General features: G+C 43.4%; 3 protein-coding genes across 4 annotated transcripts; 2 read left to right on the top strand and 1 right to left on the bottom strand.

Annotated features, from left to right (window-relative positions):
- Window positions 1-24,886: 24,886 nt before the first annotated feature.
- On the top strand, window positions 24,887-74,806 carry NPAS2 (neuronal PAS domain protein 2; the record flags this gene model as incomplete). The annotated part of the gene is made up of 20 exons (XM_084305918.1): window positions 24,887-24,933; window positions 29,645-29,793; window positions 33,083-33,174; window positions 36,328-36,417; window positions 42,512-42,632; window positions 43,633-43,746; window positions 52,308-52,426; window positions 53,677-53,759; window positions 54,465-54,571; window positions 55,799-55,946; window positions 56,542-56,623; window positions 57,315-57,456; window positions 58,167-58,273; window positions 58,449-58,541; window positions 63,811-63,957; window positions 69,918-70,112; window positions 70,971-71,143; window positions 71,900-71,992; window positions 73,240-73,426; window positions 74,630-74,806. Exons 1-20 carry the CDS (start codon window positions 24,902-24,904, stop codon window positions 74,804-74,806), a joined length of 2,451 nt encoding a protein of 816 aa, XP_084162044.1. The 5' UTR covers window positions 24,887-24,901.
- Window positions 74,807-77,989: 3,183 nt separating this feature from the next.
- On the top strand, window positions 77,990-82,539 carry RPL31 (ribosomal protein L31). The gene is made up of 5 exons (XM_084305922.1): window positions 77,990-78,056; window positions 78,454-78,570; window positions 79,988-80,113; window positions 81,838-81,950; window positions 82,472-82,539. Exons 2-5 carry the CDS (start codon window positions 78,464-78,466, stop codon window positions 82,501-82,503), a joined length of 378 nt encoding a protein of 125 aa, XP_084162048.1. The 5' UTR covers window positions 77,990-78,056; window positions 78,454-78,463; the 3' UTR covers window positions 82,504-82,539.
- Window positions 82,540-83,011: 472 nt separating this feature from the next.
- On the bottom strand, window positions 83,012-129,315 carry TBC1D8 (TBC1 domain family member 8; the record flags this gene model as incomplete). 2 transcript variants are annotated; one of them, XM_084305916.1, is made up of 20 exons in its annotated part: window positions 83,012-83,956; window positions 84,287-84,387; window positions 84,552-84,641; window positions 85,262-85,327; window positions 86,353-86,593; window positions 87,960-88,028; window positions 88,573-88,671; window positions 88,990-89,119; window positions 89,628-89,913; window positions 95,140-95,257; window positions 96,122-96,336; window positions 97,230-97,380; window positions 97,804-97,986; window positions 98,282-98,476; window positions 99,680-99,887; window positions 107,192-107,432; window positions 110,860-111,088; window positions 113,127-113,245; window positions 117,222-117,377; window positions 129,189-129,315. In XM_084305916.1, 20 exons carry the CDS (start codon window positions 129,313-129,315, stop codon window positions 83,498-83,500), a joined length of 3,483 nt encoding a protein of 1,160 aa, XP_084162042.1. In that variant the 3' UTR covers window positions 83,012-83,497. The 2 variants fall into 2 exon arrangements, with proteins under 2 accessions (XP_084162042.1, XP_084162043.1); XM_084305917.1 differs by lacking the exons at window positions 113,127-113,245; window positions 117,222-117,377; window positions 129,189-129,315 and having other exon boundaries at window positions 107,192-107,406; window positions 110,860-110,945.
- Window positions 129,316-144,179: the final 14,864 nt, after the last annotated feature.

Here is a 144,179-nt window from a genome sequence, read left to right as displayed (position 1 = left end):
TATCCAGTCTGTTGCCAGGAAGCTAGTTTATGTGGCAAACAGGGCTCAAGCAAGACATAAAGGTGGCTATTCAGACCCTCAGACTTTGGCTGTAACACCTACTTTATCTTTAGGGAGGCTGGGGAATGGCCATGTAGGACTGAGAGTGAATCTCCATAGGAGCTTCTTGTCACAGAACAATAGTGCTGTGTAGCCCCAACAGTCAGACAGCACCAGGCAACCATCTCGCCATGAAGGATTTTAAAAAGAATTCTCCAATGGGACAATAACTGAGTGGCATTTATTTGATATTTTTGCAGACGAGGAAGAGAAATGAGCTGTATAAAAATCTCTTTCACATTCTAAGCATGGCCATAACCAGACAACAGTATATCATTCTGGATCAGAAGGACGTGCAAGACATAGTAGTAAATTTAGCTCTTCAGTCTCTGTCTTTACTAATCCTGAGCACAGGCCTATCCATAGCTATGTGGCCTTCACCCTCACCATGAACGTCTTACAGCATCTGTCAGTGAACATAACCCACTGAACCCAAATGCTAAAGGCAAGGGGGGCCCAAGTCAACAGAGCATACCATAGAGAAGTTATCAGCCATTTTCTCCACCTGGACCACATCCTTCTGCTCAGCCTTGGGGTAGAGAAAATTAAATCTAGGATTAACATTCAGGCTCTCAGCAATCAGAGAGGCAAGAGAGTTCTGTTTATTGCTACAAGAGATCACTGGTATGTTCTGTAATGCTGGGTGAGGAGAGCAATGATTCCTTACTGACTGAAGCCCATCTCTCGGTGCTGTAGGTGCAGAGCCAGCTGTAGGGGAAAGGAGGAGATACCAGGCAACTTTTACCCAGTATTTGCGGTAAGAGTTACAATTAAATGTTAGATGTGGAAAGGCCAAGTGAGGACAAATATTCCTGGGTTGCACAAGGCCAGCAGGCTGCTATGAAGGAGGACTGGCAGGACCAAAGGCTTTAAGCTGAGTTTTCGCTCCAGGGAAGCTGCTACAGGACAGATCAAGAAGGCTAGGGGTGCATGTGGAGTGGGGCTGAGTGGTAAGAATTACAGAGATAGACAGTTCAGTTTTCTGCTGGATCCCACAACATCTCGGGGGGCACTGACAGTTGAGGTTAACTAGTTTCCATTGGATATTTTATGGGCTAGAAGTTTTCAGGTGATACTTAAAGATAGGCTTAGGATGAGGGTTAGGGTTAAAAACAGCTGGACCTGAGGTGCTTGATCTGAAGCTACCTTCGTATGAATCCTCATTATCTTCCACACGCACACAGCCAGTGCTTGATAGGCCTCACCAGAACACGTATACTTGGCAAGACAGGGAATCCATACTTTTTTCAGGTCACTTTGTCCTGATTTTGTATTGAAGCTTTTCATATCAACAGCAGTTTCGTTTCAGTAAGCTAATAATAGCCCTTAAAAACCCTGTGTATCAGCAAAAAGACTCTCCACAGCTGCAAATTGAATTGAAGAGTTTATGCTGCACCAGGGTGAGTAAGGAGGAAGCCTGTGTGTTGGCCCAGGCTAAGGCATAGTCCTGGCTTTGCATAAGGAGGCCAACAGCAAATTTTCACCATTGTCTGTAATTGGGATTGCAGTAAGTCCTGTGAGATCCAGTAATAAATTCAGCTCTCTGGATCCGAGCTCCATGACATTAAACCTGAGACTAACATAAACCAAAGGGTATTATTCCCTTCTAGCCCTCAAGCTGGTCATGCTTTACTGCACTTCTACTCTCTGAGCTTCCTTAGTCCTGCTCTTCCTGGCAGTACCATTTGCTTTTTATCTCCAGCAGTCCCCTGCCTTAACCTCAGCTCTGGCTGTGTCATCAGCAGACTGGAGCTAAATCTGTAGATTTAGTGAATGTCAACCTAGACCAAATCACAGCCCTGCAGGCCTGGAGGAGCTGTAAATATAAGCCAAGAATGCACCCCTGAATTATAAAAATCCTGTATTATTTTCTAGTTCTTTTTACGCAGCATCAACTGTATGTATCAACCATGAAACATTTGTGGATATAGATTTTTTTCTCAATGTCCCATTGTAAAATGGACACTTCACAGCACAAACAAACTTCATGATATTGTTGGTATTTTGGCACTGAGTCTGAGAAGGTGAGAATACAGTGAGTTTAGTCAAGGTCATTATAGTGGTTCCATTAAGATGATGCACATTTTCCTGGGCGAATAATTGTAGTACTACTTATCTCTAAGCTATGTTTTCACAACAGAGCTGAATCAATGTATCTGATTCCAGTTCACTGGCATTCATTTTACTTACCAGTGGAAACTGATATTACCAGTCTTTGATAAGCACTTAAATTAATTCCTTCCAGACATTTCATTTAATGCCTTTCATCCTGATGGAGTTAAATTAGCAGCACTAACTACTTAAGAGCACAGAAAAAAAGAAAGTAACACATTTTAGGATTAGATATTTGAGACAGCCTTACCCATTAGCATATTAAATCCATACAATACAGGTGTTAGAAAGGACTTCGGTTACCCCTTAATTAGAAGCAAACCTTTGGTATGAGTAGAGCCTACACATTTCAAGACACAGGCTCCCCAGATGGGTGGGAGAAAGTTATGTTACCATTATTTATTTTAAATAGCACCATAATACTATTTTTTGTTGTTGTTTTTTTGGACAAAAGGGTGCATTCTCAACGTAAGTGAAAGTGTAGCAGTATTGTATTCCTCACCTCAGTTTGTTAAGAGCAGTATTCACAGCCTCTTTGCCACTCTCCCTTGGCAGGACCATTTCCCCATGTGAGGCTGGGATGTGGCACCACAGACATGGTGCTGGAAGGTCTCCAGTCACGCCAGGGAGGTCAGGTGTGAAGCATCAACACTACGTGGCTTTACCAGGGCTCTCTTACCAGAAATTATGGGTCTGGTTGGCACCTCAGCATCTCCTGCCAGTACAGGAGAGAAAGCCCAAGAAAGATTTCTGATTAAAAGGTGTGAGCAACCACTCAAGGTCTCTCCATCCTTTGCTGGTCTCCAGAACCAGGAATCTGTGTGAGCAGATAACAGGGGATAACAATCCTTGTTATATTTAAGCATCTCACTGGTAGTTACTTTTTTACAGAAAAAAAAAAGACAGAAAATCTGAATTATTCCAGTAAAGAAAAGTTGAGTTCTGGTTTTCCATAAAGCCAATGTCCCAAAGAATTTTTTAAAAGATTCAAAAAGTGTCTCTGTTTTCTTTAAAAATCAAAATACACAATTTTTCAGGAAAAAAAAAAAAAAAAAAAAAAAACTATCACATGATTGGCAGTACTTTCCTTAATCCATGATTTATAAATAACACTTCATGCTAATCTTTTTTTTAAATATGCAAGGCCTAGAGTTGTGAAGATTGGGGTACAGGTAATGAAATTTTCAACAAAAAGATTTATCTCTGCTCTCCATTCTGTCTTCCTTTTTTTTTTTTTTTTCTTTTTTCAATGCAAAGTAGGAAAAACAAAATTGGAAATCATGAGAAAAGCTTGAATGTATTTGAGAGATATCTTTTGTCAGAATGAGCAAAAAAAAAAGTGCAGCGTTTGAAATAATTGCTGAAACTTTACCCTTCAAAGTACTTTCCACATAATAAAGTATTTCCAGTTAGGTTACTATGAAGTCACTATGCTGTGTTAGCTATATCCTGCATACAAATGTTTAGTTTGCAAACATTTCTTCTAGAAAGATGAGTTTGTGCTTGTATGGCTTTGTGCATTTTGACCTTAAATCTGCTTACGTAGTATCTCTGAAATCTTTGGAACCCTCTTGCTAATGGGCTGGTAATGGTGGTAGTCTCTATTTCTGTCTTACTAGTTATTTACTTATTCATTTTACTACTTTAGAGATATGTCAACTAGCCAGAAATGTCAAGAAGTACTTTGTGTGCATTACAGCTCTGTCTTTAATACCAGCCCTTTTTGATGCTGTTCAAAAGCCAGGATTTTTTTATTTTTTTTTTCAGAGATATATCTTGAGAATTTTATATGTGCAAACAAAACTAGGCATAATACTTTTCTTATTCATAAAGAGGTAAATAAAATTTAGTTTTAATATGAAAACCATAGATATTTCAGTTTTCCCTTAAAGGGAAAAAATGCCCAGGAAAATCTGATATGTTTTCTTTGTGCAGGTGTTTCCAGAAAATTTAAATCTCTGGTTAGGTTACACTTCTGTAGCAGAAGTCAGAGAGTGCATGGGGCTGGACATGCTGTGGTGGGAGTGTGCATTTGGTCTGGGGAACTTTGTATCCAGCTGTACAAGATCACATCCCTTAAAATATATATATATTTGTATGTGTTCCCCTAAGCATGCATCTATGCTGTCCTGCAGAAACAAAATGCACATATTTGAGCTCTTTGTCATGTTCCCACTTTTCTTTCATGTCTGTTGAGAGTCATCCTCTCTAATTTTCTAAAACATGACAAATGCACACCAGCATGCATGGTGCATGGAAAGGCTCGAGGCAATTTAGGGGTAAAGGAAAAAGAACCACTTCCATGGCATCTTTGTCCTGCAGGAACCCCATATTAAAAATGAGGATAAAACACCAGGAGAAAGTGGTATGATGTCACAGAACTTACTCTTCTAGTCCTTTCTGAGCTTTTTGCCTTTCTGCTCTTTCTGGTGAGGAAGAACTCATCACTCAGATTTGTTTCTTTCCAAAAAGGGTCAGAATCGTGCCTGTGTTTGCAGCTAAGGAGCATCCAGCATGCCTTAGTGAGAGGATCTTAGAGCAATTCGGATGCTGATTGATCTCTGGTGCATACAGCAGCTATTCCAAACAGGCTTTGATTTACACCGGAGACGACAGCCAGCAGCATCCCAGGTCCAATTGCTTCTGCCCTGGCTTTGCTCTCTGCCCATGCCCTCAGCAGCCAACACACACAAGAGCCACAGGCTGCTCTGCTTCCCTACGCACTCTGCTGCAGCAGTCTTATGCCTTTCCTCTGTAAGGTCCCCAAGGAGTCAGTCTCTGCCTCCCCATCCCTAAACAACAAGCCTCAGAAAGCAGGACGGGCAGAGGGGGCTCCCCCACTGCTTGTGCTATCCTCTTGTTTTGTTTAAAACTTAGCATTCCTCTGAAATGGGGCAAAATGCCTAATTATTTCTCAGCTCTCCTGAGGCTGCATGTTTCAGTGATGGCATTTGCCACCCACCTGGCAGGAGATAAGACAGGGGCAAGGGAGGCAGTGCTTGAATTAGATATTGCATCAACTGAGGTGCTAAAGTTGCTTGTGCATGCTTAAGTAATGACAATGCTGAGGATAGTGGAGAAGAGTCCCCCAGGAACAGAACATGAACATTAATTATAGGGGGGAAAATATATTATTAACATCAGACCGCACACTACAGGAGATCCCAGTGTGACTATTAAGGGAAATTAATTACCACCTCTCTTTACCTTTCAGATCAACTCTTCTTTATAATGAGAATAATTCCTTCATTGTTACCACTAGCATTATCAGCTGTGTGAGAATAGTTTTTCCTGGTACTCCATTCACTGGCATTGTGTATCTGTGTAGTTTGAAAACAAATACTTGCAGCAGATGCATTGCATCCCCTCAGAGGGGAAATCCCAAAGGCTCAGGCTCTGCAAAACAGAGCCACATGCTGAAATCCTGCTTCATCTGCACTGGTAAGTGTGAAATAACATCAAAGTCATGCTGTGTGGTAAAACCAGGAGCAGGCTTCAGGAGGTAGCATGTCAGCACAGTGCCAGAAACCTCTTTCCCCTACCTGCTCCTCTCTTTCCATCAGCCACATGTGGCTGTCATTTTGGGTTTGTGAATTCTGGGACTGAGGATCCCTAGAAATAAACATCCTTTCAAAAACAGTTAGACTTTGGTTCCTTGGAGACCAAGTTAAAACAATGAATCTGAAGATCCTCAGTCTAAATTATTTATGATGTAGCCTGCTGCCCCAAAATAGAGCAGTTAAAAGCAAGGATATACTCTTTTAAACTAATCGTGCTTCGCAACCCTTTTTACAGATCCCAGTGTATTTTCCAAATACATCTTGCGTAATCTCATATGAGAAATTTTTGCTGGTAAAGTCAGAATTGAGGTCAAAACTGGCCTAAAAGAAAGCTCATTACAACTTCAACATCCATAATCCACCCTGAGGAGAGAGATGAATGCAGTGAGCAGGCTACGCATGCATTGTTTCCATTGTACTCTTGATTAACTTATAATTCACAAGTGAGGGAGTGTGAAGGAAATTACTGAGTGATGGAAGGTCACCAATTCCAAGAGGAAATAAATGATATATAGGCATCCCATTCATCAATGTATTTGTGTAACAGCATTTTGGAATCTGTCTCTCTGGGGCAAAGCCCATTTAAAATCTTTTAATATTTTGCAAAGACCGGGATGGAAAGCTTGTGTAATCTTAGGGACAAAAGAACCATACACAAAATCCACATCATCCCAGAGCAGCCAGTGCCTTTTTCTTTGAAGAGGGCACTAATTCCCTAAATTCTTCATGGTTTTCCTTGGACAGGGGACAGTAATGATCATGATTCTTACAACCCCATGTGAAGATCTGCCATCATCCTCTTATTTCTAGTACAATAACAATCCTATGCCTTGCTGTAAGGTTCACTTTGCATTCCAAGGAGTGGAATCCTGAAAAAAAAAAAAAAAAAAAACTGATTACAGCTATGGCTCTGATTAGTGTCAGGTTCCCAAATTCTGGTATCAAGAAATATTTGAATGTGTATGATCTCCTCTTCATATACATTATCACACCCTCATATTTTATGGGAATATATTTATTAATGAACAAAATGATGCAAAGAGATTGCATCAATTGCTCCCTTTATTTGTAGAAAAGCAGGTACCCTTCAAATATGCAACCAGTTCCTGAACCATTATTTCATTTTATAACATTGAAATGGAAGCAGTGTAGCAGTAGCTGATCTAAATGTGGAAGTAGTAGAAAGAAATCAACATAGTCCATTTGTAAAGGCTATAGAGGGTTTGGCTAAAATTAGAATTAAAAACAAATAGTGGTTTGTAAAACAGGCATCTGCGCCAGACAGAGAAAAGACCTGTGCATATATTCCTATATTTGTTTCTGCTGTTAAAGCAATACGATAGCAATAGGACAGCTGGAAGTGAATGAAATGCTCTCACACTTTATTTTCTTCCACAGTTTATTGCAGAAATAATAAACACACTGTGCTGCACAGAGTCAAATTGACGCATGTGATCGTCTGCATTATTGGTGGCTAATACGGTTGCTCTGGAGCAGGTCAGTGCGCATTCTCACTTTCAGTTACTTTGGACAAATGCAAACTAAGTGTACCATGAAAAATTTCATCACATAACATGGCGCCCAAAAGATAATGTATGTCACTACTGTGATATTTTTATTATGCCTCGGAGAAAACCCATTTTAATGCACGGTTGCAAAAAAAATCACAGGTCTTAGAGCAAAAAAGATACGGAGTAACTGATGTGGGCTAGCATTTTCTTTCACATACATCAGCAGAGCTGCAAAAATGTATGAGACAGGACATCAGCTGCTTCTTTCTACATGCAATTATTTTTTTCTTCTTTTTTTTTTTTTTTTCAGTAGGATACAGGCAAATTTGGGTTGAATTAAATGCTATTGCTAGATTTTGTAATAATGCCTGTTGGGACGGTAGTGAATTGCTAGACAGAGAAACAGGGAAAGCTATGGCATGCATACAGGCTCTTGAGACATGGAGGAATCAAAACATGATATTTAAATAAATTCTTAAACTCTGCAGAGAGTTTCTTTGTTCAGCCCACAAGTACAAGCCACGGTATGGCAGAAAATCTCCAGTCAAATTATCACATCTACAACACGCAGGACGGCTGGAGCTGTGTGAGTGGGCAGGCTCCTCATCCAAAACACGGCTCCTCATCAGCAGGAAACCTGTTCGTGGAAGGACAGCAGCTGGTGTGCTGTCTTGTTCCAGCTCTGTTTTAGTGTCTCAGTGTATAGCGCTGGTTTGTAACTCCAGGACAGGTTTGCAGGGTTTTGACCCCACTGGTTTCAAGGGACTTACTGCTGCTCCTCACCGATGGGAGCAAGAGCAGAGAGTGGCCTCGTGTCTGCATCCCAGCTGTGCACTGGAGGGGGCCACATCTGGATGGGGCCATGCCACGGAAGGAGGAGGAGGAAGAGGAAGAAGAAGAGAAAGGGAAGAAGGAGAAGGAGAAGGAGAAAGAGGAGGAGGAGGAAGAGGGGGAAGAAGAGGAGGAGGAGGCGGTGGCTCCCCGGTGAAGAGAGCGGAGGAGAGGGCAGGCTGAATAGCTTCATGCGCACTGGAGTGGGACAAAATCCAGGCTGAGGCAGAGATAATTGATTTGATAGTCTAAGAATAAGGAAGCAGCAGATGTCTTTGAATGCATGATAAGAGCAACAGGTCAGAGACTTGGCTCCTGGTGATTAGGTTTTGAGAGAGCGGGAGAAGAAGCCTGTCTTCCGAAACTTGGCACAAAGCTTGAGTCTTTTTTTGAACATCTCTCTGGGATGACAACCTATGATCCCCCCTTTTTTTTTTTTTTTCTTCCTCCTATGGTTTCCACATTACAGTGACTGCTTTGGTCTGCAGTTAAGTTCCTCAGGAGCAGACTAGAGAGGGCAAAGCACCTGCGTCTATGAAAAGTATAATATAGGGGAAGGGGTCAGAGAGCCTCTGTTTCCCAGGGAGTCTTCTAAATGTGCCTTACCATTGACTCAAAGATAGATTCCTGTCCGTGGCATAATCAGTGTAATTCCTAGCAGCACCTGCATTTTCTTTCAGGGTTTCCGATACAAGCTTTGCCCAGCCATTTTTACTTATCCTATATGACTGAAAACCATCCTAGCAGCCAGGGAACTGGAATAAAACAAAAAATAACTGAAAGCTAGCCATGAATTTAGGAGCTGTGTTAGCCATTCAGAGATTCATTCTCTCTCTCTCTTTTTTTTTTTTTTTTTTTTTTTTTCTGGGTAATGGGCAAGTTAGAACCTTTCAATATTTCAAGAAGAGAGCAGCAGAAAATATCCCTGGGGACAGGCTGCATAAGCTCTGATCCTGTATCCGAAGTCCAGTACCAATACTTTTTCTAATGAAAAAAGTAATTCATTCAGCTAAAAGAGAGCGAGTTTGACTTTGAAAATTAAAATCAATGCTTTAATTCAATACACATACAATTACCAGCTGTCAAATAACATGTAATGCACTTTTACTAGGGAAAAAGAAAAAAAAAAAAAAAAAAGAAAAAAAATCACACCACCGCCACAAAAGACCAGAAAGGAGGCTTTGACAAATGTTAGTATTCTCATAATGAACATTTTCGGTGGTTTTGAAAGCAACATTGCAAAGTTAAGCACCGCAGATGATAGGGCATTATGCAGAGGGCATAAAAGGACCGATGGTGTTTTTCAGAACACATATCACTGCTTCCTGTAATGCTCTGTTGTCACAAATATATGGTGATTAGCTATTTATCAGAGTGAAAGCACATCGTAAAACATTCCACATATCATTGAGTTTCTAATAATCTGTGTCACTGTAAAGATTAATACATTAAGTCAGTCCACATAACTTCACGAAATACCTTCCTTTGCCAAGATTTGTGTTGGTTTTGGCAAACAGCGGATGAAACACTGATGAAATGGGAACATCTACATTTGTTGACTGGTCTGTGAAATAATAGACTTGCTTTTTTGCTCTGGGGCAACACATTTTTTTGGGGATGGCAATAAAAATATCCCTGGTAACATTGTCAGCATCTGAGTACCTCACCTGCCTGCTTTACTACAGTAAAGCAGTCCTCAATCTACGTTTTGGGATGTGACTTGTCTGCAATGGACCCTTGCAGATCTTTTTGCTATGTTAAGACACACTGAAGACCAGTACTGTGTATCAAGGCCAATATTTTCAATTTTGGGTGCTGAGAGTTCAGCACTGAAATCCATATTTGGTCACATAACTATACTTTCAGGCACCCAGATGTCCTTCAATTCTTGTGATTTATTTCTACCTGCATTTCCACCAATGCTTCCCCAGAGCCCCATGGAGTCTAAGAAGAGAGTAGGAGTTGTATTTTAGCAGAAAGATAACTAACTAGTGTCATTACTGATTCTGGGAAGGAAGGAAGGAAGGAAGGAAGGAAGGAAGGAAGGAAGGAAGGAAGGAAGGAAGGAAGGAAGGAAGGAAGGAAGGAAGGAAGGAAGGAAGGAAGGAAGGAAGGAAGGAAGGAAGGAAAAGAAAGAAAGAAAGAAAGAAAGAAAGAAAGAAAGAAAGAAAGAAAGAAAGAAAGAAAGAAAGAAAGAAAGAAAGAAAGAAAGAAAGAAAGAAAGAAAGAAAGTCAAGCCAACCTTAACATTGCTAAAGGGCAATTGTTTCAAATCACAGAAGACCTCTGAAAATCCATCTGCATATCCAAGCATCTAAACATATTCCCATCACTAGCTTAAAAACCCTATGTTTGAAAATGTTGTCCTGAACCCACTCAGAAACACATGATTCAAAATGAGATTAGTGATGAATCCAAGGGAAATATAACCTTCTCAGGTTGGAGTGTGACTGATGACATGCAGCCCCAGTTCATGGGGGAAAGTGGGAGTTCATTTAGATTGATTCATTAATGTTTTTCACAGAGTCAGTAAAATACTTGATAATTAATGGAAAGAAATATGAGTTCAGCTAAAATCCTCCATAAATTAAAAGTATTTAATTTAATAGTAATTTAGAGGATTTTGCAAAGTGCCAGAGCCAGATAACTGCATTTGCAGAGGAAGCAAGATTGAGAGAACTGCCTGCTGGACTGATGCACATAATATATCTTTACAGCGACGCGGGTCAGAATTCAGCAGCAATATTACTATCCTTCCCATCAATATTTCCATGAAGAGAGAGAAAAAAATATATCAGGCAAAACATTATCTCGCATTTCATTCCTCGCTCTTTAGCTGACTAAAAATTTACTGCATGCCTCACAGTGTAGTTTAAGACTCGGCATTATTTCTCAGGCTAATGTCAGTTTTAAAACAGCCTGGAATTAGACAGTGGATAAACCGAAGCTGCTCATTCCAGTAAAAAGTTTCCAAGTTATGAAGAGATGGGAACAAATCAAAGGGATCCCAGTCTTTTATTGGCTTTTCTCTTGGGGTTCCCTTCACCAACACCAGCTCAGACCCAGGCAGCCAAACTCCAGCTCCCCATGGCAATGTGTACATCCAGCTTGGAGTGGTGTAGCAGCACTCACGGGCTCCCAGATACCCATCTCCAACACCTGCAATGTGTTATTTATAGCAGTGCTGGTGCACATCCTCAGACCCACCTAATGGGCCCAGGGCAGGGAAGGGGAGTGGGGACAGCGCTGCCTGTGAAGGGGAGAAGGTGCTGGCCAGGGGTGCTGGGTCTCAAATGTGCATCTCAGCCCTTTCAGCTGCCAGGGGTTGGACCAGACAACAGGTTGGTTAGGCATTAATGGAGCAACATGTAAAAAGGTGTGCTCATTAACATTTCTGCGCCATCTTCCCAGGAACCAAGGGAATAGGAAATAAGGGAATAGGGGGTGTTTCACTCAGCAGAGGTAGGTTTCCTCTTTTCTTGCCCTGTGTCCTTGAGAGTGTGGACATTAAAAGTAAAAGATGAGGATTTTCAAAGGAGAGAGCTACAGGGTTGGGACTGAGATTTGGATGAGGATCTCCCCCTTTCTCTCGTACCCATTTGAAAAAACCCTGCTCTGCTCTGGGGGATTTGAGAGACTCCCTGCTGCCAATTTTAGGAGTACTGGAACATGTTCAATCATGGACAGAGAGGATAAAGTGTACTTAATTCTCTGCACTTTAGGTGGTTTACATTGGCACAGTCTGAAAGGTTTGGAGTTCTGAAGTTTACACATTCACAAAGTCTTGGTGCTCAGATTTAACATCATGTACTTTTTCTTTAACTTGAAGTAGGAAATAATAGGAACCAGCAGAAAAGTTTTTTCAGGAGCTTGCCTTTTGAATTATCCAAAAGCAGGCAGACGAAGGGGGAAAAAAACACCCAAGGGGAACCAAATGTTGTTCTGTTTAAAAGAAAAAATCCCCATACTCAAATACCCCTATAATGGTGTGGCAGTAAAATGTATGATAATAAAGTGAAGTGCTGTGGCATTGGAGTTTATGACATTTTTGTCACAGTTTCTATAAATTGTCTTTTCTGCAGACACTAAAGTTGCTGTAGTTTCTATAGACACCCTTGAGACTGCTTGAAAGCCACCAGGCAAGCAGCTGCAATAGCAACTCTCTGACCAAACTTCCTAATCCATCCCATGACAAAAGCTTCTCCTGCCTTCAGGATACCTTTTTTTTTTTTTTTTTTTGTGGATTTTAGGAGCTTTCCCTTTTCTCCCCATCTCAAGCCACAGCCCTGCGATTGCCTCTCCTGGGTGTTTCACATGAGGCTGTGAGCCAGAGGGCCTGACCCAGCACCAGCCACAGCACAGGACCCAGCCAGGGCTCCCTGCCAGATGCTTCCTTCTCTTTTCCTCTTTTTTTTGGTGGTACTGGGTAAATATGTAAGCTAGCAGACCTACACTGAGCCACATTCCTGCCTCACTGCTTGTTCAAAGCCAGATCAGGTAGGCTGACAAGAGCTGAAGTCACAGCAGAATAGGTACACTGTAAAGTACCTTCCTTTCTGTAGAGTAGATAATTTTGATTTTTTTTTTTTGATTACCTGCAAAACTCATGGTATATCAAAGGTTCAAGTCCTACTTTTTCCATCTGCGGTGCTCCAGTAATGGCCATGGCACTGTGTTTGAAACAAAATGTGATACAGCATGAGTAGAGATCTAGAATTGTGTCATTTCCCCCCCTCCCTCATGTTTTTTTACCCCTGGTAATTAAGAATGATGTGTAGCAGTGTGCAACAACTCAGGCTTTTTGGGACACGCTCTTAGTGTGTCTGTATGAATATTTGACACAGATGACAAATAAAGTAGTACATCATCCTATCATTCTGACAGCAGATTTTCTTGCAAGTGGAAAGGGTAAATGTACATTCAGAATAGGAAGAAGAAAAAAAAATAAAGCACCCATTGTAGCCAAAACATGCTTTCCTACCATTTGGCACAGAAAAGATAGATTATTTTGCAATTCTAACTTTCACAGTACATGAGCATGAGGTGAATCAGCATATTGCTATTTCACTATGCTTTTCAGAGTGCCTTTATTCTTTCTTTTCAAAGTTAATATCTGGCAGAGGCATAATTTGATGCTTTGTTATGGGGCTTTTAATGACTTCTGTGTTCCTGAAACACAGTAGTTGAGTGAATATGCTAAAATTTAAATGAACTTTACACTCTCTGGACTATGTCCTGCATTTAGCCTGTGTTCAAGAGGACATTAGGCTTGAGACATTTTGAAACCTCGATTCCATTTTAGTCAATAGTGAGAGTTTAATATACAATATGAAGTAGGGAGATGCTTGAGTATGAATAAAAATATAAACAAAAGCAGTTATAGTTTGCTCTCATTCCCTCATTTCATCAATTTAAAGCTGTTTTTATGCTAAGCAGCACCGGGACACTGGAATGCAAAATCAAATCTTCCAAGATATTTCCATGTATAGGATCCACAGGAGGATGTCGCAGTTTCTGAAGCTAGATCCTTTTTGACTGATACTAAATAACCTGATTCAGGACCAGCTATGTATTTAAATTAAGTATTTCGGGCTCTGCATGTATATTCAACTTGACCCATACACAACTTGAGTTGTGTATTCGAGTCTTGAGTGTTGTTCAGGACCCCCCTTTCCCAAATCGCACCCCTCAGAAGAGCTGCCTGGAAGGGGGGCTATGCCCTGAGCACCCCGGGAGAGCAGCACTGGCTGCCTTGCGAGCTCCCCATGCAGCACTGCAATGCCACGTCACGCAAGGCAGAGCTGTTCCACCACAAAAATAGAACATCTATCAATTACGGTTGAGGAGACAAAACCTCCCAACGAAATTCAGACAAAATCCCCTGCCAGTGGTGAAGCCGGTAGCAGGAAAAGAGACGCAAGGTGCAGTAAGGTTTGATGAATTAGAAAATTTCCCATGCAGGAAGGCAATGTTGCCCAATAAAGCTGGACTTCCACTGATTATGCAGACATTTTTTCTGGTTCTGCACAGGCTTCAGTCCTTTCTCTTCATTGTGTTGTTTGTGTTTGGTTAGAGGGGCTTTTTGTGATTGTTGTTGTTTGTCATGCTGACCCATAAGAGTTATCACTACCCCCCTCCCCCAAAATTAAAAAAGAACAGGAAATGTGATATGCTCAGTACAGAGAAGATTTGAATTTTTCATCTCTTAACATTTTGTTTTTCAAATCACTGTATTCCCAGTAGCACAGCAAAAATCATTTGCTTTAATGCAATTGCTAATAACGATGATATCAACACAAACCTCTGTTTGTTCATATGTTGAGCTCATTGAATAAAGAAGCTTATCATTTATCTGTGTAGAAGCTTTTAATTAGTTTTCTGAATTTACTCCAGAGATTAATGGGCAGATAATATTTAATACATGCTTTATTGTTTTAATTTCTTTATTGAGATATCCGAATTTGCATGCTGTTCCACCTTTGATCTTTTACTCTGTGTCAGTAACTGTAAAATACTTGGCTGCAATCAGACATGAAAAAAGTCCGCTAGTCCACTGCAACTGGGTGGTAGTGGGTGGTTTATAATGTAGGACACAGCAAATTCTCCTCTATCAGGGATTATAAACTGCACTCAGAAAAGGCCATTTATACTGGTGTCACTTGCTGGCACCTTGCAAGATTTCCAGCAGCTGGGTGGGTAGGTGCCTCTTCCAGCTCACGCACTGGATGAATGGTTTGTGGTCTTAGGCATTCCTATTTTATTGAGATTTCTTTTGACCCTTCCCCTCCAGCTGCCACCTTTTCCCCCGGCTCTGAGCATCAATTAAGACCCACAGCTTAATGAAAGAAGAGGAAATAGGTGTATCGGACTTCAGTATTAAATCATACCCCTGCAGTGCATCTGCCTCGCTGATGCTGGCCAATGCCAGATGTTTTCATGGAAGAGGTGAAGCATTTCAGAGCATGCTGGTTGAAGAACTTGACCCAGGGCAGGCACAGGCAGGGCTCCACTGGCTCCTAGCAGCAGCACCACAGAAAGTGATGGGCAGTGGGATGGATGTGGGTGCCGGCAAGGTGCAGGTGGGCTCCCCATGGTTTCTGAACTCCTCTGATTTTTCATTCAGAGGGTGATGAGACACTGGAACAGGTTGCCCAGAGAAGCTGTGGATGCTCCATCTGTGGAGGTTCACCTGCCCTCTCATTGCCAGGAAGAGAAACTGGGCCCAAGCTGCTGAGTTCATCTTTGCTGCTCTCCTTTATTCCTTGTGTCCTGGGAGAAGGCGTGTGTTCAAAGTGCAGATAAAAGGGAATGGAAGCCCTAAATAAACAGTGCATCATTTTTATTAAAAAGTGCCCTGTGTAAATATAGAGTTCAACATTATGGTTTTGTTGGCCCAGTAGGAGAAGGATTAAAAATGCTTATTAATGGGATTTAAAAGCAGGAGTTCGGTTATATTAGCTACAAAAATATAATTATCATAATTAAGATTGCAAAGCACTAATGAAGCTCTTTAATAATTATCCCTTTTCCTCAGAGATTCATTTTGTAAAACCTGATTTGAATTTTGCATCACGCTAGAGAAACTTTATTGGTGTAAAAACGGGAACCGCTGGTAGCAGGAGCAGGCTGAGAGCAGCGGCGCTTGGCACGTCAGTGGAGACATGCTGGCACTGGGGTTGGAGCTTAGCTCAGCCCATGGTAGGAGAAGCTTAAGGTCACAAAGGCAGGTGACAGTGCAGAACATGGATGCAACCTTGGTCTGATGCCGTGTCTTAACTCTCAGCTGGCTTACGGACTTGGGCATGAAACTATGGGATTGCAATCGGGGTGTATCCAGCTACAGGGTCCATGCAACCAGACAGAGCATGTGTCTCTGGCCTCTTTGTATCTCTATGCTTAGCGGTGCCCAGCCAGACTGAGCCTGGTCTTGTCAGAGATGACCTTAAAACTCGTTAGATTACATGGATCATCTGCAAGGGAGACAGCAGGCGGTACAGGGCAATAGCCTGTATGGTCACAGGCTTACAAGGTCCCTCCTGAGAGAAGAGAGAGACAGCAAGTTTTCAAAATTAAATTACAACAAATCGTCCATTTAAAAATATCTCCCCAAAACAGCTTTTCATGATTCATCTCCCCAGATGATTAAATATTTAGTTCTGCTGACAGGAATATGATAGTTACTACAGAGCAGAAAATTTAGTGCAGTGTGTGAGTTATAAGCAGATATGTTATCAAGCTGTTAACACAAAAGTGATGGGATTATTGGTGTTGATATCTGTATTTATTTCTTTATATTGTGTAGGGATTTTTTTTCTCCTGTGCAGCAACAGATTTAGGCCACAGCTTTGCATTGGCACAGGGCAGGGAAGCTGTTGCTTCCTGCATGCTCTCTGCAGTGGTGGTTTTGCCACATGCCTCCCACCTCCAGCCTCTGCAGCTGAGTCCCCGTGGGTGTCACCAGGCTGGGATGTCCATGAAGGTGAGGCCAAGGAGAACACTCACTGCCTGCCTTGAGTCCTAGTCTCCACCTCATGGAGATGGCTCCACTGGTTCTTGATGGTTTGGAAAGCAACCAAGGTGCTACCAAGGCAAGGCCACCAACAGAAGATAATATTTCACCACAAGTCCTGCTCAATTGAGAGGGAGCTGCCACATGAGGGTAAACATCTAAGCCTAGAAAGCAATTGGATTTCAAGTTTAATTTCTGGTGTATTTTCCCCTTTCCTTCTGAAATCTCCACAGAAACCTGTGGTTCAACATCTTGTGTGCAGAGGGGACACCATCGTAGCCAGTGTAAATTTTGACAATGATGTCACAGGTTCAGAATTCCCTTCTAGAGTAAATTTATCCGCTGTTAGTTAGTTTTCACCTAGACCCAGAGCCTTTAGCAGAAGAGTAATTTGGTTCTTTGAGAGCCATCCCTAAATAGTTAACAAACAAACAAAAAAACGGGGGGGATAAGACCATCCTATTTCAGCTCCTGGATATTTTGCTTTACACTGTACTGCAACTGTAGCCTGTTTAATTGGATGGAAAAGATTAAAAAGATCTTGTCAAGGCTATTGCTGCTGGGAAAAAAAATATTTTTTTTTTTTTTTTTAAAGAAAAGACTGCAACTTTGACAACAGTCCCATCGAAAAAGGCTGATTTTCTGCTTGTGTTAGTTTTTCTCAGGTAGTTTGTGCCAAACAAAACAACAGTCTTTGAGATTTTGACGAATAAATCTTTGGAGTGTTATCCCCATATATTCTGCCAGTTTGACTGCTTTGGCTGAGCATTTGACCATCAGAAGATCATAGGTCAAATGTTATATTATTCTACTTAAATATTTGCAGAAGCAAATAAACTTTAACAGATTTTTACAACTGAGAATATTTTATAACCGAGTCCATTTTCAAGGGAAGGTCTCAGGGATTTATTTCTTTATTTTTCTAGTTTTATTTATTGCAAAATAATATGTGCAGATCTACCTCTACATTTAGGCCTGGATTTTGCAAAGATACACATCCATGAGAGACTTCTTATAGCAGTGTAGAGTTAAGTACATGCTGAAGTCTTTGTGCATTTGGGACTTGTGATACTGTGAGGATTAAAGTTTTATAAATACCTAAAACAGATTAAGAACATGAGAAGTAGAGAGAGAGAAAAATAATTTTTTTTTCAGTCAAGGGCTGTTCTCATGAGGCCTTTTTCTTCATTTTTTTTTTCTTTTGTAATTCTATTATAAAGTGAATATTCTTTTAAATCGATGTCTAAAAATGACATGACAGACACATGGCATACAGACATGCAATGTTAAGATGTGTATCTCACATTTTTTTTCTCCTAGATGCCAGGTTTATGAAGCAGGAGAGATGTCAGTGTAGGGGAGACAGTGCACAAGCTATTTGTAGCACAGAAGAGCAAAAACATATTAAAATAGATTTCTGAAACATATGTTTTATAGGAACTTATTCAGGGGGACTGATGTTCCAGATGGTAGCCAGCTCAGTAGATCCAGAATTGCAAGACAGTTCAGGTTGAAAGGGACCTCAGGTAGTGTCCAGTCCAACCTCCTGCTCAAAGCAGACAGCCCTGAGGTCAGGACAGATTGCACAGGGCTGTCCCATCGGGTCTTGACAACCTCCAAGGACTGGAACAGCACAGCCTCTCTGGGCAGCCTGCTCCACTGCCGGGTTGTCCTCATGAGGAGAAGTTTCTCTTCTCTTCTTTCAATTTATGCTCATTATTTCTTGCTCTCCCACCCTGTACCACCATGAAGAGCCTGGCTGTAGCTCCTCATTGACTCCTTGTAGGAACTAGGGGCCTGTTAGATGCCCCAAAGCCATCTCTTCTCCAGACTGAATCAGCCCAACTCCCCCATCCTCTCCTCATGGGGCAAGTGCTTCAGGGCCTACCATCCTGTGTCCCCCGACAGCATCCCTGCCTTTGAGCATGAGGCCAACATAAATGACATCGACTGCTCTCTCTTCATCTTCAGATCCTGTCAGTTATAGCAGGCAATCAAGTTGCTCAGGCTTGTTTTACTCTTGGTAAATCCATTAGTGTGTGTTTGTTTGTTTGAAGGATGGGCATATTTGCTTTTCTCCAGTCATCAGGGACCTCTCCCAGTCTCCACAGCTTCTCAAAGATGAGAGAAATCAGCCCAGTAAGGACACCACCAGCTCTCCCAGCACCAGTGGAGGGTGACCACCAGGCCCCCTGACTTGTATGGGTCAAATTTCCTCAAGCTCCCTCAAGGTCCCTCATCACTTCTGGTCCTTCTGCTCTTCCATGGCCCTGCCTCCAACACAGAGGCCTGGCTGACCTTGCTGGTGCAGGCAAGGACAAAGAAGGGATAGGTACCTCAGACATACCTGTTTGCTTTCACTAATCCACCCACCAATCCAGTTCTGTAGCCGTCTTTCCTTGTTCAGCCTTTTACTACTGGTGTAGCAAAACAAGCTCTTCTTGTTGCCATCGATGTTCCCTGCAAGCGTTAAGGTGAGTTTTGGCTCCTGACACCATCCCTACACACCCAATAAAGTCAACATAGAAAGACAATACCTCCACTCGATGATTTACCATCCTTTGCCACTTTGCCTGAGCACAATCTTTGACAAATATTTGACTGTGCACCCCGGTTTTCTAAAAAATGTCCCATTTTTTCCTACACTTATGGTAGAAACACACTGCCTGACTTTGCACAGTTCTGTAAGAAAAGGGAAATATGCATATGCCAAACTAATAATAATTTAGCCTTTAACTTCCCCGTGCCTTGGTTTCCTTGTTGAAACACACCCATCAAATCCAATGCACCGTCCATGTTTTGCAAAGCCTCCGTTTCTATAAATGTGTTGTCCTTCTGTAAGGGTGCATTCCTCCTCCCCAGGCAAACAGGCTGTCCCTCCTGAGGACTGTGTGCCCTGTGATGAGCCCAGGTCCCACTCTGCAGGAGAGTGGGGCTGCGAGCAGACCATTACGATCACGTCCTCCGCTCATCGCACGCAGCAATGTTACCAAACTGACCTACTTTTCCCATCCGCCCACGGAAGGCTAATCCTGTTTAGCATTGCTGGAAGGGGACAGGCACGCGGAGAAATGCTCGGAGTTACACAGATGGCAGTCTTTGCTGATTAATGTTAGTTTAATTTTGTTTGCCTTTCTGTTTGCAGCCGTGTGAGGGGAGAGCGGAGCAGGGTTGAACCCGGGGATTCACTTAGCCTGCTCAGTGAAGTCTGAGTGGCTTTTGCCATTCGGTAACGATCATAACAAGGAAGATAACGAGCATGCATGTACTGATCTCTGTCAGAGACGTCAGGCTCTGCACAAACTTTACGCCTTGCTCACAAGCTAGAGATAAAGGGTGCTTTGCGCTCACCCCAGCTGCCCTCCTTGCATCCTTTGCTGCTGGCATTGGCAGTGTTACTCCTGGCTCAAACAGATGTGAGTCATGCCATGGCCATAGGGATTCACGTGCTGCACACCCCAAAATCTAACCACCACCAGGGTAGTGGGGGGAAGCTCGCAGAAATAGGTGCAACGCTTCTGACATTCAGAAAGGAATACCTTTTCCCTCTAAATGGGAAAAATATAATAGATAAAAACAGAGTACATTATGAGCTTTTACTTTTCATTATAATCTTGTAACACTCAGCTGCATTACCTGTGAGCAGTCTCCTGCCAACCCCGGCTCAGAAGAGCACAGCATTAATTTCTGTCAAATTACATCATTTTCATTGTCTACGTTTGGACTATTTTTTTAATGTCTGTTTTGCTTTAAGCCAGGCACCAGCTAAAGCTACAGTGAAAATGTGTATGAAAAATGGAGAAGCCCATGAGTTTCATGAAGTCCTATCTTTTCTTAAAAAGTTTTCTTCTTTTTTTCTTTCTGTCCTGTACCTTTTTGGGAAACTTATAAACAACCTCTTCTCTAGTGTAAACAAAATGTAGTAAACCACTGAAGGCATGAAGACTGAGCTGCACACTGTCAGACAAAAGCAATCATAACTCTAAAGGTAGACACAATGCTACTGGATTTCTCCTTCGCTCATAAAAACAGCGATTCCCGTAACAATTGCAGCATAACATGACCTCTTGTAACTGCAGACTGCCTTTCTCCCTCTCAAAAGGCACAGTTCCTTCTCAAATAGCAACGTTTATCACAAGGAGAGAGGGTTTTTTATTATTATTTTCTTAAGTTTTCTTAAGGCTACTCTGTTTACATTTTCATAAATTTGTTTGGATTGGCAGGGGTGGGATTGTGCTGTACTTAGCTATGGGCCCTAGCACGTTCTTGTAACAGTTCAGAGGTTTACATCTGAAAAATAAATTTGGAGGGGTGCAGATAAGTTCGATGTGCCTGTGAATGTCTCGATTTATTCTGATTTGATACAAATCCTTTCTGTGTGTGTACCCACCATAACCCTCATGGTGGGATGTCTGAGGGCTTCATCCATGTCAAAGAAATGTAGAACAAGACATTTAAAATGTTTAGATTGTCTCTTCTTGCCTGTCTCTCTTTCCTTCCCATGTGCTAGGGGCTCTTTGCCCCCCCAGCACAGGTTGGAAGGGAAATACTCTACTTTTCAGTCCACTTTAGTGCTGTGTAGCCCCCATGGGACAACACTACCATGTGTCCACAGTCAGACCTTGAAGCCATCATCCCGGGCAGGGGACCTGGCAGTGGTGCCAGCACAGCAGTGTGGCTGTGCATGCCTGTAATTGCTCACCAGGCTTCCCCAGGCACATCCCAGGGCCTGTAAAGGAGATTTACGTCTCTGTCTTCGTCATCATCAACAGAGAGATTGCCTTCAGCTGAGTTAAACAAAGGTGATTGAAAATTCTTGTTAAATGTCAGGCTGATTTGCAGGAGCTGAGATTAGCTGGCCACGTGGCAACTTATTGGGAAATCAACAGCTGCTTACTTGCATTTGAGTGTCAGTCATTTTACGGTGTATTCTCTTGAGCAGTAGCACAGTAAGGAGGGAAAGCAACCTCCCCAACACAGGAGAGTGATGGTTTAACTCAATAAAAGCCATGTTTCCAGTGCAGCATGAGGTGATTGGGGCCAGAAGAATTTTACAGTGCAAGTTCTGCGTCCACTGGGAATAGGCTGTATCAAAACAAACACATGTAGCCTTTCTTCTGGGGAGTCCCCAAAGTGAGCTGGCACCATGCTTGAATTAATCCTTCCCCAAGCAACTCTTCATAGTATGAATGGGGGGGGAGGAAGATGTTTGTGTTGTGATTCCCCATCTGATAACTAAGCCAGGGGTACATGGTTTAGGAGTTTTAGCCATTCTTTTGTTTCCAGAATGCTGCATTTCTCCACTAGCTGAAGAAGCATTCATCTTGAAAAATAGAGAAAACCTATCCCAAAAAGGAAAACATAAGAAATAAAGTATTTCTATACAAGTTTCTATACAGAAGGGGCCCAGCCATCAGCCCATCCAGATGTCCCAGATGTGATGATGGCCTTTATTGCTTGCCTTGTTTCTTATGCTGTACTTTCCCACTTCTTAAAATTAAGCACTTTTGAAGGTAGGAACTTGTCTGAGGAGCACTTCAGGCAACAGCTGAAAAGCTTGCCGTTGGTTTGGTTTGCTCTGCTTGTGGGTGTGTGTCTTTCTGTGTGTCTGTTTGTTCGAGTGCTGTCATGGTAGGAGCATGTGAGCTTTCTCCTCCTTGTTCCAGGTGTTTCCCATCTTCAGGAGTGATAGCTCCTTGATAATGATGGTACTGATAAAGCCCCAAACATAAATGCCACTGTTAAACACTCTGTTGGCAGGAGTTAGATCGTGTAGTGCCATTACCCGTAGGTTTTCCAATTCTCTGTTCGCATGAAAGGACTGTTTTATGAAATCCTGGTGCTACTTGTTTTTTATGTCATGCCTTTGCAGGGGAAGCATGGCAGCGAGCCCTGGAATTCGCTGCCTCCTCCGTCACTGCAGGGAGCCTGCACTGCCTCCTCAGCCAGGCACTGACAGGGATGAAAGAGGAGATTCCCAGTTTGCCACTTGGGACCCTGCTGGCTCCAGGACCGGGAGGATAATGTGAAGCAAGCAGGCTGCCCAAAGCGCATTCCTGAGCCCTATGGCATGGGTTCCTCCTCCTGGTGTTAGCCAGCATCTTATCAGGCTCAGGAGAGGTGTGACAGCACTGGTTAGCAGCAGTTGTACATTCTGCCGGATCCATTTTATTGAGAGCAGTTTTAATTTCATATGGTACATATGTACTGGCAAACACTGCTAGCGATGCTTACAATGCTCTGGAGATTTTGCCGTGTGAGCAAACAGAAGCGAAATGACAATTAGATATTGTCTAACACTAGCAACAGCACAGCAGGTCCAGAACTTCATGTCAGTCAGAGAGAAACCTTGTTTACTGGAAGCCGGCCACGCATTGCTGTATAGATCTAGCCAAATCCCTGGCAGAACAGACCAGCTAGACCTGTTGCTCCCTGGTAAGGATAGAGGCTTCCCCGCAGTGCAATTCCTTGACAGTTTGTGGAGTGCAGCTGCAGGAAACCTCTTCCCATAGGTCTGTCGTGCCTGGTGGAAACAGATGAGGCTGAGCAGCATCTCTCCCGAGTGCCCCATCTGCCCCCAACCCTACTCAGAGCCACCCAGAGCTCTGGTCCCCGTATTCCTGCTTTCTGCTGGGAATCTGTTGCAAATAGAAGAGCCTCAGAGGAAGATCTTCAGTGATTCACAGAAAGCGGCGTCCTCTGCTGACGCCGCCCCACCTCACATGTCGTATCCTACATTCAACAGGAGTGCATGTTATGGGGAGTTTTGAGCTCTAGCAAAGAAAGATAACAAAATCCTAAATGCCAAGCCTTGCCATAATAGTGATGCTTTCATTACTCTCAAATAACATAGCAGGACATTTCAGTTCCAATAAGTGAGCAAACAGCAATAAAAAACACTGAATTTTGTCATTACACTTTTTCCTGAATTATTTGAAAACTCACTTGTTGGGCTATCAGCCCAGTTCTTGGGCTGGGGGAATAATTACCTATAGTATTTGTAAAATGAGAGTGGATTTTTATTACAAATTTAACTGTGTCTATACACATTCCTAGTCTAAAATATAGATTGCAATATGGCTGACTTGCCTGTTTTCAAATCAAAGAAGTATCTGAAAAAATGTATATATGGTATTATTTTTTATTTTGTTCTGTATAACAGAATTCAGCAATTTAAATTTGCCAGTCCTTCAGCCTTCTTATTTTCTATTTATGCTCCTCCATCAACACGTTGAATCCTGTGAAGCACTAGCTTTACCCTCCAATCACTGACCTGTAGCTTTAATTTTTCATTCCTCTTATATTTGATAAAAAATTACAGGGTAGTTGCATGTTCTTAGCTAACTGTTGAGTAATAAGCAGGTGGAATATGACTGTAAAAGAGCCACTGACAGAAGGAGGGAATTTATCCACTGTTCTTAGCATTGATAACTTTTCACTCCTGTTTTTTAATAAAATGTTCCTTAAACAGGCAAATTCCTGTGTGACTCATATGTGGAAAATACCATGGACTTAAATAATGCACAGCAATTAACTTCCCTCCTCCCCCCTTCAATTTTCTTCATGTCCTACATTTTGAGGAAACATTAAATGAAAAGCTGGTTGTTGAAAACGAGCATTATCATGGCATGTTGTTATACCATCACTTTGGAGATGACACTTTGACCATACCCGGGGCTCACAGCAGCGTTGTGGTGCCCATTCGGAAAATATTTGTGTGGGATGTGGCAGGACTGCAGCTCCTGTGCTGTGGCAGAGGTGTGAGATGTGGTGAGGGGCTGGAGGAAGCATGCAACCTCCTCCTCCTCCTCCTCAGGGCACCAGGTCTGCTCGGCTTCCCCGGGCTCTGTACCAGTCCAGCCCGTCCATTTTTGGGGAGTGTGGGAGGGCTGAAAATGCCTCCTCAACTTGCTCACACCCTGGGGTTCATCTGGCCTGCAAGCTGGCAGAAAGTAACCTTGACACTGAAAATCCCCCAAGAAATGTCTGTTTTTGTACTGTGCTGGCTCACAGTGTTGTGCCTGGGAGCCTTCATCCCTGGCTGCAGCCCCTACAGCTAGCATGATGCTGAGGAATAATGTTATCTGCAATAGATGTTCCTTAAAATCAAGGACTGTGGCACAGAGCACTGCTGACACATTTATCTGACCTGGATATCATCACTCTGTTATTAGAATGAAATAGCATGACTGAGATTAACCTGCAAGTAGAGCTAACAACATGACGATTCATAATGATTCTTGCATTCCTTCAACAGAAAAAACTGCTTAGACAATCTAATGGATGAAGATGAGAAAGACAGGGCAAAGAGGTGAGCACTTCTTTTATAACTCTGCTTAACTCGCGGCAAGCTTAATAGTGTTTGTTGCTGCAGAAGCTGTTTTATCCGTAATCAATTAATCAAAAAGAGAGAGGAAAAGAAAGCCAAGCGCAACTTGAAAAACTGCCATATCACAGATTCCTATTCCTGGCTACCCTGTAAGAGGAAAATAACTTAGCAATGTTTCCTGCAGAAATTGTCAAAAAAGCAGAGGCATTGATCGTTTTTTTCACAGTACTGCAGACCACGAGGATTGAAGAACCAACAACATACTCCTGCTGCTATAGCACATCATCCTAGCTCCCAGAGTGTATGAAATGTGTGTTGGTTTTGGTTGTTTTTTATAAGAAACATCTTGCAATAGACAAGTAACTTTAAAAATGTGTTTTTTTTTATATAATGTGTTGGTCACTTATTCAGCAATGCTTATCTAACAGTGATGGAAACACCCAGAAGTTACCTTCCTGACAGATAAAAACCTTTCAAAGTGCTGTGTCAGCCCGAAAGTGGCAGAGACATTTATTCACATCTCTTCTTCACTCCAGGATAAAGTCCCAGCTGATCCGTGGGCAGGAAATTGTTGTGAGCGCTTTGTGGGCAGGGGAAGGGTGTGCTTCAAGGCAGAAGAACCGTGGCAATCAAACGCTAATAACTGTCCAATCTGGCTGGCATCTGCAGTGTCACTAAAGCTGTTTGGAAGCATTTGTGGTTGTTGATTTTTTTTTCAATTTTATTTTTTTCTGGAAGCATTATCAATACTGCGGCCCACGGTTTAATTGCTTAAGAGGGAGCTGTCAGCTGCATGCATTTTTTCCCTTGGTTCCCCCTAATGAGAGTATTTCCAGTCCAGGCACAACAAGTTGATCCAGTTTCATCTCCTTTGATTCCTTCTCCGCTTCTTCCCTCCCTGCAGCTTTTTCTCACCAATATAGGTCAGCACACACCACTACCAAGCTCAACCACTCTCCTTTGCTCCTACCTCTAATTTGTGCATGCTCCCGGGCCGATTGTGGCCGATAGAGAGTGCACGGGGCCCCAAGGAGTGTATGATACTGGTGCAGGCACCTGGGGTCAAGGAGGTGGTGAGCAGGAGGCAGCCAACCCCTGCTTGGCACGCTTAAGTCCTGCCCGTTTTCAAGATATTAGCATTGTTGAGGAAAGAAGGTGCTAAATGAATACAGAGAGGACAAAAATAGGATAAGGCATATCCTCACGATCGGCAATTGTCATCACCATCTGGTGTGATTTTCATGCTGTTTGTTCGAGGACGGAATTTTTGTCATGCCCTGGGGCAGGTCTCCTCCAAGGTAGAATAAAAAAATTTATACCTTTTAATATGTAAAAGGGAAATCACTTCTTTAGACCATAATTTAAGTACACTTTGGTATTTAGAAATAAATCTAAATTGGAAATTACATTTAAAATCATGAGAGGCTTCACCACAGTCTAAAGTTACTACAGTATACTAGAACCGCTAAGATTCATTTAAAAGCTACAATGTTTTCTTCCAAAGCTTTAGAGAAAGTCAAACATGGGAGAAGCCACTGGCTGAACATGCTGCTGTTGTGCTCTGAAAACTGAGAGCTCTCATTTCGCCTGCACTGTAGGAGAAAGAGCATCTTTGTTTTATTCTATTCAGCATGAGGAACAGGTCCCTCTAAGTGGAAAAGATAAGAGGGGGCAAAAAAAAAAAAAAAAAAAAAAAAAAAAAAAAAAAGCAAGGAAAATTGCTCTCTTCCTCCATTTCTTGAGTAAAAAGTAGGTGAGACTGGAATTTCCTTGACATAACTCACTGAGGGTGGATCCAGGCCAGGAGCTGGGTGTCTCAAGTGAGAAGTGTGAGTAGCTCCCCCCATTTGCTATCAGCTTCGATTTCTTAGGCACATACAATCTGTACCATCCAGACATCCCGCCCATGCTGAGAAGAGTGGCCATCCTTCCCCGAGGACATGCATCTGTACTCTCACCTCTGGGCCAAGTGTTTCTTATTTGGCTGAGCTGCACAGCTCTTCCTTCAGGATACCGGTTATTTTGAGCTCTGCTCTGACTCCCTAAGGCACTACCTAACCTCATTCCAAACACTAAAATGTGGATACAGTGGCACCAAATTTGGCAACATTGAGGACCTCTTCAAGATGTGTAGAACATCTATTCTATTCCATTCTATTCTATTCTATTCTATTCTATTCTATTCTATTCTATTCTATTCTATTCTATTCTATTCTATTCTATTCTATTTCTAATTATATAATGCACTGGACAGCAAAGAGGGATGTGAAATTTAATGTAAAGTCACATTTCATTGTAAATCAGCGCAGTGCAACAGCTACTGGTCAACAAGTATCAGCCTCTCTTTAAGACAATAAGCAGCAAGTATACAAAAATAAAAATGGCTATTGAGAACACGTTTTAAATTGGTGGTTTTGATCTTTCTGAATTCAAGCTGTCCTGCATTGTCTTTAGCTGTATTCACTAAAAATCCAGATTTTATTCATACCGTGTCTCCTTCTTCCCCTTGGATATGCCATACATTTTTTCGGAGTAGCGAGGAGGGAGGAGAACTGGGACAAACAGTATGGAATTAAGACACAAACTGTTTTGGCTTGCTGTAAATGATATGCCCTAGCAGTGAAGTAAACAAGGCGAGGGAATAATCTTCCAAGGGAAGTGATGAAAACTGCATTATTTAAGACATTTACAACTGGACTGAACAAAAGCATTTACAACTGTTCAGGGATAGTTTAGATGACCTAATTGTGGGTTTTTTCTCTTTTTTAGATTTAACTGTGATCATCGATTCAGATCTTGGTAGAGTTATTTCCACTAGAGGAGGTTTTTTATTTCCTTTGTGAATAAAAAGTCAAGTGTTAAAAATAGATACTTTATATTTCTGTCAAGGCATCTTTATATTTTGGCAAAGCAACCCTTTCCCTATAGATGGTTGGTGCTTTATTTTATTTTCAGGAGGATCAAGACCCTTTGAGCTTAAAATGAACTGAGGATTGAATTATGAGGAAGCAAAATGTTGATGTTCTTTAAGTCCCCTTGAACTGTACAGAAATAGGATAAGGATGGAGCTTTTCACATCTTGTTCTGACAGCCTTTTGCGCTGTAATAAGAGCAGGCTGGAATCAGTCAGGCAGCATCCACCCAATCTCTTGTGTTCCATGCTGTAAAATAATCAAGCATTGGCTTCTATCCAGTGCATCTCCAAGTGTGTTCAGGGTTGAGAGCAAGACAAACAAAAATTACCCCTCTGTCAGTAGTAACATCCAGAAGCCTCTGCAGTGATTTCTCTGCTGAAAATGTTTATTGCCATACTGGTCCTCAGGGGGACGTAAATGCCGGGCTAAATTCTGCTCTGATTTTCACCAGCATGTGTGCAGAGCTCCTTACAAGGTACAGCAGATTTAACTGGGACCGAGACACTCAGAAGGAGAACTGACCTCTTGGCTTTTCTTTCCTGCCTACATGTAACCAGATTTTTAGATCTTTATGTAACTAGCAAAGCAAATATTGTCTGCTTGAGGACCTTTCAGAAGAACAAACAAACCTTCTGGGTCGTATTTATTTCTATTTTCACATGGCTACAGAAGTCCAGGAGATACCCTCCACACAGAGGGATGGTTGTATTCATAGGGACCATTCAGAAAACTTCCCTTGTGTATAGCTTGATATGCATGTATATTTAAAAAGAAAAAATAAAAAGAAAGAATAATTAAAAAGTGCACAAGCTGAAAAGATGACCAACAGCTTAATGATAATATTTTGAAGGTGTCAAAACACCCCAGATGAAGTCAGGTCCTTTCTTTCTATGAGCTCTTGAAATACAGCAGCAGAAGTAGGCTTTCTCAGAGGAGTCAGCAACCAAAGCAGTCAGGACTGGCAGAGAAAGCTGCAGAGCCCCCATTTTACACCTGAGGAGTTGGGCCACCATGACCATAAGCAGTTTGCCCAGTGCCATGCAGACATTATGGGCAAGGGGACCCCTGCTAGCACTTCAGAGCCCCCAGGTCTGGGGACACATCCTTGCCCTCACGACCTTGGAGACTGAGCTAGGTGGCACATGAACCAGATGGCAGCTGCTAAGGTCCTTGATCTGAATGACTAGGAGGCAACAGCCCCATGGCTCTCCATATGCCAACTTAGAGGTAACCAGAGGAGCTGTGCAAAGCAGGCAGGTTGTCCTAGCTGGACCCCATTCCAGTGCAGTGGCTGAGCTGAAGGACTGGGGTCTCTCTCTCCTCTTAAAACTCCACAGATGGCTATGCCCCATAGTTTAATCAGTCCCCACTCTTCTTTATGAACGGTTTGCCCAACTGATAGTGTTGGAGAAGCCCTGTTTCCTCTTGTTTTGTGTGGACTTTCAAGATGCTGTGTGTGCCCAGGAGACAGACAGAGCTCCTTCACCCGTAGGCCTAATGCTGACCTGATAGGCTTGTCCAAACAGCACCCAGAAGAAGCACAGAAGGGTGAGCATCTCCCTGATGGGCTCTAAAAGGGGTATAGAGACAAGAGCAGGAGGTGAGAATCGTTGCCTCCTACTTGTCTCTACAGCTTTGCTAAAGGCCAGCACAGATCTTCACATGGTGAGGCACGCAGCAAGCTAATTTCCATGTGTATACATTGCAAAAAGGACGTGCATGAGGATTTTTCTTCTCTCTCTGTTCATCTTTTTTTTTTTTTTTTCCCCTGTCTACAGGGCTTCGCGTAACAAGTCTGAGAAGAAGAGGCGTGATCAGTTCAATGTTCTCATCAAAGAGCTCAGCTCCATGCTTCCAGGCAACACCCGCAAAATGGACAAAACTACTGTGCTGGAAAAAGTCATTGGCTTTCTGCAGAAACACAATGGTAAGAGTTACTGCAGCTCGTCACGCGCTTGCCAAACGGCATTACAATATTGTTTCCTTCAGTGATTATCAAAATGGCTCGAGGGGCCTAAAAGTGCCAATGTAAGGTATATTTTTTTCTATCTCATAGCTTCTAAAAAGATAATTTGCAGGCACAGTGCTGCCCAAATCCATCTCTTCAGCTGCTCGTTAGTTGAGAATGGCTCTCAACCTGCTAGGGGAGGGGACAAACGTCAGGAACTGAGGCAGCATATGTGAAGAAGAGAGATGCTTTGAGCAAGAGGGATCTGCGGCCAGAGGCGAGATTCCCTTCCTTGAAAATGGCCATATTGAACAAAACAAAGCATTCACCCCAACTTCTCTAGAGAAAAGTGCCAGGAAGCAATCTGACCAGCCTCCTGCTCCTCGGTAGGCTGTTTGTGACTTAATTTCCACAGAGAGCAGAAGATTCAGACCAGAAAAGCCCCATTATTTTGAAGTTGGTGTTGGCACATTGCATCCATAGGTAGCCGACATGCTTTACCTGGCTTGCCCAAGCAGAAAGCTATGGCACATCTGCACAGTGCGCAGTTGCAATGGTCAAGTTTGGCCTTGGAAAACCAGGAGCTTATTTTAAAATGCACACAGCGGTGACAGTGAAGTGTCTTAGAAAGTGCCCTCACCGCAAAGGACATTTCCAGCCCTGCTGCTCTAGTCCCTTTGTTTTAGTTTCCAGTCAGTATGAGGAGCACACGCAGCAGGTTTCCTGATGCATGGACATCCTCCAACAGCAAAAAAATAAATAATAATAATAATAATAATAATAATAATAATAATAATAATAATAATAATAATAATAATAATAATAATAATAATAATAATAATAAAATAAACAGCTGAAGTGCTTCTTCCCTATAAATCAGAGCTCTGGTTTAAAATGAGGCCCTCTTGCTCTGCTCCCTTGAGGAAGAGGATGAAGCTTCAACCAGTGACTATGGGGAATGTTCCTGGCCCCTCAAAGAAGAGAAGGTTCTCGTCAGCATCAGCTGGCTTGCCTTTGCTCATCGGCCTCTCCCACCCTGGAGATGCTCTGGGGGAAATGGAAAAGAACATAAAAACTCATGTATCATGACTCCCAACATAATGGAGTCGCAAATGTCAAACTTACTGAGGAAATAATTATAGTGATTCTGTTGTTAGAGCAAAGTTTCTCTCTAAATGATTTTATTTTTGCCATAGACTTGGTGATTTTATAGGGGAGGGCATGACTAGGACATCTCAAAGTTTGATAATTGTATATACCTATTAAAAAGTGACAGTAATAACATATCTTTTTTTTTTTTAGCTGCCCAGGGCAGAGTAAAGGAAAATGTGAATATGTTCAATTATAAGAGCCAGGCAAAGAACAATCTCACAGGGCTTGAAACATTGTAGACAAGTGCAGCTGATAGCCCAAATAATTTACGCCAAAAGGCACTTCATTTCTAGAACAACTAGGTAAAAGAAATCTAACAGTCACAAATCCTGCCACAGCAACTGGGTCAAACTACGACTGGTTTTGTGCACTTGCTAAAAACAGTAAATGTTGTCTATTTTTAAAGTAGATTAGTAGTCACACAATATAATACAAAGCATCACAGTTTAAAGTTGATTATCTGCAGCATAGTTTGGATCTGGTTTATTCAATCATATTTCCCTTTCACTTAGTAGGCTAAACCAAGATTTTAGTTATAACAGAGGAATGGGTCAATTTTTAGATTTTGTTTTGTTTTGTAAACAGTCTCTTTCTTCATAATCCACAGAATCTCCCAAATCTCCAGTAATTCTTCCAGCAGTTGATGTTTTGTGTGTATCAGCTTTTCCAAGCTATGGCCCTGCCGAAAGCAGCCTCTATTTTGAGACTACATAATAAAAATCTGACTGGGGCTGATGGCTCTTTTTCCTTCGCCTGGTTTTGAAATCTCCCTGTAAGACCATCCCAGCAGTGCTGAGCTGCTGTGCTACCCGTGACAGCCCCCAGCAGTGCAGAAAGCGAGCTGAACAAGCTGCGTCTCCACTCAGAAAGCTCAGACGAAGGCTTTCGTTTATTTCTAGGAGATGACATGCACAGGCACTGTTATAAATTTACCGTCTTTAATATCATTGAGCCACTTTCGTTTCTCCGGCCAGTTTGCCTGTGTGCTCAGAATAGGGAGCATTGGGTATTACACGCTCTGTAAGTGTTAATCAATAGGATTAATTAGCAGGCGGCACTGAAAGGAGAAGACAGGCTGCTCTCAGCATCCCTTCCCTACAGTGCTGAATGAGGAAGCACTTTTAGAGAAGCAGAGTGAGCAGTGAATAAAACCCGTGCCAACCTCCCTAAATTATAAGATCTGCCCCCATAACATCGTCTGACAAGTCTGGTTATGCCTTGCTCGGGTAAAGCTAACACAAGTCACCATGTTTTGGAGGAAACGGCTTGCCACAGTACACCCAGCTCTCCCTGGTATGGTGCCAGGTTTCACTGCAAACACATGATGTGTCACGCCAGCGTGCCCACACTCCTCCATGGAAAGCTCTCAGGCTCCAGGTGTCCACTGGCTGCTGCTGGCCAGGCTTGGCCAACAGCTGGGTCATCCTCGTGGGCATCCTCCGTGAGCTCTTGGAGGACACGGAGGATGCCCATGAGGGCATGAGTACAGGAGACCCCCATCAGACAGGATTTGGGATGAGACACTGCTGCCCCATCCCTTCTCCACACACCATGCAAGGCTGGCACCAACATCCAGGTATCGCTTGTGTTTTGGAGAATGGAGAAATTCATTTGCTGTATGGGGTTATGAAGCTCTGGGGTTTCTCTGAAAGAGGTTACCTGCTGCTTCTCATTTGGTACAGTAGCTGCAGGCTGAACTCTAGCTCTCTGGCATCCTAATCTGGAAAAATCAAATTGTAAATACCAATTTGGCATATGCCGATCCTTGTCTTAATTTTCATTTTCTGCAAACAGTTTTGATCTTTTCTGCAAACTGTTTTTTGATCTTTTGATCAATCCCTAAATAATGCTGATAGAGGCCAATGGCTAGGTGAGTACAAGCTCCCACAGAAGTCAGTTCAAGCTGAGTTGAATAAAAACAGAGGAAAAAGCTCCAGATTTGGGCCCAGCTTAGACAGTCATTATTCTCTCACTCTGTATGCAAAACCCGTGCTCGAAAACTACAATTTTTGAATATAGAGGAGATTTCTATCTTTTCAGCAATTTACATATAGTCTTGCAAGATACAATTTTCTTTGATTTTTTTTTTTTTAAATGAAGTGTTTTATTTGTCTAGAAGTCTCGGCACAGACGGAGATTTCTGAAATTCAGCAGGACTGGAAGCCTTCATTCCTCAGCAACGAAGAATTCACCCAGCTGATGTTGGAGGTGAGCATGCGTGTAGCTTCACTAATTTTGTCAAGCCATTGTGGAACAAAGCGTGGTTGGCAGTTCCAAGAGGGCAAGCTTCAGTTATCAGTGTTTGACCATCAGGCAAAGCCAGGTGTTGGAGCTGGTGTGTGATGTTGGTTTTCACCCTGGTACCAGCAGCGCCATTGCACCGTGCTGCCGCGGCCTGCAGAGGTGCAGATGGGGCTCCAAGAAATGCAATCCAGAAAGGGGATTCAAAGCACACTTTACATTTTGTTCTTTACAACTAGAGGTGAGGGAAAGGGCAGGCGGCAGTTTTTCCCCTGTTCTCGTAATGCATTATTATTGCCTAATATTTATGCAAGAGTAGCACCTAAAAAGCAGCGGTGTCACGTCCCTTTAGTGCTAGGTGCTGTACAACCAGATAAAAACTGACAGCTCCTGCTGGCTTGATGCGGTTAATACTACCACTGTAATGAATTTCCAGGCCCTTATCAAACACTTTTTATTCTAATAGGGAGCAGGGTTATTTTGCAATGATAGGTTTTAAATTATCTTTAAATTACACCATAGGTGCTTTTAACACTAGCTGTGATTTGAAGGGAGGTGACTCAATGGCGTTTATGCACGTTCGAGATGAAATGCAAATGAGCTGCTAAAATGTGTTTTTCGCTCCTGGTAACAGCCAGAACCTTCTTCTACAATGATCATCTCCCATCCAAACCAGGCAGAGGTTGCCGAGCCCCCTTCCTCAGCCTTTGCATTTGGTGGTGATGAGACCCACAGGTTCAGGGCTGAGGGATTGCTCACGCTGCAGCCACAACTGCTGACTCCCATTTCAGTGCACGGGAACCTGATATACATCACTCCTTCAGTTTGCATTAAAACATCTCCCCCAGAAAGCAAGACACTAGCAGATGTCTTGACTCTTGATTGCATTTGTATCAGCCACACAGTTTTAGAGTAAAACTCTTGCTTTTGGTTTTGTAGCTCATAAGCCACCTTCTTACGACTGTGATTTTCCATGCCCTTCATGATAACATTGGGTATTGGGATGTCCTGTTGAGCCAGCTGTTCATTATTTGCTTCTTCTTTTTGCCCTTCCTCTAATATTATTTTATTAGCAGTTGGACAAGACTGCTTGAAGTTTTTCCTGTTCTGTTATTAAAAACGGGAAGGATTTTTTCAAGCGTTAATTCAAAAGAATCAAAGCATATATAACCACAGTAATAATACAGCAGCTTTCCAGAAAACAGTGTTTTCTTCCTTCATGAAAAGGCTGTCATCAGGTCGTATAGGAGTGGGCACTAGGATCTGTTTGTCCATCTACAACTGTTGCAGTAGTGAAATCTCTGATGAGAGATCTGACGTCTTAGTGTTGGAAGGACTAGTTGCAAGTAAATAAAAATAAAATTAAGTACGCATACATTAACTTGATTTTACCACAAAATTCTGATGTGAGTCACTTTGTATAATTTGCATTGGATATGAAATAAAGACTTGATTTAAGAAAGAAAAAAAAAAAAAAGGAAAAAAAAAAAAAGGAAAAGAAAGAAAGAAAAACCTTCACCATAGTAACATGCACAATCCAGCTGCCTTGTGAAACCACTGCTCTCTTCTATGGGTTAACAGCTATCATGCTTTTCAGAAAACAGCTTGAATATACTATACTAAAGGAAAAAAAAAAAAAAAAAAAAACATATCCTGTGCACTTAGATTAACAAAATAAAACTAACTATAGCAGCTGGAGGGTTTTCAGAGATGCTAAACACACACTCTTCTGCTGGGGTATAAGTTATTGACCTGCTTTTCAAAGGATTGTAGCACCAGCAGATTCCCATTGACTTAAATAGTTGTGGGTGCTCAGCATTCTCTGGGAAAATGAACATATGTTTGTGTCTTTATTCAAGGCTTTGTGCTTTCCTTTTTTTACGAAACAATTAGCATTTCTAGTGTTCTCCAAATTCCTTCCCTTATTGAAGTCAGTGGGGGGGCAAGATGCTCTATGGCTTGGCTAGAAGGATCAACTTGGGGCCCTGCTTGGAGGGATGCCTGGATTCACAGGCAGGTTTTGTAACTTCATGCCACCCCAGCCAGGCAATGCACCTGTCTTAGGAACAGGTATTTCCTCTGGAGCATAACCAAACCCTCTTCTGCTTCAATCATGCTTATGGTGCTTGTACTGCTCAGCTGTGGCAGTCAACACCAACCCCAGGGCCACCAGTAAACCAACAGAAAGGAAACGGGCCTGCTCCACCTGAAGGCACTGGGATCTTCACCTATGATTCCTTAAGTGCAATGGGAAGGTTTTGGTATCATCTCTGAGCACCTAATATTGCCTTTGATTTTTTATTTATTTTTTTTTGGGGGGGGGGGGGGGGAGTGTGATTCTGCTCAGAGTAGGTGAGATGTAGCTCAAGATCTGGAAATCTACCTAGATTTAACTTTGAACAAGGTTTAGCTCAAATCCTTGCGGCTCAGAATAAAGAAGAAACTAATTTTGAAGTGAAAGCACTGCCGTGCAGAGCGCTGTCACTCACTGCAGTCCTGGGCGTGAGAGCGCTTACCGCAAGGTGGGACCGAAGCAAGGAAGAAGCTCTGCAGAAGGGGGAATTTCTCTTTGAATGAGTAATCCAATACCATGACCTTTAAAATAAATCACTCAATTAAAAGGCCGGCTAAGGATTATTTGATCATTTGCATTGCTTTTACTTACATGAAAGCCCAGCCATACACAACGTTACATTAATACAAACTGAGATTTATGGGTTTTGCAGAGAACTACCATTTTGAGATAGGGCTGCATCCTTTCATCGTCCTTTGATATTTACACAGAGCTCAAATGTTCATTTTAATAACTTCCAAGGGATCCAGTCTTAGTCATTTTGCATTATTAAAATGTGTGATTAATTTAAAAACTGAGACATGAAATGTTCCTGTGAGCCCTTTGTTGCTTCAATAGTAGGTTTTACTAGACTACAAAGAACGTTGTAAAAGTTAAATCAGACTGTAAAATCAGAGAATTACTGTTCTGCAACTTGAGATAACATTCCTACGACTCAATAACCACACGGTGCTGAAGTAAAACAGGTTTGATCAACATGCGGCGAGACACGCTGTTTACACCCCTCTTTCTTCCTAAAGCACTCTCCGCTTGTACGTTTTCCTTAGGCATTAGATGGCTTCATCATCGCAGTAACCACAGGTGGGAGCATCATCTACGTGTCTGACAGCATTACTCCTCTTCTTGGGCACTTGCCGGTGAGTAACTACGGCATAAGCTTTCCTACTAAAAACCATGGGATCGGGCCCTGCAGTTTTTAGAAATGGACACACAAAAAAAAAGTGGGGGCTGGGATGGGAAGGATGTTTTCCTGCAAATCCGGAGAGGGTTTTTTTGTCCCTGCGTTATGCCGGTCGCCGCTGTTGATCAGCTCTGCTCCCTTTCAGTATGATTCATGCACTTCAGGTTTTTGTTGCTATGAGGCACTTGGGTCTGAATGGAAAAAGCTCTGCGGGAATACTCTGGCCAGGGGAGGGACGGGGTGACCTGGCTGATCTTTTTCCATCTCTGATTTCTAAGCTAGTGAGAACAGCACCAGTGCCTCTGGCAGCCTGGCGAGGAGCGTGGTAAGGGCTTTATTCTGCTCCAGGGAGGCAGAGGACAAAACCCCGCTGAATTCAGAGGGGTGGGAGTTAGCTGGTGGCTGCTGCTCATTGAGGCTGCTCCCCCAGTTACCTTGGGTTTCCCCAGGTGAGCACACCCTGCTCCCAGGTGATGCTTCATGCTGGGATCAGGCACACACAGCTGCTTTATCTGTGGGTCTTGCTCTTGGATACGCTCCTGTGTCTGCTGGGCTGGGCTGCAGGAGCAGCACAGAGGGACTGCTCTGGACCCTGCTCCTGTTGCTAAGGCTGCTCTAGGAGAAATGGCACAGTAATTAAGGATTAATGCAAACGCTCATTTTTTAGTAGCTTGGTCTCAAATAAATGCATGCCCAGGAGAAAAAAATAGCTGCCAAATCATTATTGCACCACCCCCATCCCATGTTCTTAGGAAAATTACAATTATTTTTCTCTCGTTTACTTTTTCACCAAATACGTGCTATGTTTTCCACCCAGCCAAATGTATTTCACACACGCTACCTTGCTGTAATACGAACAAAAATTATTTTCTTCTGAGGCGAAAGGAACTTGATGAAAGGCGGCAGCTCCCGGTAAATGCAAGAATATTGCTATGCAACAACAGATTGAACTGAATCTATCTATTTCAGTTTTCTTTAATCCTCAACAGTTGAGAAGCCCAGTGGTTGACTATTTTCTGACATTTGTCTTCACTTCAAAGGCAGAGAGAGCCCTGTCCTGCATGCAAACTGCTGTGTTTTCATGTGCTTTCTGATTTCCATGGAATTTCTTTGGTTTGGCTTGTGTTTATTTTCATGGTTTGGGTGTTTCATGCTTCCTTCCAAATATTGATCTTAGTGGACATGGTAGATCTGCTCAGGAAATGACTGCTCTTCAGGAGGGTCACTTATTTCAGGCCCTGTCCCTAAAACTGCAAGGTTACCTCTGTAACTGCTTCCATCACCTGGCTAAACATGGATGGATTCAGGTCCATAATTCCTGAGTTGAACCATCAAAAACTAGACTGGTTTTCCCTCCCAGAACCATGCCTCATGTGGTAATCTTGCCCAGTATCCAGCCCAAAATGATGACAAGGATGAGCAGGATTATCTAGTCATGCTGAAGAAGAACACAGGGACCAGCCTGGAGGCAGAGGCAGGAGTCCCCACAGACCTGCTCAGAGCTGAGAAAGAAATAATGGCCAAGCACTGCCCCAACAACTTGTGGAGCACATTGTGCATCCCAGAGACAACAACTGAGCAAGCAATGATGGCTTCTGCCTGCCCGAGGTGTGCAAATTGCTATGCCCATGGGCAGAGGCCCAACTGAGCGTGCAGTGAGGTGTTCACCAGGCATTTTAATCCTGTGCTGTCCTTTCTATGTGTCTTCTTAAGTTTTAAAACTGATCAGAGTGCTATCTGGAAAATTTTTATCACTTATTTTGTGTACCTCCAGGATCTATTTGGAAGCTAAATTCAGTCACTGCTTGAGAGACAAAATACCAATTCTTTCTCCTCTGTGGCTGCAGGGGGAAAAAAAAAAAAAAAAAAAAAAGAGAAAGAAAGAAAAAAAAAAAGATACTCTGCAAATCTGCTGCTTTGAGCCCTGAAAGGAAAGCATAACTGGGCAGAGCATGGAGCAGGGCTCTCTGAGGGCCCCTATCAAGAAATCTGATGTATTTTCTTTCATTAAAATCATGAAAGACTCTGGTGCTGAGAACAAATATATCCAATTCTCTTTAATACAGCTTCCCTAAGTTCCATGGAGCATTTTCAAACACCGGCTGCCTCCGTGGTAATTCTAAATAGTCTGTTATTACAAGATTTGGAGGCTACTCCTAGGGTCGGTTGATGTAAAGAGAGGTTTATCTCATGTGGTAAGACTGACTTTAGCTAAAGTAAAGTGAACTCCTGTAAATCCAGTCACAACTCATGGCATTTAGCAGTCAGATGACATGTTACATCCCCAAAAACAGGCAGATTTCTGAAGGGGGGTCCTCCCTCTTCACTGCCCGGCTCAGTGAAACAATTAAACACAGGTGTCAGAGTGGCAACTTCCAACATACAGGAGGAGACAGCTTTCCCATGGGCATTGCCTGTCCATGGACTCATCCAGAAGGTGCTGCATCTGCTCATGGACCAGGACAGTGGTGTCCATCTCACCCAGCTTTAGTCCCATAGCTGAGGGACCCCTGATGTTGATCAAGAAGGTGATAGTGCCAAGGCAGGAGTCCTGGCAGGGCTGAGCTCCTACCAAGGGGTCTTTCTCCCCGTTGGCTCCCAGGTGAATTTTAGGCAGCTGCTCTGCTATGGTGGGTGCTTTAGTTAATTGTCAAAAGTAGAGAAACCCAGCGCCTTATAGTGTACAAGAGTTTTGTACACTGTGCTGCTGTTACATAGGGTAGCAATGGGCATCATTGCAAGATATACAGATTGATATAGCAATACAAGAGGTCAAATCCCAGCACACAAGAGAACTATCTTGATTTTTTGGTTGCTGGGAAAGAATCCTGTCCCATTTGCAGTCTTCCCTGTCCTGTTGTGACCCTGTTACACAGTTACCCCGTGTGTTTTTTTCCTACAGCAAAATTATTCATCATATTTCCTCCTTGTCCACCTCCAAAAAAAACAGTGGATATCTGATGAAAGAGCCCCATTTTGGAGTATGGCTATTTTGTTCAAAGTACGCAGACATTTAAGCTGTGCATCAAATGATTACAGAGCTTGGGGCAGATTTATTGTGTATTCTTTTTGGAGCTGACCAGCATCCATTTACACAAAGGTGTTGTTTCTTTTCTGCAATAGCTATCAGGAATAAATTCTTGGAAGTTTCTGTTAGCAGGATCCACAGATTTGAAGGTACAGTGAGGATTCAAAGCTTAGCAGCATAAATATGCATTAATGTAGTTCATGTAACCACTTTACCCACAGTCACTGTAATTTATCATTTACCGGCTTTGCCTGTCTCACTCGGCAACGCTTTGTGCCTATGTCTGCCGGCGGGGCAAGAGCTGCCCATAGCAGAGGAATTAGATAAAATTACAAATTTTACCCCTCCAACTGATGCATTTCTGTCCATGGTGATCCAATGTTGTCCACCTCTCCTGTCACCTGTTTGCCATGACACCAGATGGCTGCACTTTGGGTTTGGTGCAGAATTAACTCTGATTAGCTTGCCTGATATTTCCTACAGCCCCAGTGAGACTGCAGAATATTTACTTCCTTCTTTATGTTTGATGTGTCAATATATTATTGATTGGCATATTGATCCAAGAATATTGTTGTATTCCTGAGCTGTATGAGCCCCAGAAATTGTTTTGTGCACAGCTCTACAGGAGTGCCTAACCTCTGCAGGGATAGAGTTGTGAAAGACACGAAGAAGTAGATCCCACTTTCCTACCCACAAATAATAGTAAGAATAATAACAAAAAAGTTGGCATTTTCCAACAGAAAAGATGCCAAAAAAAAAAAAAATAATAAAAAAAATTGGACATAGTACATGATGGAGGCAAATAGTATAAATGCCAGGACTTGCAAATTTGTGAAATCAATGAATAGATGGTGCTCCTGGCAGCAGATTGCTCTGATGGGTGGGCGGAATGAAAGCCTCCTGCAACTCCTACTGCACACAGAGTCGCAGGCCCCTATGGATATGATCTTAAACAGAAGAGACACTGTAAAGCTTGGTCACAATATGGAAACAAAAGGCAGCGCAGAATCACAGCACCACAGAGGGGCTGAGGCTGTTGGGGCCCTCTGGAAGCCACCAGGCCCCAGCCCTGCTCCAGCAGGGCCACCCAGCGCAGGCTGCCCAGGCCCATCTCCAGGCGGCTTTTGGAGATCCCCAAGGAGGAGACCCCACAGCCTCTCTGGGCAGCCTGTGCCAGGGCTCCTCACCCGCACAGCACAGAAGTGCTCCTGGGGCTCAGGGGGAGCCTCCTGGGGGCCTGTTTGTGCCCAGTGACCCCTGTCCTAGTGCTGGGCACCTCTGAAAGTACAACCTCAGGTGACTGCCAAAATGATGGTGAATGTGAGGAGCGGTCACAGCTCACACAGGGTGCAGAGGAGGCCCTGCATACAGCTGCGAGCAGGTCCTTCCAGTCCTCCTGCAGCTACTGCTGAGTGGATGGGAGATTAATTAACCCTCATGACACTTGTGTGAAGCTGGTGGATAAGCATCATTATCTCACATTTACAGGTAGAAAAGGATTGGGAAGGAAAAATTACTTTTCTGATACTGTGCCATAAGCCTTGAACTGCACTCAGCACAGCAGTTTCTCTTCAGGTGCTCTTTCTTCATGTGTCCACAATTACATGGACAATGTAAAATATTTTGTATGAATATAACGTTGATACATATATGTAAAACTGAATCACACACAGTATCAATTGGATGCATATTAAGATATGTACAAAAGTAATGAAAATTATTTTCAAGCATTCTTCACAAAGGGGATATTCAAGTAATGAGCATATGTAATAAATCCTTGCAGTTGAATAAATTAATATATTATTGCATCAAGGTCAGGGTACAAACTGTCACACTGATTTTCCAAGTATACTCACCACATCTCCCCAATCTAAATAGGAAATCCACACAGAACAGCAGGCTTGAGTGGAAAGCAGAGGGAAACCGAAGTGTAATCTTAAGTAAATACATAAATAAATGATGATGATTAATAACTTGCCAGTCTCATACAGAGCTAACACATTTTCAGCATGAACATACAGTCTGAAAGCAGCTGCTCTGATGACACACGAAGCTGTGTCAGTATGCCAGCTCAGCCCGAGGTAGTCTCCAGTGAGATGAATGTGAGTTAATGCCATTAGAGGGTTACTTTATCTCAAAACTTCCTTTCAGATATTCTTTTCTAGCATTAGGTTTGTCACTGTGCTGAATACAGGGAGACTTTTTCTTGGTAACCCGGTGACAGACTCGTCTTCTCCATCATGGGCTGGTCATGGCCTTTTGCACAGATTGTTCTCCTTCTGTTCCCAAATCTCAGTACCAGCGGTATAGCTCCCTCCTAGATGTTGGAAGCATTTCAGGTTCCTACCGGGTGGCTGTGAGGCAGGAGGCACCTGGGCATTCATCCCACAGCTGGCCAGAGGCCTCGTGCTGATGGCACCATGAACTTCCCATACCAGGCAAATTGCACTGCTGAAAAGCAATGTCTGGTGCAGGACATCACCTTCTCTCTGCTCCCAACTGGCTGCCCTGCCACCCAGGATGCAGAAAGGGGAGAGAAAGAGCTGTTGCCCCAGGCTGCAACCAAAGCATCCTGCATCCAAGGGCATCCTGCATCTCCAAGGGCATCATGCTGGCAGGCAGGGTGGAGAGCCAGGCACCCGTTTCCCAGCTCACTCCCAAGACCTGACATTGAATTGTACGGACATACCTCATGCACCTGATGGTCTGAGAAACCTTACAAGAGTGCCATGCTGAGAATTAAGTAGGGAACCAGGCCAAGGAGAAGTGGTTCCCTAAACACAGCAGTTCCCTTGTTCTAGACTTTGTCAGGTGGCCCTAGTCAGTGGACCTAATTTCATCAACCCTTGTTGGCCAACACAGGCTGTGTATCTGCTCTGTTTCATGCTGCTGTGGCCACACATAATCTCCCACAAAACCAGTGTCAGCCAAGGGAGGAAGGAGTTGATACACGATGTGAATGCTGCTGTGCTCTCTGTCGTGACATTTCTGTTTTTTCCTCAAGGTCTTTTTTTCTTTGCAGTGTGATGTCTTGGATCAAAATTTGTTAAACTTCCTCCCGGAACAAGAACATTCAGAAATTTATAAGATGTTATCTTCCTGTATGCTTATGACAGATTCTGCCTCATCGGATTACCTAAAAAGTAAGTTTTATTTTATCTTTCCCAGTAAATCAAAAAGCATGGGCAGGATACAACATTCCTCATAGAAGGAGGTTTTTTTATGTGACATTCAGTACAAAACTTACGTTTGTAGCATTTCAAAAAGATCTTGCCACCTGAAATGACCCTTTGGTACTATTTTTAAATGAAACTCGTTGCATTTATTTTACTAGGCTAAGTCTACTTGCAGTTACGTTAATTATTAAATATTGTATCTTTTGAGACAGCAAAGGAAAATAGGTTATCCAATGGTAACTGGGAGTTTGCCTGAGACAAATCACATCTTAATTGATATTTCAGCCCATTAAAGTAAGATGCTGTTCAGAGATATGCTAATGTTGCATACCTTTGTTTTGCACTACAGTTGAAAAGTAGCTGTAAAATTGTTGTAATTCTTTTTCAAATTGAATTTTATTTTTCTTACAAATCCTTTTATTTGCCTCATCCTTATTCACTCTGGGAGGTAAGATGTAGGAAACCAGAGAACACACAAATATAAGATGTACAGCTGCTTAATCTACTGTATATATAAAACCTGCAGCTGATAGCTAATATGCCAAAGTTAATTTAATAGATATTTTGAGGTAATTAGGCATAGTTTTCCAACATGAGATGTAGAACAGCTGTGAGTCATGAAGAGCCTAAACAGGGAAAAAAAAAAAAAAAAAAAAAAAAAAAAGCAGTAACTGAAGGATCCAGTTCTCTGCTTCAATACTCCAATGTTATGTCAGCATAACTCCTATGATGAAGACAGTGTAAGAGAACAAACCCATGTAAATTAGCTGTGTGCAGACCTGTGCATAGCCCTGCACAACCCAGATCCATGCTGGGCACTCCTGCAGAGGTGCTGGCCCTGCCATTTAATGTACCTTGGTGCACAGTGCTCTGGCTCTGCTTCCAGTTGCATGCCTGGGGTTGGAAGGCACTGTTTGTTGTGTTTAGCTTAAATAGTATATTTCTTCTTCTTCTTTTAACAATCCAGCTGACAATGAACTGGAGTTTTATTGTCATCTTCTGAGAGGAAGTTTGAACCCAAAGGAATTTCCAACATATGAATACATAAAATTTGTAGGAAACTTTCGGTCTTACAGCAATGGTAAGCTTTAATCGTTGTATAAATGTTATTTTAGCTATGTAAAATAAACTGTAAGTGTTATTCCACTGAACGAGACAGGCTTGTAACCTGAAGGGCTATTTCTAATGTTAAGGGGTAAGTTTCACTTCCCATGGATCTAACAGCTGATTTGCAAAAGCTGGACGAGTAGCGGTGAAGGCTGAAATTGTGTTAGCTCCTATTGTCTGTGCCCTTTGCTTGCCAGCAGATGCCCCAGATGCTGGGTAAGTTCGCAAACACCACCAGGAGGCTTGGACTGTGCTTACTAACACCATGTGCTAAGATGGTACCTATTAGCTAAACAAGAATAGTGCCACCCTATCTAGTGGTTTATGACTTCCAGCCTGTGCCAGCACTGATAATCTACCGGGCCACCACAGCCCCACGCAGCCATTTCACATTCCTCTCCAGCACCACAGTGCCCAATACCCACAACAAAAGGAAAGAAATACACTCAGCACAGCCCTTAATGCAGCACAGTCGTTCTTAGGAAAGCATCTTTCAAGGGACGAGAAGCAGATTTTTACCTCGTGTGTTCCCTAACAAACAGATTGCTCCGTGGCTATTAGTGTCAGAGATGAAATATTCTTTTATTGCTTTCCCTTCTCCTGCCTGCCCAAGTTTGCTTTAGTTACTTGCCTGATTGAACTCTGGAGTGGCATTTCAAAAGTTGCTGGTATTGCTCCAAATAGGTCATCCTCAGCAAAAATTCCCCACCGTGCTTTCCAGAAACCGCACACCACACTGTGAAGAAATGTCCCTGTCCCCATTTAACTTTCTGGTCTTGATCCACGCGACTAGAATAGAAACCTTCGTGCAGTATGGAGGCATGTATTTCTCGCTTGGTGCCATACGGTTTGAGGCTTTATTTGTATAAAAATGCAACCGCCTGTATGCTTTCTAGTTTGAATGAAGTGAAATGCGGCCGTGTGGCAGACGCACACACCAAGCTGTTCTGTTTTCTAGAGCAGAAACAGGATTTCAGGTGCTGACTCATAAGGATACATTTCTACCAGGGGAATTTCTGATCCATTTTCTTCAAGGATTTTCAGCCTTTTATTTTTGCGTGACCTTAAAATTGCCCTCTTCCCCGTTAGGATTTCACATCCCAGCATTTGAATCAGTGGCTATTTCTCAGAAGAATGATAAAACTTACATTTTCGCTCTGTTGCTCCTGATATCTCCCCTAGTTTAATGCATACAAACTAAGTGGGAACATTGATTTTAGAAGACACCAAATCATTTTCCAAGGACCCCAGCTTATAGCTTTCAAATAAGACATGTGCTCTCTGCTTCAATTTTTTTCTTTTTCTTCCGTGTGCCACTTTCCTCTAAATCTTCCATTTTATGTGATCTCTTTCAATTTCTTCCCGGCTTGCTGCAGCCGGACCCTTCGGTCAGTACCTTTGTGCATCCATTGCTCTCTTTTTACATTTATATGACATAAATGCCAGTTCCCCAGCCAGCCCCCTGCTGGATGTGAGGCCAGAGCTCCTGAGTCAGGCGGGTGAGAAAGGCAGCAGTGGGAAGGGTGGCAGGGAAGACATGCATCACTCAGGGCAGTGCTCTTCCTATGGGTTGGCCCCTGCTTCTGCTTTTCAGAGGTGTTTGTAGAGGAAAGAGGCTAAGCCCAAGAGAAGAAAAGAGTTAGCAGATCACACTGTGGAGGGAGAAAGACAGAAATTGCAAATTAAGCTTAATTAGCAGGAGATGTTCATTATGGATGTATTCAGGAATGCTTTTCCCTGTAGCTTTTCACAGCAGTGGAAGTGTGAGCATGTTTTTACGCATGGGAGACGAATACAGGATGTTCCTCTCCAAATACAAATCTCTGCCGTTCCTTTTTAGCCACCCGATGCCAAATTCTACCTTTGTTTTCCACGATTTGCTGAGCATTTCCTGAGCTTGCTATCCCTGTGTGTCCCTGCTATGCCAGCGCAGAGTCCCCCACATTAGGCTGTGCCCCCCCGAACACTGACCTATCCCATTCCCATTAACCAAGTGTCATGGCAGTGACAGTCCTAACGGCAGCCCAAACCTTTCCTTCTCAACCTTCATCAAACATTTTGAAGTACTGGTAGGTCTGTTTTTGGCCTCTTTTAACAGAAATGTCACTAGCTTCATTCTCCTTCCACGTAACCTTTTACACAACCTCCCCTGAGTTCTCTCCTTCTCAGGCTCATTTTATTCTTGTTCGCTGCTGGTACAGAAGCAGTGCTTAGGGGAAGAGAGTGACGTGTGCTGGGGTCCCGGTGTCCTTTTCCCCTCCCTTCTACCTCCTCTATTAATCGCATTGTGACTTATGGCTGAGAGCATCATATAGGGATGGGTTTGAATGGATTAATTTGAAGGACTGGGACTTAGAAAGTCTTAGGGGCTTAGCTGCTCTCCCTAACTTCAGCGGGAGCTGTGGGGCTAATTCCCCCTTCAGCTTTAAAGGCCATTTTGCTGTAACACTGAGAAGCCAATGAGAATTTATTTATTTATTTAATTATTCATTTAACTAAAGCAGGACAAATACCTGATATCTACGACGGTGACTTGTCACCAGGATTGCCGTCAGGGATCTCACGTGGCCTACACCGAGCCTGTGCTGCTCCCCCAGTGGAGCAGTCGCTGGCAGCTTTCCCCCATCTCAGAAGGGAGATGGTCCAGGGCAGGGAGATGCATGCGCAACCCCCAGAAATTGCCAGAAAAGCTTGCGTTGCTCACGGCATGTGTTCAGTCTTTCAGAAGATCACTGTCCCTAGAGCTCCTGGGCTCAGCTATAGCTGGAGGCGAGAGGAGCTGTACCGGCCCTGAGCCTGGGTTAGCAGCAGCATCCGTGCCGGGGCTGGTCCTGAGGATGGTGCAGTGCTCTGTGACTCCTGCTGCAAGTAATTTCTGCAGCTGTATCTCCACCAAGGATGTGGCACGAGCTGGCTGCACACGAGTGAGCCCCCCTCGAATTATCTGTGCCCAGGCAAGAGGGGCCGACCAGCGAAGCAGCAGTGCAAGCTGTGCGGAGCGACTGCATGAGTCACTGGCTGTGCTAAATCAAATACAAGAGATTTGATTTTCCATTTGGGAGGATTATATAATCATCATTAATTAAGCTTCAATGAGAAAAGCAGGACTGTAACCTGACAAGAAGACTCGGTAGTCCCGGGAGAGGAAGGGAGATGGTCTCCAGGCCACTCAGAAGGAGGGTACAGTTCCCTCTCTGTTTTGATGAGAAATGCCTAGTTGCTCACCAAGCAAAAGATCATTTTATTATTATTATTATTTGTTTGTTTCAAACAAGAACACCTTTCGATATTTTTATATATTTCAGGATCTAAGTGCCTTAATAACAGAATTACAGAATCGTTGATGTTGGAGGAGACCCTCTGGAGGTCATCTTTCCAACCCCTTGCTCAAACAGGGCCACCTTCAGCTGGTTGCTCAGCACCATGTCCATTCCAGTACCACCTCCATTCAATTAATTGAAGCCTTTTCTGTAGTCCCGAATTTAACAAGGGAGCTGAATATGTTCAAATACCTGAGGGAACCAAGTGCCACCACTGCACCTGTTGACCAGTGGTATGGGATGCGGGGCAGACTCACATGAATAGTGGTTCTCAGCCAGTTTCAGCTGAGGGAGGAGGAACACAGTAAATGTAATCCTCCAAATACTTGAAGGAAATGTTTATCTCCCAGGATGAAATGCCAAATTAAGTGAGAATAAATTATTTTACAAAGCTGCTTAATAGCTCACTCTGATAAGAAAAGATAAGATGGGCTGGATTTATCCTTCCTGTAAAAATTGTTTGCACACTTGTAAACAGAAGAAGATCTCTCACATTATACAACCAAATATAGGCTTTGGTATCATACTCCTGAGGTGGCATACTTGTTTAAACACTCCTGAAAGGGACTAAGTCCTGCCTTTCACAGTGTTCACCAAAAGAGAAAAGGAACAGCAGCATCTTTAAAGGGGCAGATTTGTCCTTTTATCCAAAACGCCTGAGGTTTTCCTCTTAAGGGAGGAGATAACTGTTATGTGAAAAGAGTTCACGATCAAGTAATATAAATATAATTAAATATTATAGTGGAATTTAAAACTGTGTGTCTTTGTTCCCAATTATGTGGAAACTTGGGAAGTATCTAGTTACTGGATGCTAATAATAGCAGATAAATCTACTGTTAGCTGATGTGTCTCTTAAGATAAGAATAACCATCAAGGAAATTATTACACTGAAGAGAAAAAAAAAATATTCACTCCCAGAACAATTAACTTAGTCTGAATTCTCTTTTAAAGGAAATAAACAGATTTATGCAGAAGATCCATTGATCTTGAATCTCTGCAAGCATATGCAGAAACATCTGATAACAAGAATATCTCAATCTGAAATGAGTGTTTTGATCAGAACTGACAGCCATTTATTATTATTTACTATTAACGATATAGCAGAATCTGCTGCTAGCAACCTACACCACTTATGCCAGGCTCTCTATGGGCCACCACAGCACCAAGCCAAAAGGCACCACTCCTGCCCTGAAGGGTCTGCATGGGGTTCACATCCATGTAGGATGGCAGGAGGAGGAAGAGAGAGCACTTCCAAACCAGCAAGTGATGTGCAGACACCATCAGTGTTACTCATCCACAGCTATTGAGTGCAGTCTTACTTGCCATTAGCACTTTAGTGTTTTCCATTACATATATTAATCACTGAATCTTCTGTTTTTCTGTGGTCTGAGTTTATTTATATGAAACACTCTTGGTTTTATTCCGGCCTGTTTGGCTTGTGTTTTTTGAAATGGCCATTCAGTTTGTTTGTCAGTCACTAAAGCTAGTTCTTTAAACATTAACATTTGCTGGCAAAATAGGAAGGAGGGATTTCTTCTCTCAAATTGCATAAAGGAGAGGTTTGCTCTTACAGGAGGACTATGTTTTAAACTTCCTGAGTTAAAATAAGATGACCAAACAACTGATGGCTGTACTATTATTAACTGAATACTGTCATCTGTTTTTTGTTTTGTTTTGTTTTTTAAACATGTTTTTATTCATTTCACGTGGTATGATTTGTATCCCTAAGGACAAAAACCCTTTTGTATAAGGTGTCTAAGAGCTTGGTTCTCTATATATTACTTATTTTTAACGTCTTGTCCTTAATATACCTGGTCCTTTTATTTTTAAACCCCTCTGTATAGGCAAATCAGTTTCTTCTATCTTGTTACATTTTTGCAGGCAATTTAATACCTCCTCTGCAAAAGAATCATGTTGTAACTCTAGGAGCAGCAGATCTGATAAGTAACCATGAACACTATTAAAACTCATGCTGAGGAGCATGATCAGCTAACTGATATATATGAGACAACCGTTTCACCTTTGACTCTGTATTTAGCTTTCTCAGACAACCTTATAGTTCCCTACTCAGGATGTGTTATCTAGATCATTTAATTGTGAAACATGCATGGCCTCCTTTACCTGACCCCACTGGTTATAGCCAGCTCAACATTTTCATCAGACACCTTCTGACAAAAGCACTCCAAGACCTATATTTGACTTACAAAGGTAAATATCATCATAGCCTTAGACTTCATCCTATATTTTGCATTTGACTGTTTTTCTGTTGTGCTCTCAGAAAATTCACTGCTGATCTTTTAACTTAAAGATGTTGTGCATATTTTTTCTTTCAAAGGGACTTCAAGAATCATATAGCATGATTTTTCAGAAGGCACATTTAAAAGATTATGCCAGGATACATATATTTAATTCATGTGCTGATCTCTTTTTTTTAACTGCACTTTAAAGGTATCAACAAAAAATTTGGAATTTGGAAGAGCAAAACAGGCTGTGAAGATAGACCTGTGGAAAGAACAGATACAAACAAAATAAGTCAGGCAGCAAAAGCAATTCAGAAACAAATCACATGCTTTTGTTTCTTTTTGTTATTGTAGTTGTTATTTTCAGACCGAGATATGTATTTCAGGGTAGTGGTTTCCTGCCTGCATTATGGATGCTTTTAATCCTTTGGACTTTGTCAAAGTCAATCAGATATGGAGATGGCACAGTATCGGTTAGAAGACTGGATGACTTTCAGCCAGGCCAGCTCTATCTCATCTCTGCAGGCTTATTCTCTCACTGCCTCTGAGTTTGACATTCTCAGTGATGAAATCCCAAATACCTTACACATCTATACTATATGACAATTATTACCCTTTTAATATTGCATTTACCTCTTGGAAATATAATCCTATTTTCTAAACACCATGTTCAGTGATGTATTTGGGAATACACTGTCTCATAATCATGTCCATTTACATCAGACAGCTCACATCAAAAAAGCCATCTGCTCTCTTTGGTGCAATTCACTCTCCATTCAGCATTTCTTCTGGAACTAGTGTCATTTGCAGCCCATGGGTTCACTAAGTAGGTTAACTTATCATACCTGTGCTTTGGAGGCTGAATGTGCTTATCTTATTTCTATTTCTCATGTTATGGAGTGTATTAAACACAGCACAGCCAGCTGGTCAAAAGTGGTGATTCTCCCACCATATCTATCATTGTGTGCAGTTCTGGGCTCCACAATATAAAAGGATGCTAAGGTACTTGAAAGTGGAGAGCAGCGAAGCAGGTAAAAGATCTACAAGGCACGTACTGTGAGGAGAGGCTGAGGACGCCTGGGTTGTCCAGCCTGGAGAAGAGGAGGCCGAGAGGCAACCTCAGTGCTCTCTGCAGCAGATGTCCTTAATGTGGGTTTATAGCCATACCATTACTTTTTAAACAGATCTGACTACAGAAATTAACAGACTTGCAGGAAGTAATCGTATCAGAGCAAAAATAATAACCCTTTACTCAGACTTCTCCCGTTTCCTGCAGCTTCTTTCTTCCTTTTTCCACCTCTTGTATTAATAATCCCACAGAAGCCCTTTTATGTGCACATAACCCCAGGATCAGAACCGGAATACATATTCCTAGGAAGTCCCCAGAGCAAGTGAGCTTTGCTGGTGAAAGGAGTTGAATTTTGCCCATATTTTTTATCTTAATATCCAGTCAGCCATGCCCTCAAGACTCAACTGCAAGAGAGGGCTATAATCTCTGTGGATGTTCATGCCTGTGCTGCCTTCTCAGATGAGAAATCTTTCTGCCCCTTCTTGGCGCAAAGTATTGTGCATACAGTGGTCTGAGCCAGTTAATCACGGTTGTGAATTCTCCTCGGAGCATTTCCTTTTCTGTCTCATACCCTGTTATCCTTGGTATCAGCTAGGTATTGTTATGCCAAGGTTTTCAATAGGTTTCTGGCTTCCAAAAGCACACGGGATAGGTAAATTGAGACTTCTTCAATCTCTACAATTTATGCCAGTGAACTAAAGCCCAGTGCAGAAGCACCCCAGAATAAAATTTGCTAGTGAACTCCTCCCCAGACAGATACAAAACTCTTCATTTTCACAAGAACTGATATGCTGATCCTTGTTTTGCCCTATGGAGGAGAAACAAAATGTAGAAAACTTCACAAAATTGATTATGGGGGCCTAATGATAAGGAAAGATAGTTCCATGGTAGCATTAATCACCATTAGTATTAGATTAACTACTAGTAGTGACCCCTGGCTACTGGAGGGGACCCTCTCTGCCTCCAAGGGAGACAGCCAGATGGGCAAGTCCAGTTCCTACTGCAGCTTAACACAGTTTTCTTTCAGTCCTGTGTGAGTGGGATTATCATCTCTAAACAGCTCAGGTTTGGATGAATAATTTGCATTATGTCATTTGAATGTGGGATTATGGACAAGCTCAAGGCAACACGTTCCTTTGGCGACACATCTTTATGGCAGGACGCACTAGCAGGCCCTCAAAGAGACACGAGAGCCAAGCCATTACAAAAGATGGATAAAAACCATACGTAAAAACTGCAGCCACGCTGCACCCAGTCTTTCCTTCTGGCTAGTGTTTCAGGAGCCAGCAGGCCATGTGCAGACCCATGAGAGATGGCAGCTAGTGCCATACACTGGATGCTCTTTGCTCTTCTTCAGCACAAGCAGAAATCAAGCACACTGGGGACACTTCTTAAACATAGACCAGGAGCACACTCTTCGGCAGCTACAAATCTCAGGCAGGCTCTGCTAGCTCGACAAAGCCTTGCTGGCTTTGGTCCTCAGTGTTTTGCCACTGGTGGCTTGAAGAACTGCCTCCAGCCTCTTCCCTTGCCAATCTTTTTTCACTGCCTCACGGGAGGAACACGCTAGGCATGCCGTAGCATATATTTGTATTGTGAGTGGTGAAAAAGAGCAATCGGATGCGTGGGGTTTCTTTCCAGAAAGCTGGTTTATGCTCTGTAATAAGGTTTGGCCTTATTTTTATCAGGATTAACCTCTAAGATTTGTACATGGAGTTAAGCTCCGATGCCTTTCTGCCTAACATGACTGACTTGGATTTAAATATATGCATATCAGCTTTAAAAGCTTCCAGAGCACTTTATGTGAATAAAATTAGTATTAGGACGTTTCAAGTGTGCAAAACATGCAGGGAGAGCAAATCTCATACGAGGCATGACTCCGGGTCCCACTTTTTTCCTGCCTTAGTGCCTAACTCCACCTGCAATGGCTTTGATGATGCTGTCCCAAGGGCTTACCGAACATCGCCAGGAAAGCAGATCTGCTTTGTCGCTACCGTTCGTTTGGCAACGCCTCAGTTTTTAAAGGTAAGAGCATGTCCCAGGTCCCGTTCATTCCAGAAGTTCTCAAAACACTTTCAGACTGGGTGACGCTCAAAAATCTTAATTTAGCTAATTGAATGGATTACAGATATCACATTTCATGCACAGAAATCCAGTGAAGAGGATTAGCAGGGTGAGTCGGGATCTGCACAAGTGGTGTCACTCCTGCCCCTCTTGCATGGGTAACCCGAACCCTGGTTGCCCAAGGAACAGCGATGTCACTTTGCAGATAGGTTGTGCACCTTCTGCTCCTGGGATGGGACAGGGCACAGATGGCTACCCATGCTTTCATTTGTGCCCTGCTCATAGTTTTCCTTCTCCCACACCTGTTAGTAAAATAGTTGCTTCTGGGAAAAAAAAAAAAAAAAAAAAAAAAAAAGGATAGACAACGTAACCTTGTGCCTGACACCGTGGTTCCCTAATGAACAAATGCGAGCTACTGCATCAGGTGTCCCATCCCCAGGGGTGAAGAGATTAAAAAAGCACAGCTGAGACACAGGCTGGATGAAATCACTGCCCTTTGGCCTGGCTCCATTACCGCATGGGGCCCTTGTGGGGCACTTCTGACTGATTCACGGCCCCAACAGGCAAGCAGGTCCCTTCTGAGGTGTGTGAGGACACCTCCATTAATCTTAACCATAGTAGTCACGCTAGAAGCAGAGGCTGGAGTTACGGATCTCTGGGAACACAGGAAGCAAATTCCCCCACGTGGGTAACTAGCATCTCAAAGCAAACACGAAAACAAGCGAGCCACTGCGAGGGAGACAGCAGCTGCTGAACCACCAGGGGAAGGTTTTAGCTGCCAGGAAATCCTAAACACAGATCTCTCCAGTTCACCTGGATGAGTCACGTAATGCCCGGTCTCGGCTTTGTCCTCTCAAATGAAGGCAGAAATATGTATCTGACTGGCTGAGCATGGCAGAATCAGCATTTTGGTTTCACATAACAATGCTTGCACACTGCACCTGAGCAACTACCGACTTGTAGAGTATATTTTTGGCATCAGCGTGGATTTAGGTGTAAACTGGAGAGGGAGAAAGAGGAATTTAAGGTACGCATGAAGGGCCCAGTGACACGGAAACAGATGCAATAGATTGCTCTTTGTAATTAGCAGGAAATGTATTAATCCTCCCTTTTACCTCCTTATCTACTGTGCATTTATAACAAACACAAGCTAGATGAAGCAGAGAGGTGAAGCTACACCTCTCAGTAAGTTGGTTTTCTTCACCATACAGGAGATGTGCATCGTGGAAGAACCTTTAGAGGAATTCACGTCAAGACACAGTCTGGAATGGAAATTTTTATTCCTGGATCACAGGTCGGTGACAAGAAAAGCACTCTTGATTGTGTTTTGTGCTTGTTTACTGCAATTTTCATAAGTGCAATTCTCTCAAATGGTGTTATGTTTCACATCTAAATCACATGAACAGGAGGACTATCACTAAAATTTCTACAAAAGCTGATGTTTACTATTCTACCTTGCATTTATTTTTATCTGTCTTCTAAAAGAAAGCTATCCTGCTTCTCAGGCAGAATTTGTGATTACCTTGTTCTTGTTTGTTTTAAAAAATATCAACGGACTGAAGCCTGTCCCACAGCAAAAACATCTCATTATCATACAGCTGTGGGAATTGTTCTTTCAAAATCCAGCCCATGACTATGTGTGCAGTTCCCACTGAGTTACAACTCCTTTGCCGCAGGTTTTCACGTGAAGGCCCCTTAGAAACAGAGCTGCTTTCCACCAGCACCTTTTCCTTGAAAAGAAAGGCTTATCACAGGTTTTGTGCTGGAAGCAAGGTGCCCGCAGGCACTGCTGTGCTGGTATGGGTCCCAGATGCAAGGCAAACCCCTGCTGGGCATCCCAGGCACAATGGGGCAAAGCCAGGATCCCGTCCCCTGGCAGCTGGGACTACATGCCTATGAGTGAGAGTAGATTTGGGCTTTTAGCATATCCATGTCAACACGCAGAGATGCTGCCTGTTTCCTGGTTGTGTGAATTCACTTATCTTGTGCCTAAATGCAGAGCACCACCGATTATAGGATACTTGCCTTTTGAAGTGCTGGGTACTTCTGGCTATGACTATTACCATATAGATGACCTAGAGCTGCTCGCAAGGTGCCACGAACACTGTAAGTATTGCAGAACCCACATTTCCTTTAATTAACCAGGATACCTCCTTTCAGTAAAATGCAGTTTCTGTTAAAATAGGTGTAAACTCAGAAGGTGAGGTTCCAACCCCTGCCTCACAGCCATGTGCCTCAGTGTAATTATAACAGATCAGGTGCATTGTAGCTGCTCAGCATCTGGACCATATTCCTCTAGCTCTGAAATGAGCACTTTCACCCCCCCTATTCCCAGAAGTAGCCAGTGAGACTCACTGAATGGGTAAAATATGCCAGATTTGACCCCTGCTCTATTAGTGAAGAATATACAGGAACAGATCAAGCAATTTCTGAGGAGATTGTGTTTTGTAAAATTCTTGTAGGTTATTTACTGTAATGTTGCTCACCAAGTATTTGGCATTGATATTACCTGTGATTATTTAAAGATAGACTATTAAGATTTAATTGGAAAGCTCTCTCACTAAGTAAAGAAAATGAGGCAATCCTTTTTAAATATTTACTTATAGACTTGACTGGAATGTCTCAGTCTTCAGGCCTCTGGGTGGCCTGAAAATATCTGGCCAAAATTAGTTTTATATATGTTGACATTAAAATATAGAAAGGCTAAATATGTGCATCTTTGAGATCCCCTTGAAATCGCTGGAACAAAAAGCAGACATTAGATTTGTCTTTGAATCTTTAAAACTTATACCACAGTTTACTGTACTTCAGGTTCCTGTCAGTCTGGGAATTTTCTTTCAGCTTCAAATGATTTTTGTGTTTGCACAATGTTATCTCGTATACTCACTTCATTCTGCAGTCACTAAAATCCATCCATACGGAATACTCATCTTTTCAAGTATTTTTATCCTGTACTTTTCTGCTATAGATCTTCAGATGATCACTCTTAGAAATTAATCCCAGATGCCTCATTAAGCAGTATGTGAGCAGCACATAAACCAAGGAAAGATTTATGTTTAAGTTGTAGCAGACATTAATGCAATTGTGTCTAGCATTAAAGTTAATTGTACTGTTAAAGAATGTACTGTTCAAGCTGTCAGAGGAAGGCACGTACGGATCGTTATGATCATCTCTATCCTAAGATTCACAGGCCCACACACTCAAAAGGTACTTGGGCTCTGATCTCCCTTGGGAACCAGTGGGGCCGTGGACACCTTTGTAACACTGTTCATATTTCATGTCCTTCTCACGCTGATAACCGTGTGACCAGCTGTGTGTACTCTGTCCTGACAGTGATGCAGTTTGGCAAGGGGAAGTCGTGTTGCTATCGGTTTCTGACCAAAGGACAGCAGTGGATCTGGCTCCAGACCCATTACTACATCACGTACCACCAGTGGAACTCCAAGCCGGAGTTCATTGTGTGCACACACATGGTGGTAAGGTATGGAAACTGCCGTCAGCCAGCGGGGATGTGAAGGACAGTAAGACAAGGGCATCCTCACGACTGCAAATGTTACCTCTTAGAAACATGAGGTGTCTTTTATGCTACAAAAATGAAGCCTGAGCTCTCTGAAGGAAATCTGTGCATTGTAGAAAAATACTCAGACTAAGCCTTGCTCTATGCTATGCTTCATTTATTGACCACGAGTTTAGGGGCAGAGTAACTATTGCATTTTTTCCATCTTGTGCAAAAATAGGGAATAGACAACTCCCTCTACTATTCTGTTCCTTAAATCATTGTTTTTTGTTTTTGGTGTGTTTAGTTTTGTTTCAGTGAAGTTGCAGAGTAGTTTTAGGATGTGAACTTGACCTCTGTAATACAGTTCTTGATTTCAAAAAGATAGGTAGAGAAAGGAATGAAAATTAAAACGTAATCCCTCAAATGTTGTGCAGTTGCATCTGACGTGATTTTTTTAAGCTACTCATTTAACCTGTAAAATTTCACAATAATTTGTTCCTCTATTTGCTTGAAGCACATTTTGTGATGGATGTATAACACCACCATGCTGATACATAGAATTATATTTTACATTCAGTTACGCAGATGTTCGGGTAGAGCGGAGACAGGAGATGGGCTTGGAAGAAGTGTCCTCAGAGGTTGTGTCCTCAGCACTAAAGGTACGATGAAACCAAGTCTTTTTTTCCTCATAAATACATGTAGTAATTGCAACTATTTCCTATGCTAACATCACTGAAAATTTCAGCTGTCTTTCTGAGTGGGTTCCCTAACAAGTTCAGAATTCATTGCTCACTTGAATAATTTTGAAGTAAATTGGATAAGTTCATGAAAGGATAAACCTGGAGATCACAGACAGCCACAAATTAAGTGGAGCGTGGGCAGGGGCAATGAGAGATATGTTCATGTTTCCTTGGCAAAGAACTACAGTTCTGAGATCCATTTGGACATGTTCTGACAATCCTTCTTGGCTACATCGAGGAGATCTGCTGAGGGAAGAAAGAGAAGCTCCACACAGCTGAGTGTCTCACAGAGGGTGCAGTTGCTGTCAAGTCCAACTCTATGCAAAACACACATTCAGAAAAACATCTGACTGTGCAAAAGGACTATGGCAGTAGCTTCCTATTTATTTCCACCTCAGTGAAACTTCACTGGAAAGAGGATTAATTAGATGCTGTTTGGAAGGGACAACAACACTTGTGCCCAAGTCTTCTGCTGGCCTACCTGGGATTAGTTCTGCTCAAGTAATTTTAGGCCAGCCAAAGAACTGGGTCTGCAAGTATTACTAGATGCATTTCAAGATGTTTTTACCCTGACAGATGCAATAGCTATTCTCTTTTTGGTTTGTTTTAGGACAGTGGCTCCAGCCTGGATCCTGAACAGCACTTTAATGCACTCGATATTGGTGCCTCAATCCTCAGTGCTAGCCGGACACCCTCGGTATCATCCAGGAGCTCACCAAAATCTTCCCACACACCCAAGTCAGACCCAGCGTGTGAGTGGCATTTCTGGGTTACTGTGTTATTTAGCCAAGTTACAGAATGTGTGTCTATATACCATGGCTGCAAATTAAAATGAGGTATTGATATGTGTTAGTCAGTGACAATGAAATGCATCACCTGTGATGGTAATGTATGACACGGAAGGTTCTAGTTCGACCATCCATACACTGGAAAATGGGTAGCAGAACTAGCCATGAGACCTGCTACTTAGATCTGTTATGAAAATACTTTCATATTCAGATGTGAGGGTGTCAGTATGAGCAATGAGAGGCCCCTCCTGACTTACCTGAGTAATAGCAGCTTAAGGGTGATAACTTTTCTGGCCAAGATTAAGGATGCCCCAGCCATGACTTGGGCGCACCTTATGCACTCTTTCTGCTCCCTGATCTGGAAGAAAATCCAATGAGCTAACCAAAATTTACAGTTATTTGGTCCATAAAAGGGAGTTCCAGCTGCTCTAGAACAGCTCTTGGGTCCTTTTGCTCTGCTCATTGGAATCATGATCTATCACTTTGACTTTTATCTTTGCCCAGACCCTCCTTATGAGTTTAATTTTACTCCCATTGAAGCCAACAAGAACAACCCTGACTCCAGCTGGAATTCAGCCAGACCATAATCATTTCTAGCCAGGTCTCACTGTAATCCTGACTTCCAAAGGTGATGATTTTCAGTTTGTGAGAACTCACCCACACTTTTCTTGCAGCTACGCCAACAAAGCTGACTGCAGAGGCTAGCACCCCCTTGCAAAGGACACCCAGCACGCAGCAGGACCTGTCTGCACACAGACTCAGCCAACCTACTGCCCTGCAGGTAACTCCCGAGAGCCACAGGAATAGGCAGAAGGTATAAGGCATGTGCCATGTAAGCAATTTGGCAAATTAAAATGACTTGCACAAAAGCCATGGCATTAGAAGAAAGCTAGATTTTAAAGGAGCCAAACTTACAAATAAAGTTTTGTTTTGTTTTTTATTTGTTTTTAACCTAGGCTTCTTTGCCTTCTCAGCCTTCATGTGAGCTTCTTCCACAGCAGTTGCTGCCTCAAGCAACTTTGCCAAGTCAGCCTGCACCACTGGCACAGGTTAGTTGGGGCTTCAGAAGTGGAATAGATCACTTGCCTCTCTCCTGGTGTTTTCTCCCTTCATCTAGTAACTGAATTAATTATGAGAGGCCAGGTCTTTGGGGGCTTTTAGGTTATTTCTTTAGTAGATGTAATCCCCAAATCCACCAGCTCTCAAACTCTTAAAATGTTCTAGGAAAGTAATCTGAATTGTACACTTGTGTGTTTAAATATTTTTCTGCACACAGACATTCACAGCAGAAGCCCAGGTGCGAGTAGGTTCCAAGTGCACAAACACATCTACTTCACAGGAGGACAGAAAACAGAGATGGAAAATCAGTTTTCAACTCTGCTTCTAAAGAATCAGGTCCCTTCAAAATCAAGGCTACAATGAGAATTAAAAGTAAAAACTAACAAAGACACTCCTAAAACGCCCATTTGGCTTTGCTGAAGCACAACTAGCCAGCAGTAAAAGGCACACAAGTTCCACAAAACCTATTTTGTGGGTGTGCTAGCAACAGTGAGGATGTCGCTGGAGACAAAATCCTCCACTGAAATCTGTGAACCCACATTTCAAGTGTGGGTGATGGCCCAAAAAGCCAGTGTTTCATTTGCAGTGGATTTTGAAGGAGTAAATTTGAGTACTGTGTTCTCATCTCATTGTTTCTGCCCTATGGTCATGTTGTGATGAATGTCTATCTCATCATCCTCTGATTTTAGAAATGACAGAGTCCTGGACCTAAGCTGCTTCTATCTCTTGTACACTGTGCTCCCTCGCAAGATCTCAGAGTTTCTTCCTGTAGCATAGAAAACATAAAAAGTCCTGAGGATCTCTGCTTTTAAATAACAAATTCTCATTTATCTTTTGTATTTAATATTCTTTTCACGACTCCACACTGGCATGCAGTGAAGAAACAGCATATCAATTATCTGCTCTGAGCAGTCATTTTCTTTTACAGATATTCCTCTCCTTTATTCATTAATGCATTTCCAAACATCAATTAGTTTATTTATTATAAACCTGGGCATGTTCTGCTTGACTCTCTCCTACATCCGTCCCTTCTCTATCAAAGCTTTTTCTGGAGAGATGCTTTCCAGTTGTTTACCAAAAACCCCGCCGCCTCACCCCTTCCCAATAAAACACTCTTGTTGATGCTCCAGCTCCGTTTCTTCCCTGTGCTGTTCAGTTGCATGGCCAACCCCCCAGCAATCCTCTTCTTGACCAGCAGCAAAGCTCACTCACTCAGCAGTGACCTGAAGAAGCCCGAGCTGTAGATTCCCTTCTTGTGAAGCAGGAAAACAGCACCACAAACCCACATCCCACAGACCCGTGGGAAGGCCATGCAGACACAAGAAGAGCCACAGAAGCTGCTGCCCGATGGCTTTTTGCTCCTCACCCTCAGGTGAAGGTCTCACCAGACACACAGATGCCAGAGCCTGTGGACATTTAGGGCCCCTGATAGCACACTGATGAGAGTCCTTGTGGCAAACATCCCACCCTGAGGCAGCAGCATCTGCAGTGAGCAGCCAGCACTCACCCGGGGCTCCATCTGCTTGAACTTTGGTTTGGTTTCAAGCAAACTCTGTGCAGGTTTTGCCTCCGCCAAAATACAGTTTTAGACCCTTACCTGCCTATCTGAACTAACCCTAAAGCACAGTCCTAGGTGCTGCCTGAATGTAAATGGTTTACTTTAAACCGAGTGCTCCCCCATTAGAATATTTGTTTGTTTGTCTGCCTCATTGTACTAAATTAAAATCCCCTACAACACAGCGGATGTTGATGACTGAATAATAAGCAGCACTAATAATTCTGTTTGGGATTGCGCAGGTGTTATTCGGAAGACAACAGCCACGAACAAGTTGTTCAGTGAGCTGCAAAACTAATGAAACCTGGTTTCCCAGGGGCTGGCGTGGCAGGAGGGGAACGAGCGGGTCCCTCTCGCCGCTGCTCAGCTAGAGGTTTCGTGGCGTTGCGGCAACCTGGTGCTCTTGAGGCTATCACAACTCTCTTGCATGTCTCTAGCACCAACCAGAAGGATCGGAAGGTGGGAGGTAGAAGGAAATGAAAGGTTCATTCACTTAGGAAACCGAGCTAAAATATAAACACGGCCTCCCTCCTTTACCCAGCTACCTATTTTCATGAAACTTGTAGGAACAGAATGTCTTCAAGGGGCCCAACTCTCCTGTTCATCACATCTCTGATGGGGACCGTGCCAAGTGCTCACACCCAACGTGTGCCAGTCCCACTCCCTGGGCTGCATGAAAAACAATTTGGTTATTATTATTTTCCCTGAACTAACAAACCTTGATTAAACTGGTGACCCTGTGCAATTATAGATATCTCACCAATTGCTTCTTTCCAGTTTGTACCTGGAAAGCTGGGACAGCTACAACATGCACTTTTCTGAGGATCCCACAGAAGTCTGTGAACACCTAAGTGAGACAAATATCAACCTCATCTGATGTTAACAGCAGAGTTAAAGCTGTGCAGTGTTTTCTGTGGAACATTTTGAGTCAAGATCTTATAATTACACAATTACAGATTTCTTCCTTAATTGGTAAAACAGTTAAAGATCTTGAGATAAATACTCTCTTGTGCAGGTCAGTTGCTGTTACTGTCTCATTGTACAAAAACAATAGAAGCTTTGTAATCACAGGGGTCACTGCTAGAATTATCAACAAACTTTGGTTTTGGAGAGGAAAAGGGAAAAAAGTAAAAGAGAGTTCCTTGTCTTCTTCCTTAGCAGCTCTCATTTCACTAGACCAGCTAATTGTTGCTGTCGAGTGTATTATGACAAGAGGAACGTGAAACAGAAAACAAAAAGACAATACTAGATTATATACTGAATATTCAGTATGCATATTCAATATGAATATGCTAAATATAAGAAGGTGCTGAAAAAAATCATGGAATAATGATCTAAAATCAACAGCAATACATTTTTGTGTGCAACATTGCAAAGCAAATCCCTATTTAAAATTAAGGCCTGGACATGGAAATTGTTTCTTATTGAAGTATAAAATTATTATAAAATTATCTCCTAAAAAATTCCTTGCATTCATTAATTGAAGAAAACCAGGTTCCTTTCCCAAAGTGTCTTTCAAGGAGTTCACATGTTAATGAGAAGTTTGCCATCAGCAAGCCAGGCAGTCAAAATGAAGCTTTTGGCTGAAATTGTTTTTAATTCCTTTCTGAAAAAGACTCTTTTAACAACTTCAGAGTAGAACTCAGTAACAGAGTTCATACAGCGAGAATTAGGTTCCAAGACCTGGCTTTCTAAAAAGTCCTTCTGCACAGACCCACATTAAGGCAGGAACTGGCTGCATTTAACCTAGCCAAGCCATTGCTACATCGCATTATTCCACTCCTAAGACCAGGGTGCCCAGGTCTCTTCTGAAACATGGAGCAAGGGCTCGAGCCAGCAGAGCAGGCAGCCCCTTGGAGTCACTCACCTCCCTTCCCAAACATCAGAGGTTTCCACTCATCCATTACTCGGGTTAATGCTTTCTGCATGGAATAGAGAAAGAGCAAGAACCAGCCCTGAGCTCTCCCCTTTAACACCAGTAAGAAGTAACACCAAGTTCCCATCAGGGGCTTTGACGTTGCTCTGGGAGAGGATGGGGCTGCAGGTGACTGCGCTGCTGACAACAGCGCCAGAGGCAACGTGCTCACATTATCTCCTTGGGTAGATCATGCAAGCTGCGAGCACTCACAGATGTCTTTCCCATCAAAGTGGGCTCTGGGGGCCTCCAGAGCATCTGCATGTGACGTCTTGGTAGCCCTCCTCTCCCCTAACCAGGGCTGGCAACCAGCCTCCCCTCAAAGTGGCCACATGAGGAAACTCTTTGGAGGGTGACCTCCTGAGCTGGGCTGGAAAGACGCCCTCCAGATGTGTACATATAAATAAACCCAATGAAGTTCTCTTCCTTTCTCACCTAAAGGACATTTTCATGAAGATTTCAGCTGTTTGCTGGAGGGAACGTGGAGGTACTTTCATGTATTTAGCTGTTGCAAAGTGGGCAGTGAGATGATACAAATCTGACCTGTCACATTTAGACCCAGAAATTTCATTCATCTGTGCAGTGTTGCTAGCACCAGAGTGCTCCTTATTTCCCTCCTTGTTACCATTTTTGTTTTCCTATTAAAAAAGCAAAAGCCAGCAATGGTGTAAGCAAGTGCAACTCCATTAAGCAGGAAGGCTCCAGCAGCTTGCATCATTTCACCCCCTCAGAACAGAGCCACGAAAGTAACCACGGGAACAATGTGCCATCTTCAAGTCATGCAAGTCAAAGCAAAACATTTTCTTTTATTTTTCTTTTGCCTGAATGCTCCCAGCACTGCATGTTTTCAGAGGCCCTTGAATGCCCTGATTAGAGAAATGCTTACAGATTTTTTTTGAAGTATTACACCATGTTTTTTTCTCAGCTTTTTTTTTTTTTTTTTTTTTTTTTTTTTTACTTTTGGAATATGAGATCATGCAAAGCAGTGATTCCAAAGCCAATTAAAGCAATAATTAGCATTGGTGGACTTTGAATCGTGCCTGTAAATACCAAATAAAGCTAGGAATTTGTTGCCATGCTAGTCCCCTCCATGCTTATGGGGTGATTCTGCTTCGTGCGAGGCATTGCTGCTACTGGCAGCTGCACTTTCTTCTTGACCCTTATTAGCGATCTCCATTTTGTATTATTATTTAGAATAGCCTTTCTCCCACTGAGCTTGGCTATTTATTTTATGTCATGTATAAAAATAGCTTAACGAGTATTTCTTGTACCCTGGCCACTATTCAGTTGCAGAAATGTAGAAAATATTTACTGTGGTCAGCTGTTGCGTGATCACGTAGTAAGTAATCGGTGGAATAAACCGTCGCAGCACTGCTATTTCTGTGAGGAGCAAGGAAAGTGTTGGTAAAACACACTTGGAATATGCAGCTCTGCCATCCTAAGGGCTCCAAACTACACGCTAATAATAATAATGCTCTCATTTGCCACCCAGTTAAGATGCTCTCGATATTTTAAAGCAGCATACTCTCAAGAACGGGCATTCTGGTAATTCTCTAACTGAACAGGGTCAGTTGTAAGGAGATCACTATAACTGAGGCAATTTAATATATGTGCGTAAAATTGGAAATAGAAAAGATTTATCTCTGCCTAGACATTACTATATTACAAACACGTACTTTATTCCTTTCACTGTGCTTTACAATCAAGAAACCAATAACTTCTTTCAAAATGATGTCATACCGAGGCCTGCTTCTATTATAAAGACTGATTTATCCCCTTTTTCTTTCAGTTTTCGGCGCAGTTTAGCATGTTCCAGACCATCAAGGACCAGCTAGAACAGCGAACGCGGATCCTGCAGGCCAACATCCGCTGGCAGCAGGAGGAGCTCCAGAAGATACAGGAGCAGCTCTGCCTGGTCCAGGACTCCAGCGTGCAGGTGGGTTACCGCTGGGAGGGGCAGAGCATCCTCTCACCAGGCACTTGATAGGGCTGGCATCTGAAAATTAGCTCCAGGGTCCAGGAGATGAGAAATCTGGCTCATCTGAATGGGGATGCTGTCCTCTGGAAGCCTCTTGAGTAGCAAACATCAAGATTAAGAGCATTATGGAATAAGGGAAGGAAGAAATATCTCAGCCTTATGGGGGTGAGAAGAATCTGGGTCATTTACAGCAGTATTTTAATGCTTTGTCTACCAAGTCTTCAGATTGAGCAGCTGCAATGGAACGGTCTTCACATTTGGACTCAGCACTGATTATGACTCTCCAGTTCATTAGCTTCCATCCATTCGCTGCGTGCTTGGTGGTGGCATCGCTGATGCTCAGTATCACATCTGTCCAGCTCTCCCTTAGCCAACAGCCCTCCTTCAGGCACTCCCCAAGTGCTCATCTCTTTTAGATCATTCGCTCCCTGTTTTCCTGGCCTAGACACTCAGCACAGGAGATGAATTCCCATGTCATGTTTAAAAAAAAGAAAAAAAAAAAAAAAGGCAACAAACCTCTGCTCAAACCTTTGTTCATCTGTTTACACCTGGGAGGCGCCTGAATTTGCTCTTCACAGGACCAGCTCAAGCCTTTAGGGTGAAGCAGCCTGAGGCTCCTGTTCTTGTGTCTTTGATACCTTCTGCACCGTGCTTTGTACTGCCCCTGATGCCTACTGCACCCCATGAGTAACAGTGAGTGCAATTTAGCACATCTCAGGTTTCATTTAATGACAAATGGAGAAATGATCCAGCTTTATGGAAGTTTTCTAAAAGCTGGGTGATTACTGCTCTGTTCCTCATAATGTAACTATAAATACCGGGTTAAATGACCCTTGCCAGAAATGTTGCATTGGGGACCCACTGTGAGCATTGTACTAACAAGATTTTGCAGAAGACAAGCTCTGTCACATAAATGAGTATCTCAAAGAACATTTTAAGCACAGGATGAAAACCTGGGGCCTGCTGAGGCCAGTGGGAATTTTGTTCCCGACTTCCACAGAAACAGAATCTCACCCATCATCGACATCGGCGAACACACAGTTCACATATTAAAACAAATTTGGATTGTACTTTTAGGCAATTAAGGGATCAGTGAAGCCAAATTTGAAACTTTTCCACCCAAGTTGCTGCGTACGCACTGCTATAAGACAGCACAGCAGTGGTGGGTCCCAAAGCCAGGACTCCCTGCTCCTGGTACCATATAAACCTATAGGTAGGCCAGGTTTAATTTCGGTGTATTTCTTCTATTGGTTCTGCACTGCCTCTGAATAACGGGAAGGGAAAGTCTGCAATTAACTGCCCTTCAGTTCAGAATCATGGTATGTGTCTGAAAGCTATTATTGTTATTATGAATACCAAGAGACGTGATATTCTCACTTCTTCTCCTTTTAATTGGGCAAAAGCCATTGCTCTCTCCTGGTGAAGTCTTCAACGTTCAGATTCACTGATCCACCCAACCCCCCCCCCCTTTTTTTTAAATACTTCAGGCAAAAATAGAAAGTCCGAGCACATTCCTATATGTGGGAAAGGGATTTTATTTTTATATAGTCATCTTCCATATGCATTTAATAACCCAAAGACCATGGGACAGATCCTCAGCCGTGCTCATGGGGAGCCCAAGCAGAGAGAAGAGGCCCAGTGGGTAAATGGTGGACCCTGCACTGCCTACCCCCTGCTGCTTTGTAGCTCTGGGATTTGGATCATTTGGATCATTATTTGGGTGATCTGCTCCCCCATAAGGACTGTGCCAGGTTGGACCAAGGAGAATATATTTTCAGGGCACTGCAAGATTTTTTTGATGTCAGTACTGACCATTTCCCTGCAAATGCAGGGGGGCTGGAGGGCAGCTCGGAAATGTGGGGGCTGCCTATCAGCCTGAGGGGGCAAAGCTGGATGGGGAGGATCACTGTCTGTCGTCCAAGTGCCTTTCAGCCCCCCCAGAACAACCACACGAGGCAGTGAGCTGTAAGCAGTCACGCCGACTTGGAGCGGGGCCTTTTCCTTCTCCCACTTTCTCTAGATTAGAAAAAAAAAAAAAAAAAAGAAAAGAAAACCAGAAATTACAGTACCATTACAGGGAAGGAGTGAGACCAGGAATTAGCTTTGTCTTACTTGGCTAGAGGCAATTTGAAATAAAGCCTCACATTTTCACATGTAGCACTTTTGTGACTCACAAGAGGTTAGGAGTAAACTGTTAAATCAGAAATCTAACCGCATGCTTTGCTGAGCAGATTTCATCATTCAAGGAGCTGGGTGTCTGCAGACATCGATCTGCGTCTATTATCAAGGCTACAAAGCAGAGTGGCAAACAGAAGAGCCTTACTATTGAGCAATTTTTTGTTCCCTTTAATATTCCGCGTAGAGAATGGGGCTGTGCGGGTTGTAAGCACGGGGGAGTGCCGTGTGCTGGCTGCAAAGGGGGAAGCATTCTCTCCTTTTCCCTCGTTAGCTCATTTATTAGCATATCTTCCCCCCTCCCCGGCTCCCTCCCTTCCACACAGAAGTGTACAGGTAGCTCTGTGGAGAGTTGAGCCCCATTTCCATTTCCTTCAGAGGTCTTCAAAACTGTAGTGCACCAAGAAACGCTTTCCCAACCGGACGGGTGTTGAGCACAGTCATCTGCATTTGTCACTGTTTCCAAGAGCCTTGCGTGATGAAAGACCAGGCTAGCAGGAGGGCTGGGGGCCCTGAAGAAGAGCGTTCAAAACCCCATTAAATCTCTGGTACTGCTTTCCCTGACAAACGAAAGCATTAAGGGCGGCAGCAGCAAGAGTAACCTCAGAAGTCTGAAGGATGCCGTGCCTGTGCCAGATTTGAGCAGTCTAGCTAATGAATTGCGGATGGAGAGGAGAGCAGAAAGAAGAGCTGAGCCTGACCAGCTTGCGAGAACTGCAAATGAGACCGTCCACAGCCACCCATGATTCACAAACCAGTCTCCCTTCAAAGTCCGTGAACCTCAGATTCCCAGTGCTGGTGTTTTACAGAAGGGGTCTTCCCTTCTCTAACGATGAGCCTGAAGGTTATCACCGCCTGATTGCCCAAGGAGCAGGAAGAGTCAAAGGGCTGTCTCCCCCACCATGTCTTGCCAATGCATTTCACCCATTAGCTGCAGGGACCGTCTATCTCGGGATGAGGGGGCAGCCGTGTCAGAGGGCCCCTTCCCTCCCTCACAGCTTTGCTGTGGATCTTAACAATCTGGCCAATTAAAAAAATATTTATAAGATGCCTCACTGGCCTTGCCGTCCACAAAATCAGCCGTGAGACGTGCCGTTACCGGCAGTGCAGTTAGGGGGCTGCTAATTTATCTGCTTGGATTTGCTCAGACTGAGAAAGATTTTTTTTTTTTCTTTATTATGGGGTTTCTGTTGCTATTTAAAGCTGCAGCATTTTAGTACTTTGGAGGAATTCAGGCAGGACTGTCACGAAAGAGACACATAATGAAAAAACACTGTTTTGTACAAATGAAGTACATTCTTGCTTTCGGGGTTACTTGCAGGTAGCAACTCCCCACTTTGATCCTCTCTTAGGTTAACTCTTTTCTTGATTAGGCATCTTGAGTCTTCCAGTTCTGCAGGGACATGGGTTAAATGGCACCACTGCTTCCTGCCCTGAGCTTGTTTTTCCCCCACATTTGTGTTTTGACAGTAATAATGCTGCTTTGGCCATTACAACGCCATGGAGGGCGTCCCTAGATATGAAACGCACGTAGGTCTCTCAGGGTACGAACACATGAATAAAAGAAATTGGTTTACCGTGATAAACTTGGTTGTAAATTTATAGCGTGCTAGCTGCCAACCATTAGTTGTGCTCTTTCCTACCCAGTGGCACACGCTGGTAATTGCAAAGTAGGTTGCTCTGCTTTCTTTCAAGAGTAATCTACTTGGCCTTTGCCTCAAAGTAAGGCATGCACGCAGGCAGCTCCCTGCAGAGTAAGTCATTTGCTGCAGGTTCCCACCCTGCCCAACATTTGCACTGATGGATGGTGGGTTTGCATTGGACGAACTTGGTATTTCGCCAGCACTGTGTGCCTTGTACAGGGAGGATGCTTAAGATATTGCTCCTTCAGGTCTTACTTTGTGCTGATCTTCCAGAAACGGTGGGCTCACATCCCACGTGACATTTCTGAAGCACACCACTTGCTTTACCTATTCTGAATTTTGCATTAAACATTTCATATCAATGGAGACCAATTTCATTGCTAGAGCTAATCAGGTTCATTTACTGAACATGTTCAAAACTTAGCTTCTATATACAGAAAATAAACAAGAAAATGAATTTTCATAACTTCTGCCTTTGATTTATTCATAATAAGACCTATTTACTTGGCAGAAGTTGCAAGACCATCTGTCTTTCTGAAATGTAATGGCTCCAAACTCTGTGAGCACTGTTTTTAAAAGAAAACACTCAGAGCTGGTTTCAGACCTACTGCAAGCAGGCACAGCTCTGTTACTTGACCCATTTATTTCTATCAGACATCTTTGAGGTGTAGTTAGCCTACAGCACCTGAAACAAGACGTTGCTTTAGGTCCATTAACATTTTCATTAATTGCCCACCTCTCTCAGCTGATTAATGTAACTGATTAACGTGAGCTTTGTCTGTAACTCAATTCTGAGTCAAATCTTGGCACACAGAGATTCACTGCAAATGTATCATATTAAATTAAAAACTGTGTTTTAATAGCTAGATATATAAGCACAAACATGATGGATCAGCCCATACTTATGCAGAGAAAAGCAATGCCTTGTGCCGGTTCTTTAGAGAAAGATATGGAGCTTTCTTCCAAGAGAAATTACAGGGGACATGATAGTTTAGGGAATTGCTAATACAGCAATAAGTTGCGGAAAGGTGTACTAATTACTGGGTGTACCTCAGCTGTACTGCTAGGCATGAGACTGATGGATGAGTAATGAAGAGAATAATTGTGATTCTGATTTCATTTAAGCCTTGAGTAGCTCCACTTGAAATAATGGAGTTCCACGCTTGTAGAAGTGGTGTGGAATCAGAACCAGAGCCAAAAATGCCTTCAACTACCTGGGAAGTGTCGCTTTGTACGGTCATTGGTGGCAAGAGGATAGGTTTGAAATACTGCAAAGATAGCTTGTAGCATTAATAATTAATAGTTTTAAAGGATGCCTTTTTTCTTTTGTGTGGCTCTGTTAAAAGAAATAGCCTCTAGAAAAGCAAAAATATTCCAAAGCCCTGCAACTTTTAAAGAAGAAAGACTCTTCTTGCGATGCAAGAATGGAGAGCGTATCATTTACAGAACCACTAACAGAGGGGCTGCTGTTTCTTTTGCACAAGTCAAACGCGCGGCCTGATTAGGAAGAACACCAGGTGACAGCTACCTGACAGGAAATCAGATAAGTGACAGTGACGGTCTGTTTACACATCTTCTCAGTGATAAGGACACAGCCATTCAACACGGTCAACTCTGGCCTGGCTGTGGCCTCATTAAATACGCTCAGTGACCCAACTGTACAGAAGGTGTTGAATTTTCCGAGACAAATTCAAAAGCAGCCTTGCCTGAAAGGCAGGCTGGTTTGTTGAAAAGAGAAATGAAAGGATTGAAAAGACGTGGAGTTACTCCCAGCTCTCTGGTCGGGATGCCCCAGAACACGGTGAATGTACAGCCAACTGCTCTCACGAGGGCTCCGCCTGCCCCATGGAGAGCGGGCTTTTACCTTTAGGACACATTTCACGAGTAATGAGTGCATTTTCAGAAGAAGAAAGAAAGAAACCAGAGACAGCAGAACTGTTAATGTAGGAAAGAAATGTGATTTCCAATTAACAGTACATGTGTGGTGAATTCCGAGCTGTGATGATTTTATTTTAGAACATATCTTTGGATTTAACTGTAACCTTCATTATCCGTGACAGGTGGGCTGTGTCAATAAAATGTCCCCCCCTTCTTTTCCAGATGTTCCTGCAGCAGCCAACGGTGTCCCTGAGCTTTAGCAATATCCAGCAGCCAGAGCCGCAGCAGCTACAGCAGAGGCCAGGGGTCATTTCTCAGCAGCAGCTTGTCCCCAGTCCTCAGCTCCCTGGGCAAATTGCATCTCCGCAAACACCAAACCAGCAAGTACTGAGAGAAGCAAGTGTGATATCGAGCCAGGTAATCACTTCTTTGACTAGAGGAGCATTTAATATGGAAAGAAGACACTGAGCTGTTACTAAACAAACTAGTGAAGTCATGTTGGTCCTGCACCTTTCCCTTTCCTTCCCTATTCTCCTATGTAAAGGCAGGCTATATAAAGGGTGTCCTTACAGCATTTACTTTACCTTAAATCCCTTTTTTAAGACCTCAGCTAGAGGGTTACCTGAGCAGCTGTTCCAGCTCTAAAACAGAGAAGGGCAGGTATGCAAAAGGTGTGGATGGTTCATGTTTATCACAAAAGAAACCTGACAGCACGGTGGAAACCAGCAATAGCAGTGCCAGCAGTGCGATCTCACAAAATGAGCTTCACCCCTGCTCACTCTGCAAATCCAACCAGATGCCATAAAACCTGCTGCCTGCTGCAGTGGCATACTGTTGGGGTTTGTGGAAATTTGTGAGAGATGCCCAGGTTGGGGGTGATACAGGCTCCTGTATAGGGAAATAAAAGAGTTTGGGTTCAGGTATTTGTAACTGAGACCTGTGAAATCAGGTAGGCTTGGCAGAGGATTTTGGTCTTACTGCAGGCTTCTTGGCATTTCCCGTCTTTGCTCCTCCACCCACCTGTCGTGCCTCCCTTCTCAGAAAACCCAGCTCTTATTTCTGAATGTAGCGGTGCCATTAGCTTCAGACCCCTCAGCGTAGCATTTAACCTCCCACACACCCGCATTAGCATGACTATTAAAACAGAAAGTGGATAAATAGGAAAAAAAAAAAGCCCACAGCTTTTCCTTTGGTAAGGTTCATTGCCATCACAGGGCTTTCACAGTGGAGCTAAGCAAGCCTCACCCCAAGCCTCCTCTCCCTGCTCTCTTGCAGGGCCCAAAGGCGGTGAGGAGCGCGGAGCTGGCACCGGGTGGTGGCCGTCCTCTCCGTGCCTCAGCCCCACCATTTGGCCCCACCACGGCCCCTGCAGCCCCACCACCTCGCCGTGGCCCCGGCCCTGGCCCTGGCCCACCCGCTGCTGGCTGCAGCCATGACCAGCAGCTCAGGTAGGGCGGGACATGGAGGGCGCCTGCGTGGCCGCCATTTTGGGCTGCCACCATCTTGAGCTGCCCTCAGTGGGTGGGTGAAGGAGGGGGTGAGAAGGACGGTGGCATCTGCACCAGCGTCAGAAATGGTGTGGCCAGCAGGACGAGGGAAGCGATTGTCCCTCTGTTCTTGGCACTGGTGACACCGCACCTCGGGTGTTGTGTTCAGTTTTGGGCCCCTCGCTAGCAGAAGGACGTGGAGGTGCTGGAATGCACTGAGAGAAGAGCAACTGAAGGGACTTATGAGGAGAGGCTGAGGGAGCTGGGGTTATTTAGTCTGGAGAAAAGGAGGGGAGACCTCATTGCTCTGTACAGCTACCTGAAGAGGTTGCAGCGAGGAGGGTGCCGGTCTCTTTTCTCAGGAGACGAGTGATAGGACTTGGGGAAGCAGCACCAAGTTGCTCCAGGGGAGGTTGAGGTTGGATATCAGGAAGAATTTCTTCATGGAGAGGGTGGTCAAGCTTTGGAGTGGGCTGTCCAGGGAGGTGGTGGAGTCACCATCCCTGGAGGCAGTCGAGAGATGTGTGGACATGGCACTGGGGGACATGGTCTAGCAATGAACTTGGTAGTTAGGCAGATGGTTGGACCTTGAAGGTCTTTTCCAACCTAGATGATTCTTTGAACCAAAAAGATGATCCTTTCTCAGTTTTCAGAATGTGGCATGTGTATGGTCCTTCTCTCACAGCAGTATCCCTTTTTCTTTCTTCCATGTACAAGACTGTTGCTCAGCCAACCCATTCAGCCAATGATGCCTGGGTCCTGTAATGCAAGACACCCTTCAGACCTCAGCATGGCTGGATCCCAGGCTAAGTACGTGACATCAGAAACACCAAAGTTGCTTTTGAGGAGAAATGGCCTTTTTTAGCAAGATGATTTTAGCAAGTAGTTATAAATAACAGGAGTGCATTACTGGGCCGAGCCTGCCTTCTAGTGTCAGGGTCAGCCTCATCTTTTTTTTTTTTAATCTTTTTTTTTTTTATCTTTTTTTTTCTGTCACTGTCCTTAATTGTGAAATGCCAAAATGATAATGTTTGAACATCATTAAACTGATTCTGTATGTTACCTCAGGAATGTAGGTATTCAGTACTTTTCTTTTCAAGCATCACTGTTGCTGCTTAAGATTACCCTGAGCTAAAACCTCCAACTTAAAACATACTGATCTGCAGTTGAGATCTGCTTTTAAGCTGCTAAATAAAAGAGGCCCAAATTTCAAAGACACATCTCCCGTTCACGTATTCTGCCTGACTCACAGGACACTTTTTGGAGCTCACATGCTTGTATAAGTACCCAAATCTTAGCATTTCTGACCAACCCCTAATTTTGAACAGCTGTTTAACAAACACACACCACACTATGATCTCATCACCCTTTACAGGATAAACAGAATTAGGCTGGGTTGGCAGTAGCTTCCTTGTGGTTTTACCCACAGCCTTCCACAAAACAACAAATACTTGGGTTTGGCTGTGCGAAAGCAGGCTAGCAACAGGAGCTGAGTATTTTGTTTCTGGCTCACTCCTCAGTCCAGAGGACTTCTAGAGACTTCTTCTGGTCCTATAATGTGGGTCACAGCTATGGGAACTGCTGACCGTACTTGGCAACATCTACGAGCAGCTTAAAAAGTAATCAACCCTAGCCATCCTGCAGGAGATTACCAGCCCCACAGGCAGTCGTATAGAAGCACAGGCAGCAGAACGGGGAACGTGTCTACTTCTCAGCTGCTGCAGTTCTGAACTCAGCTTATTAATACAAAATCAAAGGCCGTGTGCTTTAATGAGCCTGGGATGTGAATCGGTGGCTGAAGAGAAGACATGCATAAACCAGAATCTCTAATGAATCTAAAATGTGGTCTGGGTTTTGAGGTGAGATGTATTCTGCCCTCCCAGTCCAGCTCATGTACAGTGTTAAGCCAACGCTGCTCGTTTTCATGCGTGCAGGTCCGATGCCCTGGAAGCCTTTACTTAGAATTATTTATGAAGTTGATGCCCACCCCATATCCTAGGAGAAGGCCTTTGTTTCTACACGTTTTTTCTTGATTGTTTTACTTCTTTCTTCCCCAGATACTCTCAAAACCAACAAATGTTTCAAAGTTTGGAAGTGCAGACTTCCAGCAGCGGCTCTCCAATCGTTCTGATGGGACAAGCAGTGTTAAACCAAGGGTTTGCCACGACACCTCCTTCCCAGCCACCCTCTCTGCCACCTATGCAACTCCAGCACCAACAGCATCAGCAACAACGCTACCTGCAGGTAGGGAAGGACAAAGAGGACGATGTATAAAACATGCTCACAGAATAATAAGGCGAACGGGCTGTGCAAATGGGGCCTGCGAGCCTTGACGAGCTGTAAGTTTCAGCGGGAGCCTGATCACGGCAGAGATGGCCATTTCAGAGATAACTGAAATGTGCAAGACACTCATACAGTGTCGTGTGCCCTTCCCGTGTAGCAAGGGAGCAGTGCGAACAGTCAGAATATTTCAAAGGAAATTACTAATCCTGTACATTGGAAACATAATCAGATTATCCTGGATGTATTTAAAGTGTATTTCTAGATGGAGAAAATTGCTGCCTTAGGATTTATTCTGTACTCTTTATTAAGTACAAAATTTGCTTAGTTTACAAGTCAAAAGATGATTTTTAATTACCAGCGCCAACATAAAATAAGATCGGGATCAGATATCCATATCCCTTCCATAAATTAACATACTTCCTCAACTCCACAAGGCAAAGAAGATGAATTGGAGCAGATCACCTGGAAGCACCAGGTGATTTGAAGATATAAAAATACTGTTGTTTTTTTTTTACCTAATTCAGCACACGTAAAGCTAAGGGGAAGGGGGGAAAGGAGGTGTCTATTAACTCAGAAGGAGCTGAACTGAGTCTATAAAACCTGATCACATCTCCACTGGAATCACTGAAAGAGTATCATCGACCTCAAATGATCACACTGAAAAACGAAATCCTTATCATAGCTGAGAATTAACGAAAAACACGGCAGACACCATTCCCAGATGAGCATCTGCAAAATTCACATCGACTTCAACACTGCAATGTCGCACCCTACTGTAAACTCACAAAAAGGAAGGGCTAGAAGGGGCCTTGTGAGGTCCACTAGGATCCCCTGTGTTATTTCTGCTTCGTTTCTGTCACCTAGCCTTGTCATTTCTGCCACATTTGCTCAGCCTGTTCTTAAACAGGCTTTTCAGAATAACCCGCAAATCCTAGGCAGTGCATTCCTACTAGAAAACCTTTCTCAATGCCTAATTGTAATCTTCTTTGCTGCAATTTAAATCTGTTCCTTCTAGCATAGGTAGGCTAACCCCATGCCAAGCACACAGCCCCAGAGATAAAAGCCAGCAGAAGGAGTAATACCTTTAAGCACGCTGTACCTTGAGGACGACGAGCGCTAGCGTGAAAGAATGAAACAACCCGATGACTTTTATTTTATCTGTAGGTGCAAACACCAAGTTCTTTGCACAATGAGCAAACCGATTCTTTGCTCCTGCCATCTTACTCACCACAGCAAGGGAACATGGGGTATCATCAGGCACAGCAGCAGCAGCAGCAGCAGCGACCAAGAAGAAGCAATAGCTTATCAGAATCATCAAATTTACCACAGCCACTGCGATAAGAGTCCCACCAGCACAATCAATGCACGATTAGCTTTAACCAATGGGCACCTGGGGCAGGAGAGAATGACTCTCTACTTACCGTTTCGGCTTTTGCACAAGCCTTTCTTGCAGAGCCCTGTGACAGAAGGATGCCACAGGGCGCGGACTGCCGCACACAGCGCACGCTCTGCGCGGAGCAGAGCACCGAGGAGCACCGTCCTGTGCGAGCTCCACCGTCAGTGGGTGCACGGGAGGAGGAGTTGGAGCTCGGCGTGCTGCTCAGAAAGCTGTCTGGCAATTCCAAAAGACTGTTGACAGACACTTGAGGTACTTGGCCTTCACTGTTTCAGTTCTTCTTTTGTGTATGAAAAAGCACTGCGTCAAAGGTCTATTGAGGAGAGAACAAGAGATTATTTTTATTATGATTATTGTTATTATTTTGCACAACTGCACAGAGGACAAAACCTAGGCACTTTCTGTAAAGAGAAGTTTGTTTCCTTATTCTTGTGGCCAAATTAGCACATCCAATGGAGAAGAAAGCCTGGTCATTGGTGAAGATGGTCTACAGCTCATAACCCTTGATTTAGAATCTGAAAAGTATTATGCAGCTTATCCTAACTTCTTCACGACTAAAAAAACAAAAAAAAAAAAAAAATCAAAAAAACACTGGACTGTTTTATACATATGAATTGTGATTGCAAAGAAGAACTCGACTTGTAAGCACAATCACGCAACTCTCCCATAATACACGATGGATCCTTCTTCAAGCTAAATAACTCACTCACTGCAAGTCTCTGAGAAATATGCACTGTGTTTTGGCCCACTGACTCGGGATGCTGCAGACTATTACATATCTCTTTCATTATAACATTTAGGATTGAATTTTCCTTTGGGGGGAAAAAAAAAAAAAAAAGAAATGCACTTTTCGCTTTTTTTGTATGTTTTCTGTTGATATGTTTCTAAGAAAGATTTTATGTAATTATTAAATAAAAAGTAGTGTATTGTACAGCTGTTGTAATAATGACCTATTTCTATATAAAATAAAATTATATGGAATTATGTGGAAATTATTTTGTATATGAAATATCAACTCATTTCACAAGTATAAAGATTGTGCTTGTGCTTTTTTGTGAGTGGATATTTTGTAATAAACTAATGAATTAGAAATGTCTCTGTGAAGGGTACTACTGTTTCATGCTATATACGACTCAAACTAGTATTTTTTTTTCCATATAATGATGGACGGTGTCTTTATTTGTAGAATAAAATAAAATAGCCAAAAGGCTTTATTGCAGGACTTGCACACATTTTCCTGTGGCTGTTCAACTATGTGATTCACCTTAGATTTTATAGCATGAGCTACAGCTTTGCAAGGTGTTTGGCAACCAATTAACCAGCAACAAATATTATCCTACGGGATCTGTGACATGGCATAGGTGATGGGAATGATAGCTTAGGAAATTAAATAAGCTGCTAACCCAGACAGCTTATTTTTCATTCTCTTAAAACTCTGATGGTCTTAGGCAGCTCTGTACTTCCAACCAGATAGTTTGGGACTGGGACGAACATAGGACACGACAGACAGTTTAGAGTGGTTTGACCCAACGTATACCAGGGCTTTGACCCATGTTCACAAAGCAGCAGCTTCACAATTTAAAGACATCGCTGTCCTAAGTTCTCTGATACACCTCTGCTGGATTTGCTCATGTGCCCCCACCACACAGAGCCAAGTTCCCACCTTGGCATCTTTGTGCAGGCACTTTTTCATGTTAAATTCAAATTGACTGCAACTAAATGGAGCAGCCAAGGTACAAGTCTGCTTTCCCTCTGCTGATTCTCTGGCAGAAGCAGCAACATCCAACAGAGCACAAGGTGGATAACTGGGTAACGTGTTCATCCGTCACAGCAGGATTGAAGGGATGGCTTCCAGAAGCCCCTCAGGGCATCCTGCAGCTGCCTGAGACAGCCTAACCTTGAGGAGAGTGCAAACCGTGCTGTCCTTCTCATGCTTCTGTACCAAGGATCATGTCACAACACTGGTTTCCATGCCATAGAGGAACAACGGAGATAATCGGGCGGGGAGCTGGAAGTGATGAAAGTAAACTTTCAGAAAAATATATATATATTAAAAAAAAAAAAAAAAGAAAAAAAAAGAAAAAAAGGTTCACTTCAGAAAACGGAGTACTGAAAAACCTGGGAAAAAAAAAATCTCCCACATAAAACCTGCTGGAAAAATGACCCTGCTGCTTCCACAGTAAGACTGACTGGTAACACTGATTGGTATACAGGTATTTCAGTCCATACAGTCCTTTTACTTTATTTTATTGAAGGAAGATGAGGGGATCAAGTATCTGGTCTCTAAGAAAGTGTTTCTGCCACTAGCTGTAGGCAGCTGTCTTAGATACCTGAGCTAGCAGGCTTGTCTTTAAGTTCTTACATTCGGTGAAGCAAGAGTGACCCCTCCAGATGAAGATTAAAGAACTAAATCCTAAGGTGCTCTCGCCTGATGTCTGAAGGAAAGTCTCTCTTCCATTAACTATAGACAAACCTTAGCACAGACACATCAGCTAAGCAGAGGCTAATTTGACAAATGCCATCCACTTCTGTACAGACTTAGTTTAGGAAAGGGGAAGGGAAATCTGTTCATGCAGGCAAGAGATGACGAAGGCAACTGAGCACCTCAGAGGGAAATACCCATGGCAGTAGCACTTTGTGGGTCTCCATTAATATGATCATGGAATCATTAGGGTTGGAAAAGCCCTCCAAGATCACCTGGTCCAATTTCCTACCACCAATGTCACCCACTAAGCCATGTCCCCAAGCACCACGTCCAGCCTTTCCCTGAACACCCCCAGGGACGGTGACTCCACCACCTCCCTGGGCAACCCGTCCCAGTGCCTGGCTGCTCCTTCTGAGCAGAAATGACAGAGGACACAGGAAGAAAAGAAAAACTTTGAGGAATCATTTTATTCGCGGGGATGCTTGTGATACACCTCCTGATTTCCAGAGGCTATGTCCAAACCACCTCTTTAAAATCAGCAGCAAAAACCAGCCCCGACCCGTGCCTGAGGCTCCCTCAGGGGGCAGGCGGCGGGCGCCCGCCCTCAGCCGCCTCACGGGGCGCCAACGGCCGCGCCGCGCGCGCCCCCCCCCCCCCCCCCCCCCCGCCCTCCCTTTAGCGCCTGCGCAGTGCGCGCCTGCCGCCACCCGGAAGTGCCCGTTCCTCCCAGCCTGCCCTGCGCCATCCTTTCCGGCCCGCGCCCGGGCAGGGTGAGAGGCGCCGCGGGGCTGCCCGCCGCCATCCGCCGCCATCCGCCGCCATCCGCAGCCATCCGCAGCCATCGGGGGCAGCCGCGGGGCCGGGATGGCGGCGGGGGCGGCTGTGGGCGTGGGGAGGGCCGTGGGGCACGGATGGGAGGCGGGGGTCGCCCGCATCGGGCCTGCGAGGAGATGGGGGGGGGGTGCGGCCTAGCCGGGGGGTGCAGGCCTGGCATGGAGATAGGGGCCGGGCTGTGGGCTGCGGGGTGCTGCTTAAATGCTGAGGGCCCGGCGGTGAGACGCTGCGGCCCGATCCGGGGTAATTTACCGGGTGTGGGAGCTGCGTGACAGCAAGGAGCCGGGGAAAGCCGCGGCGTGTGTGACGGGTGTGTGCCTGGCTGCTTTTCAGCGTCGCTCAAATGGCTCCTGCGAAGAAAGGGGGCGAGAAGAAGAAGGGGCGGTCTGCCATCAACGAGGTGGTCACCAGGGAGTACACCATCAACATCCACAAGCGGATCCATGGCGTGTAAGCGCTGGGGTTTTGTCGGTGAGGTGGGCTGTGTGTAAAGCGGCGTTTGGAAGTGGGCTCAGTGGGTTTTAAGCTGCAGAGGATGAGGTTTCCAGGCCTTAATTTGCAGGTAGAGCTGTTTACCTCTGTGCCTGAGTTGTCATTCCTACCCAGCTGAAGTCTAAAATTTAGCTCATATAGGAAGCTTTAGAAATTAAATACTGATGTAATCAAATGATTGGATTTGTGCTTAGATGGTTGTGTGAGTTGTAAATTGGGGTATGAGTTGATGTGAACAGTACTGGCTGGGTTTTGCGTGCTGTTGTGGAGAGGAGAGTAACCTTGCCCCTGACAACACGCTGAGTCTTGTAGGACCACGTAGCAGCAGCACAGCGCTGGAGAGGGGTTGTGAGAAACTGCCTTGCGCTTTGATTCTCTCCATGTGTGTATGATAAAGTCACGTGGAAGAAAACCATATCCAAGTCAAACCAGTTTGAAATTGCTGAAATTAACTTAAAGCAGGAGAGAAGTGAGACAGTGACTGCTGGAGAACTGTGGGTGAGGATGGGAGACGCTGGTACTCAGACTGCCCATCACGCTAATCCTAATGCTGATGTTCCTGTTCTCAGGCCCTCCTGTGTTGGGGAGGCATGAGGCAATAAGGTTGAAATATTTTTTGTGTAATCCTTGTCTCGTGTAAGCACCCAGCCCTGATTTCTAGCAGTAAATATCAAGAGTTCTTTCTAAGTTACGCTGAGTATAACCCACTGTGGGGCCTGAAGCCTTGTTAACCCTAGCTGTGTTTCCCAGGGTGGGTGTATACAGCAGAACAGTCGCAGTGCAGCTGTAACCATCCCTGTCACTGACAGTCTCACAAAATCTGGCAGTAATGTGCACGAGATGAGCCATGTTTGCACTACAGGTGCGGTGGGGCTTCTGGTGCAGTCCTTACATGGAGAAAATAAACATCAAATCCCATTTAACAGAAGCTGTTCCTGAGAATAGTATCAGTTTTATTTTTGTGCTGCTTATTTCTGTGCTGATAAAAGTGACTTCAAGTTTGTATGACCACTGTCATGCTGCTTTTTTTCTAGGCCTTTTAGTTACAGTCTCTATGAAAGCTCTGATCTCTTCAGTAGTAGTGCCAGAAGGGATAGCGTCAGCGTGCTAGAAATAAGAGTTAAGATCTGGGAGTTCTTGCAGCTGCAAGATTTTACAGAGCTCATTCTGCGTAAAGGTGTGTGGTTTCTGTTAGGCGTGGACCTGGAGGTGAGCAGCTACCTCCAGGTCTGGTCAAAATACGATGCAGCCAGGGTTGCTGAGCAAAATCATTTGAATCGTATGCTCGGAGAATATCGGTGTTTGACTGCTGCAACGAATGTCCAGTGCTGGCAGATCCCTGAGGTTCAATAAATGGCTCTCCTGTCTGTCCTAGGGGTTTCAAGAAGCGAGCACCGCGTGCTCTCAAGGAAATCCGCAAATTTGCAATGAAAGAAATGGGAACTCCTGACGTCCGCATCGACACCAGGTTGAATAAGGCAGTCTGGGCGAAAGGAATAAGGTAAATCTCGGCGGCTTTTGGGGTTGGAGGGAGAACTTTAATGGGTAGACGAGTCTGTAGCCTTTTTGCTGTGCATGCATTTTCTTTGCAAATGCTTCCTTTCTTACAGGGTGTGCGCTCTGCAGTTGCTGTGAGGTGTTAAGGCGACCCAAAGGGTTTTAGGAAAAGACTGTGAGGAGTGGGACCTCTTACACCATAATGAAAAGTTAATCTGGCAGAGATTTATACCGTTAGTGGTGAACTGAGCACCCACAGGCCCTCGTTTTAAACCACGTCTTGTAGGAAACAGATGCCTAGGTCTAGCCTGTGCCATGCTCACAGTCCTTACCTGGAGCTGTGCGCCGTGGCCAATCCTTCCTTCAAAAACAGCAGGAGATGGGCCCAGATGGGGTTGCTGTTCCCTGTCCTCCCTGCTAAGCTGTTCTGGTTCATACGCAGAGAAGTCGCAGCTGAGCCAGGTGGCGGCGTAACCAGAGCTCAGCAGTCAGGCAGCGAACTGGGGCTTCTTTGTACTAACTTGTGCGCTCTGCGGAGCGGGAAGCCATCGCGCCTGTCTTCCCACTGTGAGTTGAACTGCAATTTTCGCTCAGCCAGAATTGCTGATGTATGCAGAGCATCACATCTTGCTCTGGGAGGGTCGGGAGAGGCCAAAATCACAGCGTCAGCCAGCGTGGTGGTCAGGGATCCAAGTGGAGTTGTGAGAAATGCTTTTGATTTAAGAAGGGGGTGAATCGGAGCAAGTTCCTGCGTCTTAACATATGGATAAAAACACGCTGTGCTAGATCTGATTTAGTAGGTGTGCTCTGAGAAGGAACAGCAAGGAGGAATTTACTTCCCAGGTTCTGTGAGGTACTCGGAGCAAGACTAGTCCCAAGCCTGGAGTCTATCCGAGGTAGGAGGTTACTCTAGAAACAGTGCAGGCAAATTACTTGGTGCCTGCCCTCAGCATCACGTTTTGTGCAGTGTTAGGGGAGGACGTGAGGCTGTGACTTGGTGTCACAAAACCATCTCAGCGATTCAGTTGTGGTTTCATAGACATTGTGAGGAAGAAATGATGATCAGTTGTAAATAAATAAGATCTTGGTTGAGCTGTGATGTTTACTAAAATTGCACCCTGACTTGTGGCACACAGAGTGGGCAGTACTCTGACTCTTGACAGGGCACACAGGCTTTTGGGATAGTTGTGGGGTTATTTTTCCCCTCCCTATTTTCTGTTCATGAAAGAATGCCGGGCACAGGCACTGACAGGAGCCAAGTGGCTGGGAAGCAGCTCCTCAGAGAGGGCCCTGGGGGGGCTGCTGGCAGCGTGCCCTGGGCCAGGGGGCAAACCCCATTTTGGGGTGCAATAAACTGCAAATTCCTCTACCATGAGGGTGGTCAAATCCTGGGACAGGCTTCCTGCAGGCGTGGTTGATGCCCTGTGCCTGTCAGTGTTCAAGAGGCTCTGGTCTTTGAAGGTCCCTTCCGACCAAGCAGCTCTGTTCAGCTGACACAGGCTTGGTAGCAGCAGCTGCTTGCTGATCACACTCTTGCTATGCTCTGTGATCAGCTCCCGGATCAGCAGTAGACTGACTCTATGCACCCACTCTATCGTGGATTCATCTTACTCAAGGCTCAGTTAACTCTTAACCAGCTCACAATTCTTTAAGGAATTCTTGAAGAATTTCTTTAAGTACTAAAGAAAGTACTTTCTCTCTTGAAAATTAATGTCATCTTCATTTTAGGAATGTTCCTTACCGCATCCGTGTGCGTTTGTCCAGAAAACGCAACGAGGATGAAGATTCCCCAAACAAGCTGTACACACTGGTTACCTACGTACCAGTCACAACATTCAAAGGTAAGGTTGCATGCTGTCTTTTTCTCCACACCACGTTGTAGCGAGCAGCTGGCGGAGTGGGACAGCTCCTCCTGCAGTACAAAACTGGGAGGAAAAGCATGCAGAAGGGGCCGAACAGCTGGCTTAACTTCACTGCAGAGAACAGGACTGCTAGCTAGCCCGATCAGCATTAAAACCCAAACTGAGAATTCAGTGAAATAATAAAAACATAAATTTTGAGAGAATAAAAAACACCGACCATAGTTGTTAAGGTGGTTTAAGGTTTGTGTTCACCTATGTGAAGCACACCTTTATGTTGAAAGCTCAAGCTGGTTAAGCCTTCTGCTTGTCAGCTGAAAAGCATCTTGTTTTCAAAATAATTTAAGGTGGAAATTTTCATTTGTGCCTGTGTAGTTTGTTTTTCTGGAAGTAATAGCCAAACTAGCTTTGAAACTGTTGGGGGACTTCTCTTGGGAAGACTTGAATAAGCATAAAGGGAACTGTTCTTGGAATAGATACTGATACCATTTCTTGTTCTGCAGGCCTACAGACGGTCAACGTGGATGAAAACTAAACTCATTTTAATTAAAACGATAAAAAGAAAGCTTAAGTCTTTTTTTGTGTGTGTTGCCTGGTCTCTTCAAGCTCTCATCGGTAAAGCATTCAATTGAGCAGGTGTCAGGCTCTTCAAACACCTCACGTCACTGGGGCTTGTACGTAATGGTGTAATTTTATTTTTTTAATAACGCTAGGCTTCTGCGTGTGAATGTATTAGGGAAGATAAATGTGTGGGGGCAGAGTCCTAGCGCTTTGTTCCTGGGGGAATAAAGAGCCATCACACCCATATTTTAAATGCACTTTGTGTATGTAATCTCTTGGGATAGAGTCTGTGGCTGGTCTTCTTGGGAGGCTTCTCCCAAACACATCTGCACTGTGCTGTACCACGGGGTTCTGACCAGTCCACTAAATGCAAACACCACCTCAGGGACTTTGTTTAATGAAGAGGGACTACAGGCACTCACCTGCCACAAACCAAGAGGTGCTGCCACTGCAAGTCTAGTACAAAAAGGGTTTATTGAAAAGTGCATGTTTTCACAGACCAACATCAGAAGCACAGTCCATGTACACTTAACGTCTCGGCAAGACATACAAATTGGAATAGACTCAAATATATTAAAATAGTTTCAATTACCAGCATTGAAACGGTTTTCAGTATTAGTGCAAAAAAGGCAACCCAAACAAACTGCAGACGGTAGCTGAGAATTTTTTCCTGTTTTTTTCTTTTTTTAAAAAAAGGGACGATGAGACAGCTTCTGCCGTACTCCCAGTACGGAAGAGGACTTCAGTGTCTTCACGCTGTAGGCAGATGTTTCCTTTTACATTCAGAACAAGAACATAATAAATCAATGGCACAAAACAACTTGAACGCTCTTTAGCTTTTAAAGCTATTAAACTGAAAACCACAGACCAACAAATTGTTTATCAAAAGTCCACTGCTAACTGAAAGCCTTTTACAGTATGTGCTTTGGCATAGCGTCAGTGCATTTGGGTTTCTGACAGGTTTGCTGCTACTGGGTGCTTAGTTTTGTCTGTTCGCCCCGCGACTGGCAGCTCGTCCCGTTCGTTTTGAGGCTGTACTGATTCAGTTTGGCGTTCTCAAGTTTTGGTTTCAGTTCTAAGGGCTTTTCAAAGAAATTCACTAGCGACTGTTCGGTCAGGAGGGATGCTAAAATATGTTCAAAGGAGACGGTCCAGTCCCCTTCGGTTACCGGTGACGACTGAGAGTCTTTGTGAGGGGTCTTCATAGTGTCAGTAAAAACAGCGTCCTGGTCTGAGGCGGCGGCCTCGGGCTGCAGGTCCTCGGTGAACTCATCCGATCCGCTCCCCAGGCTGATGCTTCTTTGTCCGACCTCGCCGATCTGCAGTAACAGCGTGGTCACGGTGGCTATGGCTTGATACAAGTCGTTCTCCTCCGGATCTTCGTGGAACATGCTGTACAAGGTCTTGCAGAACTGAATGAATTCCCTCTGCAAAGGATGAGACGCCAGAATCAGAACTGCAGGATTCCTTGGGATTGAGGAGGGCTTTTTTCCAGCCTGCTACATTGCAGGTGAGGGCGAGTCTGAAACTTCTATTCACCAGGCAGTGTGAGGAGAGGAAGCTGCTAGAGAGGTGGCTGAGTTTTTAAACACGATGCCTTTTCCCTGATACCAAATCCTAGGTATCTAAAAGACTGAATCTAAGCGTGAACTTAAATTAGACTTTATCACAAAGAGCTCAACTGCTGTATTTAGTCAGTTGATTTCTGAATGCTCTCCACTTCTTTAAAAGCAGCCCACAACTTCTGATATACATACCTGGCTCATTTTGGGCAATTCTTTTTCAGTTTTAGTATCCTTTTCTTTGGCGAGATCCTTCAGCATCTGTTTCAACTGCTTTTGGTAATCTACTGCATCACCTGTTAGGGAGTAGACAGAAAAATGAGAACTAGTTTTCAAGTCACTGAAGTAAATCAACTCTTAAAAATAAAAACCAGAGAGCAAAGATAATGGAGCAGGGTTACCAAATGGACAGTTGGTTATCTCATTATGCACAGGGGTTAGAGAACCATTTCTGACATACCGTTTGCTTTTCCAATGACTAGTGGTCTCGAAGTTGACAGCAAAGGATTCTTCAGTGGTGACTGGCTGTCTCTTTCATTTTCTGTGAGAGCTGGCCAAAAATTGAAGTGTAATGATTAGTCCTTCAAATGCTGCGTGACGTCTATTTATGCTTTTAAAATCTACATACTTGAAGAAAGCTAAATAATAGGGCAAGTATGTTTTTAAGCAGTTACCTCATTAAATCACAATGTAAAATTATATTAATGTAAGTAAGGCTGGTGCTGCAGGGAGAGAGCAGGACGTTTGCCAAGAATGGCAGATTTAATTTAGAACTTCGCACAGAGGAAGTACCACAAAGTTTTGTCACTTCATCACAAGTGGATCAAGATGTGATAAGGACATTTTTAGTGTAAATCAAGTATAACCGTGCAAAAATGTTTTATCCCAGTTCATATTTGGCCTAGAAGTAACCTTGGAATTGGCTACAGAATATCTCAGGATGCAGCAGATGTGAGCCTTAACATCCTGCATCTATGAATTCCACCCAAAAAGGTTTTAACTGAAGTCATTTTTGAAATGCAGCAAGCATAATTACACATGCAAATCCTATATATACTCCCAGCTGAAGGAAGCAAGACAGGGTTCTTCGTTAAGCAGCCTTTTCCCAAAAGCTTTAAGCAAGAGTTTTTTGAGGAAACTGAGGTATTCGTTCCCTTTCAAGTTTCTTACCAGGCGGGATGTGGAGCTTGTAGAGCAACTTTATCTTCTCATTCATTTCTCCATTATACATGACATCTGCAAGAAAAAAAAAAAAAAGAAAAAAAAAAAAGAACAATAAGGAAGTGTACTAGAGCATTTATTTTCACAGCTTAAAATAAATCAGCCGTCTCTGTGCACAAAAGATAATTGTTTGCACGGACAATGTACGAAAACATATGGCCAGTGTATTACTTTGAAATATTTTAAGTTGTGCCTGTTAATGAGGAACAGCAGGTGACAGCCATCTGGTTTGTTCTTTGTTCTTGTAAGATGGACTGGGAGTACCGAACCCTGTGGAACTTCATCATCGTTTAAAAATATCAAGGAGAACGGCAGGGAAGCTAACAAAGACTGTTTGTTGCCACAGATAAACAGGAACATGAAAGAGGAGAGACAGAAAAATTGTTTCCTTGGGGGCCATCAGATTCTCAGTGTTTTCCCCCTTCAGCCCTTACTGCTGATCTATATAGAATAAGCCCCAGAGAGATAACTATTTCACATAGAATATAGCTAATATTTCCAGTGACCAGGAGAAATGAGATTCTAAACTTTCAAAGGGACTGAAAAACTCTGATTTATTATTTTTTTTTAATTGAAAGAATGTAAGAACTGAAATCACATAAAACAATATAGGTTGATTTTGTTAACATCAAAAAAAAGTTAAAAAGCTTAAGTGGCAAGAATATGGATTTACTTAATTTATTGAAGCTTCTGAGTACTTAATCATTTATTTTTCAGTTGGGATCAGGCAACAGTTGAGTTGCAGCACTGTTCTTCAGCCAGATTTTGGGATGGAAAGCCTCATGTCGTTAGCACAGCTGGTGGCCTTAAGCACCACACTCAGTCCTTGCTGGTCAGATTTTTTTTTTGTTCTGCTTATTGTCAACAGGAGGCAAGCAGCAGTCTTACATAATCTTATATAAGAATAAAGTAAGTCTTGAGGAAGCAATTACAGACAGTATATTGCAATTTCAGAGGTATACCGAATGTTCTGTGACATCTGTGTCCCACCCCGTGCCACCCAACCCTCGCCCAACTTCCACCCCGTGTGAGAGTGGTACCTAAGCAGCTGGCGAGCCCCTTGAACTCGATCAGACGGTCCATGTTCTCATCCAGGAGCCGGAAGGTCCTCTCGGCGAGGACATCGGTGTGCTCCCCGCACGTCCAGGGCGAGACGAGCTTGTACAGGTTGGTGAACTGCTGGGCATCGATTCGGTACTGCTCAGCGTACGGCCTGCTGGGGTCGTGCCGCTCGACGACGGGGCTCGTCGTGTCCCAGTAGCATCTGATGAGGTGTTCCCGCTAGGAGAAATCAAAGGCCAGAGAGGAATTGCAGTCTGCGGTATCAACAGAGCCAGACTGGCAGCAAAAGGCATTCACATCAAAGTAGGCTGGAAATACTCAAAATTCTCTTTGTGTGTGTGGTGTGATGATGATACTGAGACTGTTCCCGTGAGGAAAAGCAAAGTATGAATCTTTAATTAGGGTATCCAAGTGCTCTCATCATTTCCAGTGGATAATTAATAAACTTGAAGAGAAACTGGACAGAATCTTGAAGGAAATTTACTGCTGCTGACACTCATCTGGCCCACGATGTATCTAACCATCCAAAGATATAGGGGACCATAGAAAAATTAGTCACTTATGCCTGACCTGCTCATTTATTCTCTCCCAGACCTCTCTGCTTGGATACTGTTCCTATTAGTCTTCCCCTAGAGACACGCTGATGCAAAACGAAGGGTCCTAACAAAACGAGCTGCCCCAGGGGAACAAAAGAGATAACGAAAAAAGGAACCACAAAGAAACCAAGTAAGGAAAGGGAAGGAGTGCAAGCAAGTTAAAGATCAAAAACGGCAGCAAGGAACAGGGGGGAAGCACCACAGAGCAAGCTCCAGCAGCATCCTCTCGCAACCACTAATGGATCAAGGATACAGCTGCTCTTAGCCACTAAGCACATACCACAATAATATGCTCAGTGCCCAGTATTTATGGATGAACAATACACCTAAGAAATGTCCATTAGAGGTCACAATTGTATACTTGGAGCTCTAAATCAAGTATATCTGCATAATCTTAGTTGTCCCTGTCTCCAAATAACTTTTACCACAGCTCTTTCGAATACCATCCTGACACAGAGGAACCGAAACAGAGACTGCTTTTGATGTAAAAAAATAAAACTATTAGAAAACTGGGAACAGACAGCAAAGATGTAAGTTTCTGTTTTGTTTTTGTTTGTTTGTTTGTTTTCCCATGGAAAACAGAGAGTCTTACCTTTAAAGAGCATTAAGAGAGCAGGACTTAAAAGTACTACAGAGCTCTCAGTGAGAATATCTACAGATTAAGTCTAGTCTGCATGTGGAAATTAACAGAACCTGATTTCTCATGGACCGTTACCTAGCAGCAAGTTAGAAAAGAAATTCTGAAGTCTTTCTCTTTTGAATGATCAGGACGTTAGTACATCTCTTTAACAACTGGACAACCACAGAAAAGACAAAATGACAAGGTCCAGCTTCAGATCTCATCCCAATAATACACTCGGGCAGACAGAAGACCTCTCCCAGAAGTCCCAGACACAGCATCTGAAATGGCTCCACTAAGTGAAGGCTGCAGGTTATACCCAGAAGCCTCACTCCAATACCTTCATCCCCTACTTTTCAGGTACACCAACCTTGAACAAGTCATACAATTCCTCTAGATCTTCGGGAAGAATTGAAACATCTGGGATGACAACTCGGAGCTTGAAAAGAAAGAAAAAAATGCATTAGTCATAATGCTTGCTACTGTCGAGCACATGAACCCTCCCAGTGACTGTCCTTATGTGGTACAGCTGAAAACTGGAGTATTGAAAGATGTTTGCAATTTTTCCTCCTTCTTTAGGTTCACTGGTTGGACAAATCCGTGAAAAGAGAAATCCCTCAAGGGCTATTGGAAACAAAGACAGGAAGTCCCTAAGCTGCAGGTCACAGGAGGCCGGGGAAGCATCACATCAGGATCGCTCTGTTCTTGCTCTCTTCCCTGGGCATCTGCCTACGGCCACTGGCATTGGGATAAACTATCCTGCAGTTGTTCTTTATGTTATAGCCACCCCTGAAAATAACACACGTGGCTGCAGAACAAAAACACCAGCAACCCAGAAAAGAGCTTCCTTCAGAGTCAGTAATGAGTCTACAATTTTTCATGATTTGACACCTTTTAAAAAAAAAAAGAAAGCTGTCTGCCATATGGCAACAAGGGTGAGGGGAAATGTTACACTACCTCAGCCTAAACAGCATTTTACTCACCACATTTTGCTTGGTTGTATCTTCATGGCTTTGCAGAACACGGATTCTGTGTTTGTAGCGCATGTGCTCGATCTGTTCCACAGAGTGGTCTCCAAATTTCTAGAACAGAGGAACAGAAGTTTATATTTTACAGTATTTTACTATCTTTGCATTTCCAGAAAGTTTTATTTCCATTAGATTGGCAATGCAACTTTTAAAGTGTCATGACTCCCTGAAGATCCCATGGATTAAAGCATATTCAGTCTCTGAGCTGTCTGTTTAGGTAGTTATACTACACTCAGCACCGTGCATTTAAGCACTTACTCAAGGAAAAATTAAGATATGTATTAACTGTCAAAACATCCAAGTTGAATTTAAACCTTTTTCTTTTTTAAAATTATGGCTTAACTGACCAGTAGACACCAAGCTGTATTTTACCTCGTAGGAATCATGAATGAGGTTTGCAATTTCAGTCACTGGAGTGGCTTCCTGATCATCACTGAAAAATGCATGGTGATTACCAATAGGTGGCAGAGGGCTCTCCTCGTTTTTAACATGCTCTAAAAACCTGAAGGGAACAAATACAAGCAACGCGGATTACTCTGCACTATACTTTTCTCAGTATAAGTAAATTAGTCCTATGGGTCAGACTTAAAAAATACATTTGTTTTTAGTCTGCTACACTTTTCAGAAATGCCTTCAATATTACTCAACCTAGGAACTGCAAATCTGCCAAATGAATAAATGCTGCCCGAGGAAGAAAACTGTCTCCTTGAAGTCTGGAGCAGGAAGCTCGTCACTCTAAGGAAGACACTAAGAGCAACAGTATATATTGCACGCTGACGCAGTCCACGCATGTCTCGGCACCACCAGGAAATTTCACAGGACACAGATTTGTCAAATTTACAAAGCCCATTGTTTCAGGCAGACACTGCGAAAGCAGCAGGAGCAAGGTAACACAGAGGGGACTGCCTGTGCCTCCAGTTGTTATGACAACGGCACCTAAACGCCTTTGTTTCACAGCAGGATGATCTGCGAGGGAAGCGAAGCTCCCGCAGCCAGATGCCTGACAGTACCTGCTCAGAATCATCAGGGCCTGCCCGTCATCCTTGCTGTTACACAGGTCCACCGCGTTGGCTTCGAGTATGGCCAAGCCGAGCTGGAAGATGGCTTTGATCCCATCGTAGAAAAAGCAGTCGACGACATTCACAGCACTTTCCAGAGGCATGATGCTCAGAAAAAGGGTGAGGAACCACGAGAGAGAAATGGAAGCTAATGGAGTCAGGTCCTTCATATGTTCAGCCAGTTCTGGAAGCTGCTCTTTTATAAGCTCTTCGAACACCGACTGGTCTACCTGAGCACCTGCAAGTCATAAAAAACAGTATTAACCAGGCCCACTGCAGGCAAAATTATTCTTTAAAGTTAATGATCGCTGTCAACTATCAACTGCAAGGCTTCTTTGAAATTTAAACTGACAAGATACGCACACACCTACAATGAAAAATCCCATTATCTTCCTGCTGTGATCTCAGCCCCAACCCTTAAGTCTGTAATCCTTACTAAACAACTTTCTGCAAGAAGACCACGTTGGTTCTGCTAAGTGCCTTTGGGGTGCAATAAAATAGTAATAGCAGCAGCTGTTGTTTTTGGCTAAAAGAGCACATAACAGTTAAGTGATAGCAAAAGCAATCTTAAAGCATTTTACTGTTCAACTTGGGATCTATGCAATGATAATAAAGCAGCACACATTCCTCTCCAGTGTATGTACTCAAGCAAGCAGGCAGCAGAGCCTTCATTCCAGGTAACAAAATATAAAAGATGGCTACATACACTAAGCAAGAAGAAAAATATTTACACACACATATATATGTGTGCATATATATATATATTTATATACAAAAATATACACTAATATTTACACATATGTAAGTGTAAATATGCTTTTTTTTAAGACAAGATTCCAGCAATGCCCAGATAAAATCTTTCCTAACCATCCCAACCACTGTTTCCAAAGGGAGCAGATTAGGGCCCTGTTCCTTCTGTTTCAGCTAGTAGATCAGGTGCAGTCTCATGGGTGCCAAGTACAGAGGGACAATCATGTCCCTCGTCCTGCTGGCCATGCCATTTCTGATGCTGGCCCAGATGCCACTGGCCTTCTTGGCCACCTGAGCACGGTGCTGGCTCATGTTCAGCCAGCTGTTGACCAGCATCCCCAGGTCCTTCTCTGCCAAACAACTTTCCAGGCACTCTTCCCCAAGCCTATCCACCTGCATGGGGTTGTTGTGACCCAGGTGCAGGAGCCAGCATTTAACCTTGCTGAATGCCACAGAACTGGATGTGGCCCATCAATCCAGCCTATTCATATCCCTCGGCAGAGCCTTCCTACTTTCCAGCAGATGCAGGAAGATAGAGTTTCATAGCATTCACATAGCCTGTCTCTACAAACCAGACCTGACACATCAGGAATCACAGAAAATACTGAGTTGGAAGGGACCCACAAGGATCCAACTCCTGGCTCCACACAGGACCACCCAAAAACCAGACCCTGTGTCTGAGCATTGTCCAAATGCTCCTTGAACTCCAGCAGCTCGGTGCCGTGCCCACTGCCCTGGGCAGCCTGTCCCAGTGCCCGAGCACCCTCTGGGTGCAGACCCTTTCCCTAACCCCCATCCTGACCCTCCCCTGTCCCAGCTCCATGCCGTCCCCTCAGGTCCTGTCGCTGTCCCCAGAGAGCAGAGCTCAGCGCCTGCCCCTCCGCTCCCCTCGTGAGGGAGCTGCAGGCCGCCATGAGGCCTCCCCTCAGCCTGCTCTGCTCGGGGCTGAGCAAACCAAGGGACCTCAGCTGCTCCTCATATGTCTTCCCCTCCAGACCCTTCACCATCTTCATAGCCCTCCTTTGGACACTCTCTAACAGTTTTATGTCCTCATATTGTGACACCCAAATCTGCACACAGTCCTCGAGGTGAGATCTCACCAGCCGAGCAGAGCAGGACAACCACTTCCCTCGGCCAGCTAGCAGTGCTGTGCCTGACACACCCCAGGTTACACACCCCAGGAGCTTTAACCAAAGATACTACAAGTTAATGATGTTCCTCAATACAAAATTTCAATTATTCTATCTTTCCTTTCAAGTTATTTTAGGTAGTTGCTCTTTCTCATTGTCCATATTCTGTGGACTACGCTAATACTGGGAGTCAACTTCAATTGCCTTGGTCCTGATACGTATATGCCCCTAGCACTCAAAACTTCTGCTGTCCAAAGGCAGAACAGATCCTGGACAAGCTGTGGCAGAGAACTAGCATCTTTTGGTTTTGCATCCAAATCATAAAAAAACAGGTATGATAGTTCTCTGCCTTAGAACTTCTCACATTAAGCCACAAAAAGCTTCTGCCAGTCAGTGAACAAACATTTCAATACCACAAATCGAAAATAAGTACCCAGGGACATGCAAAGGGCTTTTATGAAACATGCTTTGAAGGGACAGCCTTTTCATGTCAGATGATCATGAATAAGAAGGATAAAGAAAACAGAAGAGAAAACAGACTGCGGTTACTCAACAGAGAACATTTGTTTTGTTTTAACAATTTTTTTTTTTTTTTTTATTTTAACAATTTAATAGCCATAGCTAACAGTTGAAACAAAGCTACGGCAGGTTTTAGCAGTATTTGAAGGAATCTAGAGAGAGATAGACAGACACATAGAAAGATCATTCCAGCCTCAGCATGGGAGAGGCTGACAAAAGCAGACATTTAAAGGGAAGAGGCAATGCTAACCAGATCTTTTGCAGAATATCGCATTATAATTAAATGTTGACATTGTACATGAAAGTCAAGCAGGTGTATTCCAAGTTACTTTTATGCCCACCTTTTCATTAGCCTCCCAGAAACCATGGTATCTGAGCAACTGAATCTCTAGTGTATTAAATCATGAAACCATAGTGAGGTAGGAAAATACCAGGGTATCCATTCAAAAAATGATGACCCAAGGTGCCAACTAAATGACTTCTCCAAGACTGAAAAGGCAAATCAGAGAAATGAAGTGAGGTTTTCACTGTTTTAAAAATCATAAAAGCAACACGATGACAATCTAACAGATAAAGTGGAGTAACAGATAAAGTGGAGTAAGTAAGCCTGCTGGTTCATGCAAAGGATGGAAAAGTCTTGGTAACAGGTATGTATGACTCTTGCCTCCACTCTTGACTCAAGTAAAACTTGATTTTATCTTGCAGCTATCTGCTTGTAATTTCCTCTTTGCTCTGCAGAAGGGATAAGGACTGAGAAGATTCCTGAAGTATGAGATGAGGGGTACCAATGCTGCCTGTTTGCAAGCAGTGAAATGATGAAAATGCTTGTTAAAAGGTAACAGTCACAGCTGGCAAAACCCAAGGAGGGAGATGGTCACATGATAAAAAGGTTGGGTAGGAATGAATTGCCTAAGTTTTAAAAGCAAACATCTATAAAAAAAAATACAATGATATTGGATGTCATAAAGAGAGGGTCCCAGAAAAGATTGAGCTATGGAGGCTTGGAATAACCAAGGTCATTAATTCAGTAGCTGTTCTGCCTGTACAAATGACTGACTCACTCTTGAAGAGGAAAAGCACAGTGACGGGTACCAAGGTCAGAGATTACCGAAGTTATAGAGAGATCAAAATCTGGACAACATTTTTGGCAGCATGGATAAAGAGGAAAAGTTGGGTCTTGGAAGTGTTATGCAGGAAAAAAAAACAAGACAAAGATTAGACAAGAGCTGGTTGGAAATCAAAAAAAGAAAGTTAAATGAAATGTGAAGCCAAAAATACTAACTCAAGCAACAGGAGCCAGAGGAGGCAGGGTGGGGAAGATCAGTAAGCACTGATTTGGCCACGCTAAGGTCTAGGGTAAATCAAAGGTGCAGAAATAATTACTCAGCAAAGCAACCATGCTGCAAAACTGTACAGCTGCTGTTCTACTAGGGGAAGAATAGGAGGTTCTGAGCTGCCCCCCTGGTCCTTTGCTCAGCAGTATTTCTTCTAGGGTATGGCACTGCTTGTCCTTTTGTGTGGGTGCAGAGGACAGGAAAATAGAGAGGCTGTACAACCAAGACTATCAGCCCTCACACTGTGTAGTCTGTGGCCATAGGGAGTAATGGGTAAGAGAAAAACCCAAAGTTAAGTACAACTCAAGGTAGCAGTATGGTCATCCATGTGGGACCATTCAAGTTTATTTGGGTACAAAGAATTCTACTTTACAAGCAAATGCCCAGCAAGCACTGAAGGTATCAGGAAGTCAAGACAGGCCCTAGGATGATGATGTCTAGGAATGCAGAAGAACAGATAAAGCTGTGTGGTTTTTTTTCCAATCAAGAAAGAAGATGCACAAACATGGGAGTAAGTCATCAAGATGGCAGTTCAAAAACATGCTTGGAGGCAAGAACTGAAGTTCTGACAATTGGGAGAGCTACAGTACCCGATCCACTAGTTGAAAATACCAATGACGTACAAAACACCACAGAACACCCTGAGCATCCAGTTTACTTTGGAATAATTCTGCTTTAACTTACTGTATCTGCCAGTTCCGTGACACGACAGTGACTGTGCAGTGGCACAGCACCAGGAAGTATTACAAAGCCCATCCTCCAAGAAAAATATTAAAAAATCTCCCCAGACAACTCCTCCTTCTCCCCCCCAGGGAGCAACCGGAGTGCCCACACCATTTCTAGCTGCCAGAACCTTTACTGCCGGGACCTTCCTCCTATCCCCACCTCCTCACAAGAGACCAGATCCCTCTCTTTGCTACAGCAACGGTGTAATGGCAGCCACTAACTAAAAAGTAAGGTAAGGTTAGCACTGAAGAGGGAAAAGCTATCAGACATTTCTGTAAGAGGGGGAAGTAAAGTGACTGCAAAGAACAAATGCTTTTTTTCTTGTATGCCTACCTGCAATTATGGTGTCAGAGTTCAGCCTCTCTTTCTGTGCATGAGGCAGGCAGTTGCAAGTTACATGAATATTTTCACAAGTCTTAAAAATAGCTGCATTGCAAAGCAGCGAAAATATGCCACATGCAGTACAAGGCATGCACTGCAGAGTTATTTATTAACACTGCATCTCACATTCAGAGATCTAATATGGCTTTGTAACACCACCCATTAGAAAGAGCCATTTTAGATGCGAGTCTATAATTACTCTAGTGGCCAGGCAATGCAGACACATCTGCTCAGAAATAGCCCAGCAGATCTCTCCTAAGCCTGTCCGAAACAGCTAGAGTCTCTAATATCAAACACTCCTAACCAAGACACACAAGCTCATCTATTTTTACCTAACAGGCAAAAACACTACCTCCTTCTGACCAACAGGAAGAAAATAACAAACTATAAAAGTTGAGCATATGTTTATAGTTCTCGCAGTTCAAACCCTTTGAACCAGAAATAACAGACTGGAACGTAGGCAGCCACCACTGCCGTCTGCACAGCACGCAAGCAGAAGGACCACTTTGCCCACGGCTTCTGGACCTCAGAAGAACTGTGAGCACTTACTCGTCCCAATGCCATGCAGCTGCCCCTTCCCAGTGCAGCATGTTAGCAAAAAGAGTGGGAGAGACATCAGCTCACCTATCACCCGGTGGTTGAAGTAGTCTGGCAGCATTCGCTCACACACAGCAACCAGCAGCCAGAAGGCTTCTTCCTCTTTGGCGTATAACAGCAACACGGAGGTCAAAATGTTCATTGACTTACAAGGGCAAAGAAGAAAATTGGGATTCATTAGCAACAGCAAAAGCTAAACGACAGCTAATTTAAAATAAAAAAGTAGCCTAACATGATTTAAACAACTGACAAAAACAGCAAGGGAAAAGTAATAGTGAATGCATAATTGTAACCCTAGAAAGACACAAAGGCATAACAAGTTTTTCCAGCTTACGTATGCTGCTTTTCATAAGAGCAATAGGAAACAACTGAGAAAATCAGAGTACTGGATTTGCCCAGATGCAAAGTAGGCAGCTGACAGTGCAAGATGTTTTGGGGCTGCTTTTTCCCCTCCTTGTTTTTGTATTTCAAAACAAGATAGGGGATCTGGAACTTTTGTGAAGTTTATCATAATTCAGGGAGCTGCACTGAATGCAAAAAAAATCATTAATTTAGGTGACAGCTGGGTAAAGCACTTTATAATTTGTCATCAGTTTTGGAAGAAAGGTGCAGAACTTCGTTAAACTTCTGTCCCAGTGCTCTACATGAATCTTGTCTATGCAGGCCAGCTCCCTTTGCACTGTCTCCAAGTATTGCACAAGTAACTCACTCATCTCAGAAAAAACAGAAGCAGCAGAAACATTTTTCCCTTCTCTAACTCTAAATGCAGTTTGCAGAATGCTGAGGGAGTACTTTTGTTAGGCCAGTGTCCTAATCTTCACACTCGTTTTTCAAAGTAAACCACATTTAATACTCAAAGTTATGCATTTTCCGTAACTAAAAAGATATTAATGTTCAAAAACACTGTTAAATAAACTCCCAAGAGAGCAATAAAGCTGAGAAAGCAGAAAAGAGTAAAAAAAAAGGAAGAAAGGAAAAAAGCATCATTATCCCACTGGGAGCTTTTCACCTGGCAGTATCCAATTTTGGGGTTCCTGTGTGCGTACGCAGTCAGCACCCTTCTGAGCGCCGCGATCCCCGTCTCGCTCTGGAAGGCCGGGTGCTCAGGCAGCGAGCGGTGGAGGTCGCGCTCGATCTCCTCCGTCGCCATACAGCACTTGCCCATGGAGGCCTCCACTAAATGTATGTAGTAACCAGGATGGGAGGCGAGATCCGTCACAGCGTCTAAAGGCAGCCATAAGAAAGGAAGAGGAAGATGGATTAGGACAACTTTAAACAGCGTTGTGGGAATTGCTGCTCAAAAGGATGACAAAAAAAAAATGTTTTTCCCCAAGGTCCATGAATTCAGTGAATCTCCAGACCTAAAAGAAACAAAGTCCCAGCAGAATACATGTCTTGAAAACCCAAACGAATATTTGCAAAGCCTATATGATGCAACAGAACACGAAACACCTTTATACTGACACTGAGCAGAAAAATTCCCCAGGAGAAAGTCCTGCTGGGAAGGATGTGCTCAGCACCATTCATACCCTCCAAAGTGAAAAAAAAACCTGCAGGAAGGACTACATCTTACAGATATTTGAACATCTCATGAGTCAGATTGAGGCCTAAACTTGAGATCATATTGTAGGAACCTTCTGGCTCTGCCAGATCTATGGACAAAATGAGTTGTTTTTTTTCCATCTTTAGTTTCTATTATTCCTGCCAGCATTCAACGCGAAGCAGGAGCAGAACCGCCGACTTTAAGATGTCATTATTTTGCAGTAATTTGATTTGAGTAGGCTTAAATCAATATTTTTGCTACAATCTAATTGTTCCTCGAAGAAGAACATCATTTCATGAAAACATGACGTTAATTTTAAATTACACAGATGAAGCAGATGTCATTTACATTTTTCTGCACGCCATGTCATCACGCCCTGAGACAAAATTCTTACCAATCTACCTAGGTACTTACTTACTACCCTATTTCAGTACCCGATCAGCTGTCCTCCATAAGCAGTACCATAGGCCCCATGCAAAAGACATTTAATTGCCATTGGGAGGTGTCATGCCTAAATGTCTTGCCGTGTTCAGAATCAGATATGGCTAGAGCCAGTGTTTCTAAGAGTGCCCACCTGAAAAGAGCAGCCAGAGTTTGCCTCTTAAGGATTCGGGGATTCCCATGGCAACAAGTTTTCTGATCTTCTCTGTGCGAAACATGCACACTGTCCTGCCATATTCTACAAAATGGTCATTCCACAGGCTCTCTTTGATTTGCTCCCTAGACTGCGAACGAGAAGGTATCTTTTAAAAGAACAAATCATGTACACGTGAGAACTTGCAAACAGAAACGTCTTACATGTGAAAAATTTTGCAAGATATTTCCATTACCAATGGACACAGGAAGTCTGCTTTAAGAAGTAAAACTTTGCCCATTTTGCTTATGTGATTCACCACACCGGGGAGAGCAGAACTGATCAGACAGGGAGAAAAATGATAAACATTCACCAGAAAGGAATGAAGGGAGGGAGAAGAAAAAACTCCAAGCAAATTGAAAAGCAGCTACTCCCTATTTAGTGCACATGTAACTTCTCCAGCCGTTATGGAGTTTGTTATACTAAAATTACCTGTTTCAATGTCATCACAGTTTTGTTATTTTTTTTAAGAAAGAAAAAAAAACTCCAACAAATTCCCCCAAATTTTACATACCTTTCCAAAATCAAGGCCTGCCACTCCCGACTGATGAAAGTCTGATCTCAGTGCTTCTGCATTCAGCATGTAACTGCTCTCCTTGTCGCATTCGCTTCTGTCCTTGCTTTGTGCAACCTCTGTGCCCGGACCCTCTGGCTCACAGTCCCCGAGCACACAGGTGGATGTGAGCTCAGGAGTGTTCTGCAGTGCAGGACCAAGGAGGGTAACAAATAAGAAGAGGTTAAGAACTGCCTCCCAAACAATGTTCAAGACAAGCAGCAGCCTGCCTGCCCATTCCTCCAGACTGCTGAGGCCTCCGTGAAGGGCAGCCCTGTCCTCCAGCATATCCACTGCTCCCCTCAGTTTGGTGCTGGCCCCAACTGTTCCCTCCACACCACAGCGCTGGTCATTAAGGAAGGCATCAGACCTCACCAGAGCAAAACTGACCCCTCAGGAAGACAAAAAAAAAAAAAAAAAAAACACAGAAGTTCAGTACCTGCTTCTTATTTTGCAGGTTGTTACACTGCACTGGGTTGCTGGAGTTCACCTCCTTTAGCCTCTGCAGCAAGTTCTCCACCAGCGTATCCCGGTCCTTCAGCTCAATGAACTGAAAGGCAGTCTTACTCCTTATGCTAACAATGATGGGGTTAGGAAGAAGACTTGTGTCCTCCATCTTCTCTATACTGATGACCTTTCCCAGAAACATGACAGAAAACACATTAGGCATCACCTTTACAGAAACGCCTCCAAAATTCTGCAGGTACACAATGCACAAAGATGGCATTCACTTGCATGCACGTTTTAAATGTGGTTATTCATATTGGCTTTGCTTGGTCAGACACATCCTGCCACCCAAAGTTGATGGTATCTTTACAAGCTCAAAGCAGGCAGCAAAACGTATCCCAGCTGTTTATGTTTTGTTTTGCTTTGCTTTTATTTCGACTTTGCCACTCACTCAGGAGAGCAGATTGAGGGGAAAGATAGGAAAGGGGGATGATGGTTAAAATCAGATTTAGAAAAGGATCAACTTGACTTGGAGGGATGGAGCAGAACATTTACTTTCACACTTTTGAAAAGAGACGAAAACAGTTGTTTTGATGTTTCTGATTAGATATATAACACTGTTCTTTTATTGTTTTCTATTTCTGTAACAGTGGCAGATAAGTTGCTACGGTTAGGATATATATCATTTGGATGGTACTCTGTTATTAGCTGAGGATGAAAGGAAGGCTTTAATTAAGAGATCATAACAGCCTGGTATCCACAGCAGATCAGGTAGGTGTTTACTGACAGCTCCCTTCTCCTCCTCTACTCCCACCATCTTCCCATGCATCCTCCCTTTGTTTAAATAAGTCCTTAATTTCATGGAAATTTGGCAGATCATCAGTGCCTCCGGAATATCCCTGTTTTCTTTCTGCCCTACAGGTTTGCAAAGTACACACAGGTTTACTAGAGTCTGTCTGTGGAGGGAGAGCATCAACACTTCTAAGCACTGATCCCGGGTAAGGATGCTTTCGTATTGATGGATTGGGTCTGAGCTGAAGTCTCCATCAACATCCAAGCCAGATGTATGCGTTTGTGGAGCTGGGAGGGGAGCACTGCCGCAGTCTTGGATGGATCAGACTCTGGCCTTGCAGTGCTCTGTCCTGCTGCATTACCTGCCCATACTTCATTTTGAGGATCATGTTAACTCCCCCAGACATATTTCTAGGAACTCATGGCATCATGAGTCCCAGAACGAACTTTAAACAATCCTGTAGGCATCGTATACATAAGCATCCTGCTCTTTTTCATCAACTGATAGTTTGCAGGTGAATCAAGTGACACAACAGTGGATGCTGAAAGCAGAAGGCGGCAGATACAGACTTGAAATTAAACAAACAAGCAACTCTACCTCTCTAAGTGGGATGATAACATTGCAGCAGCCGTTTTCTTTGCTGGCAAAACAGATATAACTGTCTGAAGTATACATTCTTCCCGCTGTGTGACAGCGACTAAATGGTGTCCAGAGAGAACAGTCTACAACTTCATGCAGCTTCTCCTTCCTGGGCAATCTGAAGAAGGCCCGAAAGAATTCATTTTGTGCTCTGGCTTCGAGATCCCTTAGGAGAAAACATCAAGAGCAAATCACAGGACCCTGAAAACGAAGGCACCAGGTGCAAAGTTCTTCTTTTTATTCTCACTGAGAGCAAGGGATACAGAACAAAAGCAGCATGCACAGAAATCTTCACTGCCTACGTGAGCAGATCAACAAAAGAATAACTTGGAAATAAAAAAATAATCATCATCAACACTTTTTTTTTATCAATAGATCAAAAGCTTGAATCACTAGAAAATGAAAGAACACAAATTAATTTAAAACAGCTGGCTTTGTTGTTGTTATTATTATTACTTAGCCATACATTTTCTCTGGCTGCTCTACCACTTCCCAGCCTCAAAGAGTTACAGGTTTCAGTGCCCAGGAGATAACTAAATCTTTCATCTGATGAACACAGGTTGAGCAACAGAGATTAGCTTTGTGTTCCTGCTTTCCCTTCCCAGTAGCCTTACCAACATCACCCCAGGGACTGACACCTGCATTCAAAAGCGATTCGTTTGCTCGATGAGTGCTACCAAAGTGGTCAGTAAGAGAATAGTTAAGGATTTACATCACTGCATCATTGGCTTGCAGAGGTATCAGCCTCGGAACAGTTATAAATGCAAAGCAATTACAGATTCCTTAGACTCAGGAGGGAGTAACAGCATCAGCTACAGCCAGTTTGGATTTGGCTTGCTTCCATTCAATTATCCGCATTTATGTTGAGAGAAAGAAGAAAAAAAGTACATTAAGCTTTCACTGCTGAACTAAGGTAACACAGACTTGGTTTGGGGGGATTTTTTACCCCTCCATTTTTCATGAGGAGTTCTGCAGTAGTTCATACGCTGAGCTATGCAGTTCCCTTAGAAACAGGCCCTGGCTATTAGCTCACCAACAGCACTTCCAGAAACTTTAGGACTCCGATTCTATCATTTTCTTTACAAGTAAATTTTTCCAAGCATGACTCACCTTAGGGGGAAAAAATAAAAAGAAAAGAAAAAAGTATATATATATATATAAAAAAAAAGAAGTTTGGCTTTGTTCCACTGCAAGAATTTAAAGCGTGGGCTGAAGTGCAGCAGGGAGTGGTACCTTGTAGCTGTAAATTCTCTCTCTGCTCCTTCCTTTGCCCTCCTCTTCTGCAAACACCCTCCCCTTACCCCATCCCTGCTGGTTAAAAGTAAGAAGTTTACACAGATGAGGCCTCTGCTTCAGCAAATAAATCACTTGCGTGTTTTATTTTGGTTTCATTTGCAAAGAAAGCTAAAGCTGTGTGAAAGAGGGAGATCAAGAACAAACTGAGAAGGGAGAGGGGCGGATCTGTCTGTGTGACCAGCAGAACAGACAGACTGCACTTGACCAGCACTCGGCTGTCGTTTCCTTCTGAAGCATTATCTTCCTTCATAAGATTATCCAAGGAAAACAGACAAATAGCCTCCTGTTTTTCACAAAGAACAAAGAGAAACGCTCTTTGTGAAGGAAGACAAAAAGGCCGCTCCGAAGTTAAAATTCCACAGCAAACGAAACTCTGATAAGTGCCTGCAGAGATCTGCTATTGTGACAAACCTAGATCAGGATATGCCTCCTAGTTAACTCAGCACAAAAATATTTTCCATTCCTGCACGGCACAGATGAATGCTGCTGATAGCATCTGCAGTCAGGTCTGCGCGGAGCTGTTCTCTCCTGCTATTGTGCTGGGAAGGTGAGACCCTACCAGAATGAACACCGTTGTTGCGATTTCCATACCTTTATGCCAAAAGATGCATTATACCCAAGGATGGGAGCTCCGTTGAGACAGAGGTTGTCTGTTATTTAGGAGTTGACTCTGATGCTCCAAAATCTGCAGCTTCTGTCCAGTTCTGGGTGTTTAGGATTTTGCTGCATGTCTGGAGGCTGCAGGATCCTTTCGGACAAGATCCTAGCTACAGGTTTTTAACTGAAGCACGACACTTTCCATATTTGAAACCAAGTAAATTCGTCAAGCAACTTTCACCAGGGCGCAGCACCCAACTCCACCTGCCCCAAATCACCTAATGGGGGAAGACTGCCGAGCCCAGCATCCGCAGCATTGCCTGTCCCCCATGACCCATGAAACGGGGTCACCTCAGAGACCTCACTTTACTCCTGAGAAAAGTGCTGAAAGAGGGGCCAGCCTGCTGCAGGGTGGGACCCCAGAAAGAAAAATGGTAGTAGAGGAATGAAATAGTGTCAGCACTTACTGCTGCGGGCTCAGATTAAAAGTTTTTATTATAATGTGACACACCATGACAATATTTCCTGCTGGGCAGACAAATTCTAGGGGGTATCATAATCTGTTGCCTTCAGAAATGGACAAACAATATTAGGGATGGTTTAAAATAAATAAATAAATAAATAAATAAATAAACACTAACAAATTTAGCTCTTAAACGAGACAGCCAATTGCATAAATAGGATAACAGCAAATTCAGCCCAGGTCCCACAACTTCCATTTTGAGTTCCACACTACCTGCGGCACTGAACAGACACACAACTTTTCTACCTGCTGCCCAATCTATCCAAAATTTTATTTCCAGCTTCACCATTTTCAAGGTGGTTTGGTTTTGAAGCAAATGCAGTACCTAAGAAAAGAACGAAAGCTATCCTCACGTAGAAATATGTTGATCAAATGTTTATACACGCATCAGAAGAACAAAAGGCTAAAGGATGCAATTGCTTTGTTCCCTGCTTTTCAGAAAAAAAGTCAGCAGTTCTCTCCCAATGCAGTTCCTGACTTGCACACTGTGGGGTTCTCGCACGGCCTCCGCCTCCGGCACTTCAAAGGGACTGCAAGTCTGAACTGCGATAACTCCTCGTGTGTGTGACCCATAAGTTGCCTTCCAAGAGTTTTAAATGAAAGGAAATAGCACGCAAAACTAACAAAACGCCTAGAAGTATCAGGACACTTGAAACGATGTCCTTGCTGTTGCATGTTGTTGTTTTTTTTTTCTCTGCTTTCAATCCAACAGAAGTCAAGTTGGCAGGATTTTAGCCCTGCTGAGTCACTCGCTGCCTGTTGCCAGACGAAGAATTATATGGCATAAAGTTGAGCAACAGAAACGAGGAAAAAAAAAAATATGAACAAACTAGTTGACCTCCTGCTTTTAGAGCACGATTGCTGCCCTGCTCTTGCTATTCAGACTCCAGAAAACTCTTGGGATTTTGAAAGCGACACATCCAGCAATACGCATCTTGTTTGTTGGAGAACCCACTGAATTCGTGTGGCGAGGAAGGCTTCTCACAAGCAAGGCAGGAAAAGTCATCTGACGAATGCCAACGCGGACTTGTCAGGACAAATGTTAAACCAAAGTAATGCCCTGATGTAGCAGGAACACTGGACTTGTAAATGCAACAGATGTTTTAGCCATGCCTTATGAAACTCCTAATATTTCCTCACACAGGAACTAATAAAACTAGATTGTAGTGAAAAGCTGTTGTACCAAGCCAGCTGAAAAAGAGTGCCCAAAAGGCAGCCCTCAAATGCTCACTGTTGAAGTGCAAGGCTGCATGGAGAGGACCTCCTTGGGAGTCTGTCCTGGACTGGCTTCTGCTCAGGATTTTCTTTAGCAACGATGGAGCAAAGATCATTGTTATTGCACCTGCACATGACATGAGCCTGACAGAGACAAATGAGCAAAAGAACAGGATCAGAATTCAGAACGGTGCTCACAAACTGGAGGGATGGTGCAGAAAAAAAAAATAGAGGGGTTACGAGGAAACATTAACCAAAGATGAGCCAGCAGCCTGATGCTGCTGGGAGGAAGAGGACCGCTGCACCAGGCTGCAGAGGGAAGTCTTCGGCTCCTGAGAGGCAGCAGGGCAGTCCTGGGGCTACAGTTGGGCCAGGAGCACTCCTGTATCCTGCCATTGCGTGCTTGTAGCTCTACAGGATTAATGGCAAATGTCCCGAGAAGAGGGACCAGAAGGGCTAAAGACAGGGTGGGTGACAATCGTCAGGATAAACTACAGCAGAGCAGCTTAAAGAAGGAGAGCAAAAGGAGATGCATAACCAATCTCCAAATGCACAAGTGGTTGCACTAAAGAGAGGAAATCTAATCTTTTCCACCATACTGGATAGGACAAGAAGCAATGTACTCAAAAACCCACAAGAAAGATCCAAGTTAGACTTCAGGAAAGTTTTTACGATGGTATAGCAGTGAAATGCTGCTATGGGCTCTGGCATTTATGTTTCTGGAAATCCTTAGAAACAGGTTAGGCAAACATCTGTCAGGAATGACATGCAGAGATAATCCAAACCCTGCCTTTGCCAAGCAGATGGAATAAAACAAGATTCTTCCTCAACACATCTTCCGTGTTCCTCAAGGTTTATGGTGTTCGTGGAATTAATGCAGACTGAAGTGATAATCATGATTCAAGATACTTCAAACAGTTTCTGTTCAGCTTAGATCAGTGTTAAAATCCTTCTTTGCTTTCATATAAAGCAAAGCCATCCTTACTGGCAATTCAGTGTCAGACGTGAAGAAAAGAAACCAAGCTGGTTAGAGCCTGGAAAAATATATTCTACTTTTGAAACCTTACTGACACCAGCATTAAGCTTTTAAATCTTGTGTTCTGCTCTGGCCAATTTCCTCTTTACATCAGAGAAATGCAATGAATATTCTTATGTCCTGCAAGAGATGGAAATAAGAAGCACAAGAAAAGTATAGCAGAGTTTTTAGATACCTTCTTATTAGAAAGGAAAAACAGTTACTTCATATTCCAGTAAAACCGTATGACACATTTGAATATGTCTGCAAGAAATGGCATTTACAGTTATCAAACACCTTTACTTCATTCCCTATGGCAATTAATTTAATTGCCATTAATCCCTATGAAATCCATTGTTCCAAGCCTTATTCTTTCATCAAGTGGCATGGAAACTTGTATATTAACTTCTTTGACTGTGGCCATGACACAATTTGTGTCACAGACTGCCAGCCTGATCTGCCAGCCTCTCAGAGTCTCGTCCTCGCACTGCTCAGCAGGATGACCCCAAGAGCCTCAGGGAGAGCAGCAGCTCTGTTTTTCAGAATGTATAATACACAGTCCACAATGACATTAAAATTATATTTTTTAAACGAAGATATTGAGATGAGCCTCTTGCAAAAGAAACAAAAGAAATCTAAAGCAACTTGATTAATGTGACACAGCTGGAATAATTTTAATGATGTGTGCATTACTGCTTTCATTTTAATGCACTACTATGTGCTACCTAATCATGCACAAGAATTAGCAAAGATAATTATTAGGGAAAATGTCAAGTGGAAAATAATTGTTCTTGTAGTACTACAATGGTTTCAGAAAAAAAGCAGCAACAAAAACCTCACAGACCAAAAAAAAACTCACTCCCCAAAAAATGTTAGTATTAAAAACCAGTTTATCTACTATTCAAACTACACTCTTGCTTAATCACATCACATCAAAGTAGCTGCTGAAGTGTGACAAAGGGCACCAGAAACAACAGCTTATCCAGCCACTACCTCTCTAATTCCCACAGAGGAAATGGGATTTCAACATCTTCCATTTTTTCCTTTCTGCTACCTTCATTAACAGCACATCAGTGTGGTTAAGAAAACTTGCCCTGGAATTCTCCAGCAATCACATTTTCATCCTCTCTTTTCCTATTCCCCATGCCTCTCCTCTTTTTTTTTTTTTTTTTTCCTTTTAAGTTGGAAGGAAAGAGATAAACCTGTTTGAATAAACGTGTGGGATGGTTTCTGTTGCTTGTTTGCCAATAGACATACAACTTCCCAAAAATCCCATGAGGTACTTACAGGTTGATTCCCTGAGAGCCCCCGTATTATTGCAGTTATACTTTTCACTGTAATTGTAACTTTAGGTTGGCGTTGTGTTGTTTTGGTTTGGTTTTGTTAGTTTCCTGTTCAGTTAATATATTTGATTCAAAGACTTCTTTGGGAAGAGACAACAATGAGTTAAAATCAGTAGATGATGAAAACATCTCCCTCGGATTGTTACATCTCTTATGGATTTACTTTCCTTCTTTTGTGGTTCTAACTTTTCAGCCCAAAAGCAGGAAGATGTTGGAACTGTAAGGCATGGAAGTGGGCTTCAATGCAACCTATTACTCAAAGTCATATCTGACATTGCTCAAAGTACATAAACTGCATTTCTTTGGCCAAAAGCCTGCAATGTTAACAATATCCAGTTACACATACATGGTGAAAAACAATGACAGCCCTTGTGTTTTAAAGGAGTCCAAGCTATGAAAAAAAGCCTGTGAGGAAGTTCATGGCTGCTCAAGATTGCATCAGTCTAACAAATATCTCAAATGATGGTGTATCATGGATGAAACGCTGGTGTCAGTCATTTTCCTGACAGTGTGTACGTATGAAATTACAGGGAAAGTAAGTCTAATTGCTTTAAAAGCCTTTATGAACCTTTGCAGAACTGTTTAGCTGAGAAGTACGTGCAACACAGCTGCAAAAATGCCCCTCAGAAACGATATAATGGCTACTGGACATGTGTCTGTTTGTTGGGAAATGCATTCCTTGTGTTTTGCCCTGGAAGGAACACCTGGCTAATTCCCTGCACACCTCTGGCAGGATAGGAAGGAAGAGCAGGAAATGGTATGAGTCAGGAGTGGATAAGCACTCCAGACACACTCCATTCAGAAAACACGTATTTCAGACTGACGTGTTGACACTGGTGCCACAGGCAAATCCCAGCTTTGGATATTACATTCTGCCCACCTAAGATTCCTCCCTGCAGTTTCCTTTCACAAAAATATACAACACTCTGTCTTGTGCTGCTGCCAGGGAAACAGTTACTAATCTTCTCCCTGAGCACCCAGTGCATTTCTGCCGTGGGAGGGGAATGCAGAGATGCATTTCAGGGATGCGGCGGGTAGAGCTGGCATCAGCACATTACTCTGTTGCAACAGCCTGGGTCTTTCTGGGTCCTACAACTGCTTGCTAAATCAGCTGTGGCAATCCTAGTAGGATTAGTCCTAGTAGGATGTCCTAGTAGGACATTCCGTGTATCAGGTACCATCAAAAGCAATAATTTTACAATTACTGCCCCTTCTACAAGGAAAAGTAATTTTAAACCAAATAAAAACTACAATGATTTTAAAGGAAGAAAATAAAAATGAGAGAAAAAAAAAAAGTATTTTGCACACAAAATTTCATGATATACTGCAGTACAATATAAAATCTGTTGGTTTTTTTTGTTTGTTTGTTTGTTTTTCCCCAATCAGGTAAGCCTTTAAAGCTTTACCCAGCCAACAACGCAATCCACGAAACCCATTCCCGACCCCCTGCTCACACAACAAAGAACAACTTCGCTTTTTACCTCTTGGTAATCTGAGTAGGATCCTGGAGGCCTGGATCCAGCTCGAAGATCTCGTTATCCAGCAGCCTTCGGAGCGTCACATCTGCCAGCTGCTCCATGATGCGGAATGCCTCAGCTATGTTGAGGAACGTGGAGAAATCGCGTTCTTTGTTCGGCGTGGTGACGCGGACGGTGTCGGTCATGAAGACGTTGGAGGTTCTTTCCAGCTTCTGGACCTCAACCCAAGGAATGACAAGTTTCACTGCCGTTGCAGGAAGACCAAAAGCGTGTTAGAAGTTCTGTTTAAATTGATCGTATTTGGGAAATAAACAGATTCAGAAGGAAATGCAAACAACAGAGGAGAGAATCATCTTTAAAGACCAAGGAAAAGATGAAACACCTGGTATTACTCTATGCCCATGTGCCTTTATTCCAAAAGACTGCCTTGCTGAGAATCCCCCCCCTCCAAAATTTCACCTATATTCATAAGAAATGCTAGACTGAGGAGTCCTGTCTGCCAAAAACCTGCTGCAAGCTTTTGCTCTAAACTTCTTAACAGGTCATTTCTGCAGCTTTCTTCTTTACTACCAGAAGGAACAGTGGGTTTCAAGAGTAGGAAGAAAACAGGGAAAGGGTCTGTAATCTTCCAGAAGTCATGTTTTAGGCAGGTGGCAAACCTATTCCAACTACATAGACAGTATTTTAAATTTAAAAGAAAGGTAATTTCCATGCAAAAGGAAGTTTTTGCTCATGGACTTTTTATAGGGTTTAAGACTACTATAAACAGATCATCAAAGAAAACCCCATAGGCATTGGGATATTTCCATTCTGCTTATTTTTTACTTAAAAGGTGTATGGGCAGATTTTGCCCTAAACTTTAAATGCAGTCAGAGTTGTTTATGGAAAAGAAAAAGTAGAGGACACTGTTCTCTATACTTAAACACTCCAGCAAATCAGATAAACACAGACAACTTATTTTACATATCCACTAAAAGACGTGACCTTCCACTCTCCTATGAATCTCTGGACAGAAATTAGGCTGGAAAAGACTTAAAAAGGCTTAGATTAAATTTATACTCAACTGTTGGACGCTTTCCAGTATTCTCTGTGCCAATAAACTTCAAGACTATACTCCCTAACATCCCTGGCTGGTCTCCTGATGCCAATAAAATAATAAAAAGACAGTAATAACAAGCATTGTCATCCGTACATGACACTTATCCATGATCATTAGTTTTATAAGCAGCTACCCTCAGCAAGTTTTTCTGTATTACAAGAACCACAGCTGTCGAGATTATTTGCAGGTTAAATTTCTTCTTACTTAAATAAAGCACAGCTGCGTCAACACCCACAAACTCTTGTGAATGGTCCCAGAGTCATCTGGATCGGCACAGCCAAGGGAAGAAAGATTAACCAGCACTGTAGCAATAGCACCATTGTTCACGCAGGTCAAAAATGTATAGCCTGTGCAGTGTTTGTCATAGAAACAGCACAGCACGCTGGAACGGGCCCGACTTCTGACAAAAGGTACAAAGTCTTCAAGTTAAAAAAAAAAAAAAAAAAAAGAAGTTTAATGAAAAAAAAAAATGTAAAGAAACCCTGGCACGTCCTTGGAAGAAATCTGACATTCTAATCCACCCAAGTTCTGCAAATACTTCGAAGCTTAGATAAAAGGGGACTTGTCCTGAAAATATGTTCCATGTAGTCTATGCTCACATAAATTTCATGACAAGCTGAAAACAGGTTCCAGCATTGCATTCCAGGTCATTTCAACATAAAATAAAAACAAGGAGCAGGCAACAGACTTGCCAGAAGCAGGAGATTTAGCACTTTGCCTATAAAGAGATTTCAGGCTACAATTTCGGGGAATTTTTATAGAGTTAAAACACATAAAAGAACTATTTTTATTGAAACTCTCATATTGTGGTGGTGGTTTTTTTTCTTCCCCAAAAAGAAAGGGAAAGAACACAATACATGTGATTTATTAGCAATATTCTCTAAACCAGGTTTAGCCAGATTTAATTTGTGATTGCTACCTGAAAACAAGAAAGATAATAAATCATTCGTTCTACAGATGAGCAGTAGCAGCTTCTCAAATAGCAGTAAGCAGAACTATGGTAAATCGGGAGTATTCGATGTAATACAAGCATTTCATAAATGTGTCAAAATACTGGGTTTCAAACAGAAGCCATCATCTTTATCAGAAGCAGGGAGCTGGGAAGCATCTCAACATGTAATGCTTCCCAGCAAGCTATGGAGTTTTTTTTATTTCACATTTCCACGAAAACACACGGAACACAAAGGCAATGCCACTGACTGTAACAGGGAATGAGCAGCTTTTTTTCCATGTTCAAAGTTAAAAGTTGCAAACACTTAGTTCTTTGGGCTATTCTTTGTGTTTTCATAATGAATTATTATTGAAAGGGATGAGAAACTATTTCATCTTCAATAGCAGAGTGCGATGCTTTACTTCCAGTATCATTTAATGATCTGTGATATTGCATAAACAAAACTTCTGGAACAGTATAAAGGATTTTTCTCCCTACTTCCTCCTTCCCCCATTATCTATCATTAATAAGCATTATTTTTGCTTTGTGTGCTTTGGCAGACTGGCTATCTCCGGTTTAATGAGAAAAAGCCTGCAATGATAACAAGGAGAAACAATTCACAAAGGATATTATTTGAGACTAAACAGAAAACAAGGAGATTAAAAGAGAACTCATATCTATAATGTATCAAGAAACTCCACCACAGTCTTGCAAAAAGAAAAGATAAAGCAAAACTCAACTTCTGTATTTATAAGGAATAACAAACTTATCCGTATTTTAAATCTAACTCTGCCACCTTTTGCAGATATGACAAAATAACTGGCCTGAGATAAAAAAGGAAGAAAGAACCTCTAACTCTAGCGATGTCCTTGTGTGTTTTAAGTCCTAGAAATTGCCAGTTACTATCTTTCTTACACTTATGTTAGTGCACTTTGTTTTTAAATCTACAGTTTTGTCTAGCCAGCCCCATTTTAAACCTGGCCAGTAAATGGCAATGTTTTCCTAACTGCTATCACTGATTTATAAATTCTTGCTCCACTCACAGTAATAGAGGTTTATATTACCGTCCTCAGTGAAGCTGCAGCAGGATGAAGAGGACTCAGAACAGCACCAATGTCACTGCTGTGCTTCCTGTTCTATTTTCAGTCCCGCAGCTAGCCTCACACATTTCTAGCACCGCGCTCTCTTCCCCAGCCAGCGCTTCCTTTTCTGCCTTGCAGCCTGTCCCTGCGCTCGCAGCGGCGGTGCTGACAGCGGCTGCTGGTGTGTTCCCATCAACGTGGGAGGGACGGTTCCTGACTGACCGTTTTCGGCAGTAAAACTAGCTGTTGGAGAAGATGTAGGAGGTCTGCTACATTTTAAGCCTGCTTCACATGAAAAGAAAAAGAACTGGAGAGCAACCGTGCCTGCGTGTTCTTGCAGCCTCATTTTTACTACTGGATTACTGCTAAAATGTAAACATAAAGGATGAAGTGAAAACCAAATTAAACAAGATCTTTCATCTGAATAATGAAAATCTCAGAAACGAAACTTCAGAGCAGAATTACACTTCTCATAAAAATCCTAATTCTTTTTGCATTCGAAACCAGTTATGTTTATCTCTCTCCATAGTGTTAAGATTTCTTACATATTTACACTTACGTTCTTTGCCCAGGAAGAAGGAATAAAAACAGAGATGATTGATACTCAAATAAAGCCAGCCTTGCCGAGGAACTTTTCCTTTCCAACAGCAGCAGGAATAATAGGTGATCAGTTTCTCCGCTTCAGGAAAATTAAATCTGGACTCAAATTTCACCAGGGCTTCTCGGAACTTTTCAGGGTCTTCCTCCTGCTCAGCAAGCTTACTGCTCGTTTCCTCTGCAATCAGAGCCTGATTCAATAATGAGATAACATATGATAAATCTACAGCATTCACATTCAAGCAAGTTACTACAAGCTACTCATTCAAATTTTAATAGCACAGCTCTTTCTGAAAAATAATTTCCAGCAGATTTGCAAATCTCACAAATGGATACATTTCTGCAGTGGTTGCATCTCATACATTTTGAATGCTTCCAAATCAAGACTTTTAGGATTTTGTTTTATTTTGTTTTGTTTGGGGGGAGTTTGTTGTTTTGTTGTTTTTCAGTCTATCTGGCAAAACCACATATTTACAGTTTCATTACAACTTAGGATTGCTGGGTTTTGCTGTATTCAGAGAAAAGATACAGGAACATTTTTGTATGCTGACCAGCACTGTTTTGCTATGAAGAAGCAATGCAGTAAGACATCAATAACTTCTAACATGCTCTAAACCATTATAAATGACTTCAAGAACATCTCCACGGATATTATAATCAAGTGCTGAGAATTTTAATAGCAGTATTACAACAAAAGAGTTAGGCAGAGGACAGAGTCCAAAACCTGGGCTTAAATTAAGTAATGAAACCTGAAGAATTTTAAATATCCGCTGTGCTAGGTAATCAGCTGCCACAGCACTACTGAGAGAGATTAATTTTATTCAAGCCTGTCAGAGCACTTAGATCCATGTTCTGTGCCAAGAGCAAGCCTCTGCACCATGAGCAGAAGCAGGCACAGCAAGTTTAACCTTTCAGCAAGGTGCAGCATGCCAAAATTGCTTTTTAAGATAGCAGGATAAAAACTAAGATTTGCACAGCGATGTTTTCTCTCTCCTCCCCAAGTTCAGAACCCACTGAGATGTAGCAGCATATAGCAGCAGGGTTGCAAATTGCCAGAAACATTTATGTTCCCATACATTTTCTGGACCAAAACAGTGGGTATAAGAGTGGAGAGCATCTCACTGAATGAAACTCTTATCAAGGAGAAGCCTGCAGCAGGACCTGACTTAGAGCAGTGCCCATGAGACTTGCATCACTGCCAGCCACTGACGAGTTCCTCTTGGATCATGTGTTTTCTTAGAAGCAGAACACTGGAGGCCACACTTTCTAAGTTTTACTGCATGTGCTGGTATTATTTTAAGCCTTATCTTTATCACCCAATTCCCCTACAATTTTTACCTTTACTCTTCTAAAAAGATGCCCACTCAGGCACCATGCAGCTAGCCAGCACCTTCAACGCAGTCCCCAACCATGACGCCGACACCCTGTGAAGCCCATGACGATTTCAGCCACTTTGGCTAACAATGTTTTGGAGAGGTGAAGGAGCTGAAAGTAGATGCTGAAGAAAGCTCACCTACATACCACAGCCTCCTACAGGGAAGAAAAGAGCACTGAAGCTGTAAAGGGACAGGGAGTGATAAAGACTGAACTAGATAGTTCAGTTTTGAGACCATGCAGCTTCCAAAGAAATACGAGTGGAGATGCAAGGATGCCAGCCACATCAGGTCCAAGTGTCATGGAGAAAAACAAGGTATAACCTATCTCTAACCACTGTGCAGGAACTGGCCATACATCTGGTATCCTTCCAGCTGCATGACAGAAAAGGTATTTTTCAGCCACATCAGATCAAAATGAATTGGGTTTACAAGTCACATCGTGGGTGAGGTGCCTGCTCAGATGGGAGGTCCTCCTGCTCCCCATGGAGGCACAGCTGGCACTGCAATGCCAACGGTAAGACTTGGCCAAAATAAGATTTAAGAGTCCTTACTGTACAAGAAGCTGCTACCTCTATAGTACTGTATGAAAATGCAGTGGCATAAACATTTTCCTGCTTTGTACGAGTCTGCCTGGAAACAGATTAGTGAGACCACTGATAAAAATCAAACGTGAAGAAGAAAAGTAGGTGCTTTGGATGATTAATTGCATTCAGGATGAACACAGTAGCTAGGTCAGCACACAAAAAAATAACAATATTCAGATGGACAAAACCAAATATGACTGACAATAACTTCCTGACATTATTTCTAAAACATCACAAGTAGTTGGGCAAAAGTGAGGCAGTTTCCTTACCTTTACTTTCCCTTTGACAAAACTAACAATATCTTCTTTATTGTCAAAAACAGACAAAGTATGGAGCAAGTTTTGTTCCAGCCATTCCCAGTGCTGATTTATCTCCTCTGCAGTGGCACCTAGAAAGTTAAAAAGTAACACATTAAAACTCATCCTACAAAATCAAAAGGAAGAAAAAAAAAAAAAAGTAAAAAATGGACTATTTTGTAAGAGAACATGAGAAACTGAACTTTCAACCTCAAAACTCTTAGTAGCAAACAGGTCAAAAAGGTCTAATTTGTAACAGTATAGCCAGAGAAAAACAGAAACCTTATTGTTTTAGGAAATTAGTTCTAGTGCTTTTTAGTTTTATCTTCTCAAGCGTTCTCAGCCAGCAAACGCTGCATTAAAAGTCGAAGCAGAAAAAACAGCAAAACCTCTTACTGATCGGTTAGAATACAGCTTATTTTGACACGGCATTCCTCAAGCCACCACCATAAACTGCTCTTTTATGTATTGTTCCCCAAGGTCCCTGATCTTCCTTTCTCCCCCCCCCTTTGTATGGACATGCACACACACAACTGTCACACAAGCATGCACACATGACATAGTCGTAATTTGCATCCTGTCTGAAAAGTTTTCTGTAATACTTAAATATCTACAAATAAAGGAGTTTCGGTCAAGAACACCTAGAAGGTCAGCAAGAGCACAATTTTACAGTTTGGGGGAGAAAAACAGTGAACAGAAAATCCCTGAAAAATAAAGATTTTCCAATTTCATGTGTTCACTCTAAGTCCAGGAACACTATTTCAGTCATTTACTGAAATAACCTATTTACTGAAGAAACCTATTTACTTTGGTTGCTTCTGCTTGAACCTGAACTGCTGCTGCATCTCCTTATGACAGAAAAGGTAGTGCAGGAGAGGCAACACAGAGGACAATTAAGGGAAAATCTGAGCACTCTAGCTCTTACCGGTCAGTGGTTAAACATTACACGGGGAAAAAAAGTAAAGGCAGACTAAGTTGTTTATTCTTATGCCTTATTAGTGGAAGAAAGAAGAAAATTAGGTTGACGTAAGAGATATACAAAACGTAGAGGAATATAATTACAAAATTAATCTCAGATAGAAGACCCATTATCTCAAAATCTGATTTGTGTGTCCATCGGAGATGCATCACATTGCTTCACAACACGAAATGATAAATTTAGCTAAGAATTTTCCACCCTCCTCTGCTCCATTTTCCATAAAGAATGCCAAGTGGCAGGGAAACTTTCCAAGCTTTAACTTCCTTGACAGGAAGGTCTTGCGATGGAACTTCATAAATATCATTAATCAAGGTTAGATTTTTAAAAAAATCAAGAAAGAAGAGACGCTTAAATGGCCTCTTTGCAAGGAAATCAGATTATATCAATTGTTAAGGACACCAGAAACAGTTGTTTTGTATTGAAATGGCTGCACAAAGAAAATACTGAGTTGATTGTCTATGTCTGGGCTACCTGAAAGACAACAAATATATGGGAGGGCTGGTGGGCTACCTCTTGGGAAATAAGAAGCAAGACATCTTTCACTGTAGCATCCCCACATGTAGTGGTTGTCCCCCACTGAGGCTACTGCTTTCTTTCCTGCCTGCATTCAGGTACCTCCAGAGGTTGTGCTCAGATGCTGAAAGATCTCTTTGCCCCTTTTATTTGGTCATTCTAGCTCCTCAACCTTTTAGGTCCTTTCGTTTCTAATTTACACTTCTCGGCTTACTCTTAAAATTATCCTGTGATTTCACCCAAGCCTTGACAACCTTCTCCTTATTCCTCTGCCCATGCCAATGCTCTGCACAGCATTTTGTTCCACCTTGTATGCACCTTATGTGTCTGTGCCAAATGTGTATTCAGTCTAACCACTGCCTCAACTCCTCATATTCCCTTCTTTAAACCCCTCTGTCAGCAAGCCCTTGCTGTCCTCTCCTAAAGACTATTTCACCTGGCTGTTTCCTGTGGTTCTCCTTTGCCCACAAGCCTTCTGAAAGGAAAGACCTAAGTGCATCTGCACTAGGGCTGGGGTTAAGGTTTTTGTTTCGCCTTGCTGCTGTAGGATGACTAACCATCTGGGCTGAGACAGCTCTGCCAGAACAAGCGTGCTGGGCATGGATCAGGCTTCCTAGCAGCCCTCAGAGCCTTGCAAGAGTCTGTAACACAGATATGACCCTTACGCATTAATTATCGTTTCAGTTTGCAGCTCCTGGAACACAGGAGCGCCAACATCCAATTGGAAAATGTCGTTTTAATTAACTGCCTAATGACATGATGGCTATCCCTAATGCAGTTACAGCGGGAGACTGGAAGGAGTTGCTAGAGCTGCTCCTTGTCCTTGCTACATAGCAGGAACTTCATTTGACTCTCTGCCCTTTCCAAATCCAGTAACGAGCCCCTAACACTGTGTTTATGCAAAGCAAAGAGCTGGGCAAGCAGCGATGGCCACTTCTGTGCTGGGGCTCCTGCAGGACCTCAGGGAGAGGAGAAGTCCCGTGCGGAGCTGCAGCTTTCTAAGAAAAGGGTCAGGTCACGCTGTTCCTCCAACTGCTGCTGCCAAAGCCCGTTCTCCCCTGGATGCTCACGTCAGGGTTTCACAACAGAGATATTACTCAGAAACAGCTCCAGCTATCGTGGTTCTTAATTTCTGTGCAGCTCTGGCAGCGGCGTACGTGTCATGCCCTTACGGCATACAAAACAGATCCCTCTGCCTTCCACTCCATTACCGTAAATCTTGTTTTCTCAGTGGTGAGCATTCATTTAAGAGGGCAAAAGAGAATTCTAGAAAACATTAATCAAATAAGTTCATCACAGCAAAACCCTTAACCGTTCCAGCCAGGCAAGCTTTTGATTTGTAGTTCCTTTAATACAAAAAACCTTTGGGCAAGAAGAATGTGGACAGGGCTAAGATCAGTCCCTGGAAGGAATATTACATACATTCAGATGATTAAGAAGCCCTTGACAGCAACACTTACTTTTACAATGAAAGCCAACCAGCTTCATCAGAAGACTAGAACAGCATGAAGCTCTTAAATTTCTCCAAGAGGTAGCATTATTTTTTTTAAAAAAGGGAGGGGAGGTGGCAAGGGGTGGGGATATCAAGCACAGAGCAATTGCAAAACCAAGAAAACCAAGCCACAACAAAAATAGAGCAAGCAAACTTTACACAAGCTTCTTTACACAATTCTGGCACAGGAAAAAATCCCAATATCAATGGGGAAATGCAGAGGGATCTCTGCTGGAAGCAAAGAACAAATGTTGAATGAGCTTGTACAGGGGCAGGGTGCAAATACACAGATTGCCCCTATCATTTGAAGGGCTACTGTGCCAAACAGCTTCAACAGCATGTCAGCATGTCTATTAGCTAACTATTTCGTGGCTAGATCCATGCAAGACAGGAAAGGAAAACCTGCTCTAAATTTCAATGCTGGGATTTTGCAGACTGGAGAAGAAGGGATGAGAACTGCAAATTGGTCAAATAAGGACTGTAAAGTGTTCATTCAGGTGACCTTTAACATGCCCCAGTAAGGTTGCTGCAGTTCCCATCCACATCAATTTCCTGAAGATGGGTTTGACTTCCAAAAGTTGCAGAAAAGGAATTAGTGCAGAACAGACCCAGCAGTTAGACATTCTCCCCTGCCAACTCCATTTATCACCTACCTCACGTAAGATCTTCTAAGCGTTCCAGTTATACTTGATTATAATCAAATGTTGCAAGGCATTTCACAGTTAGCAAGCAAAAGACAAGACTGATGAAAGCCAAGACTAAATAGCTGCTTGCTGTAAGGAACTTTCACTGCCGTACAAAAAGATAAGCATACGAGCAGCACCACACCATTTTGCAACAGACAGAAGATTAACGCTAACACCCTCACCTAAACAGGCTTTCTATCGAAACTTCATTTTCCCAGCTAACGTTTTCTCATCACGAATGCCTGGGACTCTAACCAAAGGTTAATTTGGTTGTTAAACGAGCTATAGCCAAGAGCTTCACACCCGCACACCACCAGCTGGGGTTACCTTGAGCTTCTTGGACATGCAGGTGCTGAGCATGCTCAGAATCGGTTCGGGTTTTTTCGTGTGTGACTCACCAATAGCTATGGCCCAGTAAACTTCTGATCCGCTCAATAACTCACCACAAGCAATGGCAGAGTAAACCTGTGAGCCTGGGACTTGCAGCAAAATTCGGAAGGGCGCGACGCGCGCGTTCGAATCCAGCACGGCATCCAGGGCTCCCACCAGGCGACCTGCGGCCACGCACAGAGCAAAAGGGAGAGAGGAAAAAAAAAAAGAGAATTAGAGCCAGTTTTCACTGCCGTCAGTTCTGCAGCCCTCCAGTCTTTTCGCACCTCAGACCAGCAAATTAAAATAGAGAACTTAACAATAGCTCTGTCCCTGGTCGGTGTGGCAATTCACACAGGCTCAAAAGGCAAGAGGCAAACCAGATCTGAAGATCAAAAGCAGAACAAGCGATTTTGTGTTTCCTGTTTTGCCTCATGTGTACGTACATACAGCCACAGAACTGCAGCCTTCCTGGGGGAACCGGAGAGCTTACCGTGCCGGCCCCTGCTCTGGAGCTGGATCAACGCACCTGTGCCATAAACCGTGTTCATCTAACCTGTTCGTCAAAACCTCCCACAACCGAGATGCAACCACCTCCCAGCAAGCCCCTTCTACTATTGCCATGAGGTATTCTCACAGCAAAAACAAACAAACAAGGCAACCACCACAATCCTGCACTGTCTCGCTGGAAATGAATCCTGCTCCCCGGAACACGGAGAGCAATTGGCCACGGATGTTTTTGATGTATCAACATCATTCCCCGCTGTTTGATGCTTTCTCTTGTCCTAAAGAAACCCCAGTTGCCACTTGTCTTCCTTACGGGTCATGCCTGTGAACCAGCTCATTGTTCCTGAGCTTATCTCTAAGCGTGCAGCTCAGAACTGGACGTGATGCTGTGCAAAGAGCACACACCACCTCCTGTATCTCGCGTACCCGTAACTGTATCCAAGAAAGCTTGCAGGAGTATCCCACTGCAACCTGGCACTTGACTTAAAGAGTGTAAACTGATTTCTGAGAGTTGGAGCAACTGCAACCAGCCAGCTGGAGCTGCTGGCCTTTCCCCTTACCTCCTCCAGCAGGCAGAACCAAGGTATGCAAGGAAAAGTCACTCAAGTGCCACAATTTGCAAGCTGGCATATTAAAGTAACACAGCATTGGTTATTGGCTCCCATCACTTACAAAAATTGATTTAATCTACAACTTTTCATCAATACTGCACTTTTTCTTTGCACGTTTAATTTTTCCAAGCTAAACGCTGTATTTACAGCTGTAGTTTTGCTCCTTTGCCATCGATTCAACACCAAATGAACTGGCCAAAAGTTTTGCCAGCCCCTGGCGTCACTTTCAGTTTTTATAATTGCATTCAACCAGCCCATTATCTAAGTGATTAATGGGAACAATAAAATGAGACCTACAAAGTCCTGGTGTGCAATGCCTCCTCACCTGGACAACAAGCCACTGGTAATTAATTTGAGTACAGCACAAGAAAGCAGCAGTATAACCACTTTCTGGTCTAGGAGGTGTACGAATCGCACGCGAATGGCACCAAAAACCTTGCAAAAGCAGAGGTAATTACATCACCTACTTCCTCCTTGCATTCACACACCCTGGTCATGCCTTCAAAGCCAGGCAGACGTTGGATACGAAAACGTTTTAGAAGTAGACCGGGAGATATTCAGCAACAACTCGCTTCTCAGCTAAATGCTCGTCGAGATGTAACACCCATCTGTTCAAAATGGGGACCCGAATTTGGAGAAAAGTACCTTATAAGACACCAGAAAATGCTACATGCCCTTCTGTAACTGCAAGACCGAAAAAACAAATAAAACCATCCAAATACAAAAGGTAGCAAATTATCCGTGCTCACAGAAAACACAGCATCAGCTTCGGTGCACAGTCTTGAAAATAGCTGGATGAAAGCCTGTAGGATAGGATCAAAGGATGCAGAGCGCAAAACTCTGGTCTACCTTTCAAATTGCAAAAAACTTGAGACATTACAAGAAAGAAAAAGAAATTTACAAAGTGCTGTTCATGATTTCCCCTGATGATAGTGCTAGGAGAAAGATTTCTTTTTAATTTCCCTAAAGTCACTGAAAAAAAAGTCAGCTAATAGGTAGTGCTATGAAAATCCTGTAAGAACACTTAATGAACATCTGATTCATGAAGAACTTGTTTTCAGAAATTACAAATTATTGAATCAAAGTACAGAAGGAGCTGCTAAATTTGTTTTTACTTCTTAGCCTGTGCAAAATTAATTCCCTTTTCTGTTCCTGAATAACTGACACGAAAAACCAATTCCTCTTCTCATTGTTTACTTCTGCTTACAATTTCCATCTTGCTTATCAACTATTACCAAAAAAAAAGAAAAAGCTTCCTCCTTCAACCAAGAACCATGCAAATAAAAAATTGTGTCCCTTGCATAAATTACCCATAGCTAAAACATGAACCAAGGTCTGTGTTACTCTGCTGCTTCTGCATCCAGAATAGAGCCCAAGCAGCAAGCTGGTTCAGTACAGCCTCATGACTACAGTTGAGCATCCTCACTTCTACAGGGGGTCAGCCTCACGTGGAATTGGTGTACAAGTGTCAAAACCTAAAGGAGAGACTGAGAGAAGCAGAGTGGGGGAACAAGACCTTCCAAGACTGTATTTGCAAGGGCATAAAAAGGATTCAACACTAATGAATACATCCAGGCTGACCATAATTTACAGAATCACAGAATCATCTAGGTTGGAAGAGACCTCCAAGATCATCGAGTCCAACCTCTGACCTAACGTTAACCAGTCCTCCGCTAAACCATATCCCTAAGCTCTACATCTAAACGTCTTTTAAAGACCTCCAGGGATGGTGACTACACCACTTCCCTGGGCAGCCCACTCCAATGCCTAAGAGCCCTTTTGGTAAAGAAGTTTTTCCTAATACCCAACCTAAACCTCCCTTGGCACAACTTTAGCCCATTTCCCCTCGTCCTGTCACCAGGCACGTGGGAGAACAGACCAACCCCCACCTCGCTACAGCCTCCTTTAAGGTACCTGTGAAGTGCGATAAGGTCACCCCTGATCCTAATTTAGTGGAAACTGAAGTAGAATGAAAATGACTAAAACTAGAGGCAAAATTTTGCCTCATATTCACTTGGAGTAACACCAAAGCATTAAACGACCAAAAAATCCCTGGAAAAACACACAAGAAACTTGATACAACTCACTGACTTTGAAACATGCTTTGAAAAATACCTAGCCTGTGAGCAAGCACCTTTCTCGTTCAGTGTCCTAACAGCTTCTTCCATGGAAGGGCCTCTTATAAAATATATACAGGGTCTCTTGCTCACGGATACACATAAATTATACAAAGGTTTTCTGGTGCACATGCTGATGCATTTGTATGCCTTCAGCTAGGCTGAAGCAGACAAGTGACAAGTGACAGTGAAACCCGTTATACCTATAGGCTAGTCAAAAACTAAAAGGATTCAGAAGCAGAGGGCATAAAGAAAGAAAGACTGCTACATGGGTTTCTTTCGCAAAGCTCCCACTGATTTTTGTTCTGTGGGACAAGGCTTGTGGCAGGAACTTAAACTTCCAAGTACCTCTTTCCCCTTACACACCACTCTACCAACTTCTCGTCAGCTTTTTGACCTCCCAAGATGCAGAACTATTTCAGGGAAGCAGTTAACTGTGCAGGGACTGCATTTCGGGAAGCCGCAGACACAGGTTTGAAAGGACGTCTGCTAAAGAATACCAAGAGAACATCGCAGGTTCCTCAAAAGGGGCAAGGTTCTTCACACCTAAAGGACACCCCCAGGATAAAATTCCTACATACATCTCAGCGCTAATGTATGATGCTGACAAATATGAAGGAGGGGGCAGAAGTGGAAAAGGAAATTTTTAAAATAGCTTTATTGAAATGACACATTTTGCCTCAATATATCAATCACTCTAGCTGCAAGCTGGATTTCAGACAGAGGGAACGTCTCCCTGTATCTTTTCAGAAGAGAGCCTATCAATCAGAACTGAAAAACTTAAATAAACTCAAGTTTAAAAACTAGCAAGGAACCATTCTGTAACAGGCAGGTAGTGTCTCCCTTGTACAGAGGTCAATCTGTAACTAAGTGGAATGCCAGCAGGATTTCGTGCACCATATAATCAGATTTTGCTATCCAAGGAAATACCAACTGAGTGATGTAGAACAAACTTGTTGAGCATTTTTTCACTGACAAAAAAAAAAAAAAAAGTCAAGGTTATTTTATAAAGAACTGGCTCTCAGATGCATCAACAGAAGTGCTTCACACTTCTTTTCATCTTTAAAGACAAATTTCCTTATACCCCCACAGAAAGATAAGAGATCCCATTACAAGTTATTCCGTGTCATGCCCATAACTAATCTAGACAAAGGAACATGCATACAGTAAATTAATCAACTGAAACTGGTTTATGAAATGGTTTGTGTTGGAAGGGACCTTAAAGCCCATCTAATTCCACCCCCTGCCATGGGCAGGGACACTTCCCACCAGACCAGGTTGCTCAAAGCCCCATCCAGCCTGGCCTTGAACACCTCCAGGGATGGGGCAGCCACAGCTTCTCTGGGCAGCCTGTGCCAGAGCCTCACCACTCTCTGAGTGAAGAAATTCCTCCTTATATCTAATCTAAATCCACCCCTTTTTTTTAGTTTAAAACCATTATCCCTTGTCCTATCACCACACTCCACAACAAAGAGTCCCTAGACTATCCCTCTTACAGGCCCCCTTTAGGCACTGGAAGACTGCTATAAGGCCCTATAGATATAAAATATAAGATATATAGATGTAAAATATAAGTCCCTGTAGATATAAAATATCTATTACTTCCACCTTTTAGGACAATGCTCAAGAGACAACCCAAGACACTAAGAGTTATGCCTAGCCGAACAGCACACAAGTAAAGGTACCCCCCACACACAGAACAAGGAGACCATTTCTGCATGCCTCCATCACATTTTAAAGACCTTAAAGGGAAACTTTTCAGAACTACTCGAATGCCTTCCCATACATGGGGTGGTCACTTCAGCAGTAAGACAGAGGGACTTGGACTGATCATTTAGGAGTCTAGGACCCATATTATAATAAAGTCCTCAAAAAAAAAAAAAAAAAAGGCAAAAGAGCAAAGCAATTACTGTTTATTTACACAACAGACAAATAAATAAATAAATAAATCAGAGTTAAATCAAAGGCTAAGTCACCAGGAAGATCGCAGTACCACCATACTGTGCTATGGTTTTACTTTGTTTTTAAGTATCTGGTCCCCAAGGCCATTTGCTTAACACAAACTTGGACAACCATTACAAAGCAGAGGGTGAAGTGTAGTTCAAAGGCAAAGTAACATGCAGGACCTCCAGCTGGCTGGTAAGAAACCTTGACAGTGCTTTTAAAATGTAGGGTGCAGCATGCACATGGCAAGGAGGCACCTCTTCCACCCATGTGCCACAGTGCTGAACCTCCCCAAAAGCAGGTGCTTACACCCACTCTCCTAAAACCACGACAGGTCACACAGCAGTCAGGGTCCAACCTGCACTTTCAGCATTTTCAGTAATGGCTTGGCCACCCTACAAGCAAACAGGCCACAGCCAAAATTTGAAGCAGAGAGAAAACTGCCCTTCCAGCTCTCCTTGGTCTGCTTGAAAGAAAAAGAAGACTTGAGGTTTCCGTTGTACTGGAAACCAGCACAGTTGGACAGGCGTGCCTTAGTGTATCTGCCAAATCAAGGCTTCCAGAGAAAATGGGCAGAGGATTACCACAGCACCTGGACCCAAATCCTCCAGCAGAGATGCCCAGCTCCTCCCCAGCGGATGTTCATCTCGGTTGGCACAGAAGCTGCAGGCAGCTGGGGCTCCGTCAGAAAAATGATAACATCAGGATGTCTCTGGGGACTGTGATGACTGGTGGCTGCTCTGGAGGACTACTCAGAAGAGGACCACCTATATTATGTCAAAGCCCTGCGTTAAGTACTTGCTCTCTTTATTGAATCAGGTAGGGTTATTTTTATTAGACACAACCACCACCGATGCTGGATTCAAGGATTTACGATGACAGCAACAGGCTCTCACCCCAGCACAAAGCTATAAAGCATGATGCATGCCTCTGAATGCATCCTCGAGAGCTCAGCGCTGCCTTTTACTGCTGCTCACTACCTCTGCTCCCCCAGCAGAAACATGGAGGCAAAAAGAAAAAGAAGTCTGGGAAATAAAAGCAGCAGCTTGGCAAAATGCATACTCTACTCAACAGGACGAAGTTCTTAGAAAGAAGTGGAAAGACCTAATGGTGCAGGTTGCTTCCCAGCAGATGCAGCTTTGCAGTGAGAGTTAGTAGCTACAAGTGGCACTCTTGGCTGCTCAGGCATGAGAATTTAGAAGGAAAAAAAAAAAAACAAAACTGTAGAAGAAGGGTAGTTTTCTTGCCCAGGGCAGGACTAGGAGATGAAATACCCTGAGGAACCCCTTGGCACATCTTCATCCTGATCTCCTGCATCTTGGCAGGGCAGCCACTCATCCCATAGAGGCTGGACACAGCCCAGGGCACTGGGTAGGGAGCTGATGCTTGCCAGAGGTGGCTGCTCCCAGCAGAAACATCTGAGGCCTTCTCTACATCTTGATACGATCTTAAAGTTCAAACCACAGGTGTTTAGCAGGTTGTTACTTTCACTCAGGCCTCCCTAAAAGCTATGTTTATGTTAGATAAGAGCACCACGAGCTGTGAAGGCCACCAACTGGCTTAACGCCTTGGCTTGACACCGGACATTGTCTTGTTGGATTCTGCTAAATTATATAAACAGCTTTTGATACAATGCAGCTTCCAGACAGAGCATCTCTCAAGAGGCTTTCTTCCACCCTCCAAAATAAAAGCTACCGAACTTTTTTTGTGTAAGGACGTAAGAAATTTCGGCGTAATGGCCTAACACTCCGAGCATTTATTAACCTGGGGAAACACAAGCACTCAGGCCCTTCAATTCCTTTCAGTCTGTGCTTTGTCAGATCAAACACTGCCACTACATAATTTTTTTATTATTACTTTATTTATTTTTAAATCTTGAACTTAATGGAGATACATGGTTTAATCACTGTCCCCAGCCTGCATGCTGGGCGAGAGCGTGGCCTGGCCTGGCTTCTGCGCCATGGCGACGCAGGCCACGCTTGCAGCATGCCAGGCCAAACGCCTCGCTTCTCTCCTCGCAACAAGTGTGCATGGTTTTCTACCTGAAAACCTACAGGAATTTGGACATGCAAGCTCGCAGCTCCGTAAATTACCCGACACGGGACGCTGCTCCAGGCACTGTGATAAAAAACCATGCCTCACACTGTTGGCAGGTGGCATAAATAACACTAAAGGGAACGGGCCAGCGTTACTTCAACTCTGCCACCACACACACTCAATGATTTTCCTGTCTTTTTGTGGGCCATTTGGACTCCACAAGAGGAAAATAAAGAGCTGCTGTAGCTGTTGACTGGCTTACAGCATTGCACAGGCTGGTGGTCTAAGCAGATGGGGCCCAGATCCCCCTCTCCATACACAGGTGCATCCCCACCTTTAAAACAAGGAGGCTGAAATACAGATAAAAACAGGCAGGCAGAAGGAGCCAGAGCAGCGCACAGTCAGGTGCAAAGCTGGGGGTCAGAAACATGAGTGCTGAGCTTTGCAGGATGAAGCCTGGCCTCCCCGTTGCAACCCCTGCTGCAGGAGGCAGCCCCCAGGCCAAGCACTCTGCTGGGGAGAAGCCACCCGCATGGGAAAAGAGCTTGTAGCATGTTACTGGAAACACAAGGGAAAAAAAAAAAAAAAGGAAAGGGTAGAGGGAAAAAACCTGCCGATCTGAATTCCAGCTGTGGGCAAGGCTAGATAACGTTTTGATGAGAATTCAAGCTTTCAGTAAACTATTTACATTTCCCCCTGTCCTTGTGCAAGGTTCCAAATAGCTCACCCTTAAAATACAAAGTCATAAATACAGACATTGAGCACTGATAACTATCCTTTATTAGCATTGTTGATGTGTCATCTTCCTTTCCTCAATCTACTGCATCCAAAATACAAGTTGTTTTTTTTTTTTTTTTTTTGTAATTAGAACTCAAATTTAACCTTCATCTATCAGTAGATACCAACATGCTTTGGTATCTTATATATTTTAAACTGAAGGCAACTTCCCCTGATGTTGGTAGATGTACAGTTTGGGGGTTGTATCAGGACAGATCTTTCAATACACTACTCACTTTGCCTTTTACCCCTCCAGAAGTTTGAAAAAATATATATAATGTATTTGCTTTCTCTACTAAAAACCCAAGCCTTGACTGCATTTTTGACCCTCTCCTGTTAAGAATGCAATAGATGGGAACAATCAAGCTGGGATTCCTGCCTTAGCCATGGGAACCTTCAACTTCTGTGGTCTCCCTCCTGCCTTTCTCTGAATGTACGATTTATTTTTTAGCCTGACCTTGGGAGATGAACAGGACTAATAAAAGCTGATGTATACAAGACAATTACAGTATTATTTGGACTGATGAGTATGAAAGAGGAGCAAAACATCTTTTGCTTTTTAATTCCCCCCTCAAAAAAGGGCAGAAAGCTTACCAAGAGTCGTCTTGTTGTGTGCATTAAGATTTCAAAATCCAATCAAGGGGAAAACAAGGAACAGAGCTCTTACCATGTAATTAGTCAAGATCTCTACTCACAAGCAGGCTACGCTCTATAGATCAGTTTGAAAAAACAGCACCCTGCAAGAACACTATTTAGAAGAGAAAATAAAATAAAATAAAATAAAATAAAGATGGGGGGGTTACTCAACTACTGGCAATAGCTTAAGTGTATTTACTATGCCTACCACATTTATTTTTATTAAAGGAATAATAAGGTTCAGATTCATATACAGAAGATGTTTCTTTTTGCCAGGATATGATTTGATATTTAAGGTTGTGAACTGTAAGGGCTTATAAGACCTCAAGGAGAAACAGATTTCTCTGGAAAACGTTCACCTTCTGAGACATAAAAAACATTTAGGACCATATCCATCTTGGAAAATGCCCTGAGATGAAAACAGTTGGAGGTTGGAAGAATATCTGGGGGAAATATCATAACTGAATTTAAAAAATGGGTAGAACAAGAACAAAATATAATCTTTTATTGATCTATTTCAAGCAAGAAGTTGAAGAAGCACCGTATCTCAAAAAATAAAGACAAAAAGCTGCTTGAAACAGTTTACAGACTTCAGAGTTTATTTTAAAATTTTATTTAGCATTATTTATAAAAGGAAAAAAATCACAATTACTTAGAAGGATCTTCAGTGCTTTTTATATACTAAGAGTGTGCATTGTGAAGTACTATGTAAACAAACTGCAAAGTTAGCTGCTTGGAAAGAGTGAAAAGCTACTCTTAATCCAGTGCCCACAATGAAAACATTCCCAACAAGTCTCAGAACATGCAGCTTTGCTGTCAAAATGCACAAAATGAACCTGATCAAACAGGAAGGTGAGTGAAGCTTTCAGCACCCCCCAATAAAAACAGAAGTAGTGATTCACTTACATGCTGAGCCATCGTGCACTATTCTACCAGAAAGGATTTGACTACTGATGGCATCTGAAGCTTATCATTAACACGTAACCTTGGAGCTAACAACATTGGCAAGTACCTGATCCAGCTAACTTAGACTTATTAATCGTGGCCTAATGACAAGTCTTTTTGTCATTATCTAGGGAGGTCTCCAGTAATGGTGAAAAAAAAAAAAAATCTATAATCAACACAAATTAATGAGCAAATTATTTCAGAAAAAAAAAAATTCTCTGATTTCAAATTAATTTAAAAATTAGTTGCTAATTAAAAAATATAATTCAGTTTCTCTACAGTATTTCTAAAACATTAGCAATTTCCTTCTTGAGTCTCTAATCCCACAAAAGTCTCAAGTAGAGATCCAGGCTAACTGGCAAGTTAAACATTTACTCAAAAAACATATCCCTCAGAAGACATGAAAAGAATTACTCCGGTCAGGTAATGAACAGTTAAACACCGCCTCCATCATTTTTTGTACCTACTGTTTGCAAACCTGCTGTACGTTCAGCAACTGCCCTAGAAGACAAATCAAATAACAGTAGCAAATATAGTCTCTCTCTTACCAACATCTTCTCAGAGTCCGAGTGACACACACTACTCAAAGAAACAAAGGCAGATATGGAAGGAAAGCACTTTCCTGTGACAGATCTCCTCTAGTCCATCCTTCAGGAATTAAATGCATATAAAATATACCCTGCAGCTGTGCTAACTTGTTCTTATGTAAGGGATAAAATGCCCTGGGTAAGGAGAGAGAAGCGTCCTAGAGAAAAAAAAAAAAGTGCAACCATGAGAATAGGGCAATAAAACAGATGTCCTCTCGTAGGTTGAGGGAAAACATCAGGTTGCAGTAACAAGTAGAAGGGCAGCTCAGGTGTGGCACAATCCTGGCACTGCCATTTCACTCTGCTTACAGCAAGTTACGTCGGGTGGTCCACAGCACCATCTGCACACTCTGCTTATGAAATCTAAGTCTCCTTATTGTTTTTTTTTTTACCTTGTTGATCCCGGATGGACTGAAACACAGCTTGAGCATATGCAGCCCCAATGCAGGAGCTGAGAGACCCTCTCTGATGGAGTCACCTGCTTTCTTGACACATACAGGGTCTTTGCCTCTTTCAAACACCTACCCTTCTGTCAAGCCTCGCTGCAACTGGCCAAGGCTCAAGTGACTGAAGGACTGAAGGGAAAAGAAAACAGATAACATTCTCGCTTAAGCTTTGTTTCACCAGCAAAGCAAACAAAATCCAAGTTATGGCTCTCCAGCTTGGCAGACCATATTCTGAAATACAGAAACATTTCACTGACCTTCGTCTCCGTCACTCTGGGCAGGTACCAGTAAGCTGGCCCTATGTTCATGTACAGCAAGAATTGAGACCCAAGCTTGGCACCAAAAGGAAACAGACTGAGCAGCCAAGCCAAACTGTTTCTCAGTACAGGTCTCCATTTTGATTGTCCCAAGTAAAGAATTGGGGAAAAATAGAAATAAAATAAAAAATAAAATCAGCTGCCTACCTCCAGCTATGCTTAACGCGCCTACACACTTGCTCTTTTGTTACAGGACTCTAATTTCTAATCCCTTCTTAAATACTGATATTTCCAAACCGTTTCACAGACTGTCAGAACTTACAGCTCCCTCAGTAAATGTTTTCTAAGGCAGGAGGGGCTCGGCTCTGCCAGCCAAAAGAGATTTTGTGCAAGCCAATTCAGCAAAACGATTCACCTGGACGCGAAGCAGCGAGCGAAGCCGTGCGTTTTGGTGTACGCTCGCGAGCCTCCGCCGCGAGGAGTTAACAGTTGTGGGTCTGAGACTCATGACCGCTCCTGGACCCAAATCAAGCAGCTGTAAAAGGTTATTTTTAACTCTGGAAGCTAACCCACGATCACCAAGGGGTGGCCTGCGGGTTCCCGGCTCTGGGTGGAGGGGGGGGGGGGTCGGGGAAAATCGGGAGGGCAGGCGTTTGCCTGAGGGTCCCGTCCACTTTAGCAGGGCTGGCGTTTTGTTGGATATCTACTGCTAACCTGGGATATGGGGGGCCAGAACAAAGTTTTTAGGAAGCTGCGCTTGGGACAAACTGATAGAAAGTAACAGCGACAGTGCGGGAAGCGGCACCAGGGGCAGCGAGAGGTTGCGGGAACACCACAATCACACCCGGTAACTCGGGCTCGTTTCACCCGCCGTGCAAAACACCCACCGTGCACACCCCGGAGCAGCCCCCCTGGCCCCCAAACCTCCCTAAAAACCCCGATTTCTCCCCAAAAAAACCCGGAGCAGCCTCGGGCAGGGGCTCTCCAGCAGTGCCTCGGGACCAGCCGAGCCCGAACAAAGAGGCCGCTCCCGCCTCCCCGCAGCCTGCCCCGGCCCCGCCGGCACCGGGCACCCCTCGCAGCCCCCTGCCCGTGCCCGCAGCCCCCTGCCCGTGCCCGTGCCCCGAGGTACCCGTGAAGCGCCCTCCGGCGTCGCCGTGCCCCCGACGGCGCTGCAGCACGAAGTAGCCGCTGCTCTTCTGCGTGACCCAGAGCTTCAGGGCGTTTTTCAGCAGCACCTCCTCGGGCTTCAGCCACATGGCGACCACCCCACGGCCCCGGGTCCTCAGTCCGGGACACCCCCCGCCCCCAAAAAAAAAAAAAAAAAAAAAAAGCCGCTCTCACATCGCCCCCCGCGGGCTGCGCCGCGCCGGCTGCCTCCGAGCGGGCCCGGCCGCCGGGGAGGGGCCGGAGGAGGAGCCCAGGGGCCGGGGGCGGGGACCCCCGCTTCCATATTCAGCATTTGGGCAGCTGGGATCCCCCCCAAAAATGGGATTTAACCCAAAATCCCCAATCTGAGAGGGCTCGGGAGGCTGTGCTCTGATTTTCTGAGCGCCCTGTTCCCTGTGTCTGGGCGGTGGGAGGTGGGTGCGTGGACTCGCGTCCGGCTGCCGGTGGAGATATTGGGCAGGCAAAAGTGTGGCTTTTACCAGATTACCCCAATCTGGTAAACACGGCGGGGTCTGTGTCTTTTTACGATTTCGGTTTGAAGCATTGCTTTCGTCTCCACAGCCAGCGAGCGTTGCGAGCGTCCTACTTGTCAGGCATAAAAATAAAGGTTATTAGACGGAGGGAGGAGATGATGGGCGTCCACGTTACAAAGTCTTTAAAAATTAATGGGAGTGGAAGAAGGGGTTATTTCAAAGCCTCTTGCAGGATAAGAATAGCTCAAGAGTTTCCCCTTCCCCCAAAACTATCCTGAAGACATGTAACTTGGCATTTTAATGCCCAGTGAGCTATTTCTTCCCTTTTCAGATAGTTGATTATTAACTTCCATTCTTGTTTTTTTTTATTATATTTTTTTTTATATATATTCAGCTCTGTTTTTTGAGCACACTGGTTTGAGTCCTAAATGGGAAGGGGACCAAGAGGACTGCTGACCTTTGAGTTGCTTTAGACCTCGAAAGCTACACAGCATGTTTCAGCATCCCACGTCACGCATGTTGCCTTCAGTAACGCCGTCGTGAGATATGCCGAGCACTTCTTCAAAGCCACAGGCTCTGTAACCACATCAAAGTCAGCCTGACGATCGTTCGTGGAAGGAGGTTGACAAAGAACCTCTCAGAGATGGCTTAGGAGAGGGGAAAAAGGGGGTGGATGCTGATGCTCCTGAGCCACGCCAGCCTGAAGTCGTACAGCGCTCAGCAGCTGCCATGAACTGCCAGCTCAGGGGTTTTGAGCAGTCCCCGGCCCTTGTTGTGGCACGGCCCAGGTTTGTTCACACATGCTGCTCCTTGGGCTCTTTCCTGCCTCTCGTGACCTCTGGCAGAAGGGCAGCCGCAGACGGGGGAGCAGAAGCACAGCCGCCTTGGCACTGAACCGGCGCCAGCAACCTCGAGGTCAGCGGGGGTTGCAGGAAGGAGCTGAGCATGCTATTTGTAATATTTAACCAAGAACCTGCAAGGAAAAAGCCCACACACATATATGTCCCTCATCACCAAATGACGCAGCCTCTACCTGCTAAATGGAAAGCCTTTGGCAAAAGCTGATGGCAGGTTAGTGTCCGTGGAGAAAGCCCTGCAGTCATGCACTGGCTCTTTCCATTCATTTCCAAATTCATTTCCATGGATTTGGGCCTGAGGCTCCCCTGAAATCTCACGTGGAGCAATAGCTTTATATCGCCGGTGACTGGAGAAGTAAACAAAACCAGAGAGGATGGGAATCTGGTAGATTATCAGACACAAAACTGCATGCTGTGAAGATATACACCTTGCTCTGCATTTTATTACACAGTCTGGGAGAGAACGGAGCTATCTCACACTGCATTACTCAATTGCCCAAAGGTACTTAAGCTTAGCAGGCTGAAAAAAATAACTTCAGAAATAAATTAAGATGTAACTGAAAGGAAATAACTGAAATAAAATGAGGTTTCTGGCCTGCATTCGGTTTATTTATAATGCTGCGTATCGCTGCTAGATTTAAGCCACAATAGCAAAAGACAGGGAGTCTGCCTTTCTGACTGCACTGGAGCAAATAATCAATTGCACCTGAAATAAACTGCAGCTTCAGAGGGAGCATCATAAACTGCATAGCTCCCGAGGGTCTGAGACAGCGTACAAAGGGAGCAGAGGGAAGTCATGGGGAAAACGTTGCCTTCTCCTCTTGCTTCTTTCACTGAATTCCTTCCTAACCCCTCTTTTTCATCCAAAAAGCACACATATTACTTTTTCTCTCAATATTACCAAGGTGCTCAGAGGAGGTGGATTCCTTGCATGTGTAAAATGAGCTGTGCATCTGTGGGCAGGAAACAAGCAGCCACCACGGTCTGGCTCTCCTGTTTGTCTGGCCACCGTGGAGAGTCCCGAAGCATCTGGACATTGGTGGGTGCTGACTCTGGCAGACCAGTTGTCAGCAGGCATCTTGCTTTTCATAGTCACGTCCCCTGGAAGCCACACGCCGATTTGGACATCCAGAGCCCTGCGGCTGAAACCATTTGGCTCCCAGACAGCAGAAAAGAGATTTTTCTCAAGGACTGAACCACATCTCTTCAGATTCTCCGTATTAGTACTTGGCTGGGTTTGGAAAAGACCCTATCTCCCTGAAGTAAGGAGCAGCCATACACACTTGGTCAGCACCCAGCAGCAGTTGTAAGCACTCAGCACCTTTAAGCTCTCAGGGTCACCTTCGAAAGGACCCTCAAAATCCATCCCCAGTGCTAAGACTGCCAGGCTTTCCACGTAAATTGAGATTGTGTTTCCTGCGTTGTAGAGCCAAAGCGCCTTCACAGACTGGGCAGATAGCAATCCTCTTCTACCCAAGTCTGAAGGGACCGTGCTTGATATATCATATTAATTTCAGAGTACTTCAGTGCTTGAACGACGTAGATCTAGTGGAGACAGATTAAGAAAAGAACAACAGAAGTGATTAAAGGTTCAAAGCTGACTTGTGAGCTCAGGCTGGGTGTGTTTGATGTATGTGCACCTTGGCTGAAAGTGACAACTGAAGTGTAGCACAAAATAGCTGCCTAAAGTATCAGTGTGTTAAACACAAAGACAGAAGATGATGTATTTACTGTGTTTAAAATACAACTCACTGAAGCAGTAAGAGAGATGGGGTTTTTTTTGAAAAGGAAAGGTTAAATACTACGAAAATCCTGCTGACCGTAATTTTTTATTTTTTCTTACTGCACTGAATAGTGTACCAAGGGACCAGAGTAATTTTAGAAATAGTAAAAGATGGATCATTCTCTCTAATGCAACTCAGGGATCAGATAGATTAGGCAACTGAGTAAAAGCCTCCCGTGCCCAGCTAATGACTTCCTTCACTACAAGAAATCCCCTACAGGAGGGGATTTTTTAAGATGCTCTGAAAGGCCTCTGCAAGGTTTTTCTCATCAGACACCCTCCCAGACATCATCCTGTTGGAAAGGGGCCATGTTTGCTTCTCACTTGCAGAAAGTCCACTTCAAATTTGGCAGAAAGAAGAGGGCCTGAAGGGAAATCGCAGTCATTCACATGGAGCTCCCATCTCCTGGCAGCGGGCCTCCATCGAAACCATACAGCAAAGACCCTTCCTTCTGGACATATCAGATCCTAGGAATATGCAAAAAAATATAATTCTTGAGCTTAGATCCATTAAAAAGATTCAAACACAAGACACGCTTGAGTTTGAAAGGATCCAGGAGACGGCAAAGGTACTCCAGGTCTTCTGCACCGAGGACTGCTGTGGAAATGCTGGAGCAGTCTCAGCTGCAATGCCCTGTAACAACGGGATTGCAGGAGCCTGCTCATGGTTACGGGTCCATGTGTTTTTGTCTTCCCACCTCTTCTGATAAAGTAGCAAACTGTTATGGCCTGTAATTAGAGGCTTATTTTATTATCTCTGATTAAATTAATGCCCGTGCAATAATGAAGACATAAGGAGATGTATACGCTCTCAGGAGCAAGTGTAATTAAGCTACAGGCTACACTGCAAAAACAGATTAGAGGTCTTGACTCATGGTTTTGTGCAATAATATTTCATGTTTTTTTCCTTGTCAACAACATCGTAGGGAGCATTTTTATATTTCAGCTGGCAAAATTCATTCCAAAATCTTTTGATGAGCAGCTTAGGTCAAAACCACCCAATGTGTTTTTGGTGCTGATTCCACGTCTTGTCTTACTTCCAGCTTCACTCCCTGACTTCCAGTTGCAGATCCCACTTCTGCAATTTAGGACTGCCAAGCCTCTTCTGGGAAGAAGGTGATTAAGGGGAAACCCGAGCAGCAGTTTCACGACACCCCTTCTGCAAAGGAGAGCACGGAGAGGATCTCTCTTCACCATAGCTTGCCAAACACCGCTGGTAAATGACCAAGAGAAGAGACAGTCGGTGGTATGATGGAAAGAAGAGGGTACTTCTCATATTCCCACCCAGGACACCCTCCTTGCCTGTCTTGCAGGGGCCCAACCCCTTGTCTCAGAGTCATCTTCATTCTCAAGGACATAGCTATGGACAGACCCATCTTCACGGGACTTTTCTATATTGCCCACTTTGACACTGAAATCAGATGCTGAAATTGTGCTGGAACGAAAGGACAGGAATGCCCAGCCCCAAAAAAAGAAACTGCATTCCAAGAATACCATTTGCTTTCGGCACAGGATAGTCACTGTATTGTAGTGGGAAGGGGAGAGCTCGCCTCCCAGAATATGTCGGCACTCCTTAAGGAAAATGAAACAAGCAGAAAATATGTTTGATAAATAAGCCGTGCTAAGCACGAGGGTGGCAGAATCAGAGGTGAAGGTGTAAAGGCTCTGTGAGCTGTGACAAGGTGAAAAGCCCAGAGCAAAACCCCACAAACTGTGTTTCTGATTGCTGTTTTTCTAATTGCAATTTTGTGCGTAGCAGTGGCGGTTTAGCCGGGAAAGCAAATGACCTTGATAAGAAAAGGTACTGCTGAGCTAACACGCCACTTAAAGCGTGGCTGCTGGCATTCACTCGTGCGGTACAGTCTCAAAGGAAGCCTGAAGTGGAGAGGCCAGGCTTAATAGCAACTTCCTCCAGGGCTGTTTCCTGATCCAAAATCCCTGTACTGTTTCAGCGGTCAAGATCAAAAAGTCTTCAGGGGTTCACCAACAGATAGGTGGTTCTGGGGAAAAAAAAATAAATAAATAAAGGAAAAAAAAAAAAGATTAACATTCACCAGAGTATCATTCATGTGGACAGCCTTTTTGAAGCCCTGAAATAGCCGTGCCTTTCTCTCAGCCAGCCATGGCTCCAGGCACACGATGGTGACAGAGCTGGAGGACGAGAGCCGACGGTCTCGCCTACAGTCACTGCGGTCTCCGTCCCGCCTGTACCAGCAGGGCCCGATGCTGCGCTACTCCATGGGATTTCCCATCACCTTGTGGGAGCTGACAAACAGCTTTAAGACTGGCTGAAACTCTACTGCTTTCCATTTTCTCTGATCCCTTTTGGCAGCCGTGGAGGAAATGGTATCTCCAGTGCAGAGCTTGGTGCCGTGCTACAACCTGAGTAATCCCAGGGTGACCGTGGTGGTAGAAGCCACCACTTCTGCTCACCCCGGAGCATTTCAACCCACCCGTAGGGAAAAACACTTCAAGAACAGCAAAACCGTGCTGCAACGCAAACCCCAGATCACACAAGTGTCAGTGCTCTGCGACAGGCTTTAAAATGTGTATGCGAGTGCCTTTCAGATACACTTCAAGGTAATTTTTCAGGCAATTTTTCCCTCACTTTTGCACATGAGGGGATCCCCAGAGGAGCATTTCTGTTTTGATTCTGATGTCCTCCACTGATCTGCTATGACATCTGAGGCTGTGCTGAGACTTCTCGCAGCCCGTTGTCAGTATTGCTGGGAAGGAAGCGTGCTGCACAGGCCTAGGACGGGGTTTGGACTGGTTGTCTTTGATCAGCACCATATTTCTGCTCCTAGCTGACATTATTACATACTGAGGCTTTTCTTTGCATGAAAACTCCGTGATTTCCTCCTGTTCCAGCTGCCGACTAATTTAAATGAGGCTCTCTCCATTTCCACATAACTCAAGGGTAGGCAAACAAGACATCAGTCTTCGAAGCAAACATGGCCACAAAGCAATTAAAAGTGAGAATGCGCAGTCCCAATGAACATAACTAACTCTCTCTTCCTTTTTTATTGCACTGCTATATTTTTATTTTATACTGCTATTTCTTTTTTTCCACTTTTTTTTTTTCCACTCTTTTTTTTTACCATTTCCCATCATTTCTAACGAAGCCCTGTGTTGTTTCCTCCTCACTTCAGCAAAGCTACTAACTATACACACGTGCATGGCTTACATTCTTCGCAGGAATAAAATATTCATCACACACTTAGAGAAATGCATCCAAACCACCTGCCTGGCCTTTATGGGAGATGTGGAAAGATTTGAAAACATGCTCTGCTTCCCTTCCCATTTGCACAGATGAATGGGTTCACTTGGGAAGTCTTTTCTTTTAACCTTGGTTCCTCTTTGCCCTCTTTGTAAGCACCTTAAGCCCACACAACCTCTATTTCCACTCTTGCCATGGTGCAATGGTGACAAATTAAAATGTTTTCATTTATTTATTTCTCTCGCAAACCAGCGTGTCCCTAAACATGTTGTGGAAACCCAGCGAGCCAACAAAGCCTGAACCTTCAGCAGCTATTGTTGCTTTCAGCCTGCGGGTTCAGACCTACCTTTGCAGAACTGATTGGCGTCCCGTTGACAACGATGGCAAACGTGCGATCAGTCCCTCTGGAGTTCTGGTGCTGAGCAGCAAGTGGAGCTCTTAAAAGTAGTTTCTGCTTTTGAAAACTCTGGCCTTCAGCCAGAGCTTTCATCTCCTTATCTATAAAAACGGAATGCGGCTTAAATACCTCTCCAACAGCTCGTGAAGATTCATTAATGTTTATAAAACACTTGGAACTGAAAAGCACCGAGTACTCCTGATTATTTATTAATTCCCGTTGTCTTGCCCCTTTGCATTCCTTTCGCACGTCAAAGGGGATTTTGCAAGCAGCAGAACCAGCAAAACCTGTAACAACCTCCACTCTCCTCCATGGTGCTTTCCTCCCCATAGCCTTCTCCCCATACCCTCGTCCCCAAACCCCCTTGTGGCCTTTGGGCGGTCCAGGGCTCCCTGCCAGGCCCCGTGTGGGGGCAGTGGGTGCAGGAGAAGTGGCTGAATCAGGAGGCCACCCAGCAGAAGTGACAGCAGGCCCCCCAGCATGGCCCTTCTCCTCTGCTGAAGCAGTGGATTTGGGTCTCCTGAAGCTGGATCTCCTGCAGGCCTCTGTCCCTCTCCACGCAAGAAGCTTTGGGAGGGTGGTGAGGACTTCAAAGCCCCGCTAGCACGAACCACCAAGGGAACTGCCTCATTGTGTGTTGCGGAAGGACGTGTTTGCCTTTCCTCAGCTCCTGCTCACAAACGTTCCTCGCCCGTTATTAAATCACCAAAAATAAAAGGCTTCTGGTTCAGCGTTTTCCCCCGTGTGTCCCCTCTAGCTGCTGCCCAGGCAGAGATGCTGCACCAGTGACCGCGCTGTTCCTGTTTTGGACTGTGATGTTATCTCCATGGGATGCGCACAGAAGGCTCTGCCCATGAAGGGCATTTCAGCAGTGTTATTTTTTTAACCCTTACTTGATTGCAGTAGCCCAAATAAATTGGCAAAGAAATCACGCTGACATAGCAGAGAGGAGACAGCTGTTGTTCACATCTGCCCTCACCGGCTGAGGTCTCTGGTGCCACGGGGTTGTGAAATTACATCAATACCTACAGAAGGTGACGAGCAGCAGCCACAGAGTTATTGCACAGGGAGAGCCACCCTCGGGGAGCCCTCTGAAGAGCTCGCTCTGACACGAGAGGTGCTGTAATAAAGCAGGGAGAGGGGGCAGTGCGTGAATGAGCCTTCACTGCTGCCTGGGGTGGCTGTGCCAGACCCAGGTAACCGCTTCCACGTTGATTAGGGAAGTTTTAATGCTGCGATAGCAAGATGTCTGTGCTGTGGTCTTTGATGCCAAACCACAGGCTCCGGTGGCTAACACACATGAAATAATAGCTGGCTGGGGGAGGCTGCACTTTTCCAAGAGCGTGGGTGTCCTTGGTGTGATCTCTGCAGGAAACACAGGAATGACTGGCAGGCAGGGGCAGGGCTGGATGGGTCTGCAGATGGTGGCTGAGCACAGGGACACAAGCATGAAACAAGGATCCTGAGAAGAGCCAATGTTTCCCTTTTGGACAAGACACTCAGTTTAATTCCAATATCATATTTATAAATAGGAGGTTTCTGCCCAGTATCACATTATTTGACCCACCTTACCGTCTTCTGTCCCGGCACGCAAAGTTGTGTGCTGAGGTCAGAACACCTGATGGGAAAAAAAGGTTTAATTATGTACGAAATACTTGCAGAATGGTTTCAGCTGCTGAAGGCAAAATGGCCCAGCCTTCTGACTTGTTGGGATGCCAGTGTGCTCCCTGCCTTTTGTGTTAACACCACACTCTGCACCTTCACAGCTTCCTCAAGGGTGTTAGTTAAGGACACTGGTCTTCTGCGATAGGTGGGAAGAGGAAGAGAAACCAGGGATGCCAGGTGGCCTCCTGTCTCTGCACTGCAAGGGGCATGCTTGTGTGCATCTGGATTTCTGTGTGTGAGTTTTATGCTGTAGGGACTTCTTGACCCTTCTTTCTTTCCCGTGCACTCCAAGGCCAAACACATTAAAAAAAAAAAATGAGAATTGTGTTTGTGTCCAAAATCACTAAGCATCTGCAGAACAGGGAACCTTTATTCTTCCCCAGGAAATTCCTGCCAGGTAATCTTATCTAAGAAGAAAATGGTATTCTACTCCCTTGAGTAAAAAAGCTTCTTTTTTCTTAGTTGGGGAAAAAAAAAAATGAGAATTTTCTTATTTATATAAAAAACAAATCTGTTTTTCCGTTTTCATGTGTGCCTTTCTTCCAAAATGTGAGCATCACGCTACATATCTCCAAGGTGTTGATGCAATTCCATTGCCACTGAGACTTAAAACACCAGCCACGGGGGACAATGCTGTGATACTGAAATATAAGAGCATGTTATGTCACAGTGGAAATACAAACTTAGGTCACTAGGCCTATAGTCATGGCTTCGTTTTAAGACTGTTTTCCAGACATCACTGAGAACACAGGTAAATAGATAATTGTGCTATGTGCATGTTTCATGCTTTTCTCCAGCACAGAAACACACAGACACTGCTCAGGACCAAACCCTACAGTGGAGCAGAGCAGTGGTCAGGCAGCAGAGGAACAGGCTGGGCTTTTGCCTTGACCTGCACATACTCGGTATGCTCAACAGGTAAGGGTCAACCAACAGTGACACTGAAAACACTCAGATTGTCCACAACTTAATTAATAAATGCACTCTTTATTTGAGGTAACACATGCACGTGCAAGAGTTTTACCAAAGGACTGGTTAGATGTGGACCTACCCCTGTTTCCTCAGTGCACGTTACTCTCCATAGCAGGAATTACCTGGGAAACGCTTGCCAACTAATGACAAAAAGGTAATGATCACTTCTTTAGTGCTGATTTTGCATTTCTTTTCCACTTTTTTCCCTGAGCCACCATTTAGGAGCTCCCTAGAACTTCACCTTGAAACTCAATAACTTTGGGATATAAAGGAAAACTGTAAGCATTCCCTGACACTCCAACATGCCCAACATCCCCAGCTGCTTCTCATCTCCTCTCATCCCTAAAATGCTGCCACGTGCCCAGGACAGCCCCTCCAGGAACACCTCCGAGCTGCCTCTCCAGCCCCTCTCATCCTTCCAGGAGACAGCACGCACCATGGCAGCGATGTGACTGCACACAAGGTGACTTGCCAACACATCGCTGCCTACCAGCTGAATTCAGCCAGGACTGGCTTCTGCGGGGAGGGAACGGATGAGGTCTCTTTGGCCCAGCCACTGATTTTCATAAAACTTGCACGTGTTTAATATTTTTGAAAGAATTTTGCCTTTTGGTCAGATCTGGCTGGAAAAAAAAAAAAAAAAAAAAAAAAAGATGAATGGTCAGAAGTTGATGGGGGGAGGGAAGAGGGTTGATTTGATAGACTGACATATAGACAATGTGATTGCATCAGTCTCATTTCCTTAGGAAACTGGGATAAAAATAAAAGGCTTTATTTGCCCCTGGGAATAAAGTAGAATGTCTCTCACATCTTTACAAAACATTTTTTTCTATGTATACTTATAAATAGGCAGGATGGGAGAGGAAGTTTGCACTGGGTTTTGAGCAGAGAACTACAAGGAAGAGCAAGAGGTGTGTGAATTTTAAAACCTGAGACCCCTTTAGACACGACAGCACAGCAACGAACGTGGGGTCTTGTACAATAACGCCACGTTACCCATGTGTAAATTGTTGGCCTGAAAATAAAACTACCTGTGGGGCAATTTTTGGCCCCACCACAGAATGAATGCACTTCTCTCGCAGTGAAGATGGATGATGTGCCTTCGACCAAATCCTTCATGCACCTTGAAGTCAGCAGACTCTCACAGGTGTAAGTGAGCAACACAGAGGTTTCTGTGTTTGATCAGATTTATGGTCCAAAGATTCCTGTCTGACAGTGACCAAGACTAGCTGCTTCAGAGGAAATACTCCCCCAGAAGTCTCATCCATCATTAGTGGATTGTGTAAGTTGAAGAAGCACTTAAATACCTTTTAAAATTCTCCTTTCTTCATTAACTAGATATTTTTATGTTTGAAAACATCTTATTTTTTTTCTCCCAGCCTCAGCCTTGGCGATAGACTGTGGCAGTAGGTTCTTTTTATGTATGCTGTAGAGAAAATGCTTATTGTTTACAAAGTCTGAAAGTGCTACTTTTCAGTTTCATTGAACTGGCAGCACTTTGGAGATATGCTTTAATAGTCATTCTTAACAGACAGGGAACAAAGCAGTTCCGCATCCTCCACAAACCTCTGAATGCTGCGAGACACGAGCGCCAACACAACGTTGAAGAAGAGAAAAGAGCTTGTAGAAAAGGAGCTGAGGGGGACTTCCATCATGAAGCATAAGCTGGCAGTGTAGAAGCATTTGTATTGTCCATCTCCTTTGCTTGTGCGTTACCTTTTCGTTTTTGCTGCAATGACCTATGCACGGAAGCCCCTTCTTCCTGAGACATGCAATTATTTCCATTACAGGAATCCTTAACAAATACTGTAGGGCCATGTAAACGTAATTAGAGGTGGTCCTTATCCTGAAAAACTTAAGTTCAAAATACGAAAGACCAGCACAGTCTGGGAAAAAAGGATGCAACACACTGCTAGAAGACAAGAAAAGGAACATATATTTTGCCTGCAGGTATAACCAGGGCTCTTGGCAGGAATTACCTTCAACTCAGCTTCCAACTTGTTCTTGCTCCTCCAGAAGATTCAGCTTGACTTTGGGGATGGGGCTGATCTGTCCACAAAGAGGTCAAAACACGAGACATCTGAGTTTATCCTTCTACAGACTCTCTGCAGTCAGCCAAGAGAATTAGGTACTTGCAGGAGACTGCTCATGGGACCTGTTTTAAATAAAAAGATAGCAGCCATTTCTTTTGTCTTTGATTACATGCATTTGAAATTTCTTCTCAGACTGCTTTAAAGCCCATTCTCTACTGCTCTCAGCAGTCACTCATTGCTACCACCGTCTACTAAAGATAAACTATTTTTTTCTCTTTCCCTATTTGTGAATGAATTTAAGATCGTCTCCTTTACCATTTCTGTTGCTAGTTAGAGGTCAGCGTCTCTGGTATGGGCAGAAATAGAGCTTCACCTACATTTTAATGTATGACACGACACATTTGCCTAAGTCTGTCTCAGGTACCTTATCTGTTGAATGTTTTAGGATTTCTTATGTCACTTTTTAGAATTGGGTATGGCATCTTAATTTAAGCCTAACTTGCACACTGGCAACTGCTACTAATTTTCAAAAAGCTTCTTAAACTTCAGACTCACACATTCTCATGAGTTTTGCTCCTGAGCTCCCATGCATATGATCTTGAATGAAAAGCACAAGGATTGGAAAGGAATCTGAAGAAATGTTAATCAAAGCAGCTGATTTATTTTTTTTTAGCTCAACAGCAAAAACCCTGCGTACTTACACTTCACTGCAGTAACATCTGAGTTGTGACTTGTCAGATGACCCTGTTAGTTGATGTGGTTATGAACAAACAGCTATGTATTGGGAAAGCAAGCAAGCTGAAGACATTATAAAAGCAGATGCCTCACACTTATAGCTGGTCCTTGGCTTTTTTTTCCTTATTTTTTTTTTTATTTTTATTTTTAATTGATGTGTAATGCATATGAGTGAAGCTGTGAAAAACAAACAAACAAAACAAAGCAAAACAAAACAAAAAACAAAAAGGATAAGGAGGATAAGACTTATATTTGATATCAAGTTCACTTTTATTCATTCATTATAAACAGTCCCTGAAAAAAAAATACATCACAACACTGGATGAAGAAGGTCTCTAACTATAAGACAAGGAGCCACAGCAACATATATGGCTGGTGCAGCCTGACAACACTGCTGTTAGCATTACCTCCGTGTAGCCACACATGCAGGTAATTCTCAGACACCTCTCCTGAAAACATCGTTCTCCTTAGGATGTAACTGCTGAGTTATTCCGCAAAAGGGACCCGTGGTCTTATCTTATGGTGATGTGCATGTTTGCCAGTTTCATTTTTCTGTTTGTTTTTCTTAACCTGAGTTAGGGTATCCCAGAACTCCACCAGCACCTGTCTAGAGGGCATCCTCAGGCAGCTCTCTTCACTCTGGAGCTGACAGCACTGCCTGGATCTGCATCACTAATTTCTTAATGCAGTGATCTGGTGTTTTCCCCTTTTGTTTCCTTGTACCAAGGATTACACGTTGTTTGTTTTAAGACACTGGAAACGAGATGCTTCTAATGCAGCTGATTGCAACAACCGGATTGTGGGTGAAGATGGGGGTGGATTCAGTAGATAGAGGCTGTGGACTTTTTTTAGTAGACAGATCTTGCGGTCCATTTGCTTTGTCTTTGAATCGCATTAAATATACACGCTGCTAAAAGGCTATTGAAATGTTCAAATGTCAGTGTTTCAAATGAAAATCAATAGCATGCTATTAGGCTCATTATATTCCTGTTATGCATCATTAAAATGTATTTAAAAGCTTTCAGCATAAAATGGGAGACGGGATGAATAACAAGATGCTCTGAGAATGTGCAGCGTACTTAGACGGCAATAAAGAGTCAGTCACAAGAGAAACTTTGTAGGCAGTTGGAAAGAAAGCCCTGCAAGGAGCTCACTGGGTGCTGGAAACATATGGGAATGTTATAAAATGAATGAGGCAGAGCTCTGAGGATACAGGTGAATCAGTAGGGCTGCACCACTGGTGGAGGAAAACAGAATCATCACATATTTTTAAGATAATTTCATAAATGGGTCTTTGCAATTTGAGGTTCTCTCATTGTCTAGTCTATAAATATCACTTTACCACAGTGCTTCATAACACACCTAAAAATATGTTTTACCTTCTTGCACAAAGGGAATGTGTTAGGTCCTAAAAGCACACTTAAAAATTAGTATTTCCAAGCCTCTTTCTAGTCAAACATTATGTGGAAACGTGTCATGTCATCAGATACCCCAGCCAACTTCATCCCTCTCTGAAAGAGATTTCTAATGAAAAACTTTTGGTCTGATTTTAAATGTGCACATGTGGTTATAAATGAACAAGTGTGTACACACGCAATTATATACACGTGTGAGAAAGAGTGCTTCCTTTCTAAATTGTTGAAATTTTCTTTCTAAAGGGGAAGAATGGGGAGAAGTGACTCTCCCAATGGCTGTGACTTTAAACAGGCAAGAGGAACAACAGATTTCCAGTCCCGACACACGTATTTTTATGCTTTCATACCTGACTGTCATTGAATGCATGCTTGCCTTGCTCCTGGCACAGGACCAGAACACAAACCACCATCCTGCATCTCACCAAGCACGTTCTCACTGAAACTATCCGATTCTGCTTTTCTCCTTTTCCTTCCAGTGAATCCTCAATTCCTTCAAACAGAGCGATGTAACTTTAGCCAGAGATTAATGTTCCCCTCTGCTCCTAATAACCACTGCCTGGATTTCAGTTTAAAACCCTACAGGCAGAGGAAGAAACAGAACCCGAAAGTCCCACTTCCTGGACAAGAGCTCTGCTCAGAGGCAAAGATTCAGCTGAAATTGATTTTAGATGAAAACAGAAACAAGGCATAAATCGAGCCATCGAGCCAGGGAACAGAAATAGTGCCATTTGGGGCAGGCGTGCAGTCGCATAGCTCGAATTATAAATGCTGAGCACTCAGAGTTCACAGCAATGCATATACTGAATGTTTTCGCATAAAACACATGCTCAGCTATTTTCAAAGTGCAGACAGATTTTAAAATATCTCTGATTAAACAGTAAGAAATTAAAAAAAAAAAAAAAGACAAATGAAAAGATCATTTTGCTTCAAATCATTTGCCAAGGAGAAAATGCTTCAGAGTTATCACAGAAGGGTTTCCTACCCAGAATAGGGATCTATGCACAGGTATATGTGCACAAAGCCATATTGTGAGCTGTTTTTATGTGTTAGTATGACCCTGCTGAGTTTCACGATTTTAACTGGGGCCAAAATCCCATCTCTTCTGGAAGTGTCCGACACACTCGAGAAACCAAGTAATTGCACTAGCATGAGTTTACGTGGATGAGCAGCTGACATTTCAAAACTGGCTTAAAATGCAGAGGTATCAGTAAAATTCGCAGTAGCTAAAGAATTCATCATCAGTCACATTTGTTTCTAAACCACCCAGGGTTCAGCACTTACAAAGCCAATGTAAAATGATATTTTAGGTGTTTCCTGAGTGCTCTTCGAGTTATATCCAAGAATCCCTTGGCAGCTTTGAGGTCTGACGAACAAGTGAAGATGCATTCTGCTACAGTTGCTCA

Source organism: Netta rufina (assembly GCF_964035555.1).
Source record: "Netta rufina genome assembly, chromosome: 1".
Classification (NCBI taxonomy): Eukaryota; Metazoa; Chordata; class Aves; order Anseriformes; family Anatidae; genus Netta; species Netta rufina.
The sequence above is the reverse complement of the archived record's forward strand: the minus strand, read 5'-3'. Positions and strand labels throughout refer to the sequence as shown.

Coding starts and splice junctions, on each gene's coding strand:
- RPL31 (XM_084305922.1), top strand. CDS start 78,464: ATGGCTCCTGCGAAGAAAGGGGGCGAGAAGAAGAAGGGGCGGTCTGCC. Junction 78,571..79,987: donor CACAAGCGGATCCATGGCGT/GTAAGCGCTGGG, acceptor TGTCTGTCCTAG/GGGTTTCAAGAAGCGAGCAC. Junction 80,114..81,837: donor GTCTGGGCGAAAGGAATAAG/GTAAATCTCGGC, acceptor TCTTCATTTTAG/GAATGTTCCTTACCGCATCC.